Source organism: Nyctereutes procyonoides, unplaced genomic scaffold, assembly GCF_905146905.1.
Source record: "Nyctereutes procyonoides isolate TBG_1078 unplaced genomic scaffold, NYPRO_anot_genome, whole genome shotgun sequence".
In the NCBI taxonomy this organism is placed as follows: Eukaryota; Metazoa; Chordata; class Mammalia; order Carnivora; family Canidae; genus Nyctereutes; species Nyctereutes procyonoides.
Window position 1 is genome coordinate 23,409,080 of NW_026575030.1, and position 144,179 is coordinate 23,553,258.

General features: G+C 47.9%; 1 protein-coding gene across 1 annotated transcript; it reads right to left on the reverse strand.

The window, feature by feature from the left end:
* Positions 1 to 20,857: 20,857 nt before the first annotated feature.
* PDIA5 (protein disulfide isomerase family A member 5) lies at positions 20,858 to 114,491 on the reverse strand. Its single transcript, XM_055316339.1, has 17 exons — positions 114,364 to 114,491; positions 94,594 to 94,720; positions 91,577 to 91,664; positions 81,370 to 81,453; positions 81,061 to 81,106; positions 76,916 to 77,008; positions 72,397 to 72,457; positions 64,020 to 64,087; positions 56,078 to 56,169; positions 55,912 to 55,983; positions 49,305 to 49,441; positions 36,830 to 36,900; positions 36,134 to 36,294; positions 32,767 to 32,897; positions 28,225 to 28,295; positions 21,486 to 21,620; positions 20,858 to 21,087 (listed from the first exon to the last, which is right to left on the reverse strand). The coding sequence occupies exons 1-17, from the start codon at positions 114,403 to 114,405 to the stop codon at positions 21,007 to 21,009; spliced, it is 1,560 nt and encodes a 519-aa protein (XP_055172314.1). The 5' UTR covers positions 114,406 to 114,491; the 3' UTR covers positions 20,858 to 21,006.
* Between the last annotated feature and the right edge of the window lie 29,688 nt (positions 114,492 to 144,179).

Below are 144,179 nucleotides of genomic sequence, written 5' to 3' on the forward strand. Positions count from 1 at the left end.
AACATTGTCTGACAACTATACTTCAGTTTTTGAAAGTGTGTGGCTTAATGGAATTAAGTGATTTGGTGGTAGAGAGGTGCCCAATGGTGAAGGTGAACAAAAAGAAAGAGGGTGATTGAAGCTGGTGGCAAAAAGGGTCATGGTGACAGAGAGGAGGACATTGGTGGAGGTGGGTCTGGCAGGAGAGAGAATCCTGGTGGCAAAGATGAGAAAACTGGGGACAGGGGTGAAACAAGGATATGTGAAAAATAAATAAGCCTGGTGGCAGAGGAAATAGGACATGGGTAGGAGGGGAACAAAGGTTGGCAGGTAGGGGCCCATGGCAGTGAGGTGGCAAGGAGGACAGTGCCAGGTGAAGGGCGTGCATGGAGGGTGAAGTCGGATGCCTTGAGAGAAGCAGAGAGATGGGGGAGCGTGAAGAGGTCAGAGCTGAGATCAGTGCCATGCCCAAAGCTGATGACAGGCCAGTGTGCAGAGGGGCTCCCGTGGAGGGCTGCTGACTGCTCCCCCGGAGGCTGTGGGTGAGAGCCTGGGTGCTGGAATTAGAGGGTACAGTCACAGCAACTGTGGAGGGCGAGGAGGACCAGAGGGAGCATCGCCTCCCATGTGCTCAGCCACTGACATGGGGCTGCCCTCATCAGAGCATTTGTCCCAGTGGCTGCAAGACACAGAGGAGAGAGCTGTACCAGGAGTGGGCTGAGTGAGGAGGGCCAGGCAGGCCTGCAGGCAAGGAGCACCAGAAACCAGCATCTCACTCCCAACAGCCACTCTGAGAAATCCCCTCGCGTACAGAAGAGGACGTGCTCAAGAATGCGCAGGCCAGCATTGCTTGTCAGAGCAAAAATAAACTTCAGTCCTGCAATAAAACAGGTGGCAGTAGAATTTAAATGCATTAGAACCGCATATATTAACAACGAGGAAAAACCTCCAAAAAAGGTAAATAAAAAAGTTACAAAAGGCTACTAAGGGTATGATCTCATTGATACAAAATTTCAAATCTGCAAAATATTATTGCTGCTTTGGATGCATATGGGAGTAGTAAAGGCATAAAGGCTTCCATGAGAGTGACACATAAGATGCAAAATAATGGTGATTTTAGGGATGGAAGGATGGATGGGAATTGGAGCAGGAACTTGCTTTCAACTGTATTTGTAAGATCTAAAGCTGAGGAATGGACACAGTGGTGCTCTTTATATTCTTTTAGTCCCTTTTAATGTTCTGAAATACATTATCTTCTAAAGAAGAAGTTCTTTATGTGGTTTATTACTCTCTCTGCTTTTCTGGAATTTGAAGGCTTTTTTCAAATTAATAAAATCCTGTATTTTAATAATACTCTATGCACAACTCCCCCTCTTTTGTCACCTGTATTTTACCACTCAAATGAATTGAGGGGAAGATGGAATGAGGCAGTGACATTATTTTGAAAGTAGTGAGCCAAGGCCTCCTCTACTGAGACTCAGAACTTGAAATAAATTAGGTTTGAGTCAGTCTGGAGTATTAATAGGATTTAATTATTTATAAGCTAAGTATTGTAAGGGTCCATGATCCTTAAAAGACCTAATCACATTTCAAAGGGCATTGAAAACCCTATAAATATAATAAAGGTGCATAGTCTAATCATCAGCTTGTTACCTGAAAGTCTGTGGAGGAAGTGGTTTACTTACTTACATTCTAGAAGCCAGCCCAGAGTTTGCACCAGATTTTAATATCCATGGAAATGAAACAAAGATTTTACACACACACACACACACACACACACACACACCATATTTGAAAAGGATACATACATATTTAACAACATATATCAAATACATTGGTGGGTGACTATCAGGGTGAATGGGTAGAAATAAAATAAAATCATATAAAACTAGAAAGGGGCCTTATGTGGAATGATAATGATAATTTGCTATGAATCAGGAGTAAGATTAACCCAACTCTCAGGATTTAAGATTAAAAATAAAACAAAATGGAGATCCCTGGGTGGCTCAGTGGTTTAGCGCCTACCTTTGGTCCAGGGTGTGATCCTGGGGTCCCGGGATCAAGTCCCACGTCGGGCTCCCTGCATGGAGCCTGCTTCTCCCTCTGCCTATGTCTCTGCCTCTCTCTGTCTCTGTATCTTTCATGAATAAATAAATAAAATCCTTTAAAAAAATAAAAATAAAAACAAAAGAAAACATGCCCCAGCCTGGTTCCTTAACCGTAAGGTGCTTATGAATTAGTGGGGGAGATTTTTGCAATATAAACGTGATGGCTTATAAAATACGAAGAATTTCCAGATTCTTAGGAAGAGAGGTGGTATGTTAATCTCTGTAATTAGTAATTTGGTTACCAAACATTTTTTTTTTCCAAAAGGGGAAAAAGACTATCATCCTGTGTTCAGGGGAAGGTATTTCATAGAGTACACCCTTTTTCATGCACTCAACCCTTTTGAACTGTTGCACTTGGCTACAGTGAAGGACCAATGAGTGCCGGTTGCAGAGAGAAGCCCATAGAGAGAGAAAAGAGAGCTCCGGTGAAGGGTGTCGCATCCCTGGCATGGGCAAGCACAAGCCCTCTTTCATGTGGGAGGGAAAAGAACATAAAGGACATAAAGAACAAAAAGTACATAAATATCCAGATGCCATGTGTCACATGTAAGGACACGGGCCTCATGAACGTCTGATCCTACTTAGTATGTTACTAAACCCAAATTAATATCATGTGGCACCAACCCTGTCATGGCAGAATTTGAGGGGTTCTGTGTTAAAATGCAGTTTGTTTTAGATGAGACAGGATAGGCTTAAGATACTAAATAAAGGTCTTTATTTATCACTCATGTCACAATCTGGTGTCGGCGGGCTGCTCCCTTGGCAGCTCCTCTCCAAAGAGGGACTCAGGAATCTTGGCTCTTTCATCTCGAACACATGGCAAGTGGGGAAGAGAGAGCCAGAGGATCACACAGGTTTTAAGAGCCAGACTGAAGGGGGCTTACTTCGCTTCCCTACATTTCACGTGATAAAGGCCGCAGACATCCATACCTGGGAGAGAGGCTGGAAACGTCGGCTTCCTGAGGGCCCAAGAAGAGCAAACAGGATGAGGAATGCATTGTGCTGCCTCTACCAGACACCGGTATCAGGAAAATTCTTGACGAAGTAAAAAATTGCTAGTTTTTGATGCATGTGACCCTAGTATGTGGCCACTTATTTAGAGAAACAACTAATCCCGACTTTTCGCACTCATCTCAACAGCAAATCTAAGTATAAAAAGAGCAAAAATCCAGCCTAATTTCTCCCTCGTTGGGTAAAAGCTCAGTACAATTGTAGAATTTATGCTGTCAGAAGAGATCTGATAGTGTTAAATAAATCTTCCATCCCATTAAGGTCTATTACTTTATATCTCCCAAAGTATTGTTTTTTGAATCTGAGGAGGTAATTTCATTTCATTGAAGGAGAAATTCGAATTCAATCATTTGGATGTGAGTTTTGAAAAGAAGAAAGGGAACAATTAATTGTACAGAGCAGCAAAACTAGGGTGCTCAGAGGGCTCAGTGGTTGGGCATCCGCCTTCGGCTCGGGGCATGATCCTGGGGTCCTGGGATCGAGTTCTGCATCAGGTTCCCTGCAGGGAGCCTGCTTCTCCCTCTGCCCCTGTCTCTGCGCCTCTCTCTGTGTCTCTCATGAACAAATAAATAAAATCTTTAAAAATACAAAAACAAACAAAAAGCAGCAAAACTTAAAAAAAAAAAAAAGCACTCTGCCTCTGAGCTGGCTTCCCTCTGGGCTCCACAAGCTCAGAGAAAAAAAAACAAAAAAACACAAAAACACAAAAACCAGTATTAGTAATTCAAAATGCCCAAAAACCCAAAAGGAGGCTTCTCTCAACATTTTCTGCAAAAGCCCTGGGGGTTGGGGAGATGCCCTCCTTGCCCTCCTCACTTACAATAACTGGCCGACCTGCAGGGAGAGGGCCTTGCAACTGAGCGTGGACCTTCTTAATTTTCTCTTGGCAGTGTGGGCCTCTTATCAGTACTGCCACTAGCATTACAGCCACCAAGGTTCTCCTCCTATGACTCCTCTCACTAACCTGCAGTTACTGAGTTTGCCACAGGCCATGCACCGTGCTGTGCACTTACACAAACTTTCTACGTTGTTGCTTAAAAACAGCCCAGGACGGAGAAATAATCATCATGTCTTGCGCGCATAAGTGGTCGGGTGACTTGTCCAACATCGCACGACTAGGTAATAGCAGCCTTGAGCAAGGATTGTGGCCTGGTCCCTAAGGGAAGCGTTTAGCAGCTCTGCCTCACTGGCCCTCTGATAATACCCAGTTATTGATAGGAATACTGGTTAACACCAAAAATAGGAGACAAATGAAAATCACCTGTCATTCTAGAGGTTACACCAAGAGGTAACTGTTATTAATTTATTGCTGTATTTCCTTTCATCCTTTCTTTGCACACCCTTGGGTCAAAATAGAGGTGACATTATTTCTTTTTCAACTGCTTTGTTGAAATATACTTCACATACCACATAAGTGGCCCATTTAACGCGTGCGGATTCATGGTTCTTAGTAGCTGCAAGGAGGTGTGCCATCATCACCATCACCTAATTTTAGATTATTTTCATCACTCCAAAAAAGCAGCTCCATATCCACTCCCCCACCCTCTTACCTCCCAGCTCTGGGCAATCGCTAATGCACTTTCTATCCCTATGGATTTGCCTACTCTGGACGTTTCATATAAATAGAATCATACAATATGTGGTCTTTTATGATGACTGGCTTGTATCGCTTGGGATGGAACTTTTTGAGTTGATCCATGCTGCAGCACTTACCAGAACCTCATTCCATGGAATAATATTCCATGGTATGTATATAGCACCTTTTCTTTATTCAACTCTTGATGGACAATTGGGCTCTTTGCTCTTCTTGTCTATTAAATACGGCTGTTTTAAAGATTCACATATAAGGTTTTGTGTGGATATTCATTTTCATTTCTCCTAGGAGTGGAATTATTGGCTCACGTGACAACCCTGTTTAATGTTTTTGAGGAACTTCCAAATCGTTTTCCAAAGCAGGTGCACCATGTCACATTCCCACCACGATGAATGAGTTTCTCTTGCTCCACATCCTCGCCAAAACTAGTTGTCTGTCTTTTCAATTATAGCCAACCTAGTGGGTGTGAAGTTGTACCTCACTGTGCTTTCAATTTGCATTTCCCTAATGACTAGTAATATTGAGCATCTTCCATGTGTTTCTCGGCCATCTGTATATCTTTGGAGAATGTCTATGTAAATCTTTTGTCTATTTGAAAGATCGGATTACTTGTCTTTTTATTGTTGAGTTATAAATTCATTGCATATTTTTGATACAAATCCCTTATAAGATATCTGATTTACAAATATTTTCTTCCACTCTGCAGTTGTCTTTTCACTTAAAAAAATAAGATTTGATTGATTTATTTATGACAGAGTGAGCACGAGCGGGGTTAGCAGAGGGAGAAGGACAAGTGCACATGCAGCTCAAAGCGGGGCCTGACACAGGGCTCAATCCCACAACCCTGAGATCATGACCTGAACTGAAACCAAAAGTCAGTCACTCAACCAACTGAGCCACCCAGCCGCCCCATCTTTTCACTTTCTCAGTAGTGTCCTTTGAAGAACAAGTTTTTAAATTAGATGAAATCCAATTTATCTATTTTCCCTTTGTTGCTTGTGATTTTCATGTCATATATAAGGTCAAGGCTTTTTTTCTGAAAAAAGATTTATTTATTTATTCATGAGAGAGAGAAAGAGAGGGGAGGGGCTAAAGGAGAAGGAGAGAGAGAGTCTCAAGCAGAATCTGAGCCAAGCGTGGAGCCCCACTCAGGGCATCATCCTAGGACCCTGAGATCACGACCTGAGCCAAAACCCAGAATGTGGCACTTAACCAAATGAGCCAACCAGACACCTCAGCCAATGCTTATTTTTAATAAGAAAAATTTTTAAAAAATAGAAATCATACTAGATTAAACATTTGTCTCCATACATATTTTTCACATATTTAATTATGAGCATTTCATCTGTAATTTACCTAAGAATTTTCCCCAGAATTTTACTTTAAGGCTATACTATCTAGTTTTATTAAGCCTTCAGAGAAATAATGGAATTGGAGAATATGCTAGAAAAACATTGCAAAAAAAAAAAAAAAAAACCCCACACACCAGCAAATCCCCAGTCCAAAATTTTAATAACATGTTCATTTTTAAAATAATATAATCACATCACAAAAATGCAGAAAGTAGAGGAAAAGAATAAAAGTGCCCACACTCTAACCACCCTAGTAGCCCCATCATTATCATCTTCATGTACTTACTGCTGGTTCTTTTTTTTTTTTTTTTTTAGCATATCTTTGAAGAATTGCGGTCATACAGTATATATAACTTTGCATTCTGCTATTAAATTTAGCATACCATAAGATTCTTACCATGTTTCTCCCTAGTTTTCATAACTAGCATTTTATCAGCTGCAGAATATATCAAACGAATGTACCATAGTTCACATTAACTATTCTTTTATTAAATATTTGGCATTTTTCCAGAAAATTCTCTCTCCTTTTTTTTTTTTTTTTCTGTATCATGGGTAATGCATAGGTGAATATTTTCTTTGCTTATAGCTGTTTCCATGCTTGGGTTTATTTCCTTGGGATACATTCCTAGAACTAGAATGGCTAAATTGAAAGTTATAATTTTCTCAATACATATTGCCAGATTACTTTCCAAAAGGTTTGATTCACTTTAAAATGCCGTCGGTTATGATTGATGATGGTGTTTTGGGTACCATCATTTAAAAAAATACTTCGTTAATTTAAGTGAAATAAAAAAGCTCCTTGTTTTAATTTGCATTTCATTTTATTAGTGCTTAAATTCAACATCTTTTGTAGGTGCAACATCCTAGTTTTATTTCCTTTAATTATTATTGTGAGAAACATGGTCAGATCTGTCATATATTAAATATGTACCTATCTATAGCTATAGATATATGAATTTGAATATATAGCTCAGGGGATCTTTCAAATTTTATTTCGATAGTAAATTTATGTTTATAACTTTGTCATAGAGATACAACTCCAGTAAATTTCTTCTGTACCTGCTGAACCAGGGTCTGTATATAAGTGAGGTTTTGGGGTTTTTTCCCCTAGGCAGAAGGGCAAGTGAGGTGAACAGATAGACTAGTAAAAAAACATATTCATTTAGGTAAGGTATTATCATGCCTTGATATTGCTCATGTTAAAATTTTATAGCCAAGTTCCCATCATTTTATAGACCTCTTTTAGTATGTAATTATTTTAAATATAGCTGATTATTTTAATTATCTCTAATTAAAAGCACTTTCACATATCAATGTGTATTCTAATAAAAAGGAACTCTGAATTTCTTTCCATTTTATAATACAGTCCCCTATTTCTCTCTTTAAAGTAATTTTATATGTAGGCAGTAAGTCCCAGGGAGTTCCTTTAGAAAAGCTATGAATTTTAAAACTAACACATTTTTATTTTATTATGCTACAAAAATAATGTTAAAGGACTTTTCACTAAGTGTTTTTGTGCCTTCAGTAAGTACTTTTCTTTTATCTGATTATTCACATGCTGCTTTCATGAATACTAACTACTTATATTTGGGATTTTATTTCACAGTGAGAAGGTGGATTCACCATGTCCTAATTATCATTATTATTCTCTCACCCTGGTAGTCTTAGGAGACCACAAGAATGTGTCCTGTTATTTGCAGTTATGGTCAATCATCACCTTTGGAATTAATGCACAATTGGGTCGAGTCATGAATATCCTGACTCAGATGCCTCTTTTGAAAAACTGGAGTTAAGGCTTTGGGGCAATTTCAAAATGTATTTTTTTCTTCACTGCTCTTTTAAAAAGTCCATCAGAAGTTTACAAAATAATGTCCATTTACTTACCACTTAACTTTGGATTTTTCCAAAATTTAGGAAGCTCTGATGGCAGGCATATATTTGAATCAAATGAAGGAAAGCACAACTTACTTAATGTGAAGGCCTTTGTTCCATTTCTCCTTCTCCGTCATCATGTTCATCCCCCCCTCTAGTTCGTTTCTTCTTTCTTTTCTTATTACTATTTTACCTTAATCTCATCAAGCTCTAAATTCCCACATTATTCCCTCCTTTTGGGTGCCCTTCTTTTTGTCTTCCACTGCCCTTTCTTTGACCACCACCGAATATGTAGCTGCATCTCTAGTTAAGGGGACCTCATTTTTTTATAACCTCTGGGGTTTTTTCTTAATATTTCTTAAGACATTTTCTTACTATTTGTCTTAATTTTTGTAGGTTTTCAAAGTAATTAATGCTCATTATAAAAACTGCAAAAACACAAAAAAGTAAGGAGAAATTAAAACTTCCTGTTATTCCAACTTCCAAAGGTAACTACTATTAATTTATTGTTGTATTTACTTTGAGTCTTTTTTTTTTAACACAAAACAAACCCAAAACTTGAACAAATCAGGATCAAAGAGGGGCAGAGGGCACGGAAGAAGCAGGCTCCCCACTGAGCAGAAAACCCAAAGCGGCCTCGATCCCAGAACCCCAGGATCCGGATCTGAGCTGAAGGCAAATGCTTAATCAACTGAGCCACTGAGGTGCCCCTTTATTAGATACATCTTATATCTAGCTTTTCTCACTTAACATTTCATCATGAGTAACTTACATCTAATTTACCTAAAATTTGTAACACCTCATTGAAAAGAAATCGGAATATCTACGAAAGCAGGATAAAGGAAATGAAAATCACCCATAATTTTATCATCTAATATAATCACTTTTAATATTTTGACTTATTTATTTCTATTCTCCTTTCCTAGCATATTCTTATGCATATTATTACAAAAACTGGATCATACTCTACATATAGTTTGTAAAATATTGAATTCATGCAAAAATTTCCAAACTACTCAACGGATACCCATTGAGCACTGACCACATTCTGAGTGTCGGAGCAATATGGAAAAGTAGACATAAAATGTCTTTGCCCTCCCAGACCTTACATTCCAGTGAGGAAGAGAGACAACAAGCAAACAAATAATAATAGACATGACATCTCAAGAGACATGTGCTGTTGAAAGCAAGGTAAGTGATGGAGACTAATGGGAAAGGAGCTGGCGTCTTTGCATGAGGTGGTGAGAGAGGAGGGCTCCCTGAAGAGATGATAGTTGAGCAGATTCCATAATTAATTAATTAGTTAACTAATTAATGAAAATGCAGTATTTTTCCTGGATTTGATGCTATTTCTGGTATATTTCAGCTTTTTAGGTGTTTTACTTGTGATTTCTCCTTTTCATTCTCAATAAACATTCATCTTTGTCACTGGTTTTGTATTCTTTTCCTTAAAGCGGCCCCCTAAATTGTATAAACCCTAAGCCTAACCCTAACCTTAACCCTAACTCCTAACCCTAACCCTAACCTCTAACTGTTACCCCTAACACTAACCCTAACCCCTAACCCTAAACCTAACCCTTAACCCTAACCCTAACCCTAACCCTCACACATGGTGGATCCAGGGCCAGCAGCACCCTCTGTAAGGGAGTCTGGGAGATGTACCTCTTCACAATGGTTTTGGGCACTGACCCATCATCTCCGCCAGTGGTGGGTGGTCACTGGCTCGGCTGATCTGAAGCCCAGCCCCGCAGGGGAAAAGCCCAGAAGCAGATTCACAGTACAGAACTCTGGGTGGGTTTAGGATTTGGGGGCCCCAGGTACACCCAAAAGTGAGGCTGCAAACAAGAGGGTGGGTGTAATACACACAGGGCCAAAGGGACGCCCCCAGATTCTGCTGCCCCCTCATGCGGCTGCCCGGCCTTCCCTCCCACCCTGGCTGATGGAGCTTGGTTTACTCCAATTCGTTTGCAGAGTTACGGCTATCAGCAATTTACCTCCTTCAGACCCCTCTTATTTCCCAACGTGTCAAAGACTTCTGAACCCCAGTGTCTGCTTGCATTCAGATAAGCCCCTCTACGCTTTCACATGTTAGTTTATTTCTTGATAGAAGAATTTTGAAGCCCAGACCAATTTCTTTCCTCGGTGCAGAAAGTGGAAGGTTTGCAAGCAGTCGGATGATGACAGGAATTAAAGTCTTCGTCTGCGGAGACTTCAACATCCTGTTAGAGGAGACATTTGCTTGGCAGTCTCCCAGCCTACTTGCCAGGCTGTTCACCCAGTGATGTGGCAACGTTCGAAATGTCAGGTTCTGCATGTCCTGCTCACTCTACGGTCTGCGCAAATAGAGAGGTGGTGTTACCATCACTTACTTGGCTGCCCTGGAGTCCTAGAGCCAAGGTATTTTAGCTGCATGGATCTGCACTGCATTGATAATGGGGACAGATTTACATATACAGCTTCCTAGTGAATGTTGCTTTAGAATCAATTTTCAGGAGACTTAAAGGTAGCAATAGACCACAAGCAACTTAATTACTTAATCATAATGAAAAATCTCCATCTTTGCAGAATAATCTCAGAAAAAAAATGTCTTTCCCTTGATTTTCCCAAATTCCCTTAGCCTTGCTTCCCGTATGTGTAAGCTTGGTCATGCACATGAGTGAAGCCTGCAGGACTCAACACACCGGTTCTGAACTTCAACTGTACATTAGAACAACCTAGAGATCCATTAACACACACCAATGCCAGGGACCCATTCCCAGAGATTCTGATTCAGTGGTTTTGGGGTGGGACCCTGGCCCTGAGAGTGTTGCAAGGTCTCCACATGGTTAATCATGAGGCCAGGATTGAGAACCACTGTACCTGGGAAGAAATGGGCAAGAACGTCAATCTATCCTTTTCCCAAGGAGTGAAGTAGCAGAAAATTCTGGAGATCTCAGGGAATTCATCCCTTGGGTTTACTGATTTCCAAAGATGAAATGCTGGTGGGATCTCTTCCTTCCTTTTCCTCATTGTGAGGGACTGAGAGCTCCAGAGAGGAGGGGGCGTCTGAGGTCCAGGGGGCATAACCCTCAGCTCAGGTCGTGAGGTGCTGTCATTGAAATAATGCCTTTCTGCTAAGCTGATATACTTGGAGGAGGAGATGAGGCTGGAAGGATGAAAATGTTCCTGAAAATGCGTGTTGACTTTACAATTGGCAATGATCTCAGCGAAAAGAAAAGGAGGACACACGGGGAAGAACCCAGCAGGGGTTGTGCTAGGAGGCAGCTCAATCAGAAAGCAACAGGGAACAAAGAGGGCATATAAGGAGATCTGGAAGGGGTTCCTGGGAAGCCCAGCCAGCCGACGTTTGCAACAAAGAGCTATGGACAAGACAAGGGGTTGCTGTAATGAAGTCAAAGGTGAGAGGTTTGAGGAAGGAAACCTGGGCTCACTGCTTGGATCCAACTGCATCATGTCGATGGATGAGGAAGAAAAGTGAAATGCCACAACTGTTATGTCTGCTTACTCTGTCAAAAAGAACCATCACTGTTCTGAAAGGGATAGGATGATCTCTGATGATAAGGAACTGGGATCTAAGACAGAAAGTTTACCTGAAAAAAAACTTGCAAAACAGCCAGGGGAATTCTAAAACTAAAAAAAGTAATTAGAATGGGATTTTAAAAAATAAAATGAAATGAAAATGGATAAGGTAGTGGGACAGGGCACTCAAATAGATTTTGAAATTTACTATTGATAAAATGTTATTTCAGTGGGGAAAAGATTTGTTCAAAACGGCGTTGGGCCAAGTGGCTAGCCATTTTGGGAAAAAAAGGCTGGGTTCTGATTCTTTAAAATGAAATAAATTTGAGATGTCCTTTAAAATACCAGGAAAAATACAAATGAATGTATACAGCTGACCCCTGAGCAACATGGACTTGAACTGTGCAAATCCACTTAACCATGGACTTTGTTGATAAATATAGTACTGTGAAATGTTTTCTCTTCCTTATGATTTTTAAATATTTTTCTCTAGCTTTATTATTAGAGTACAGTATATAAGGTATATAACGTATCAAATATTTGTGAATTGACTTTATATGTCTTCAGTAAGGCTTCTGGTCAATAGTAGGCTATTGGCAACTAACTTTTTGGGGAGTTACAATTTACATGCAGAGTTTTGATTGCATGGGGGTTGGTGCCCCTAATCCTTACATTGTTCAAGGGCCAACTGTATGTGATCTTGGTGGAAATGAATTTTCTGAATCTGTGTTTCTACATACACGTACATATTCATGCATATAGGAATACATATATGTGTACACACACACACACACACACACAAAAAGCATACTATATGTTCATTTATGAGCCAAAAAAAGAAAACAAATTTTTGGCAGGATACACATCAAACTTGACAGCAATCATTTTTGGAGCATGAAACTGGAAGACAATAAAGACAGTTTCTCTCTCTCTCTCCCTCTTTCTCTCAGTCTCTCTCTTTCTCTCTCTCCCTATATATATTATGTATATATACATATATATATATACACAATTACACATATGTGTATATATAATTTGGTTATTTTTAAAAAATATTTTATTTATTTATTCATGAAAGACACACAGAGAGAGGCAGAGATACAGGCAGAGGGAGAAGCAGGTTCCATGCAGGGAGCCTGATGTTGGACTCGATCCCGTAACCCTGGGATCATGCCCTGAGTCGAAGGCAGACGCTCAACCACTGAGCCATATAATTTGGTTATTAACTTAGTGTGCATATATGAAAATATATACATTTCAAAATATATATTTCTCTATATAAACATACACATATACATATACACATACATATATAAAATATATAAATACATATACAAAAATAGGCACACTAAGTTAATAACTAAATAATAAATATATAATATACATTTAATGTATTTTTAAGTATTAGGTATTAGTTGATTTAGTTTTGCAGAGAAGATATAGAAAATAAAGACAAATTTGTAAAAGGTCAACGCTAGTTGAGAGTTTGAAGAAGAGCACTTGCTTGCTCTAAATAATTTCAAATATTTTGGCCCAGACAAATCTCCCCATCAGGTCCTGAAAATATGTGAGATGTGGCGATGTCATAGTCCAGGAAAGGGAAGTCGTACTAAGCAGCATTATGCTGGTAAGTTCAGTAAAGACTAGTGGCTGTTGGAAAGGAGGCAATAGCCACTATAAAGAAGCATCACCAACTGAAAGTCCTGTTGGTTATGGGGGAGAGAAAGGGCCCCTGCATTGCTTCTGAGCTCAGCTACTCACCACCGCTGTGAACTTGGACAAGTTGCCTCACCTCATCTGGCCTCCTGGAGCCTCGGCCTCTTCATCACAACACCATGGAAAGGTGTGAGCGCTGGATGAAATGGGGAAGCTAAAGATGTTTCCAAACTGTAAGGCGTTGTGCACAGATGAAGGCTTATTGTTCTTTCATAGGGTTATTAGATAGATTGAGCAGAGGAGTGTGGTAGACACAGTATTATCCAGACCTCAACAAAACATCTGATGACATTTTTCATTGTATTTATCAGGAAAAGCTGGAAAATTGGAGTTGGAGGCTGGGACAACTGGGTGGGTTAGGAACTTGTTAAATGGGGAGGATGCTGCCTATGGATGCTGAACTAACGGATTGACAGGAAATTTCTACTGGCCTGTTACAATATCCTAGGCTCTACTCTATCTTTCACATTTTAATTCTTATCAAATTTGCAAGTGACATGAAGTTAAGGATAGAAAGCTTGTCAGGGACAAAAACAGAATCTAAAACATCCTGGTAGGCTAAAACAAAGATGGATTTTCGAGATAAATGTAACCAGAATAATTTTGTCTTATAATTGTATCAAAAATATAATTTGCAAAGATCTTTAAAAATTGTAATTTCCAGCATTAGCCAGAATTTTGTGTTTTTTTTTTAAAGTTAATTTTATATACTCTTGGTAAGAGTACAAATAGGCACACCATGGAAGGAAAGTTGACAGTACCTATCACAGGTCTTAAAAATTTCATTTATGTGTGATTTAAAAAAAATTGGAAAATGGGGGTGCCTGAGTGGCTCAGTTGATTGAGCATCCTACTCTTGATTTTGGCTCAAGTTGTGATCTTGGGGTAGTAGGACTGAGCCCTGGGTAGGACTCTGTGCTCAGGGCAGTCTGCTTGTCCCGCTCCCTCTGCAAGCCCTATCTCATAGATAGATGATAGATAGATAGATAGATAGATAGATAGATAGATAGATAGATGATAGATAGATAGATAGATAGATAGATAGATAGATAGATAGATAGAACCTTTTAAAAAATTGGAAGACAGCATACCAACATATTGAATAACAGATGAGTAGCAAGTCTGAGTGATTTAAATTTTCTCCTGCATGCTTTTCTGCATTTTTCAAAGTTTCTTATAACACATGTACATGTATTACCTTGAAGATCAATGAAGGAAAAAATTCAGTGAAAATGAACTATCAGGGATTGGTCTTCTCTGTGAACAGTATGAAAAAGTTTTGATGGATTTGTTGACAGTGAGCCTGTAATCTTGTACTAGATTAGCCAAGATATATCTTACAAGATCTGGAATGTGGGATTCATGGTGCTTTCCCCTTTGCTGGCCATTTCTCACCTGGACTTTTTGTTCAGTACTGGACAATACAATTTATCAGAAATGGAGGTGTTGTGTGTTTGCAGAGTGCCTACTCATGCAGAGAAAAATGTATGTGGGTGTGTTTTCCTATTACTTGATCTAGTAGAAGTAGTGATCTTAATCTGATCCAATAAACTGAAAATTCTCTTTGGGTAACTGTAGGATGACTCCCTAGGCAAACTTCTAGAGTCTCCTTCCTCTACAAGGGAGCAGACAAACCTTCACTTTGCCCTCAAGACAGCTAAGGAGGGACCTAGATTCACAGCAGGTCCTGCAGATCCTTGCATCCCCTGCTGGTCAACACTTCTGAGGGGCAGCTGGGCCTGCTTTGGGGTATTCCATGGCTGTTTGCCTCTGAAACCTGGGCTGCATGCACTCTCCTTCCTTCTCCAGTCCTGGCTGGGTACCTCCTCCTTCCTGCTGGTGCTGTGACCTCTTGAGGCTGGCCTGTGATCTCACTGAGGTGACTCCCTCTAGCAAACTTAGCCAGATTCAGCCAAGTCCTGTAGTCTGTGGGAGCACAGGGGCAACTCTGGGTCCTGGCTACACAGAAAGTATGACTGCCTAGAGAGAGTTAAACTCAGGCCCTCCCTGCTAAACTGGGTCATTGAGTTTATATAATGAGGTCAGGCCTTTTTTTTCCATGTATAATCTTTTTTTTTTTTCTTTTTTTTCAGGGGCCGGGATGGGGAGCACTTTTTATTTTGATGAAATTTCAAACTTCTAAAAAGGTCACATATACCCTTTGCCTAAGATTCACCCAGTTACTTAAATTTTGGGTCTTTGGCTTTATCTTTCTTTCTCTGTGTGTATATATATGTACATATCAATAAATAGATCTATGTATTTTTTTCTCTGAATCATCTGAAAGGATACAATCCCAGAAAAAAATTTGATATAGGCAAGATATTCTTAAGTTTATATGGAAGGGGTGCTTGGGTATCTCAGTCAGTTAGGTGCTTGACTCTAGGTTTTGGGTCAGGTCATGAGGTTGTGCGATGGAGCCCCGCCTCGGGCTCTATGTTCAGTGGGGACTCTGCTTGAAGATTCTTTCCCTCTGCCCCTCTCCCCATGCACACTTGCTCTCTCTAAAAGTGATAAATAAATCTTAAAAAAATAAGTAAAATGTACATGGAAGAGGAACTGCAACAGCTAAAACAATTTTCGGGAAAAAAAAGGTAATGCGAGAAATCATTCTACTTGATTTCAAGACTTACTGTATAACAAGTACATTATGTAAGCATAATCTTATATAATCATATATATCATATATATTTTATATAATCAATAGGACAGAGAATCCAGAAATAGACCTCTGTAAATACAGCCAATTGGTTTTTGACAAAGGTGCAAAAGCAATGCAGTAGAGGAAAGATAGTCTATAGCAAATAGTGCTGAACAACTGGACATCCACAGACATAATCTAAGTTTCATCCCTTGTACAGAAATTAACTCAAAATAGATCATGTATTTAAATGTAAAACTTAAGAAAAAAACATAGAATTAAAACTGTAGGACCTGGGGCTTGGTGAAGAGTTCTTAAATATGACACCAAAAGCATGATCCAAGAAAAAAATTAATTCTGTCAAAATTAAAAACTTTTGTTCTCTGAAAGATCCTGTTAAGATTAAAAAACATGCTACAGATGAGAGAAAATATTTATAAGTCACATATCTGGCAAAGGATTAGTATCTAGAATATATAAAGAACTTTCAAAATTCAACAGTAAAAAAATAATCCAGTTAGAAAATGAACAAAAGACATGAACAGGCATCTCACAGAAGAGGCTATACAGATGGCATATAAACACATGAAAAAATATCCAACATTACTAATTATTGGGGAAATGTACAGTAAGACCATAATGATATATTACTATACACCTATTAGAACAGCTAAAATTTAAAAAATAATGATAATACCAAATATTGGGCAGGATATGGAGAAACTGGATCTCTCATACATTGTTGGTAAGAAAGCAAATGGTACAACCACTCTGGAAAAGTTTGGCAATTTCCTTAAAAGCTAAACACATTCTTTTTTTTTTTTTTTAAGATTTTTATTTATTTACTCCTGAGAGACAGAGAGAGAGAAAGGCAGAGACACAGGCAGAGGGAGAAGCAGGCTCCATTCAGGGAGCCCGACGTAGGACTTGAACCTGGGTCCCCAGGATCATGCCCTGGACTGAAGGCAGGTGCTAAATCACTGAGCCACCCGGGATGCCCACTAAACACATTCTTAAGATATGACCTAACAGTTATATTCCTGGGTGTTTACTCCAGAGAAATAAAAATTTACATCTAGACAGAAGGCAGCTTTATTTGTAATGGTCTCAAACTGGAAACAACCAAAATGTCCCCTAATTAGTTAAACTGTGGTACATCCGACCATACCATGGAATACTACTGCTCAGCAAGAAAAAGGGACAAAATATTGATACCTACAATATGGATGGATCTCAAGGACATTACACAGAATGGAAAAGTCCATCTTAAGAGATTACTTATTGTATGATTCCCTTTATCTAACATTCTCCAAATGAGCAAAGTATATAGAGATGGAAAACAAGTTGTTGGCCGCCAGTGTTGGTGAAGAGAAAGAAGAGAGAACAGGTTTAAAGATAAAGGAACACAGAAGAAATCTCTGTAGTGATGGAATAGTTCTGCATTTTGATTAGTGTTGGTTTTGAAAGTTATACACATGATTAATGGAGTCAACGTGTGGAATTTCAAGGCATCTTGAACAGCCAAAATAATCTTGAAAAAGAATGAGCACTGGGTGTTATTCTGTATGTTGGTAAATTGAACACCAATAAAAAATAAATTTATTATAAAAAATAAAAAAATAAAAATAAATTTAAAAAAAAGAAAAAGAATGAGTTGGAAGAATCTTCCTTACTAATTTCAAAACTTATTACAAATCTACAGTAATCTAAACTGTGGCTCTGGCATAAAGACAGACATAGAGACCAATGCAATAGACTAGAGAGCCCAGAAATAAACCCTCACATATATGGTGAAATGATTTTTGACTAGGGTACCAAGGTTATTCAATGAGGGAAGAATGGTGGTGGGGAAGCTGAATAGTCATATCTAGTTTCTAGCCAAACAATGAAGTTTCTAGCCAAACCCTTACTTTACACTGAACTCAAAATGGATCAAAGTTCTAAACATAAGACCTAAAACTATAAAACTCTTAGAGGGAAATATAGGAGAAAAACTTTGGACACTGGATTTGGTAATGACTTGTTGGATATCACACAAAAAGCACAGGCAACAAAAGAAAAAAAAGGAAGCTGGACTTTATCAAAATTAAAAACTTGTGTGCATCAAGGGACATTATTAAGAAAGTGGAAATATAACCCACAGAATGTCAGAAAACATTTGCATATCACAGATCAGATAAGGGATTCATATCTAGAAGATATTCATATCTATCATATCATATCATTCATATCTATCATACCTAGAAGATATACAGAACTCCTGTAGGACACCAAAGACAAAAAACAAACAACCCATTTGGCAAATGGGCAAAAGACATAAATGGCCAAAAAGTACTGAAAAGATGCTCAATAGCACTAATCATTAAGGAAATGCGAATCAAAATAACAATGAGATACCCCCCACACCCCCAACACACCACTTCTTAAACTCAGAGCATCACCTTCCTGTGCCCGGCATAGAAGTTTCTGGAAGCCAAACACCTCTTGAAAGGAAGGCAGTAGCATGGGAAGGATGAGAACGGTTGGGGGGCCAGCTCTGAAAGCTTCAGTTAGGCAGCGATGGGGAATCACTGGTGGGCGAGAGGTATGGGGGATGCAGAGTAAGGCGGGAAACTAAGGCAAACCAGTGGGGAGGGGAAACAGCAGCAGTAGCCCAAAGGACAGATAGTGAGGTGAAGCTCATGCCAAAGCCCAGAGAGAAGATTAGGAACCAACTCTCTCCTAACCCACATACTTCCTGCAGAGAAATCAGCCTGTGAATGCAGGATCCAGGGGAAGAGGGAGCATGAGTTGACAGGGGTAGAGAGAGGCCTTCCCTGAAGATCAATTAACTCCAAACGAAACAGTGTGGCCACAACAAATGGAACTCACTAGATGCCATGATACTGGCTTCGTCTACACGGAGCTCCAGAATTGGAGAATAGGGTGAAGGGTGGGAGAGAGAGTGTGCAGATGAGGGTAGGGGTATGGAGTGCAGCTCTGTCCATAGAGGCCACCGCCCAGAGCTGGGGTGAACTTGCTCAGCTCATGCCCAAAGTCATGGCAAACACTAGACATTTTTTTTTTAAGATTTTATTTATTTGAGAGAAAGAGAGAGTGCATGAGTGGGGTGAGGAGCAGAGGGAGAAGCAGACTCCTCATTGAGCAGGGAGCCCAATGTGGGCCTCGATCCTGGACTCGAGGATCATGACCTGAGCCGAAGGCAGACGCTTAACTGACTGAGCCACCCAGGTGCCCCAACACTAGACATTCGGCCAAAGCCTTATAATTATCAAATCCTGCAAACAGAGAAGTGAAGAGGTTACCATTTCCTGGTGCTTTTGAGCCCTTCCCAAGAAGCCAGGCCAGGCACATCTGACCTTGGAGCTACGGGATGGACAAAGACAAAGCCGCACACCTTGACCATGAGGACAGTGGTCCTCAGTCAGGAAGTGGGTTTTGTTAGGTAGTGTTCTAAAGATGCAGTTAAAAAATTTTTTTGAAGACACAAGAAAATACGTTCCTCCCACAAAACCTCCAGATCACCATTAAGGAAAAGCATGTCTGTGCACACTCATGCTCCCAGGAGCCCCTTGCTCAAATGGGTGCACTACACAGTGTCAGGATGACATGGCTTTTTGTGCAACAGCATGCAGTACCCAGCAGGAGCTCAGTACATGTGTTTAAATGCACGCTTGCTTTTTTCAGGTCCACTCACCTGGGGCAAGACCAGGGCTACTGCTGAGGAAATGCGTGCTTAGAAAGAAAAAAAAAAAAAAAGCAAGGCTGAAGTGGCAGGGGGTGGACTGGGGAGCTAGGACCCTCCGATGTGGCCTAATGGAGCAGTGGCACCTGTCAGCACAGCCACGAGGGGCTCTGCGGTTCCTGACTGTTGGTCCTTTCCTCAGTGGACCCAACAGCAGGAAGGACAGAGGCCACAGAGAGGGCCTGGTCTTGGAAACAAAACGGTTCCTGAAGGTCGAGTCACCAACAAAACCACCCAAGTGAGCAGCTAAGCACTGCAGCCAGCTAAGGCAACCCCCCTCTGGACCGCCCAAATCCAAGGCCAGGATTATAACTAACCCCTGCTTATAACTAAAGTTGAGGCAGAGGGAGCAGGGCTGTCCTCCTCCCTGGGGAGAAGTACCAGTGAGTGGAAGGACAAGACCCATCCCAGGGTTCTCCGGCTCCGCGGGCACTGCCGGGCACAGGGCTGGTGCTAAGTCACCCAGTGATGCAGAAAGCACGACAGGTGTGAAAGCCGGTCAGGAGGCAGAGCAGGAACCTGGATGGGACCCATCCGTGGAGGCACGGAGGTGACATTTGGAGGTTACTGTGGTGGTGGGGGGGGACGGGGGGCTGACCCAGCACCTGCATGCCTACGGACAATATGCCACCCATGTCTGTCCCTTCCAGACAGTGTGCAGAGCAAGCAGCAGCCCAAAGCTCCCTCCCCTACCCAGTTCTAGATGCCCCCTTGAGCCTGGGCTTGACCACGGGGCTCATCCCCAAATTGGAGACTCAGCTTTCCTGTGACAGGACAGCAGGCAGGGACTGGAGAGAGGAAAAGAGAAGACAGGGGCACCTGGGTGGCTCAGTGGTTGATCCCGGGGTCCTGGGATCGAGTCCCACGTCAGGCTCCCAGCAGGAAGCCTGCTTCTCCCTCTGCCTGTGTCTCTGCCTCTTTGCATCTCTTATGAATAAATAAATAAATAAATAAGATCTTAAAAAAAAAAAAAGGAAGAGAGAAGACAGAAATAGTTGAAGAAAGAGAAACATGTAAATGAGTTCCAGGAAAACACCCCAAACTGAACCAATCCAGAAAGAGCTAGTACTTGGTCGCCACCGTTAGCTTCAGCATCCCATTTTCCCTCATTATCAACACGTATTTCCTCCCCAAAGCGGTCACTGCCAACAGGATATCCTGTGGTCTGCTCTCCCCTGGCCAAGGGGGCAGCGGCCCTGCCACCCTCCTCACGCCGACTGCCGCCCTCACGAGTCTGTCTGCCTCCCAGAAGATGCGGGACCACACGAGTGTCCATCTCCGTCAGTGCAAGCTCTGCGGAAACAGCCCACAACACCAAACAATTGGTTTAGTTTTATTTCAAAATTGTACAAAATGGCCATAAGCGGCTATAAAAAATTTTGTTTTCGGAACACGTGGAAATTCAGAAAGAACAACAAAGCAGGTTATCATTTCACAGTGTAATGGAAAAGCTCTCTCTGAGGCAGGAATCACAACTCTTCCTTCTTCTTCCCCAGCCTCTCGTGGTCTCCTTCCCGGAGCGCTCGAATGAAACTGGTAAACCCCGATTCCTGTAGGGAAGGGGAAGAGGAGGAGAAAACAACTTCAGCCCTTAAGCGGATTTGCACCCTCCCCTGCCCCCCCCACCTCCTTCCCTACCCCTCCATGTGTTCACGCCTCCAGAAGGTCGCAGAGAAGTGGCCTGGGGGGCAGCTGGCCATGTGGGGAGAGTCGGCCTGGCCAGAGGAGCCGTGGCCAACACCCTGGAATCCACCCAGGCTCCAAGCTGGGCCCTGGGACCACCTCTGGGGTGGCACATACTTCCAGCCAGGCCTGTAGCCCCTGCCTTCCCCGGGGAGCGCCACGCGGACTCGTGCAGTGTCTGGGAAGCGTCCCTCGGCTGCCCTTCTCAGCGGCCGTCTCCTGGCCCCCACAGAAAGCTCAGGGCGGACGCCTCTCCCCAGCTTACCGTCCGATCGCTGTCATACTTCTCTGCAAACTTCCCATAATGGTAGTAGTGGAACGTGGGGTAGGCCTTGACAGCCTCCTGCTGACACAGGTCCTGGTTCTTCTCTTTGACGCAGTCAACAGCAGCACAGGCAATCTGTGGGCCCCAAGAAAGGGTGGGTCAGCACAGGGGGCCCTCCCATGGGGGGACTCAAGGCCCGGATCCTCTGCACTTCAGTGTCGTGGGATTTCTCTGATTTTTCTCAATACCAAGGGTGAGCTGAACCAGAGCCTCCCCAGTTCAGAGCTCCACTGAGACTGGTGGTGCTGGTTTCCAATTCTCAAGGCAGATGGCCAAGGCTAGGGGACTCAGATGCGGTGCCCTCAGACCACCCTTGAAAATCAAGAGTGTGGTGGCCACAAAGGGAATCATGGCTTGAAAGCATCTATAAACACCGCAGGTCTTGTGATGCTTTCCAGGAAGCATGGCCGGACTTGTTCGTTCATCGACTAACACTTCCTGAGCATCTGTCTGGGGGGACAGATGGGAATCAAGGTTAAGACAGGAGCTTTGTTTTTTTTTTTTTTTTTTAAAGGTTTTATTATTTATTCATGAGAGACGCAGAGAGGCAGAGAGAGACATAGGCAGAGGGAGAAGCAGGCCCCATGCAGGGAGCCCGATGTGGGACTCAATCCCCGGTCCCCAGGACCACGTCCTGGGCTGAAGGCAGACACTAAACCGCTGAGCCATCCAGGGATCCCCAAGAACAGGAGCTTTGAAGTCAAGTTTCCCCAAGTTGCAAATCTTGGCTTGGCAGCACATTAAGACTTACAGAAGATTACCTAGTTTCTTGGTGCCTCAATGTCCTCGTCTGTAAAATGGGGGTAATAACGATACCTAGGTGAGCAGGATATTACGGAGACTGAGCAAGAGAATCCAGGGGAGGTGACTGGGCATGGGACCTGGCACCTGGTTAGTAGTCGGGGAATGTTAGCTGTTCTCATAATCACTCCTATGGGCCCCAGACACGAGCTCTGTCCCTCGCAGTAGGAGCTCAGCATCTGGTCAGAGAGTCAGATAAAGAGACGATTCCCAGGCAGGATAGGAGGTGTGAGGCGCTGGAGTTGGTCCAGGGTGCCAAGGGGAGTGGCACAAAGGTGCTCTGCACGGTTTCCCACCGGAGCCGCGGCCTGAAGGGGAGTGCATCCCGGAAACTGGGCGAGTTTAGCATGATGAAAGCAAACAGAGTTTTCGAGCAGAAGGAGCTTCCCAAATTGGCCACTGGCCTCTTCCCGCCCATCTAACGAATTCCATATGCTGGCAGTTTCTCCTTATTATGTATTGTTCTTTCCAAGTAGGAGGGTAGAAAGCAGACATGGGGAACCTTCTTTCTGTTCAGGTCACAAAGCAGCAGGGAAGGAGGGGGTGGGTGGGTGGCTTAGTGGCAATACACCACACACAAGCATTACGGAGGGGAGGGCAGACTGGTGAGAGGCGGCATTTCCCCGAGTGCGGCTCTGTGCCAGGGGCACCGTGGTGACCTTGACAAAGTCCAGCCATTTAAGTGACTGCCATTCTTACTGTAGGAAGACAGTTAATAGACACGTAACAAGTGAGATCATTTTAGAGCCCAGTGAATGCTCTGAAGAAATTAAAAGAGGGTGATTCAGGAGGACGATACCCAGAGGGGCTGCTTTATGGCCAAGGAGGCCTTTCCGAAGAGACAGTATCTGATCTGCGGCCTGAGCCAGGAGGAGGCAGCAGGTGCACGAAGGCCCGCGCAGAGAGCACTCGCCTAGAGGGACCAGGGCCCACGGAGGCACCCCGACTGAATGACTGCCATGCTTGAAATGGAAAATTATGAAATAGCTACGATTCCCATGGTTCTATGGCTACGGGTTATTCACACGTGGACGGAGGCTCCCTTTCCAGTAGAAGAGCGCCGCAGGCCACCCACGTCACGTTTGCTGGTCACTGACCCCGTGCCCAGGTGAGCGGGGCCGCTGCTCTGCAGGCGGCAGGACAGAGTGAAGAGCGGGGGTGACCGCGCCTGCCCCCTCCCCGCCCTCACGCTTCCCTCCCACCGCCGCCACACAACGTCTGTACACGGGGAGACTTCTTAGAGCAGAGTTTGCAAACTCGCTGCGCACAATCCATATCTGGCTCTCAGTCCTGTTCTATTTGGCCCACACAGAGTTTCAAAAGAAAAAAAAATAAACCTGAATTAGCTGCCAACCTAGAAAAAGAGCCAGAAGATTTTATAGAAAAGTTTGGCTCTGCAGTTTCTCTTTAAAAGCCAGATTTGATGGCATTTGCCCTGCATCCCACAGGCGACGCGTGGCAGGAGCAGAAGGGCAGCTGTCTCCTTCGGGCGGGAGCCACCAGCCCTTCGCCGCGGCCACCCAGAGCCTGCTGTGCCGGACCCCGCGGCTGCCGAGAACCCCAGCTCATCCTCTAAAATGCTTCCTGAATTACTTAGAAACACGAGGCAGAGGCCTCCCTGGCTGTCCTCAGCGGCCTGTTTCCTGGGGCCCAGCCCAGGGGAGCCCTCACGCAGGCCGCTCTCTGCGTCTGGCCCTCAGCGAGGGGCCCGTGCGCCTCTGCCACGCTGAGCGAGCGCTCGATGTGGGTTGCCCAGGCTGCTCTCCCTGCATCTGCTTTAAATCATGAATTTAATTTGTATACACGCCCCGGAGCTGTGGGAAATATAGCGTATAGTTTTATAAATCGACTAAATTAAAAATGTGTCCTTATTTTGAGTCCCCTAAACTAGCTGCCAGCCATGCACACATCGAGCGCTACTTCTGGCTGCAAAGGCTCCTCCACACTCCCATTTCCACGGGCGGAGAGGAGTCAAGCACAGCTCTTTCTACAGGAAGCGGCTTAGATTCTGGAAAGGAGAGAGCAAATGAGCCTCTCCTCACCTATCCCAAAGTCTCCTGTCTAAATGCCTGCCCCCCCCTTACCCACTCCGGATTTACACCGACTGAACTACAGCACTGAGTGTACACCATCGCTTCTAGACTTGCTCCACGATAGCTGGTGTCCAGTCATGGCCCCTCAGCCACACGCTCGCCACTGGCACCCACAATTCTCATCTGCAGAGAGCCACAAGTAAGGCCAGTGACGGACACGGCTTGAGGACATGTCCTCTGGCCTCCTTGACTTCTGGGTGGGACAATTCTATCCCTGGTGAGGTCTCCATGGCCTGAACCTAATTACCCCTGCACTCATCTGCTCATTCGTACACCTGCTCTGGCTCTCTCCTCCACCCCCTGAGGCTCTAGCCTGAGACCATGTCCCAAATAAACCCCTTACACATGAGTCCCAGAACCTGAGTTCGCTTCTGGGAGACCCCTGACAATGCCTGTTTATCTGGTTCTGAGCTGCCCCTTCCCAGCTGGACGACTGTGCAAGCATCTTTTCATCTCTCCAAGATTCAGTCTCTTCTTCTGTAAGATGGGAGATTAATACCACCTAGTTGGTTGTGCTACTGTGAGGACAACATGACCTAATGTTCTCAAGCATCAGTGGAAGAGGAGTTTCCAGAAAATACCAAATGCTACTGTTTCTGCATTCGGTCAACATGCACAGAGGGTGCAGGTGTGCAGACTGGAGGGAATTCAAGGACAAATGAGGCCCCTACCCTCAGGGAGCTTTCCTTTCTGATGGACGGCCTTCCTTGTCCACACAAGGAAGTACATGCACCGTGGCCGAAGTCCCAGCAGCTCCCTCTGCCTCAGGGCACCTGTCCTGCGAGGACCTTCACACCTGGATGACCTTCACGCCTGGGGACACGTGGATGTGCAGTGAGAGAGGAGCCCCACCCTGCCGGTAGGTGCTGCCCTGATTCCTGCCTGCCCCCACCAGCCTTGCACCCAGGCCCTGTCCTCCATAGCCCCTTCCCTACTGTCATCTATTCCAACACTAGCAGCATGCAGCCCTCTCTCCACCCTGTGTGTCAACTGCTAAAGCTCCCCAGTAAGCCCCGGGGAGGGGGTGGAGGCTCCCCCAGCTAAAATATGAGCTGCCTCATGCGGCTTTATTGATTCAGTAAAATAAATCTCTGCAGGAGCTAATATTGACTTTGGCTATGAAAATGGAAGTGAACAACCAACTGCATATTGATTGGGGAAGGAGAAGAGACTGGCTTCTGGGTGGAAAAAAATATATAATTCTGGCTAAGAGGGGACAGCACAGGGTGTCCAGAGAAGTGGGAGTCAAGCCTCTGTTGTGGCTGTCAATGACCACTGCTGGGGGTCTCTGGGCAAGGGACACACAGCTCCTCTCCGGGCCTTGATCCCTCACGAGCAGGAGAGGGCTGGATGGGCCACCAGTCCCTGGACACCAGCCCATGGCCAGTACGAGAGGCAGCTCCTAAGAATTACAAATTCTTGGGGTGCCTGGGTGGCTCCATGGTTTTGATTTTGGCTCTGGTCATGAGTTCAGGGTCGTGAGATTGAGCACCGCCGTCAGGCTCTGCACTGAGCATGGAGTCGATTTAGGATTCTCATTCTCTCTCTCTCCCTCTCCCTCTGTCCCTACCCTGATCTCTCTAAAAAAAAAAAAAAAAAAGGGATCCCTGGGTGGCGCAGCGGTTTGGCGCCTGCCTTTGGCCCAGGGCGCGATCCTGGAGATCCGGGATCGAATCCCACGTCGGGCTCCCGGTGCATGGAGCCTGCTTCTCCCTCTGCCTATGTCTCTGTGCCTCTCTCTCTCTCTGTGACTATCATAAATAAATAAAAAAAAAAAGTTAAAAAAAAAAAAAAAAAAAAAGAAAGAAAGAAAGAAAAAAATTATAAATTCCTGGAACCATCCCTAGACCTCTGATGTGACAGTTCTAGGATGGCACCCAGCAACTGTGGCACCGGTCACTTTATTGCCCCAGGCCGAGAGCAGATGCTTCCCTGTTGATACTGAGAGCCACCTCCAGGAACCCCAGGCCTGCCAACTGCCTGGCAGAGAAGGACAGAGAATGCGTTCCTGGCAACAAGTGCGGGTGACCTCTGGCTTGGAATCAAGGGAGCTGGAAGGAGGGAAGAGGGAAAATAACAGACAGAGGAAATGACCGCAGGAAAAGGCCAGCAACAGGAGTGGCCCATGCTGGGACAATTAGGCAAAGGCATGTCAGTGTCTCAAAGAAGGAGGGGTCCCCTGTGGAAACGGAAGTCCCCGTGCATCAGCAGAGGGGAGAGAGGAGGAGGAGGACTGGCCCGTGGCTGCCCACCGGGGGCACAGCCAGCCTGGCCCCGCTTGGACTGAGGCGATCCCTTCACAGACCCTGGAGCCACAGAGACCTGAGAGGCCGAGGGACGGGGAAACCCCACTCGTCAGCCACTGTGCTGTCTGTCTAGAGTTTTCCAGGTGAGAGGTGGTGGGAGTCAGTGCGGAACGATGCCAGGCCTGTGCTGGCTGCAGGGACGAAAGACTTCCCCACACCAACCACCACTCGCACTGTGAGGGAGCCCTGCTGGGACTCGCCACAGGGGCCATGCTGAACCTCCCCAGACTGGCCCTGGTGGCAGAAGGGGGTGGGTGGGGAGAGAGATGGAAGACAGGAAGGCCCTTCTTGCCATGCCCCTCTCAATACAGGCCAAGTGGCAGACAGAGGAGAAGAGGTTTCTGGTGCTTATGCTTCTTCCTGGTGGGTGAGGGGAGCCTTGAGGGCACAGCCAGAGTTCGTGGGTGATGACAGGGCATCGCGACTCCAGGGAAGAGTCTTGGGGTCTCAGTCCTGATTTTTGTCCCGCTCCCTATGCCTGTGCCCAGCCTGGCGCCCTCTGACCCGCTATCCCTGTACAGTGCTCACCTGCCATCACTGCCACACCCACAGGGCCAATGCCAGGGTGTCATAGTGGGTGCGTCCAGCCTGCCCTGGCTGCTTCTAAGGATCTCACCCAGGAAAACAAGGCACCACAGCAGATATGTGTGCAACTTTGGGTCTGGGTGTGTGTGAGCACCCATCTGAGGCCTGTCAGGGGACAGATTCCTACAGCAGAGTCCCAGGCTGGGCAAGTCTTCATGATCATCTAGAGCAGCAGCCCGAACTAGAGAGAAGAGAGCTCAAGGCCTGGAGAGTCAAGATGACTTCTCCAAGCCACACAGTTCAGCAACAGTCAAGCTGCCCTGGGCCTGAGTCCAGCGTCCCCGCCACACAACCCTTCGGCCCTGGAGTCACACATTGCCCTCACCTAGTAGCAGCCCGTGCTGTCCTGGCTGCTGCAGCTGCCTGGGGGACGTGCCTGGGGTCCCCCTCCCCACCCTTTAATCCAATCTGCAGCTCTAGCTTGTTAATTTTATGCTTCATCAGTCGGCAGCTGCAGGAGCCTTTTAGGAGGGAAGAGGCTCTGCAGACAGAGCCTTGCTCTCCTCCACCTTGGCCGCCTCCTGTTGACTTCTGTTGGGTATTTTTTTATTTGTATTTTCAATTATATAAGTAATGCATGACCACAAACCCTACTGTAAAAAAGATTCAAGCTAAAAAAATAATAAAATAAATGAAAATAAATAGATGACCCCTTTTACCAATCCCCTCTCCCAAGGAAGGGCTGTGACAGTTCAGCGTACCCCTTTTAGATTCTACAGCCTAATTCCAGCCTGCTCTATCCTGCCTTATGAAAACAATGTCCTGGTTCCCAGGGATTCCTTGATCTCAGCAGAGTCCATTCAGGAAGGGACCTGCGTGGAAGGGAGGATGGTATAGGAGCTCGTGGCAGAGCAAGGTCAGAGGCAGGACAAGAGACGGACACGGGTACCTTACCTTTCGGTCGTCCTTGAAGACGTCGGCGGTGGCGGTAAAGTGCGGGATGACCTTCTTACAGTGCGGGCACCCTGCGGGAGAGGGGAAGGATTGGAGGCTGCACATCCAGGGGAGGCTGCAGAGCCAGGGGTCCTTCCTGGAGCTGACAGAGAAGCTTTTCCAGGAGCTTCCCTCCACCCAACAGACCACGGGGGTTCATCTGACCCCTACTGCTTGCACACCACACTGTCAGGGTCCACGCGTCAACCCTGCCACTCAAACACTGCCCTGTGTGTCTGCTGTCAGCACAAGGGCTTCCTGGGAGTTCCTGAGCAGACATCGGGCCTGCTCTTGCCCAGGACCTCCCACCCCGCATCCTCCCATCACACACCAGGCCGAGGGGCTGGGGATGGAGGAGACGTTCCTGTAGTCTTGCCCTCCCAGCTCCTTCCCCAGGCGGCTGCCCTGGGAGCTGGGGTAGAGGGGAGCTCTGGGCGTGGCAAAGGAGGCTGTGTGCTCAGGATTCTCGGAGCCTGTTAGAAAGTCCCCTTCTCGTCTCCTAGGGACAATGGTGAATCTGTCCATGTCATGACTGAGAAAACAGGACTGGGGCAAGCAGAAGCAGGGGCAACCAGCCCCCCTCCTCCATCCACCGCCGAACCTCCACTGCTCGCGTTCTCCCACTAGCTTCTCCATTCCCAGTAAATCTCCAGCCCAGACCAAGCAGCCAAACCAAGCCCCTGGTCCTCATGCTGCCCTTCTACCCTCTGCTCTACAATCAACCTGAACCTTGGATCCAGGGGCGGGAGGGCTGAGGTCAGGCTAAGAGGAGGACAAGCTACAGGGAGTCCCCGACGCTTCTCAGAGCCTGGGTTCCTGACCGAGGGAAGAGGCCCATCACGGTGGACGAGGACCTGCAACTCCAGAGTCCCTGGGAGTGACAGTGGTGCTGTTGTCACCTGGCATCACAGACCCCCTTTCAGCATTAGCTGATGCCAACCCGCCATTCCCCAGACACTGAGAGCAACTGCCAAAAGAACAGAACTGCTTTGAGGGAGGAGCTCCCTGACTGTGGTAATTAATTCTGATTAAAACACAGGTGGGTGAGGCCAAATGCCCCCATGGGAGAGCTGGCGAAGAGTCAGGCCAGCCAAGGAGTGGAACGGAAATGGTTTTCCTCATCTGCTTCCTCTCTCTTCAAAATAAGATAATAATGACTGGCGTTTCAAAGAGTTTTGTGAAGCCAAATCAAGGCGAAGCTACAACTTAAATATGAATTTAGCACTTGAGCCAGTTCCTGAGGTGGGCGCGACCACCCATCCGGCCTGCCTGGGAGCTGGACGGTGACGGGGAGGCGCAGTAAAGGGATTTTCCCAGCATCCACTGCAGGTGTAGAGAAGAGAGCCGGGCTGGTTATGGGCTCTATCACAGCCGAATGCAACAGAGCGCCTAGCATAGCCTCACTTGTGAGAGATGTTAATGGATGATTTAATTGCCTCAATGGTAATTATATGAACACTTTACTCATCTGACCCAGCAGAGAGAAAAATAGCTCAAATTCATGAAAATTTCACACTATGAAGGAATGATGGTTCATACATTCCCAAGCATTTAGAGGTCACAGAGTGCTGGTTGACAAGGCTTGTCAGAGCACCATCCCTGTTGCACCTACAAGTCCCTCGGAAGTGCGACATAGATGCTCCCTAAAGCATGAGGCTGGCTGGAAAATATGTTATCCCCTCCCCCCCAATCTGGTATCACTATTAATTTTTCCTTTTTAAGCTCTTTGCTTACTGAAAGTATAAAGGTAATTGTTAGCCTAGTGCAAATTTCCATTACCATCAATTTAAATTATCTAGGTCTCAGATTAATCACCTTCTGGTGCATCTAATTTTATCATTATCCAAAAGAAAGAGCAAGGGAGGTGAATAACTGGAGGGGAGGTTGTTTTAAGAAAGGGCATGGGGCAGCCCCGGGGGGCTCAGCGGTTTAGCGCAGCCTTGGGCCCGGGGCGTGATCCTGGAGACCCTGGATCGAGTCCCACATCGGGCTCCCTGCATGGAGCCTGCTTCTCCCTCTGCCTGTGTCTCTGCCTCTCTGTCTCTCATGAATAAATAAATAAAATCTTAAAAAAAAAAAAAGGGCATGAAGATATTTCCAAGAGGTGTCTGGTGGGCCTGAAGAGGCACGCTTTTTAAATTTGGGCTCTTTACAAAGGCACCACCTTTGTGTAGCAGGAAACCAGAGAAGCTTCCCAGAGTGGGGAGACCGAAACAAAGACCGAGGACAAGAGAGAAAATGCTAGAGACTCTGGCAAGCTGGCCTAAGAAGGGGTCACCAGGACTGGGCCACTGAAAGCAAGGCTGGGGGCGGCAGCAGGGAGGGCTTGGAACCGGAGAGAACAGTGAAACAGGCAGAGGAAGATTTGTGTAGAAACTGGGGAAGCAGGAGGTGGGAGGGGGCGGGGGAGAGGACATGTGGGGAGGTGGGAAGTGGGGCAGGGAGGCTGGAGGGGGTAGAGAAGAGAGACTAGGAAAGGATATGGGGGGTTGGCTTTTGCTTCTACTGTATACCTACCTTTATCAGGTGTGTGACCTTCCTTTAGTATTAGGTTCTTTATATGCAAATAAGCATGAAGATGTATTGTTTCCTGCCGGAGTAGACTGCTGCGAGGCCCTTGAGGCTAAGCAGGGACCAGGCCTCTTTCCCTTGTATCCTGGGCCCCAGAATACCACCCAGCACACAGTGGTTCTGTGAGGAGGAGGTCGTTACCCGGGGGTAGGAGTCCTGACCCCAGAGGCCTGGGGGAAAGAGCGGAGCATTTCTAGGGCAGAGTATGTTTGTATGTATGTATTTATTTTTAAAAGATTTTATTTATTTATTCATGAGAGAGAGAGAGAGGCAGAGAGAGGGAGAAGCAGGCTCCCTGCAGGGAGGCCAATGAGAGACTCGATCCAGGGTCTCCAGGATCACGGCCTGGGCGGAAGGCAGGTGCCAAGCTGCTGAGCCACCCAGACATCCCAGTCTGGATGTTCTAAAATCCACTCAGTAGCTGGTCAAGGACCTCAACTTCTGTGACCAGGCTTTCCCTGCTACTGAGAAAGCGCCTCTTCTCTAAATTACATCTGCAACAGAAACAGCACCAGCCCAGGCTGCAGGGAGGCCTCTGTCCGTACACTGCTCTAAGGCCTCGTGTAGGTCACGCATCCTCTGCTCTCGGTCCTACACACCCCACTCTGCCCAGATGGAAGACAGCTTCTTAGAACCCACTCAACCTTCTAGGCATGCTATGTTCTAAGGACAGATGAGACGGCGAGAAGCTCCACAAGAAAGAGCCCGAGTCCCACTCCCAGGTGGAGAAGAAAAGGCAAAAATCAGAGGGACACATTGGCTGCCAGGGGGGCGGAGGTCTGAGGCTGGGAATGGCCTGCAGGAGGCAGCCCCTCCCGGAAAGCAAGGGGGGAAAAATAAAAATAAAAAATAAAAAATAAAGGAAATCAAGGGGGAGGAGAGACATTATGGATTATTGACACTTGAAAAGTGGGGCAGGAGAGGAGCCAACGGGAGGCCTGGCTACAAGCAAGGGGTTTATGACTAGATGGAGTTGCCTGGCTTCTCCGCAGAGAGCTTTATTATCCCCACTCCATTAAGCTGAGCTATAACGTAGGGGAGGGAGACAAGGCCACCAGAAGAGTGGGGAATTCAGGAGCCTTCCCTTTTAAGTATCAATTAACTTCAAAACGGAGCACAAAAAACCCAAAGGTCACAAACATACATGTCACTTCCTCAACTTAAACTGATTAAAACGAGGATCGAGGAGGGGAAGCTAGCTCAGAAGAATGTGGTGTGCTTTTCCCACAGCTTCAAACCCCATGGCCTCAAAGCCACGTGGGGAGGTCAGGGACAGGGCTGGGCTGGGGACGCTCAGGAAGATGAGAACGGGGGCCAAAATGGGCTAGCTAAACTCCAAGGTGGTTTTTTTTTTTTTTTTTAAGATTTTATTTATTCATGAGAGATGCGGAGAGAGAGAGGGGCAGAGACACAGGCAGAGGGAGAAGCAGGCTCCATGCAGGGAGCCCGATGTGGGACTCAATCCCTGGTCTCCAGGATCACGCCCTGGGCCAAAGGCAGGTGCTCAACCGCTGAGCCACCCAGGCATCTCTAAACTCCAAGGTTTGAAGGCAAAGTCAGTGCCCAGTGGGATGGAGGGAGCCCCGGGGTGGAAGGAAGTGGCAAGTGGGAGGCAGGCAGCCTAGAAGATTCCAGGGACATGAGGAGACTGAATAATTTTATGGCAGGTTCTTGCCACAAATAGAAGCAGAGGGCTTTAGGACTGATGTGAGAACAGCTCCCCAGAAAGAGGGAGACACCTTGACAGACCTGATAGAAGGAGGCCCTGGATTTTCAAGGACCTTGGCCTTGAATGACACCAGGGGAGCCTTGTTCACAGCAGAGATGGGCCAGAGTCCATGGGGCTGCCCTGGTCCCCGGGGAGGATCTTCTTGGTTTGGGCTGGCCCACCCCTTCACCTCACACCATGGTGAGCACCCCCCAGCTACTTACAAGGGGCATAGAACATGACCAAGGTGTGCTTCTTCTTCTTCAGCGTCTCCCGGAAGCTGTCCCCTGCCAGGTGCAGCACGCTGGTCTGCTGCTCTTCCCAGGTGGGCTCTGGGGGTGGAGGGGCCTCAGGGCTGCAGGCGTGGGAGGGGGGAGAGGAGACAGTCATAAAGAGAGCCTTGCGTCTGGGCAAGCACTTCCACCCCCACCCAGAGGAGCACGAGAAGAAATCACTTTGCATCCTTTCTAAAATGTAATTTAAAAGCTGAGCGTAGGCATGAACAAATCTGTACCATCAGCAGAGACTCTGGGTCCCTATGAGGAGTCTATCAGGGGGCCACTGTGTTAAGGTACAGAAGGCCTGAGCCCCTTGTCAGGCGGGACAGCCTCTTCAGGCGTCAGTGGTCATCTTGCCACGCGTACAGAAGCTCCTGTGCCTGGGCTCCTGCCTCCCTAGGCTGACCTGCAGCTCCCCCCGCCCCCCCCGCACACCACTTGTCTATGAGGTTGGGAACACCACCGGCCTCGCCCAACACTGCTCACCCTGCTCCGGGGTGACCAGCCTCAGTCAGCGTGTAGCTATCTGCTGTTCGTGCTCTGCTTAAGGATTCTTTCCGAGCTCCTAAAAGAATGACTATTTGTCTCTAGGCAAGACCCATAACCTCTCTGAACTTAAGTTCCTTCATCAAGGAAACAGGAACGAAAACGCTGACCTCGGGGTGCCTGGGTGGCTCAGTAGGTTGAGATTCTGACTCTTGGTCTCGCTCAGATGATTTACTCACTGGTAGTGAGACTGAGCCCCACGTCGGGCTCTCTGCTCAGCAGGGAGTCTGCTTGAGGAGTCTCTCCCTCTGCCTCTCCCCCACCCATACACACACGTGCACTCTCTCTCACTCTCAACTAAATAAATCTTAACAAAACAAAACAAAAAAACCCTCTGACCTCAGAGGATCTGAGGATGAAATGGGCAACAGATAAAAAAAAATCAATTGGCAAAGCCTGGGAAGGTATTCCCACTTATGTGGCGACACTGTCTGCTAGAGCGTCACAGAACAGCTGGCATCGATAATAGAAACAGCTTCCTTTCTCTGAGTACTGCCACACTACAACCATGCCAAGCAGTAGTCTACTTTAATTCTTTAGACAAGTCTTTGGGAAAGTGTTGTCTCCATTTGCAGATGGGAAACTGGGGTGTAGTGGGGTCAAGTAAATGGCCCGAGGTCATGATCTAAGCTCAGGGCTCTCAGACTCCAAAGTCCATGCTTTTTACCCTAAGAGCTTTTCAGGCACTCAGCAGCAGGGATGGCGCACGGAAGGAACACAGGTCCTCTGTGCTCACTACCTGCATCCAGGCCACCCCTGATTCCCCCAGCTCTCTAACCACAAGTGCAAGCACCAGGGACTTGCCTGAACCCCCACCCTGCTAATCCCCACAGTGTACCAGCCCTGGCACCAGAAGCCTCCAGAAGGAGGCTAGAGAGGCAGGTGTGAATAGCAACCTGCTTCTCATGCCAAGAGGTCCAAAAGGGCGAGTGCCTTGGCTCTTCTGGGAGTGAACCACTGAAGCCGCCCCCAGGGATGAACAGGACCAAGTGGGAGGCGTGGAGACAGGACCCTGCCAGTGGCCAGTGCCCTCACCTCTGCCCAGGAGTCTCTCCTAAACCTAGTGGTAACTTTGCTCCCTTTCTTTTTTTTTTAATTTTTATTTATTTATGATAGTCACACAGAGAGAGAGAGAGAGAGAGAGAGAGAGGCAGAGACACAGGCAGAGGGAGAAGCAGGCTCCATGCACCGGGAGCCCGACGTGGGATTCGATCCCGGGTCTCCAGGATCGCGCCCTGGGCCAAAGGCAGGTGCTAAACCGCTGCACCACCCAGGGATCCCTTTGCTCCCTTTCTATAAGCGAGTTATTTCTCAAAACACCATGGCTGAGGGTTCCATTCCCACCTCCTGAATCAAAGCCTCAGGGACAGCAGCCCCCAGAATCTGCACTTTAAACAAGCACCTGCAGACAAGGTGACACATACGCCCACCCAAGTGTAAGCACAAATGTCCTATTAAATAACTCAATCTAGACGCTGCTATTTTGCATGACTCTCAGGTCACATTGTGACTCAAGCGCGGGTTCTCACATGGGCATCATTATGCCACGTAGCAGGGACCTCTGCAAAGGCTGGAATAGGTCTTCTTTTGCTTTATCTTCCCTGCCCCTGTGCTGAAATGAGGAAACATTCTCAAATATTCAAGCAATATGTGAGTGTGTGTGTGTGTGTGTGTGTGTGTGTGTGTGTGTGTGTCTCGGGGGAAGAGTGTGGACAGGACAACGTCTCCTTAACTACATCTTAACAATTTCTGCCTCTCAAGCAAGGCCTGGGGCTTCCTCCACTTCCCCGGGCACCTGTATGATGGTCCCCCTCTCTCATAGGACAGGGAGATGCTAAGAACTGCAGGTTCCAAAGACCCTGGGTGAGTAGGAAGTCCTTGGGCCAGTAATTAAGAGGCTACGCAGGTCCTCTGGACTTGTAGGCTGTTCCGGGCTGAGTTGCGGGGTGACCCTCTCCCCCGCCCCATTCACATGTTGAAGTCCCAGCCCCCACGTTCCTTGGAATGTGACTGTATTCGGAGATGGGGGTCTTTAGAAAGATAATTAAGTTAAAAAGAGGTCCCTGGGGTAGGCCCTACCCTAATCTTACTGGTGTCCTTCCAAGAAGAGGAGGTTAGGACACAGATGCAGAGGGAAGACCATGTGAAGACACTGAGAGGAAGAAGACAGCCAAGGAGAGAAACCCCCTCTGCTGACATCTCATCTTGGACTTCTGGTCTGTGCAACTGTGAGGAAATAAACTTCTGCTGTTAAGTCCCTAATTCTGCATCACCTGTTGTGGGAAGTCAGCAAACTACTATCCAGACTGAGGGAGCTCTCCGTGTTCGCAAGCCCGAACCACTGCAGGCTGCCTCACGGACACTACCGGTGGCCTAGTCAATCCCCAGCACGCCTGGGCCTGAAGGAGTCCAGCTCTGTGTGTCAAGAGCTGTGTGCGACCCTTGGCCATTCAAAGCAGAGGGAATAAAACACCACGATGAAGCCTGGGGCTGGGATGCAGGGAACAGGGGTCCTCCGAGAAGAGAGACACGCCACCCGCTGGCACAGGTACCAGTGAAACTGCACCTGGGAGGGCTACCAGTGACATGCTGGATGAGGACGTGTGGCCTGTACACCAGAGGTGGCCTTAGGACTGGGGAAGTCAAGTCTGCCTCGGCTCCCGTGGCCTGGAGCCAAGGCCAGCGGCCCCAAAGGGTTACTCTGTGTCCTCTAGGCCAGCTCCAGCAGCCACAAGTCTGGATGTGCTACTGAGACCACCAAACTTACTTTCGCATCCACTCAATAAAGTTCTTCTTTGTTCTGAGCGCAGGCACTGCGTATTTCTCTCCGTTCTTAAAATACTTCAGTGTAGGAAACTCGGAGATGTGGAATCTCTCTGCCAGGGCCTTGTTGACAGTGGCATCGACAGCTGCAAGGACACCAGAGCTCTGGGATGGGGGAGAGGCCAACCATGCATGACAGCCTCAGATGTGGTGTTGGCAGAAGAGGAGCCCAGATGCCAGCCCCCAACCCACCCAGGACCCGCCAGCACTTCACTGGGGTGGTGGTGGGGGCGGCTGGCCCCCTGGGCTCATATATCCCAGGATATGTCCACTGGAATGTCTATTATTTCTCATTTGTCGGCTGAAATGGGACTTTTAAATCTGCCCCAGCAATCAGGCTGTGCAAACTACGGCTGTTCCCCACAGTTACGGTCCCAGAGACAAGAGGGTGAACTTGGGGGCTTCACCCCAGAGCCATGGCTGGCAGTGGGAACACGACCCTATAGTCTCTCTGCACCCCTTCATCCCTGGTAGGGGCCCGACCTATCAAAGACGTGTACTTGGGGACAATTTAGTACTGCAGACCTCCAGGGACCAGGACAGTGGCTGTGGAGCTTGCAGGGCAAAGTCACCGGGATGGTCCCTGTCATTGATTCTTTAAAGGAAAATGGCAGGGGGAGGTCAAGGAAAGGAAGCTTACGTCTGCTTCTCCATGGAGGACTTCCGCTGCATTCTCAAACTCTGGCTTCATTTTCTTACAGTGTCCACACCCTGTGGGGGGAAAAAGAAAAAAATCAAGAGAAACCACCCCCATGGCACGGAGGCTCCAGTGAGGTCCCCCGCCTCTGGAAGACAGCTGGGCCCTGTTCCCAGACACCAGGGATACTTGAGAGAAAAGAAGCACCAGCTCAGGGGAAAGAAATCTTTTCCCTAATCCACTCGGTGGGGGAAGGGGAAAGAGCGCAAGAGGCAAAAATGAAGTAACCACATAAAAAAAATCCTGGGAACATATACAGATAGGTCCTGTGTGCCAGGCACTGCTCTAAGCCTCACGACAGCCCTACAAGGTGTAAACCACATGATCTCCATTTTACAGATGAGAAAACTAAGACACGAGATGGTGGGCGACTGGCTGAGGTTGCGTACACAGCCAGAAGTCGCAGAGCTAGGCGGAGAACCAGAGTCACGTGGCTGGAGGCCATAGCCACAGGCAGCGTGTGCTTCCTGCCACTATGGCTGTCATCACCCCACCCCAGGGCGGAAGGGGATCTGTGCCTTGACCTGGGAATAAGCCTTCACAGAAGCAAGAATACATTCCGGTTATCCCCACACGGGAGGGCGCATGATAGGGTAGGCACAGGGATGTGATCGGTCATTTCCAAATGCCCTTCTCTTGGTATAAAGGCCACTCTGTCCTCTCCTCACCACCACACAAATGCAGTAATGTCATGAATAATAAGACCTGATACATTGAAAAGCAAACAAGCACTTTGATAAGTGATGTCAGGACATTTGTACATGGCTTGCTTTCTTTGTTTGTTTAAAAGATTTTATTTATTCATGAGACACACACAGAGAGAGAGAGAGAGAGAGGCAGAGACACAGGGAGAGGGGAGCCCTCTCTCCTGCGGGGAGCCCGATGCAGGACTCGATCCCAGGACCCCAGGATCACAACCCGAGCCGAAGGCAGACGCTCAACCACTGAGCCCCCCCGGGTACCCCTGTACGTGGCTTTTGTTTTAGGTGGACAGTACTTTCTGGCTTCTAATGCTGCAGGGCCGTGAAGTGAGGAGGTCCAGACTGGGTGAGGCTCGAGATGGCTTGAAAGGGGACGTTGGCGGTGTGGAGGCCAGGCAGGAAGCAGGCCAAGCAGAAGGCAGGGGCCAAGCTCAGCCTTCTCACGGTGGGTGCTGCTGTGTGGAAGCCGACAGCACCGCAATGCTCACGACTGACTTGGGGCAAAGGGACGCAGACAGACTCTCCAGGATTAGCCGAGGGGACCTCCCACAGCCTCCAGAAGCCACTAGGAAGCCACGGAAATGGCTTTCTGGCTCCTCTGTGAGCACCTGGCCGAGGCAAGAGTTCCTATCTCCTCCAGGTCATTCACAGAGCTCAGTCCCGGTGCCACCAGGGACCATGTCCTTTCCACTCCTGCCCACTCCCAGCGTCCTCAGTCTGCTGACCCATCCCTTCTAGGGACAAGGGGTTGAACAGTGGCTATGCCGCACCCCGCACCCCACAGTGACAGCAGAAACTGTACGTCATCATCCAGCTCCCAGGCCGGAGAGCTGTCCGCCCTGCCTCTGGACAGAGCACTCGGGCGACACGAGATGATCATGGGTGGAACCGTCCCTGATGGAGGCCGGCCCAGGGAGCAGCTATGATTCTCGGCTGCACCAGCCTGACGGTCCTTCTCAAATGGGCCCAAGGATGAGGGACAGCTTTGAGCTCGTGGTCTGACTGGAGCCCACTGAGGACCCCGTGAACCGCAGGGGTATCAAGGTCATCATGACTTTGAAACGCAAGAATGTCGTTTTCCAGAAGTAAACATGTAGTGCTGTCACAAACCATTTGTTACTTTCTGAGCCATCGGGTTACAAAGGGTGTTTTGTTTCGTTGTGGTAGGTTGGTTGTTTGGAACTGAAAATGTGTTCTCCCCAGAGAAACAATTTCATCCACAGATTCTAGGCAGATTCTCAGGAACGACCACAGACGCCCATTTCACAGAATGGGCCTGAAGCAGAGGGAGCGTGCGGTGCCTCCCCCAGACGGAAAGCACGCGGCCTGCAGCCCGGCTCGGGACACCATGCAGGCCTGTCCCACACTCCCTGCAGGCGGCGGCGACTCGCCGCAGCACAAGGGAGAAATGTCTTCCTTGGCTCAGGCTGGGTCTCTGGGCCTTCTTGGATCACTGACACTCTGGAGAATTTAATAAAGCTGCTTCTCCCCTTCTCCCACACTGATGCATAAATAGTCCAAATTTATGTGTAACTTCATAGGGACCCAACCCCCTGACTGGCTCCCCGGTTGAAAGCCAAGGCAGATGAGGACCGACTCTGGGGCATTCACTTTCCCATGGGAGGTAGGACAGAGGCGCAGAGTTGTCCCCACGGGTGTCCCTTTCACGCTGACCCATGTGTCAGGAGTAATGAGATATTTTAGGGAAGATTCTACTGACATAACATAGAATATACTAAAATGAACTTTTTTTTTTTTGTTTGGTGGTTTTCACTAAAATCAAAGGAATAAGTCATTCTGTGGGAGCTTATGGTTGGGATGAAGGGGTTCTAGAACTCTAGGAGGGGACTCACCCTGGGTCTACATCCAGGCTGACAGCTCCCTGCAACCTGCCCCTGGAGACTTACCCCCATTCTCCTGCTGCTAGGCTGGCCTTCCCTGACTGACGGAGTAGAGGCTCACCTTACACGAAGGCAAGTCAAGAAAAGGAAGCTCAGAGACAGTCCTGAGGCTGATCTGTCACCCAAGATGCAGCGTGCCCTGGAGAGGAGCAAGTGAGTGGCCTGAGTCAGACCCACTCAGCCCAGGAGGCCGCAGGGCCCGCGGACAAGGTGGGCGGTGGGAAGGAGTGGGGATGGGGGAGGAAAGACAAAGAAAAGCCAGCCATTGCCTCTGACACAAAACCATGATTTCTTTCCAAAATATCCCAGTCAATATGGGATATTGACTGAAGATGAGAAAATTCATCTTCATACCTTTATCAGGTTTTGGCCCTTTGAGGCCCTGCCCTGCTGAGGTGGCAAATAGACTCCGTATCACAGGCCAGCTTCCGCCAGTGGTGGGCCAGAGATGGACTCTGAGCTTGAGAGCTCGTTCACTGGGAGGAAAGGTCTGTCATGGACAGAGGAGGGAGAGACAGAGGATATGCCACAGAAGTCCAGACTCTTTAGCTTGTGCTCATGCCTCTCTCCTGAACTTCCAGACCAGGCTCCTGGGTCTCTCCTTAAAATAATAAAAGTACGCGCTCTCTGTACTGCGGCTCCACACTTTTTATTAGCAGCCCAACGAGACCGGTAAGACAAAGCTCGTTAGAGCCAGAAATGGTAACTCTGAGAGATGAAGTGATAAACCTGGGGCCCCAATATGGGATTAAGGTGGACCTTCTGGGCTGGAGTTCCCATTGCTGTGTCCACACGAGCCCCCTCCCCCCACCCTTTCTCCAAAGTCCTTCTGTCCAGCAGCACCCGCTCCTCACCATCACCGCCGCTGCCCTGAAGGACCAGGCCTCTCCACAGAGTCCCTTTCAAGCTCCGGCCCCTGCTTTGAGTCTTCCGTTCACTCCACCCCACCAAAACACCCACTCCTCTTCTACTCACAAAGTACTTCTTATTCATGCATTTCTGAGGCATTTAATTTTGGACTGCCTTGTGACTGTTCTATTGCTGTCTTCTGATACTTAGGAGCACCCAGGACATCTTTTCAAGACATAAATCTGATCAAACTCCCTTGGCTAAAGCTTTGCAATGGCCTCCCGTCACAGGTAGATCTGAATCCCAACTCTCAGATGGCCACACCACCTGACTCTCCGACCGTCAACCTCAGCTCCGGTCACCTCCCTCCCGTCCTCCATGCTGCAGCCTGCGGCCTTCGCTCTCCTCTATCAGACCAAGCTCGCATCCACCTCAGGGCTCTTCACGTACGGCTACCTGGAACACGATCTTTCCCCCAGGACTGGGGACGGCTGACCACTTCACGTCAGCAGGCCTGAGCTCCAATTTCGCTTCCATGGAGAAATTCTCTAACCATCGAACCCACAGGAGCCTCACATGTCATGCTCTCTTCCGCTATCCTGTTTATTGTCTCAACTGTACTCAACACAGTTGGACGAATCTGCTGATTTGAACCTGTCCATCGCGTCTGGAATGTGACTTCCTCATAGGCTCGGCGGGCTGTTCAGCTCACCATCACATCCCTGGTACTGAGGATGATACTCCACACACTTTTTGGATCAATTAACCTCACAGCTACATTGTTCAGGTTTGCACCTGTGCACAACAGCTTTAACCGGACTAAATTCTTTTGGGGCAATGGTCATGCCTGTATCTGAATAGTTGCCAGTTTGACCAGATCATCCTATTCAGTATAACTGGCAGCCAAGCCAGTTACTGTGCACGTACCCTCCCCTCCCCACCACCACGTACACATTTCTGCTGCTCCTCACAAGGTCTGAAAAACATCTCTGGAAATCCCCAGCACCTGTGGATGTTGTTCTACAGCTTCTCATTCATACCCTAGAGCAGTCTTGGCTTTTGCTTATAGCATCAATTCCCTCTGCTCCCTGAACAAGATACGAAGGCTAAGCAACAAACTTCCATTAAGAGAGTTTATGACAAAGAGACTGGCCAGGGCCCCAAAGAGGAGAAAGGTCTGGCCAAGCAAACATCTCCTGCTGGCACCCACTTCCTCTAGAGACCGGGGTCATGGGTGGACTCCTGGGCCTGGCCTTCAGGATGTCCTGGCTGTGTGGGCTGCGGGACAGCCAGAGGAGTTATAAAGCAGGAGCAGGACTCCAGCCCACTGCGTTTTAGTGTCCTGATTGTGATTTGATAGGCCATTAAGTTTTACTGCCAAACTTCCTTGTTGGGTTTTTATCATCTGTGTAAGTGCGCTTACGCTGATTTTCATGACCTGGCACAGAGGCTGCATGTCAACTTCTCAAGCACTCTTTCCTGGCTATGGGAATGGGAGCCTCCCGTCAACCCCGAGCTTTCCAATGCCTTTGGATTACATTGATTACATGTATGGTTTTATTACAGACCAGCTAGAGAGCCTTCCTGGATCCTGGAACCAGAATTTTCCAGGGGGCCAGGTTAATCTCAGCTCCCTTGTAGCTGAGGCTCTATAGGAGCCTGGATTTTCCTATCCACATTTCTGCTGCCTTGCCTGGATCTTGGTTGAGGCTTTTCAGGGAAGTGGGGCTCCTACAGATGCTAGCAGAAACACTCAAGTTTTAACATTGTGATGAGCCCCCACCCCAACCTGCTGGAGACCTCAGGGCTCTTTCAAGGCTTCCAACTGTCTACACAACAAAGCTGATTTGTAGACACTCACAGATAGTCTGGGGCAGATTCATACACTGATGGATGCCTCCATCTACCACATAGCCTTCTTTTTGTGCAAAAAGAGGCTTGTTTTTTTTTAATTCCTTTATATTAGTGGAAAATGTAGATAACAAGCTTTTAAATTTTTTCTTCCAGGCTTCTATCCTAAAGAAATAATCTGACATGTGGACAAATATTTATGCATGAAACTGTTCTCTGTAGTGTGATTTATAATGCAGAAATACGGTAAACAACTCGAACCTTCAACATTATGGTGCCAGTTAAGTAATTTACGGTGCCATTATACAATGGAATATTATGTGACCACAAAAAGCATGCACAGAAAAGCATTTTTAGTAACATGAGAAAATACAAGATAATCTTTAAAAAAATGTAAAGGAAAAACATGCATGAAGAAAAGGATTTAAAGAAATAAAATTGGGATGCCTGGGTGGCTCAGCGGTTGAGTATCTGCCTTCAGCTCAGGTCGTGATCCCAGATCGTGGGATCGAGTCCCACATGGGGCTCCCTGCATGGAGCCTGCTTCTCCCTCTGCCTGTGTCTCTGCCTCTCTCTGTGTGTCTCTCATGAATAAATAAATAAAATCTTAAAAACATTAAAAAAATAAATAAATAAAATTAAATCCTTTCCTCCCATCTGGCACAATAGAATAAAGAATCCAGATAAATTAGAGAATGAGATGAAAAAACAAAAATATTAGAACAAAATGCAGGGCACTAGTGTTTTGGATTTCCCAAGCAAGCCATGAATCCCAGAGGTCAGGATGAAGAAAGGCAGGCCTCAGAGGTACAGGTTTTAATCTTGGCTCTACCCTTTTGGCAAAGTGACCTTTGGCCAGTTTCTCAACCTTTTAGTGCCTTTCTTTCCTAACCTGTAAACTGAGGATAAGCATGATCTCTACCTCATAGGATTTGTTGTGAATATTAAATTAGTACAGGGAGTGCTTAGAAGGAATGCCTGACCCATAGTAAGTGCTCCATAAATATTGTATTCACTATTTGACTACACAAAATGTAAAGCTTTTGTGCAATGAAAGGCACCATAAAGAAAGTTAACGTTGGCAAGAGACTACAAAGAGAGTATCTGGAACGCAGAAAACATAAAGATTACCGTTCGTAAGTAGAGAGTTCCAGCTCAAGAAGAAAAAGCCCCAGTGGAAAAATGGGCAAAGCATACAATAGGTGGTTTGCAGAAGAAATATAGAAGGCTGACTAGCACATGAAAGGATGCTCAATTTCTCTGGAGGCCATGGAGCTGTGGACAAGTTGCTCTTTTGCCCACCTTGGCAGACACATAAGAGGTTGACGGTGTCCGTGGCTGGCGAGGATGCAGGCTCTGACACACACGGCCAGGAGTGCTGAAACCCTTCTGGAGGGCAGTTGGCAGTTTCATGGAAGCGCAAGCATGCTTATCCTGTGGCCCAGAGCTTCGGTTTCAGAGGTAGTCGTAAATATTTAGATATGTTCCCAAATACATATGTTTACAAATGTTCGTTGCATTGTTTGAACAATCAAAGACTGGCAGCAAATGTCTATCAATGGGGAATGATTTGAAAATCTACATCTCAATTATTAAATACTATTTAACGGTTAAAAGATGGAGGTAGATTTACACACCAACATCTACATGTACATAAGAACATCTTCAAGACCCAATGGTAAGTGAAAGAAAGCAAGCCACGGAAAAAGAGACCAGAAATGATACTATTTACATAAAAAAAACCCAAACCAAAACACTATTGTTTATGTAGAAGTACAGAAGAAGAAGGGTGTGCCCACTGGTAGCAATGGGGTCAGTCGGGTCAGGAGACAGGGTGGGGAGCCGGGGTTTCACTGCTTGCACTACAGTCTTATGTATCCCTTGAACCTTGAACTGCCAAGAACAAAAATGTCATTAATATTATCCTCACAGGGGCACCTGGGTGGCTCAGGGCTTGAGCATCTGCCTTCGGCTCAGGTTGTGATCCCGGGGTCCTGGGATCGAGTCCCACATTGGGCTCACCATGAGGAGCCTGCTTCTCCCTCTGCCTGTGCCTCTGCCTTTCTCTGTGTCTCTCGTAGATAAATAAATAAAATATTTAAGGAAAAATATTATCCTCACATTATTTGTGCAATTAAAAAATACAAGTGATAGTACAAAGGAGTTTTATGGCATGATGGTTACACAAATGTACATATCAAATAAGTCAATTACCTATTTGTTAACTAAAAAAAAAAAAAAAAATTAGGGGCACCTGGGTAGCTCAGTGGCTTAAGTGGCTGCCTTCAGCTTGAGGCATGATCCCAGGATCCTGGGTTCCCCCTCTTAGGGCTCCCTGCTCAGCAGGGAGTCTGCTTCTCCCTCTCTTTTAGCCTCTCCCCCTGCTCATGCACATGCGCTCTCTTTCTCTCTCTGTCTCAAATAAAATAAAATAAAAAACAACAACAACAATTAAAAACAAGGGTGGAAAAAAGAAACTAGAAAGAATGACACCAAAAAAGTGAAAAGTAGTTGCTTTTGGATAATGAGATTATAGGTAGTTTTTTTCCCCATAGTCATTTATACTTCTCTGCACTTTCTAGATTTTCTACAAAGACCGTATTACTTGAGAATAAGACAGAAAGTAAGAAGCAACAAATCTGGAGTCTGACAGGGATCTGCCACGGAATCCAGACAGGCAGCCCAGCTCCTGGAAGGCAGGCCAGGCCCAGAAGCCTCCAGCACACGCTTCTTAGAACACATCTGGGCCTGCTGCCAAGGAAAGGGGGTGGATGGGGAAGGGGCACCCTCCCTGGAGCCCCTCTTTGTTCCTTCTACCATCCCCACTTGAGTGACGCTCACTGAGGCTGTGTTATTACAGCACCGTGTCCTCCCCTGGCCTACTGCAGGCCTGGAGGTACACGGAAAAGGAGGAGCAGTGGCTGTGACTGCAGCAAAACACGCAGTGACAAGAAGACGAGTGACAATGTATGGTCTGACTTTCCTCCTTCAGACGCTGCAGAACGAGACAAGAGGCTCCACGGAGCAGCAACAGTCAGCGTCCCGCTGCCACACCCCTTCTGGACACCGTTTTTGTCCACTGGGGGGCCGAGGACAGGGCCTGGGGCTGCAGCCTCCCCCATCCATACCAGGCCCCCCAATCAGGGCCAGATGGACGACAAACGGGGAGCGCTGAGTGGTGGAGGGCTGCCCCCAGGCTCTACCCTTGCACTGTGCCCTGCACACCCTCCTCTCCAAGCCCACTGCTCACACTGAGACCGTCCCCTCCTAATCCCTACCCCCCAGAAGGCTCAGCCTGTGATGGAAGGCAAAGTCCACGGGGCAAGACTGCCTGTAAACCTCAGCTGCCATCACTCCCTCGGTGTGACCGGGGCCACAACTGGAGCTCATGTGCGTGGAGGGGTCCCCGCCGTGCTGGGCCTGTGCTTGTTTGTTCAGTGATGACTCAGGCCTCGGAGGCAGAGGATGCAGAAGGGTCTGTGTGAGGTTTCTAGACCCATTCCAGCCAGAAGCGAAGGGGAAGGGAGGGAAGGTGAGGAGGCTGAGGGCGGACGTTAAGTGGCAGGAAAGCTGGAAAAGAGGGTAAAGAAGCAGACCGTTGGAGGTCTGATGACAGGCAACAACGAGGGGCCTGTGTGCCTTTCCTGCCGAGAACCCAGGAGCGTAGCACCCCATGCACCCCATCAAAGTTCTAGGCATGGAACCAAGTACTCTGCCTCTGGAACCTACAGGTGCCAGGGAACCCCACCCGGGGCAGGCACCAGTCCGGTGGAAAGCTGAAGACCCTTTTACTCCCTGGCCTTTCAGAGCAGAACCTTGAGCAACAGACATGGAGCATATACTCTGTGCACAGAAGGAACACTGTCAAGAGGGGCTGCGGCTCTTCCTGGGAGTATCAGGAATGTCAACTTTCTTCTATGTATTTTCCCATATTATCACTTTACAAAATGTACATGCATTCCTCTTTAATTGCCAGAAAGTCATAAAAATAAAGTCAGCTTTTCACTTTGGGCCCTATTTCAGTCTGTTGGCGTCTTTAAAAAATCTTAAATGCAATTGTTCGATATTTTAGCCAGCTATCCTTTTTCCAGCTCTAACCTTTGCAGATTTAGAAGTATGCCTTGTTTTTTTTTTTTTTTTTATAGTTTTAACAAAACTGCTGAATAAAAAACAAGTACCACCCTCTCGACAGAAGCAAGCTAGGCTCATAGTCATTCAGCACCAAGGAGGTGCTGCAGTCAGGGTGGCCCCATCCCGTCCCTTCTCCCCATCACAGTCAGGAAAACAGACACTCGCTTTTGATAAAAGAAAGACATGCTAATTCATCAGCCTAGTAATCTTGTCACAAGAGACAAACTGAGTATATGCAGCAATCCTTAGCAGAAACTATGGTCTTCTGTGTTGACAGATGCCGACTTGCTTTTCTAAGTCTCCAATATGGGCTGTTTCTAAACCACTCCCTGTTTGGTCTGGAATGGAAACCTTAATACTACTGTGATTTCCAGAATTCACCTTTTCTGCACTTTGAAAACCTGGGATAGCCTGGCCAGTCCCTGGCCTCCAGACGTTTGTCCTTTTTCCTGGTCATTCAAATGCCACCAAAGCGGTTTCACAAGCACCGTGGGTCCTCTGGAGCCCTCCAGCAAGCGGTGCACAGCTAGGCAGCCAGGAGCTCTCTACTCCCAGCCATCCCCTCCTCGGTTCTGAATTCTCTCAAAAATCACACACGTTCCATCCCCTTCCAGGTGACAGGCCATGCATGCTCCCAGATATGGAGGGCCTGCGTAGAGAGATTATTCGATGGGAGCCTAACAGGAAGCTCTACCTCATGCTTTTGCCCACCAACCTGGCAGAAAGAAAGCCACACATGCACACACATGCATAGCTGGGCGGGGGGGTGGCTGGTGGGCACCTCACCAGAGAATACAGACTCCCTCACAGGCAGACACCCTCAGAGGTCTCCGTTTGCTAAATCTGCAGCCAGAGCCCCTCCCCCACAGGGTTCTACATGAAGCAGGGTGGCTTTCAAAATATTTATTAATAATGACTAATGGGGGAAGACAAAAGCTGCCATCTGGTTTCCAGTTCTTTCTCTCACTTAGCTCTAAACACCTTCATCATTGGCTTGTTTTCTCATCCATTAAGCCCTACCATGCCACAGACGACCTTGGGTGGGGGAAGGGGGAAGTGATGAACAAGATCTTCTGGTCAGGGAGGGAAGAGCATGTGGTAGGGGTAGGAGGGGAAGAGAAAAGGAGGGACACTAGGCCCCCGGACCCTGCAAGCATCAGCTGCTACAGTGGATTGCCCACAACCTATGACGACAAGAAAGAACACAGTCAAAACATCCCCATCTGTCTGGTGCACACTGTCTCTGGATAACATACAGGATTCATCAAAGGGGACACACGCTCTTCACGCTGCAAGGCCCAAACCACAGACCACTGCTCAAACCGCTCTGTACTGTGTCGGGCTGCAAGGACAGAGAGACGGGGGGTGAAGCTCCCCAGGGAGACTGAAAACAGCCGCCACTCTCTGCCTGTACTCCTGCGACGGGGGTGTACACCTAGGATCTTCCCAGGGTGATCCCAACTCTACCTGCTGTGTAACTTCCTGCCACATTTGCTTCCATCAGCAGCTCCCGGATGGGCTGGGAGGACACATTTCAGCCAGGCAGACACTGCAGATTCTCAGGTCCCGCCAACTCTAGGGACATGAGGCCCTGGCAGGGCTGGGGGTGAAGTGCTCCTTGGGCCCCATCATGGCCCTTCATTGGGAGATTCTCTGAAACTTAGTTTTTTGCGTGTTATGTCAGTTTTCTGGAAATTCAGAAGAAAGGTTGTAGGAATACTTTTCCTTTGGATTCTCTTAAGAACCTGGCACTCATGAGAAAGGAGTTGCTGGGGAAATCTGTGGTAGTGATCGGCTTATGAGGAGCTCCTGACTAACCAAACCCATGGGATACTAAAAAGCAGGGGGTCGGGGGATGAGAGCAGACCAGGGGTGAGCAGTATAGCATTTAGGGAGCAGCGAACAATTTGTGCCATTTCTGTGTGACAGTCCCCTTATCTGTAAAATGGGGCTAATCATCCTTGCCTTTCAGCACTGTGGGTAAGATGAAAGGAGGTGACCCTGTGGGGAGCCACTTTCTCACCAGAGGGTGATACCCAACTGTTGGCATGAATTAATACTGTCTTGTCCTCACTGAATGTGCCTCCTTGGACTGGATGGTTATGGCGCTGATCCACCAAGTAGTTACTTCTTGTTTTTCTTTTTCACAATCTCTTCCCTGCCCTCACTAGGCCAGAGAGCTGGCATGAGGCTCTGAGAAGAGCACGCTCTCCCCAACACATGCACCTGCTCCAGGGTGCTGAGGACCCATCTTGTCCACCAATGGGGGTGGGCCCAATTTTCCTAGGACTTCTATGTCCTTGGGGCTGTCACCCCCTTGCTCACCTCCCTAGGAACAACCTTCTCTCTCTTGGAAACAAATTGTAATCAATTTCCCATTCTCCATGGGAATGGGGAGGATAGTGACCTAGAAAATTCTTGAGCTACAGGCCCTTCAGCCCTTATTGCAAACACCTTTTACAGCATTCACACATGTCCCTTCCTTGATCCACTGTGGCCGCTTCAGGCTATGAAACTTCCTGGTAAAGCAGAAGGAAAGCATTCTAGATGCTGGGAGATCTCTGGCCCTGGCCTTACAGTGCCCTCTCAGCTGCTGGACAAGATACAGGGCTCAATTTCCCCACCTAGATTAGGGGTGATTACTGTCCTACGTGGTTATCTAAGGGCCCTTCCAGTCCTAATTCCTCCAATTCTGGGAAATTCACTTGCATTTCCTGACTCGTGTGGACTTAGAGGAAGCCGCTCAGGCCCACCAGGTTGAGCTGAGGAACACTGCAACTTGATCAGGACTTTGGTGCTGCTCCGATGGTGACGCAGGGTGGGCTGGGTGTGCCGTGAGGGCCGCGACCTCGCCTGGCCCCAGGGCGTCCTGGCACAGAGGAGGCATCCACCAGGCAAGTGCTCCCTGGACTCGCGTCCCAGAGCAGGGCCCGTCCTACGCTCAGGGAGGAGAGGATGTGGCGGGAGGAGCAAGGTTCCACTCACATGGGGCGTGGAACATGACGAGAACAGAGGAGTGTTCCTTCACAAACTGGTCAAAGTCTTCGTCGGTCAGGTGATAAACGGAGCCGCCCTCATCTGCCCAGGGAGTCTCGGGGACCTGGGGCTGTGGCGGCTGCGGACTGGAAGACCAAAAACAGGCAGAGCTCAGAGCAAGCCCGGGGCCTGAGCAGCCCTATGACATCCAGCCCCCTGGCAGTAGCCCCCACTGGCTCGCGTGGCTGCTGCAGGGGCTCACCAGAAACCCCTCAGTGGAGGAGCAGAGGCTGGGTGATCTGGCCCTGCCTGCCTCTTCGTCCCCACAGAGCCCCAGAGGGGCTTAGTTGAGTGTCTTACAAATAGTGGCTCTTAGCTCGAGCTCCCTAAGCAACTCACGAAAACCCTCTTCCTCCCAGGAATCTGGGGGTTTGATAGCATCTCAAGCTCTTTCAAACTTTCAGCAACCTGGCAAGAATATATAGCAACAACAAAGAGCGACCTTTGGCAAAGCTGGCCGTTGTGTTTAGTAGCTCCCCACAGGCAAGGGCAGAGAGTCAGGAGAGGAAAGAACCGGGTGGGGGCGGCAGGGGTACGCACAGCGAGAGGGAAGGAGAAAGGAGAGGCCGAGGGTCTGAGAAAGAGCAAATCCGGGCGAGGGAAGGGGCCGGGGCTGGGAAGGGGAGGCTGTCACACAGGTGGTGCAAACGTGTTCACTGGCCAGCGTGGGAGGACAGTCACGATGAGGAAGACTGGGGCCAAGGGGTACAAGATCGGGGACGCCGTCACCTCAACAGCATCTACACTACGTCACTTATCCTTTCTAGAAACCAGGAACAAAGTTATCTGGCTCTCCCAGAGGCAGCATGCTGCAGGGTCGGGCTTGGAGGCAGTCCAAATGCCCCCTCCCCATCTGCGAGCTGAAAACCTCAGGAAGCTGTCTTAGCTCCTGGGAGTCTGCTTCCACCCAGGACGACCACATGCTGGTAAATGCGTCACCAGCTGTTCCAGGGAGAGGCGCGCAGGGGCCCTCTGTTGCTCCAGAGCGGAGGACAGGACTGCTGGTGACACAAGCTCCAGCTGCTTTGCTGCCACAAGCATCTTTGCCAGAGCACCTTAATTGCCACTTTGAAAAAACCCTTTAGGATGACAAATGGGAAAGACAACCATTGTTTCCTGCCTTGGAGAGCCTACAGTAGGAACAAAGTGTACAGTTCCAGCAGCCAGCGCTAGAAATCATGAGAGAGAGTATGGCCAACACATTGGGATCTGCTGTCCCCCTGCCGAGTGGCTAGCAGAGAGGGTAACCTGCCCCCACCCCACGGAGAGCCCAGGTTCAATGTCAGCCACCCTGGGCCCAAGCAGAGGGAAGCAGCAGGAAGAGGGCAAACCATTTCCAGCCAGTGTACATCCCACATCAGATGGGGCTGGTGGCAAAATGGTGCTTTGGAATGAGTCACGAGCCAGACGATAGTCCCAGACCAACACCAGGAGACCTAGGCTCCCATACTTGGCCTCCAAATACCACCAATTCCACTTCAGGGAATTTTCCTTTCCGATACAAATGCACACATGCAAAACTGTGTATGTTTGAAGTATTCGTTGCAGATTATCTGTCATGGCAAAGCCTAGAAGCAACCTAGTGCTCGTTGGTCGGAAATGGTTACATAAGCTGCAGGCCGTCCACGACGGAGGCCGGGCAAGGTAAGGAATAACAAGAGAGCGCTCCAGGTGCTGACGTGGACAGACCACTGGGACTTTCGGAACAGGCCACACTGTACTAATTTTTGCATAAAGTAGGGAGAGCTAAAAAATAGTCATCCCTATTTGCTTATATCTGCATATAGAAACCAATCAAAGTAGTTGCCTCTAGGGAATAGGAGGTAGAACAGGATGAAGGACACAGGTGGAAGCGAGACTTTCTAATGCATCATTTTTAAGTATCTTTTACAGAATTATTTAATTATGTGAATGGAATCTGTTCAAAAATTAAAATAACTAGGGGCGGCCCGGGTGGCTCAGCGGTTTAGCGCCACCTTCAGCCCAGGGCCTTATCCTGGGGTCCTGGGAATCGAGTCCTGCATCGGGCTCCCTGCATGGAGCCTGCTTCTCCCTCTGCCTGTGTCTCTGCCTCTCTCTCTCTCTCTGTGTCCCTCATGAATAAATAAATAATTGTTTTAAAAAATTAAAACAACTGTTAAACATCCTGTGAGAGCACAGAATGGGAGAGTGGTGACTTAGATGCAGTACAGGAATATGAAAGTGCCTGAGAAACTTCTAAAGACAGAGAACACAACTCTAAAACCACTAAAATAATAGGACAAGACTTAAAAAAAAAAAAAAAAGTAAGAACCCACAGGGGCAAAAAGAACAGGAAAGAAGATAACAGTGAAGAGAGAAAAAGAGGTCAGTGCAATCTGAGAAGCTAGGAAACTGATCTAACAAAACAGGGCAGAGACCTGAGGTGCAGGGACCCCACGAACACTCGTAGCAAAGGCGAAGGCTCGGAAGAACCCCAGGGTACCACTCCTCGGAGCAGGGCTGGAGACAGGGCATATACCGAAAGCCTGAGCAGCTAGGCCCTCAGATCCTGGCCCTCGTGCTATCAGCCCGGTGAACAGGCCTCTCCCACCCCATAGACATGGTTTATTTTCTGGAAGGGACTGCAAAGCTGGGCATAGTGGTAAGAGGGCCACTGCAAAGGGAAGGACGGAGTAGGAATCTGAAGCCAAACACTCTTGCTGACTTCTGCCTTTTACCATCTGTCTCCTTGAAGACAGGGCCCCCCCTGACCGCTGGACCTCCTGCATCTAATGGGCAGCACACACCCGGTAAGTGCTTTCTGAATAAATGATGGAATGAGAGGAGAATGCCTAAAGGAAGTAGAGGTGGAGAAGGGAAGACAGGGGAGACACAACAGCTATCTTCAAATATTTCAGACTGCACCAGGAAGAGAAATAAACATTTATTTTCTACGGCTCTGAGGAAGAAAAGCAATGCTGACCAGTGGAAGTTCCAGAGAAGCTTCAGTCACTGGAAGTTAAGAACCTTCTATCTACAACAGATAAGAGGGAGAGAGAGCCATGCTGGGACTCAGAAGAGCTGAATTTGAGCCCTATTTCCTCCACTTAACCAGCTCTAGTGCTAGACAACCAACTAGACTTCAAATATCTACAGGACTGTGTATTTGGAGGCCCTTCTTCACCTCTCAGGTACATCGAGACAGATGATGCTCTGGAGTAAGATATTTGATAAATTTCTAAAGTACTACCTGAATGTTCCTAGATATCATTTAAAACTGAAATCAGGGACACCTGGGTGGCTCAGTGGTTGAGCGTCTGCCTTTGGCTCAGGGTGTGATCCTGGAGTCCCAGGATTGAGTCCCGCATCAGGATCCCTGTGAGGAGCCTGCTTCTCCCTCTGTCTATGTCTCTGCCTCTCTTCCTGTGTCTCTCAGGAATAAATAACTAAAATCTTTAAAAAAATAAAAATAAAACTGAAGTCAAAGAATCGTTCAAGCAGGAGTAGGTGACCCCAACATGAGTCAAGGCCCTGCTCTCTGAGGTGTTTCAGCAGGACTGAGAGAATCACATCTGTCCTAGAGGTAATGCAAACGTGACAAGGCTCACGGCTAGGGACAGATTTAGTGATGTTTCTATTCCCTTCCAATCCTGTGACTCTGATTTCCTGGGAAGTTCCCACAAATCAGACCCTTATCTGACGTACGTGCCCGTGCCACAGAGAAGAAGATGCAATAAGCATTACAAGTCAAGAAAACTTTGTGATCGCTTTCAGTTCACTTCTGGTTGGAATAAAAATATGTAAGCAGAAAGGGGTGGCTAGGTCAAAATGGACTACCGTGTATATCCCCTCTAGGTGCCAAGCCCAACTCAGCAGCATGAAACAGCAGCATGGAGCCTGCACGCCTGCCATGATCAACGCACCCACCCCAGAGTCCTTGCAACTGGGACCCCAACGTCTCTACCTGGCCTCATTCAGTGCCCAGTGGCCAGCCACTCATGGCAGGGGGTGGAGGTGGGGTGAGATCTGGGTTCTTCTCTCCTGGGCTTCTGAAAGTCATCCAGAGAGCTTATAGCAAGGCTGGATCCACTCTCATTCTTCTACACTCGGCCATACCTAAGCCCTGAGCAGCCAATGGGAAGGCCTGGGGAAGAGGTGCCGGGAAGAAGGAAATATGGGTACACTGCTAACCACCAGGATGTGGGACAAAGTCAGTGAAGATTTAAAACACCTGACATAGGGGAAAGCCACACACAGAGCTGAGTACACGTGGGGCGGTGGGGGGGGGGGACTGGAAAGAAATTCACCAAAATATTACAACACATCATCTTTGGGTGGGGAGGGAGAAGAGCTTTTCCTTTTGTTTAAATATATTTTTAAGTTTTTGTATAATAGCATATCTCCCTTGAAGAGCCTTGGAATCAGAAAGTATATATATTTTTTAAATGAAGCCAGCTGGCAGCACAGTGACATTACTAGGTCTTGCTGGGGCGTGAGATGAGGGGGTTCACTGGGAGTCCTTCAAGGGGTGCTCACTACTCTTGCTGTGCTGGGGCGGGGGGTGGGGAGGCTACAGTTTTGCCCTCAGAGGAGCCAGTGATCACTGAGAGTCAGACAGCTGGGCAGGGCTGCCCAGGGAGACCCAGAGGCTGCGCCACACCCCCTTCCCTGGAGTCACCCCACCAACCTTCTCAGCCTGGAGACCAGGGATGAACCAGGAACTACCAACAAGGTTTCCTCCTCACGTGGGGTGAGGAGAGGGAGAAAAGAGAAAGTACAAGTGGGGAGGCACCAGACTGGGGCTGCCTCCAGCTCTCCGCCCAGAGCAGCCTGGTGGAGGAGCTGGGGTGGGGATGGGTGGGGGGAGGGGGCAGTGCCAGGCTCCAGTGGGGAGATAATCACCTGTCTCAGAGACTCCACTGATGTGCTCCCCTGTGTAGGGTTAGCAAGCAATTCTCAACACTTAAAACAAAAAACAAAAACAAAAAAACCCCTTAACCTTATGCTTCCAAAAAGATACGAGTGCATTTTGAAACCAGAAAAGGTTAGAGAAGGGGGAGAGAGGCAGACAGATTTTATGCTCTGGTGACAAATGAGATTGCTATTTGTTGAAACCTTCTCCCAAAGCAGAGTAAGAGGTGTCTGGCTGAAGGAGAGGACATGCTTATTATCAAATGTAAAAGGAAGACAGGGGAGTGAAGGCTCAGGTTAAAACAATGAACACAGGAGAATGGCACCCTCACCCCCCTTCCTGGGCAGGAGCTGGAAATGAGGGAATAGATGGGGACAGAGATAAGAAAATGCTTCCAAGAAACAAAAGGCGCTGTGCAAACGGGATGCTACTGCTGTATCTTATCTCCTGGGGACCCACGGAACAGAAGACTGAGAGCTTCAACCCTTAGAATCTGACAGTTTGTTCCTTTGTTCGTTTGTGTGGGGGAGGGGTACAAAAATTAATCCTCCTTCCCGTTCTGAAAACACACATTTTCATCCTCCTTATCTTCGGATGACTAATTCCTTAACCTTGTTCCCCTTGGGTAATGACGTCAATGAAGATCCACCATGCTGGCAACTGGGGAAGGGGAAGGGGGCTCCAACCAGAACTCAGGGGAGCTGCTGTCCAGGGCAGGAGCAAGCCTGGCCCTGCTACTTGTCTACTGCAGGAGCCTGGACAAGCCCCTTCTCCCTGTGCTCTGCTACCTTTTTCATTAAATAAGGCTAATAACGATGTCTTCCTTACAGGGCTGTGCTGAGGATTACGTGAGATCCACATAAAGGCTTTAGAACAGGGTCAGCCACGACGTGGAGCCCAAAAAATGCTAGCTGGTATTATTCCAAGAAATACACACACATAGCCACACACGGGCAGTGACTGGTAAGTGCCACACTGATGACACGCAGAACTCAAAGCAAGCAGGGTAAGTGCTCAGCTGGGATGGCCCCAGGAGGCTGCCAGGAGAGGTGGCCCCTCCCCAGCTCCCATGGTGGGAGACGAGGTGGGGAGCCAGACTCCCTATCCAACACACCAGTCAGGGTCATGCCAGAGTCCCATACCTAGCAGGGTAGGGGTTCAGGTAAGGGGTGCTCTGGATCACGAGGATCTAACCACATTAGAACCAAGCATCACGGGTTGCCATGAAGCAGCGTCTGTGGGGAGTGCACGTGAATGGCAAAGCACTCTGCAAATCTGAGGTATCAGAGTATTTCTTAGGAGCTTCATAGCACCTAATATAGTGTTGTGTTTGAAATAAGTGTTCAACTGAAAATCCGATTTTCAGAAACACCTGCCGTGAGCCTCTCTCCGAACTGACATCCCAGATGAGAAATGTCCCTATCCATCGGATAGTAAAGGGGATAAAATGATTTGAAATGCAGTCAACTATGGTCAGAGTCACACCAAATCCTCCCGATTCCTATATCCTAAACCCACGAAGACCCAACCTCACCTGGAAGCAACCCAGAAAGCACGATGAGATCTTTCCCTTCCCGGTTCTCTTCCCCAGCCTCAGCCCCAGGACCAGGAGCCGCCCTGGGGTCTAGCTGAGCACCCCCCTCCCCTCCAGGCACACAGCCCTGAGGCGACCGTCCCACTTACTTCTTCAGCCATTCCACAATGTCCTCGGCCGTGGATCCATAGTTGTCATACTGGAACAGAAACCGTCCTTTCCTGTGAAACGTGGACAGACAAACGTGGGCTCAGCCAGGCAAGCAAACGCCGTCACGGAGGGGAGTGAGCATCCGAAGGGAAGCAGGGGACTTACTCGAAATAGCAGATGGTGGGGTAGCCTCGCACATTATACTCCTCTTTGATGTTTTCAAATTCCGAGGGGTAGATGTTCATCCCAGCCAGCACCTGGGAGCAAAGGGAGAACTGGTCTATCCACGCCCCGCCCCGCAGACAACCCCACAGGTCCATGCACAGCCCATCCATCTGTCCCGCCAGAAACAGATGAAGGGGACAGAGCCTCACAGGGTGACAGGCAGCCTTGGGCAGCAAGGCAAGCTAACCCAGCTTGGGAATGACTGAGAGCTCTGGAAGATGCTGGGTCTGGGCCAGGGGTTGCCCTCTGTATCAGAAGTTCCTTTCACTTGCCCTGTAGGGGGAGTCATCCCAGAGGGAAACCAGAGTTCCGAGGGCTGAGCAAGACACCTGGCCTTGCTACCAAGTTCCAACAGGTCCCAGAGTGGGGCTACTGCCTCCCAAGTACACATGATGCCTTCTCCCTGCCCATATCAACGAGGGTTGTACTATTCCTCTCTTAAGTGACGGGATCACAACGTCCTCATGGCCTGTCTTCAATCTGTCCACCTCGGCTTTCTGTGCAACGTTCTCAGACCTCACAGCTCATATGTGGCCAAGTAGAGAGTGTGGCTCTCATGGCAATCCACCTGCCTGACTCTCTTCCTTCCAGATGGCTAGGTCCCCTACCTCTCCCCTCCTGTTTGTAACCATCACCTTCGGTCTGACTGGACCATCTCCAAAGTCTAAACTTGTTCTGGTTGCAGGGGTCCCTATACCTGACACCCCTAACTAGGAAAGGAGAATTTTAGTAGCTGTCTTACTAAATACTAAGAACAACCCAGAGTTACCTAAAACTCCTTCCCTGAAGCAGGAATCTTCTTTTCTAGCGCAGGATCAGGTGCTTGGAAAGAGGACCTTTTGAATCTCTTCTTACCAGAGAATGAAGACAGAGTGGCCAGATACAGAAAGAGTGCTCCACAAAGCAGGGCAGCATGGAGGAGAGGGGAAAGAGGTTCAAAGAGCCAAGAGCAGTTACAGAAGCAGAGAGAAGAAATCCGGGAAGCTATTTTGCTGAACAATATACAAGGAAACATAGGGAGAGGAAAAAGGAGAACCATCCTTTCAAGTGGACAACAGACTTGATTCAGGAGACCATGTCCACTCAGCAATCGTGTGACCTTGGGCGAGTCACTCACTCTACGGAGGCTCCTTGTGCGGGAGACGTGGGTGATGAAAATAATCATCGGCCTCTTAAAAGAACTGAATGAGGTGGACCCACGTCAGAGGATTCAGCACAAAACTGTGTTCAATAATCATTAAGTTCTTGATTTCCTACCAATTCTCCTGGTGATGGACACCACCTGTGCCTCTGGCAGCGCCTTCCCTAGAGGCACCTAAACCTGTCTTTCCAATTTTAGGTATCTAGCACAATGCCTGGCATACAGTAGGCACACAATAAATGCTTCCTAAATCACTGACTCCCTCCATCCCCCACATCTGTGGGATGCTGCAAAGAACACGGGGTGAATAAGCCTGAAATAGAACTTAACCAGAAGCCCTGGGATCCTCTAAAAACCATTCTGTTCATTTCCCCAGACTGATTCAGCAGCCTGTTCCAGTAATAACTGTCTACTTTAAAGTTCTTTTTTTATTCTAATTGATCTCCCTAGTGTCGGTGTACATCTACCATGAGATTAATCTTCCACGTCCTCCTCTATCCTTACATCACTTCCCTGCACAAAACCTTTCAATTCCACTGAATACCGGCTAGCATCTAATTCCACATTCAAAGACAATACGGTCCCTATCTTATTTTTGAATTCTTCTTTCTTACAGAATCCTTAATAGTGTACCTGCAAGGGTCTAGGCTTTTTATTCTCCTGGGAATGGGACAGTCTGAGACCCCTGCACAGGGTGGGAGTTGGACCGCTTGTGTCTAAGACCCCTTGCAGGCGGGCAATATACCACGGCAGTTAGGATCCCAGACCCGGGTGTCAGGATGCTGGGTTTGGGTCCTAACTTCCTACTCAGTCGATGGATTTCCTTCAACAAGTCAGTTGCCTGTGTGCCTCAGTTTCCTCATCGGGAGCCACTTCTTGTGATTGCCGTGAGGTAGTACAGGTAAAGTATCTACAGCACTCAAAATATGTTAGCTGTTAACGTGCACAATAGGCAAACTATGGAAAGAGCCCAGACGTCCATCAACAATGAAGGGATAAAGAAGAGTGGTATACATACACAATGGAATGTTACTCAGCCATCAAAATAAATGAAGTCTTGCCATCTGCAATGACATGGATGGAACTGGAGGGTATCATGCTAAGCAAAATAAGTCAATCAGAGAAAGACAGTTATCATATGGTCTCACTTATACTCATACATGGGATTTAAGGAACAAAACGGAGGAGCATAGGGGAAGGGAGGCAAAAATAAAACAAGACCACATCAGAGAGGGAGACAAACCATAAGAGACTCTTAATCATAGGAAACAAACTGAGGGTTCCTGGGGTGGGAATAGGGATAGGGTAACTGGGTGATGGACTTTAAGGAGGGCACATGATGTAATGAGCACTGGGTGTTCCACAAGACTGATGAGTCACTGACCTCTACCTCTAAAACCAATAATACATTATGTATTGAGTTTAAATTTAAAAACATATATTAATAAACAAAATATGTTACCTATTTTCATTAATACTACTATGAAGCTCTGCCCAAATTTCCAGAATATATGCTATGTTCCCCTGACCCTTACTTTGTATCTTCTAGTCCTTTTGCTTAGGATACCCACTCCCCATGTCTCAATTTCTACCAAAGGTTTATTCATCCTTTATGGCAAAATCAAATCCCACCTTCCTGCACAGCCCTTCCAAACCACCTTTGCGTATGAAGAACTTTTAATTCTCTGAGTTTCTGTAGTACTCTTGTGCCTCCTGGGTGCATTTGTTAATAAGATAAATATTTTTTTAACTCTTTTAAAAAATATTTTATTTATTAATTTGAGAGAGAGAGAGCATGAGCAGGGGGAGGGGCAAAGGGAGAGGGAGAAGCAGACTCTCTGCTGAGCAGAGAGCTGGATATGGGGGCTCAATCCCAGGACCGTGAAATCATGACCTGAGGTGAAGGCAGATGCTTAACTGACTGAACCACCCAGGTGCCTTGAGATAAATATTGTTTTGAACTATATACAAACACTTTTTGGTGTCTGTAAAGCCAAATGAGGCAAAACTGGTCTTACTGTAAAAGTTAAGGCCACAAGGCCTAACCTGGAGCCATATGTGCTGGTGCTGTTCAGTTGGCACGACATGCTCTGCCTCATGATCTAATAGGAATAAGTATGGAAGCTTCACAGAGCTAATGCTCAAGGGAGGGTAAGATTTCCACAGACATCGAAGTGAGACCAAACAAGACGCAGCCCAAGAAGCAGGGAATATGCTGGCTTACAGGACTGTCCGACACAGAATTGGGCAGGAAGAGAAGGCTGGACAGGTTCATGAAGATCACTCTGGAAAAGGATTTAATCCCTAAGAAACTAGGACTTTATTCAGGAGATGCTGGAGGGTTTTCCAGCTGCAGTAGTTTTAAAGATTTTATTTATTTTATTTGAGAGAGAGAGAGAGAGAGAGAGAGAGAGAGAGCGCATACATGAGGGGAGGGGCAGAGGGAGAAGCAGACATCCTGCTGAGCAGGGAGCCTGAAGCGGGTCTCAGTCCCAGGACCCTGGGATCATGACCTGAGTCAAAACCAAGAGTCAAAATCCAGACACTCAACCAACTAAGCCACCCAGGCGCCCCTTTTTTAAAAAAATATACACACGTCAGGCTATCAGGGGCAAGTCATGGGTCAGGGAGAGAAGTCAGCAGTCTCTAGCAATCTCCCCGTGGGCTAACCAGGGCCTGACCCAGAATGATGGGCAGAGAGGATGAAGGATATGAGGGAGAGAGATACATGATGAAGGCCCTGGCAAAACAGGCATGTAGGCAGAGGAGCCTGAGGTACTTGGGAAGAGTCATGAAAGTCAGCTGGCAGTCTCCTGGATGGAAAGACACTGAATTTTAGTTTAGACATCTTGCATTTGGGACGTGGGGAGAAAAACCCAGACCAAGATGTCAAGCAGGAAGTGTGATACATGGTATTGGAACTTAGGGACTCAGGCTCCATGGAACTACATTTTGTTGACACCGTGGAGGTAGATAAAGTCACAGACGGAGAGATCGCCACAAGGAAAGCACAGAGCCAAGCCCTTGCTCCACTCTGCTGATAAGAAAAGAGGCTGAAAAGAGGAGCCTCGGGAGCACCTTCATTTACTGAGTGGGAGGAACAGTGAGTACAGAGCAGTGGAGGGGGTCAATCACATGTGTCCGTAGGTTACAGCTGTTTCCACACACCAGCCGCTTGCTCTTCCCAACAACCCAGTGAGGTAGACAGGGTTTGTACCATCATCCCCATTTTAGAGCTAGGGAAATAGAGACTCCAAGGCTATTTGCCCAAGATCTCCCAGCTGGTTAGTAAGAGCCAGCGCCAGAGTCTGATCTTCCCAAGTCTGTGACCATGACTGCCTCATGTCATGGTGTTCACATCTAGATGGCCCATCATGGCCAAAGTTAACAAAAGACTCCGTGTGGACCTCAGCAGCTAGCAAAGCTGGGAAGAGAAGGCACTCTGACGGCAGCTCCGAGACAGGAAGCAGCAACGGCTGCTGACGAGGTTGCCAATTAGCAGCAGTGCATGGGACAGACACCGATGAGTCACCAGACATTAATGACAGCAAAAGAGAGGCAGATCTGAGCTTGGAAAATGGCAAAGGCTGAGCATCCTGACCTGGCCTGGCTTCCATCTTAAAGACATCATCAAGTTGGATACCTCCCAAGAAATCTATAGGGGAGGAAGGTTTCTGATCCTTGCCACAGACGTGGCTAGCCAAAAAGGGATGCCAGAGATGAAGAGGAGACAGGAGCGGCTAGTCCAGCTCGGTTTCAGCAGTGCTGAGGGGGCAAGCTTCTGACTTCAGGGGACTAGTGGCCCATCTCTGCCCTGTGTGTGAGGACAGAAAGGAATCATGTGGGGCAGCCCTGGTGGCGCAGCGGTTTAGCGCCTCCTGCAGCCCTGGGTGTGATCCTGGAGACCCAGGATCGAGTCCCACATCAGGCTCCTTGCATGGAGCCTGCTTCTCCCTCTGCCTGTGTCTCTGCCTCTCTCTCTCTCTGTGTTTCTCGTGAATGAATGAATGAATGAATGAATGAATAAATAAATAAATAAATCTTAAAAAAAAAAAAAGAAAGGAATCATGCTCCTGGCCACCCTCTTCCTGGGGAGCTGTGGCTGCAGGGGGGGCCCTGCAGCAGGTGGGCTGCGTGCAGCCAGACCTTTCCTCATTGATGGAGCTGGGAAAGGCTGAGAACTTTGAAAAGGTGCTTTCCTAGGAGACAGAACAAAATGTATCCCAAGCAAGAAAACACAGAGGCAAGGAAATGAATGAATTCCCACAACACAGATGCCTTAGGCCATGGAACTAACACCTGGCCAAAGCTGGGCTTGACCAGCCACGCTCTCCAGGCACCCAGACGATCCCACTGAGTTTTCTGTAATGTTGTCTAGGGAACTGGGAGGATCACTCTTTATGTCTCTGGACTTGTCTCTGTCCAAGCAGGAGAAGCAGGCGTGGGTTTTTTTTTGTTTGTTTTTTCCTTTTTTGGCAGCAGGTACCCTTAGAACAAGTAATCCTCAGGGCTAATCTTGAGAAAGAGCTTCATAGAGCTCTATGAGCCCAAGGTCAAAGGGAAAGCCCTCGTCCCACTAACAACCTTCCCATTTTATTTCTGTCCTTAATAACTGATACTCCAAATTCCTTTAAAAAGAGAAACATCAGGGGCGCCAGGGTGGCTCAGTTGGTTGAGAGTCTGACTCTTGGTTTCGGCTCGGGTCATGATTTCAGGGTGGTGGGATCCAGCCCTGTGTGTCAGGTTCGGCACTCAGAGAGGAATCTGCTTGAGATTCTCTCTCCCTCTGCCCCTCCCCCTGCTCGTGCATGCTCTTTCTCTCAAAAATAAGTAAATCTTAAAAAAGAGAGAGAGAGGAAGATCATTTTTTATGTAAATGCAGAGCTTAAAATAAAACGTGCCCAGGAGTGATAAGCCACATACTCATCCACCCATTTATCAGCACATATGTGGTACCACTATGAGTTTGGCCCTGTGCTTGTGTTAAAGAAACAGACAGGAACCAAACAGAGCCCCAGTGCTCAAGAAGCTCACACTACAGTGCGAAAATCATCTTACAATTAGTATCAACTGGTGAACAAAGTGATCTGGAATAAAAGCAAAGATGAGCATACCCGGCCATGCATGGCAGGGACAAGCTCTGTGGGAGCACAGGAGGGGCCGGGAGAAACACTGAGTTCGGCAGGTAGATGAAGCACTGGCTGAGAATCTTCCAGAAGTTGCACAAGACTGGCACCAAGACCTCAGCTGCTTCGACGGGGGTGGCCAGGTACTTGTGATCTGGGCCTGGAGCTGTTTAACTACTTACTAGCACACCACACAGGAGGTTGAGGGAGGAGTTTTCCAAGGGTATGCAAGTGTGGAGAGGGAGAACACTGGGTAATTAAGTCTTTTCTCCAGGCGAAATAATCATGAAATATGCTATCTGTTGAGGCCCAAAAATGCAAAGTGAAACTTCTTCCCCCAAATGATGTACGTGTGCCCCAAGGCCAAACATCTCTAGGCAAGTTGCTAAAAATTCATTAGTGAGAAACAAGCAGGACCTTGGTGTCACCTCAGAATGAGGTCAAAAGAGAAAGCACCGGTTCTCTGCAACCCGATGCTGCAGCCAGCGAGGCTAGTGGGGCTGTCACCATGCCCAGGTGCTGCCATGTAAACTTTTTAAATTGACTTTGAACTAATCACCAACTTAATTTGATCCGTAAATATCATGATTCAGTCTTAAGACCTCAGAACTCCCTTCGTGGGACTCTGGCCAGCCCCACCATGATGGCTCTCCTCCCCACAACCTTTCATAAAGGGTATGGATTTTCCCATGCTCCCTGGAGGAGCCAGCAATTCTTTTTGTGTTGCCGCCAACAAAAACAGCCTTCCCTCCCAAATCTCTGGGGCTCAGGGTTAAGTGCAAAGCTGGACAGACATATGACAGGGAAGAGACAAGGCTGGCAGGTGGGGGCCACACAGAGCCGACCAGAACCATCAGTCAGTGGTCCTCAGCTTGGTGAGGTTGTACTGCCCGGCTTCCCCTCCCCTTGCTGCACATCTTGGTTGCTCTTCCTTCCCCGAGCCCTGCTTTCTCAGTGGCTCCTCTCCCCACTCCTATCTCTGAAAGGTGGGCATCCCCGAGACAACCCTGCCTCCTGTCTGCTTCCCATCCCCACACACTCTGCACACCCTCCTTCAGAGAGCACCTGCAAGCTCAGGTCTCCAGCTCCCCACCTGGACGACCTCTTTTCTGCTGTTGTTTCCACTGTCTTCCCATCCCACAGGCACCAGCTCCCTGGCAAGCCTGGCAGGAAACTGCCCATGAAGCCACCTGCGCTTTGGGCCTACCATTGGTCACCATGCCCCTTTCTTTGCCACTGGGTTTCCCGGCACCAGCAGCCTTGGCCCACTTTGGAGTCCAGCCCCAATCATTTTGGAGCCCTGATGGTTTGCTGATGGCCCCTGGCCACCCAACACCACCACCAAGAAACCAGGTGCTTCTTGCTGGTTTCCTGGTGATTTCATCATTGGCCTTAGTTGGACAAGCTCCAAATTCTCCTGGTCCCAGCAACCCTGCAGAGTTCTCACCATCCACCAAGGACAAGGCTGGATCATGTGCCCAAGGAGCAGGAGTAGCAGCAGGAGAGTAAGTCCTCGAAATTCGCAAGCCTGCCCTCCTCCCACCACCGACTCTCCAGGTGAGGGGGAGCAGCCCAGGAGCTGGCCAGCTCTGCCAGGCCCATGGGCCTTACTTACGAAGTGGCCTCGCAGCTGGGTCGCGGCCTTCTGGAAATGTGGCATTATCCTCTTGCACATGCTGCACCCTAATCACAGGCAGGAGAGAAAGCAGACTCGGTTACACTGGGGGCCAGGCCCCTATGCCCAGCCTTCCCTCCCTTCAGGCTGGCCTCTGCCAGCAAACGATGATCCAGCCTGCAGGAGGGCAGGACTGCCCTAGGGCCTGGGAACACAGAAGCAAGAGGAGGCAGAGGCCCTGCCCTCCGAAGAGCTTACAATCTTGATAGTATAAAACAGGACACAGCCCAGCAGTCAGTCCCTCAATAAATGTGGGACTAAACAAACATGACCAGGCTGGAGAAGCACAAAGCACAGAGTAATTTAGGGCTGATAATGAGTTCAAGAGGAATTCAGGGAACCAGAATAGGTGACAGGAAAGCACGGCTAACAGCCTCTCCTCCTGCCCAGTCAGAGGCTACAAATGAAATAGAATCAGATGCCATTAAGAAGAAAACCGGACAACCACAGATACAATGAGCTTTGGGATTTCCATGCCCTGTTTCTTACACCAACAAGAATAATGAGGCAGTGAGTGGAGATGGGTTGGGTCTGAAAGCACTGGCCCTGGCCTTGAGGGCGGAGCGCCAGGCCAGGGTCAGCACACCTGAGTGCCTGTCTTCCCTTCATGCACTGCACAGCCCTGGACAGGTCACCACTGCTCTCTGGGCGATGGCTCCTCTGGCAAATGAGAAGGGTTGGAGCAGACAACCTCAGGCCCCCTCCAGCTCCGACACCAGAGGATCCTGTGATGTCTCTGGCTCCACCCAGTGTGGGGTTCTGTGGTCTCCCACGGTTGCACTCTTCTTCTGGGATGGTGAAGGCCCCCCCCCCAAGCCTTGGGGAACACAGGGCCAAGACAGCCAGGCAGGTCCCAAAGATCCACTACCACTTCAGAGTAACCCTGATCCAAAACCACCCCCGCCCCCGCATCAATCCGAGCAGGCCACACTTCGGCACTGATCCCACAGGGCACGTGCACCAGTTTCTTCAGACATAAGAAATTCTGACGTGACAGGCTGTTACTCTTTCTGACAGCTGCTCTGCTGCAAAAAGGCTTTGAGATGCACCTGAAGGCCGTGGACACCAAAGCTGCCTAGGAAGCCCATGTCAGACTGGATCTCATCTCAACGTGACACGGTGGGGAAAGGGCCACGCAGCGGTGGGCTGACAGGCTCTAATCCGCATTTAGCTAATGCCCTGACAGACTGTGGGCAGAGTAATAGAGATCAGAGAGGTGCTCTCACCCACCGGGTTGGATACAGATGCTGGAGAACCATGAGTGGGACCACTGGAACCTCCTCGGCACCAAGTCTACTGGACCAAATGTGACGCAGGCTACTCTGACATGGTCCCTCCCTGACATACCCCCTGGGCAGACAGGTGGACACATGCTGTACACACACCAGCACATTAAGCCTGGGCTCAGGGAGACTCAGGGGGCTGGGAGCTGTTGCAAGGTCAGCACGCGGCACAAGCCCACAGCATCTGGCCTCCGAAGACAAGATGTACTTCTCTCCAGCAGCCCACACGGCACCATCCCCACAAGTGTCATGAAGACAGGAGCATGATATCTGTCAGGGGACACTGTCCCCGCTGTGGGAATCCACAGAGGATGGAAACAGGGACAACAAGGCTGACACAGCCAGGTGCCCGTGTTCCGGACTGGATGTCACACAGCAGAGGAAGCAGCTCAACTGAGGAGTAGGAGACCTAGGTCTGCATCTCCCCCTGAGGGTCCGCTGCCTGTGCATGCCTGGCACTTGGTCTGAGCCCCAGCTCGCCCACCTGTGGAGTGGAATGGAGCGCCCTGCAGGTTCACACTAAGCAGGGGAGACCAGAGCGCTTGCCCCTGGTGGGTCTGCAGCGGTGAGGAAACCCCTCCACGGTGGGCAGGACAGTACTCGCAGGGGGAGATCACTGGGGCAGGACGGGGGCACTTGCATCCACCCACGCTTTACTTAGTGACTTGATGAGGTGGTGGGAGTCTGACTCTGATGCCCACTAGGCCATGTTCATCAGTCAAGGAACTGAATTTACAAACTGTCCCCACAGGGGCTTTGTCTCTCTTCAGTCTCTGCTGTCCCCAGCCAGCAGCAGCAAGATCCCCCACCCCCTCCAAACTCCCCGTGGGCAAAGCCCAGCAGTTCTGGGAGAAGTTAGTGAGGTGAAGAGGTGATGGAAGAGTAATAAGAAGCTCCCGGCTGAGCCAGTTTCCAATTTAACTTCACCAAAAACAGAGCTGGTACTGTGATCTCTATCTGCATTTATCTTTCAATGGATTCGATTGAGAGGCAGAGGAAGAAATAAGACTAATTGTCACTGTCCAACCCTCAGAGTTAGAGCAGTCACCCTTTTATTTTCTCACTAATTCAGTCAACAAACATTTATGGAATAAGCAGTAGGTCCTGGATTCCTTGTCACAAGTAAAGCATCCCACTGCCTGTGGGTTCACTCACCCCAAACATGATCAAAGGATCAGAGTCCTAAAAGACTTCCCTCTTAGGGAATTGGTGTGTTTCCAGGAATAAGCTGAATTATGAAGCCATGAAGCCTGAGTGGACTAATATAATAAAGGTACAAGTTTGTGTCAATAAAAACAACAATAAAAGAGTCCTGGGGTTACCTGGGAGCCAGCAGGCCATCCTGCTGACCCCTCCACAAATTTGAGCTTAACAGAGTTTTCTCCCTCCTTCCTCAACTACTAATTTCTCTGTAACAGTGACAAGGGATCTAACCTTTCCTACCCCAGCTTTCCATTATATAAAGACAGTAACTATACTCGCCTCTCTCCCTGCCTGCTGTGCTGAGGAGGGCACGCTGCCAGACAGCCTGGCGAGGGGCTGGGGAGAGATGGCACGCACATTCTAGTGCAAACTGCTGGGGAACCACTCTTTGCAAGTGATCAACCAGTGTCATATACTGAAAGCCACATGGCTATACCATGATCCTGCCTCGTGACACAAACTGTACACTGATACACACTCTTAGTCTCATTTAACCAATGCATTGAGTTCTGAAGGGTTCTAAGATAAACCACAGGAGGCCCTGTCCTCCAGGGGCTGGGTAGGCAGGGCAATTCCTGAAGCAACTCACAGATGGGTAGTTAAGATCCCTCCAAAGGGAAAAAAAGGGGTGAAGCCAACCAGTGAGCCGTAATGAAGAGAATGACCCAGGGTTAAAGTGCAAACCATCCTGAACAGAGCCAGATCTAACAAGAAGTGGGACACTAGGGACTCCTTTCTGTTGGCAAGCAAGGAGTCTAAGAAGAGGCTGGGTTAGGCGGACACCCAGCAGTCAACAGAGGCAGGGGAGAGGCTATTGTCATGGTGAATAAACCATAGGCCCAAGTCAGGCGGAACCACCAGAACAGAGAAGGGCAGCCACCCAAGGAGGCATGATCACTTGGGTGTAAATGGGAGGGGTCTTTGCTCAAAGAATTTCTCAAGAAGGGGAATACAAGGCAGGCTTTCAAGAGGAAACAGAACTGAAATGAGAAGTTACAACTCACATCACAGAAATGCAAAGGATCCTAAGAGACTAGAATGGACAATATGTCACCAATAAATTGGACAATTTAGAAGAAATATATAAATTCCTAGAAACATACAATCTTCTAAGACTAAATCAGTAAGAAATAGAAAACCTGAATAGACCAATTACTAGTAAGGAGATTGAATCAGTAATCAAAAATCTGCCAATAAACAAAAGTCCAGGACCAAATGGCTTCCCTGATGAATTCTTCTAAACATTCAAAGATTTGATACCTATCCTTCTCAAACTCTTCCAAAAAAATGAAGAGGAGGGGACTACTTCCAAACATATCTTATGAGGCCAAAATCACCCTGATACTACCAAAACCAGACAAAGACACTACAAAGATACAAAGAGAGAAAACTATAGGCCAATATCCTTGATGAACATATATGTAAAAATCCTCAGCAAAATATTAGCAAAACTAATTCAACAATACATTAAAAAGATCATACTGCACAAGTGAGATTTATTCTAGGGATGCAAGGATAGTTTAACATCTATAAATTAATCAACATGATACACCATGTAAACAAAGGATAAAAGTCATAAGATCATCAAAATAGATATAGAAAAAGCACTCAGTTAAACTCAACATATATTTATGATAAAAACCCTCAACAAAGTGGGTATTGAAAAAACATACCTTAACATAATAAAGGTCATATGTGACAAACCCACAGCTAACATCATACTCAATAGGAAAAAGCTAAAAGATTTTCCTCTACAATCAAGAACAAGACAAGTATGTCCACTCTTGCCGCTTTTATTTGACATATTATTGGAAATTCTAGTTTAATAATTAATCAAGAAAAAGAAATGAAAGGCATCCAAATCATAAAGGAAGAAGTAAAACTGTCACTACTTGCAGATAACGTGATACTATATATGGAAAACCCTAAAAACTCCACCCCAAAACTACTAGAACTAATAAGTAAATTTAGTAAAGTCACAGGATAAAAAATCAATATACAGAAACCTGTGGCATTTCTGTACACTAATTACAATCAGATGGAGAAATAAAGAAAACAATCCCATTTAAGATTGTATCAAAAAGAATAATCTAGGAGTATATTTAACCAAGGAGGTAAAAGGCCTGTATGTATACTGAAAACTGTAAGATGCTGATAAAATAGAGGATGACACAAATAAATGAAAAGATATTCCACACTCATGTATTGGAGGAATTAATGTTAAAATGTCCACACTACCCAAAGCAAACTACAGATTCAAGGTAATCCCTATCAGAATTCCAATGACATATTTCAAAGAACTAGAACAAATAATTCTCAAATTTTTATGAGCTGCAACAGATCCCAAATAGTCAAAGTAATTAGAAGAAAGAAGAACAAAGCTGGAAGTATCATGCTCCCTAATTTCAAACTATATTAAAAAGCTATAATAATCAAAACAGTACAGTACTGGCACGAAAACAGACACATAGATCAATGGAAAAGAATTGAGAGCTCAGAAATAAACCCACACGTACACGGATAATTAACTTATAAGAAAGGAGCCCAGAACATATAGCAAAGAAAGAACAGTCCCCTCAAAAATGGTGTTGAGAAAACTGGTCAGCCATATGCAAAAGAATGAAACTAGGGATCCCTGGGTGGCGCAGCGGTTTGGTGCCTGCCTTTGGCCCAGGGCGTGATCCTGGAGACCCGGGATCGAATCCCAGGTCGGGCTCCGGGTGCATGGAGCCTGCTTCTCCCTCTGCCTGTGTCTCTGCCTCTCTCTCTCTCTCTCTCTCTCTCTCTCTCTGTGACTATCATAAATAATAAATAAAAATAAAAAAAATGGATTAGAGATTTGAATATAAGACCAGAAACCATAAAATTCTTAGGAGAAAATGCAGGCAGTAAGCTCTGACTCATGAACATAGCTCCTTAGCTATGTTTTTGTGGCTCAGACTCCAAAGGCAAGGAAAACAAAAGCAAAAACAGACAAATGGGACTGCTTCGAACTAAATAGCTTCTGTACAGTGAAGGAAACCATCATCAAAATGAAAAGGCAACCAGCTGAATGGAGAATGTATCTGCAAATCATATATCTGACAAGGGGTTAATATCTAAAGTACATAAAGAATCCATACAACTGGGGATCCCTGGGTGGCGCAGCGGTTTGGCGCCTGCCTTTGGCCCAGGGCGCAATCCTGGAGACCTGGGATCGAATCCCACGTCGGGCTCCCAGTGCATGGAGCCTGCTTCTCCCTCTGCCTGTGTCTCTGCCTCTCTCTCTCTCTCTCTGTATGACTATCATAAATAAATAAAAATTTAAAAAAAATTAAAAAAAAAAGAATCCATACAACTCAGCAACAACAACAACAAAAAACCTAGTTAAAAAATGGGCAGAGGATCTGTACAGACATTTCTCAAAAAAAGACATACAAATGGCCAACAGACAAAAGATGTTCAACATCACCAATCACCTGGGAAACGGGGATCAAAACCACAATGATATGTCACCTCACACCTGTCAGAATGGCCTTTATCCAAAAGATAAGAAATAACAAATGTTGGCAAAGATGTGGAGAAATAGGAACCCAATAGTACACTGTTGGTAGGCATGTAAACTGGTATAGCCACTATGAAAACGGTATGGAGATTCCCAAAAAAATTAAAACCAGAACTATCATAGGATCCAGCTGTTCCACTACTGAGTATTTTTCCGAAGAATACAAAAACATTAATTTGAAAAGACACGTGTACCCCTATGCTTACTGCAGCATTATTTACAATAGCCAATATATGAAAACAATGTACATATCCAACAGTGGATGAGCGGATAAAGAAATGTGGGATATATATACAACAGTATACTACTCAGCAATAAAAAAAGAATGAACTCCTGCCACCTGCAACAACACGGATGGACCTTGAAGGCATTATGCTAAGTGAAATAAGTCAGAACGAAAAAGGAAAAAAAAAAAACCATAATTTTACTTCCATGTGGAATCTAAACAAAACAAAAACAAACTCACAGACACAGAGAACAGTTCAGTGGCTTACCAGAGGGGAAAGGGGCTTGGGGGTAAGTAAAAGGGGCCCATTGTGGGGTGATGGATGGTAAACAGCCTTTTGGGGGGTGATCACTTTGCTGTATACACAGATATCAAATTTTAATGTGATACACCTGAAACTTATATAACTAAAAAAAACAAAAAAGGAAAGAGAAAATATGGCATATGCTATATGCCTTATGTCTTCCGGGTAGTGTGATATATAATTGATTTGGATACCTATACTGTGCCTTGTGTTTGAGATTGCAATAAACATACCAATTCCAAAATGAAAAAAAAAAAGAAAAGAAAAAAACCCAAAAAACTAAGTAGAATCCTGATGCCATAGCCTCTGACACTCATCCAAGCCATGGGCAGGCCAGGGCTCCCATCATGCATGGCCCTCTCTCTCCAGCCTTTGGGTCTTCGGTCTCCTGAAGCACATACGCAGTACAGAGAGTCACAGCTCTAGGGGCTTTATAGAGGTAATAATCCAAGGTTTTTCAATCTGTGGGTTGGGACCCATTAGACTACAGGGGTGCTCCAGGCAGAGTAGAGGCTTTGTAGAACACACCGTCAACTCCTCAACTCTGCTTAGCTTGAAACCAGCCACACACAATGTGTAAGCAAATGAACATGTCTATGATGCAACAGAAATTAACTTAACAAAAAAGGTGGACAGTCCATGGGCCAGAGGTTGCGGACCCTTTATTAGAGGGTTATGAAATAGTAGGAAAAAACAGTATCTTCTAAATAAAACGAAAGAGAAAAAGAAAATAGTGTGTCCTGCATCTGGCAGAGTGGATGGCAAGTAGTAAGGGTAGGTATGATTTTGTAAAACTTGTTCAGTTTGACTTATTCAACTTATTTACTATAAGTATTTATAAGTCATACTTATAGTGCTAGGCTGCAAGGAAAAATATTGTTACATGAATACAATGAAATACAGGCAAAAATTCTGAAAGTCACTGCTCTGATCCAAGCCCTTCTCTTATAGAAATGGAACCTGAGGGGCGGAGAGGTGAAGGATCTGACCAAGGTCACCCAGCTGATGGGTGGCACAGCTAGAATTAGAACCTAAGGGTCTTCTGGTTGTCATCTCAATGATCTTTCTGCTCTTCCTATGCCCTCTTGCCTTATCTAGAGACTGAACCAAAACATGAGGCCTTTTTCTCCCTGGCCCTGATCCCCCGACACCACCCAGGTGGCACGAGCAGAGGTGTGCAGGAGCCAGAGCTGGGCAAAGAGCTTCCCCGGGAGGCCAGCCAGGCTCTGAATGGTGAGGAGCAGCAGGAGCACGTCTGAGAGTTCGCTGAGACAGAGGCATGGCTCCCCCAGGCACATGACTGCTCCAGGCACACGGCTCCACCAAGCACGTGGCTCCCCCAAGCACACGGCTGCCCCAGGCACACGGCTCCCCAGGCACAAGGCTGCTCCAGGCACACGGCTCCCCCAGGCACACAGCTCCCCCCAGCTCATGGCTCCACCAAGCACATGGCTCCCCCAGGCACACAGCTGGCAGGAAAGGGCTTCGGGCCCAGGAGGCAGAGGGGTGGAGGAACAGGAGACAGCGGGAGTACCTGGGAGGAGCTCAGGGTGAGGGCAGAAGGATGCTGATTCTAGTGAGAGAAAAACTGATGTGCGCAGCAGAAATGGAGGAGCAAGAAGAGGCAAAGAGGCACAGAGAGTGGGGTGAAGGACACAATTTGCATTTTAAGAGAGCTGGGGCTAGTTCCCAGTCCCCCTCCTCCCAACCCCCAGCTGCCCCTCCAAGAGTCTGAGCAGCTAACTCCGGTCACTCACAGGGGGCATAGAACATCATCAGGAGCGGCTTCTCTTCCTTTTTCAGGAGCCGTCTGAAGTCCTAAGGCACAAACAGAGAACACGGCAGGTCACATAACCAATAATAGGTCACAATAACCAATAATAGGGCAAGGAGGCAACATCCCCACAGGGGCCCTTGGCAAGAGAAATGCCTTGGTCTGACCTGAAATTTGGGGCTTGTGGTCAGAGTTACGGCTGGTCAGGTGCTGGACGATCCAGACAATCTATACCGTTGCCGCACATTACGGATGGGGAAACTGAGGCCCCAGCGGAGCACGTGGCTTTCCCAAGGTCACTTAGTGTGATGAAGTAGTCAGGACCAGGCTACCAGCTTTACTTTCAGCTCTGCCTGAATAATTCCAAGACTGTAAGGAGCTGCTTGTGCCCCATGCGGCTCCACCAGGCTGCCCCTCCATGTGATCTATGGAGCAGTTTGGTTGTGGGAGGCTGGTTCTTATCCTGTAGCCCAACTTGGCCAGATGGGGATCTGCTCCCTACGGTAACACAGGGTTCACCCACACCCACTAATCTCTCTCCCCAGCCCTGCCACCACGGTCCATGTTCCCAGGAGCATACAGATGAGGTGTGCCCCCGAGGCCCTGGGGATTATGAGCTAAATAGATCATTTGTATTTCTAAAACCTTAGAACAGTGCCTGGCGCGTTATTAGGCCATACACAATTATTTCTTAAATAAATACAATAAATGTAAACAGACAAGTGGTCACAACAGTGCTAATGGAGAGACTTCAGTGTAAAGCAAGGCTGGAGACCTTTCTTCCAACAAGAGTCAACGATGTTTGGGAAAAAGCAAATCTATCAAGGACTGCAGAGAAGCGCAATGACGGAGCATGTTTTGATTAAAATAATCTGCTTCTCTAACCAGTTTCCATAGAAGAAAATTAGAGGTTTTTCTCTTTTGAATAATAAGGAAAATAAAAGGAGATTACAAAAAGCAGTTTTCTGGCAGCAACAAGGCATTAGGTAAATAGATGAGGGTACATCCCGCACCCTGGAATACTAGTGCATCATTAAAAACAATGAAGAGGAATATTTAACGTCACAATAAGATATGCATGTTACATTAAGTGGGGGGGAAAAACAAGTTACAAAGCAGCATATAAAATGCAATGACACTTTTGTGAGTAAAAATATTTATGTATATGCACTATGTTGAAAGCCTGGAAGGCTAGAGAAAATACCAGCAGTGGTACCTCTCAATGGGAAGGGATAGTGTAACTTTTTTTTTTTCTTTTATGCTTAAGCCGTGTTTTCTAAATTTTCAACAATGCATATGTATTACTTATAATTTTTCAGTTAGATAAAGTATTACAAATATTTTGCAGGCATTCAAAACATTTCATAATAAATTCTGAAAAGGTTCACTCTTGTTTACATAACTAGAATTACATAATTCTACTCACTGTAAGACAGAATTACTGACTAATAGCTTTGACCCTGACTACGGGGAGAAAATGCAAATGCTTTGAAAATGATCTGCTGAAATCCCTGGAGATAAAAATCTGGTAAAGATCTGAAAAGAAAAGGTTTTTCTGAGCCTGTAGCAATTTGGTTTCATACCCCGGGTAGTAACAAATATTACATTACATTCAAAGATGCTTAATTGCCTTCAAACAGTGTGGAGTTCTAAGCTTACAAGTACGAATCGGCAATTCCAACTTGAATTTGGAGCTTTTAGGTATTTTATGTGGGGATTCTATCAGGAGAAAAGCAGGTATACCTTAGACTTCTACAGGAGAGAGAGCAGCACCACGTGTAACAAGAGTACTGTCTACAGATGCGAAAACAATTTTCCTTCTGTTTAATATTTCTAGTTATAGAAGAAGGATCTTTGGAGTTTAAGAAGTAAATCTTAGGGGAGGGAGGCGGCAGGCAATCACTTTCCCAAAAGTTCAGAAATGTGCATTATCACAGAATCTAGTGGGGAGCAAAAGTGAGTCTAGGCTGCTTGTTTATTCATAACTACAAGCACAGATACCACCACCTCCTGACATTTGCCCCTCTTCCTTTGTCCCCAACATCCTTTTTTTAAAAATTTTTTAAGTAGGCTCCAACTGGGCTTGAACTCAATGTGGGGCTTGAACTCACAGCCCTCGGATCAAGACTTGATCTCAAGACCTTCGAGATCAAGGGTCATATGTTTAATCAACTGAGCCACCTAGGCACCCCTGCTTTTCTTTTCTTTTCTTTTTTTTAAGATTTCATTTATTTATTCATGAGACACACACACACAGAGAGAGAGAGAGAGAGAGAGAGAGAGAGAGGCAGAGACACAGGCAGAGGGAGAAGCAGGCTCCATGCAGGGAGCCCGATGTGGGACTCGATCCCAGGTCTCCAGAATCACACCCTGGGTCGAAGGCAGCGCTAAACCACCGAGCCACCCGGGCTGCCCCCCTGCTTTTCACCTCCTGATGATACTGGCACTTTCTAGTCCAGAGAAATGTTGATGCCCAGCCCCTTAATTCAAATCGCCACAGACCTCCTGGTTTAGGCCACAATGATCACACATGATCCCTCCCCAGGAAGTATAAACGGCATCCTTTTCTTTGGGGCTAACAAGCATCAAGGGTCAATAATTTTAAGTGAAAAGGGAAGAAAGGTAGAGGAAGATAAAAAGTACATTTTATGTTATCAAGATAAGAACAAACGTTCTCCAGCTAGTATCACAAAAACAAATGACAAGCATTGGCGAGGATGTAGATAAAAAGGAACACTTGTGAACTGTTGGTGGGAATATAAATTGGTGCAGCCACTATGGAAACAGTACGGACATTCATCCAAAGATTAAAAATAGAAATTCCATATGATCCAGTAATTCCACTGCTGAGTATTTACCCAAAGAATATGAAAACACTAACTTGAAAAAATATATGGGATCCCTGAGTGGCTCAGCGGGTTTAGTGCCTGCCTTTGGCCTGGAGCATAATCCTGGAGTCCCAGGATTGAGTCCCATGTCAGGCTCCCTGCATGGAGCCTGCTTCTCCCTCTGCCTGTGTGTCTCTGCCTATCTCTCTCTCTCTCTCTTTCTCTCTGTGTCTCTCATGAATGAATAAAATCTTTAAAAAAATAATAAAATTCTTAAGAAAAGAAAAAATATATGCATCCCTACGTTTATTGCAGCGTTATTTACAATAGCCAAGATATGGAAGCAACTCAAGCATCTATCAATAGTTAAATGGATAAAAATGTGACATGTGTGTGCATATATATATACATATATATGTATATATATATATACATATATATGTATATAAATATAATGGAGTATTATTCAGCCATAAAAAAGATCTTATCACTTGCAGCAACGTGAACGGATCTAGAGGGTATAATGCTAAGTGAAATAAGTCAAGATAGAGAAAGACAAATATCATCTGATTCCACATATATGTCTAAAAAAAACCAAAACAAATGTACAAAACCAACCAACCAGAGACAGACTGATGAATTTAGAGAACTGGTGGTTGCCAGAGGGAAGGAGGGTGGGGAGATACATGTAATAGGTGAAGGGGATTAAGAGGTATAAACTTCCAGTTATAAAATAGGTAAGTCACAGGGATGAAAAGTACAGCATAGGCAATATAGTCAGTAATACTGCGACAACTTTGTATGGTGACAGAGAGTAACCACACTTACCATGGTGAGAACTGCATAATACATAGAATTGTGGAATCACAGTTATGTATCTGAAACTAATATACATGCTACTGTATGTCAACAGTATCTCACTCAGGAAAAAAAAAAGGACAGTCTTCTTTCTTTTACAAACAGCACTGCTCGCCTCACAGACCACTGGGTAAATAACAAAGAAGGTCTTGCCCATCCTATATGAAGGCACAGCCAGGCAAGGTACACATACATGAATAAAGATGCACACTGAGGTAGGGGGAGCAGGCTTAGAAAGAAGGTGGATCAGGGTTGTATGGAGACTATAAATCAGAACTACCATTCGACCCTGACCCCCCCACATCCTAGCTAAATCCAGAAATGAAAGCTTAAGAAATTAAATGACTTGTTCAAATTTACATTACTTAGAATTATAGAGACCTGACCCAAGTCTCCAGAAATCCCACCCAACCTCTGAGATTATTCTTAAAGAAAACAAAACAAAAAAAAACAAAACCCACTTTTAAAAACACAAACACACACGCAGCCAATCCCAGCAATGACTGGGTTACATAATAAGGAAAGGACATTTAAATGGCTATTCCTGTGAGGAAAATCTAAACACGTTAAAATACATTAAATAAGGCAGTGAAGAATGGAGGAAGCTCTCAGGCAGCCAGCCTGTGATCTCCTGTGGGTTCCTTCATGGAGCCGGGAAGAACAAATATGAGGGGCCTGGCAGCCCAGCTCCCTTGGAAGAAAGCACAACTCATCCCCAAAAACTCCCATTTCTCATTTCCTTGGGCATCTCTCCTAGGGAGAACCAGGTTGGGGGAGGCTTCCAGGGTCTACCAGAATTTATGGGGAACAAATTACCTTTTCACTGTCAATGTGGACAACATCTTTGGCTCCAGGATCTTCCTCCCACAGTGGGGGCCCTTTTGGATCCTTCAGAAAGGCCACTATGGACTGAGGAAAGAATCAGAAAGGAAAACTCGGTTTATATATATTCTTTAAAGATTTTATTTAGTTATTTGACAGAGCACAAGCAGGGTAGACCCCAGGATCCCAGGATCACGACCTGAGCCGAAGGCAGATGCTTAACCGACTGAGCCCCCCAGACACCCCAGGAAAACTCATTTTAGCCAGGCAAAGAGGAAAGTGGGGAAACCAGGAACCTAAATGGTAGGGGGGCGCTGCCATCACTGGCGAGGGCCCTAAAAATGCACTCCCACCACTGCCACCAAAATTTTCAGCTGCATGACACCTTACTCTGGTCAGCTGATCCACACCTCTGCTTCTTCATGGACAGAAAAGAGATTTGAGACAATTCACCGGCTTATTCAGTGAATTGCTTCGACTAGGTCTCATCTCCAGGAAACTCTCTGATCAATTTGAATAAAGGCCTCCAGTCCTGTCCAAGGGCTCCACCTTCATGCACCAAACCTGCCAATCGCACAAGCAGGTAAGCACACCTGCTTGTCACCTGCTCGGTATTTTGTGATGTAAACTGGTTTGGTAGCGTGTTAAATCCTGCATGTTCTGTGGGGCTCAGGCTGGAGAGCCCCCGGGCAGGGTGCTCAACTCTGGGGCTTACCAGTTGTACTTCTCTCCCTGAAGACCCTCCTTCTAGAGGCTCAGGATGAAGATCTGATAAAGACCTTCAGGTTAAAGGGCTTAACTAGCCTTTGTCATGTGGACAGCCGACACAAATCTCACTCCCTCTGGGGAAGATGCACGTGGGGCGGGAAACGGGGCCCATGTCCCTCCACTGCCCTCGGCCCCTGCCACACTTCACTGGTCTAGGACAGAAATGGCATTCCCTTCCCTCAGATAATCACTCTGGGAAATGGTGCTCCTAGTTTGTGAGGGCCAGGAAAGAGTACCAGAAACCAGTCAACCTCCATCCCTCCAACCTTAACCTACATGTCAACACACAGAGCCCCTCAGTGTCCAATTTGATACAAGATTCTGTGACTTCTTGTCCACTTAATCAAGCTCCAATGAGCAGATGACAAAGTGTGATGGGAGGAAGGTAGGCTGAGGTGAGACAAGGAAACACTTTCTCAGCGAGGCTGTCCACTCAGCCCATCCCCTGGTCATACACACACAGGACCTCAGTGAGGCCTATTAAGTTCTGGAAACTTCTGTTTGGAAAATGCTACCATGGAAGAATGGGAGACAGGTAAGATTTTGTAGAATTTCATTCAGGTAATGGTCCCTGTTTGTCCAAATGGAGCCAGGAAATGCCTCCTGGGAAGAGAAAAAGGGCCATTTCCACCATGGCAAAGGCAGATGTGCCTCTCCTCTGTCCCTGTCAAAGCTTCACTGCTACAATGACGCAGCCAAAACGGAGCTGTCAGGGCCTCCTGAAACCTATGCTCACCCACAGCTGCAGAGGCACCTGCCCGCCTAGGCCATGTGAAAAAGATGCTTCCAGGTGTCCACCTGTTTCAGAAACACCTGGTGCAGGGGTTCTCAATGCAGGGCCCATGGCAGCCTTCAGGAGTCTGTGAGACCCCAGACTCATACGAAAGCCGTACTTTATAGGTTACTTTACTTAGCATTTACATTTACCCACATGACAACATTTTACACTTACTTTATACAAACAGATTGTTTCTAGGGAGAAGATCCATGCCTTTCAGTAAATTCTCAGTGGGATTAGGAACCCGAAATAGGTTAGGAACTACTGTTCTCAGGGGGCTCCTGTCCACATACCAGTACGAGCTGAGTTAAAGGCTGAGCACCGTCTCCCATTCCCCCACCACCAGCCCCTCCTCAGCATCAGGGTAAAAAGACACCTCTTCTAATGTAATAACTGAAATAATCATACTTGCTTTTCAGGTGGAGATTATTCACGTTTAACTGAAGTTGAATAGTCCCATCCACAGGTTCTCTACAAATTAACCTGACCGGCAAGATCTTAAGTGGAAAAGTCTACAGGGAGCAGCATCTGGAATGCCTCACTCCCTCCCTCAGTCATCCTGTTCTGGGTGCTCGGAATCCCAGGGAAATGGCCCCACACTCACATCTTGGTTCTTGGGACATCTTGGTGGCTTAGGAAGCCACACTCATAGCTACACGGCCTTGGGAGACAGTCATCAGAGGGTCATCTGAATTTTGGTTTCCAGGCACCTCTGGTCCTCACCACTTACATGTAATAAGGATTTTGCTGCACCGACTGCTGACCAGCAAAAGGGCACTTACACAGGAAGTTCACCCTCTTTACTCTCATTTGTCTGGCCTCTGGTTTCTTTAGGGGCCACAGCACAGTGACTGTGACCGGGTCCCTGCCAAATCTTCCAGCATGACAGCAACAACAGCCAGAGCATGAGTCTGCGACCACGCGCCCAGTCCTACAAGGGACTCCTCTGTCTCTCTGGACATCAAGGCCCAGGAGGATCTCTGAGAAGAAAACCAACCTGTGACCAAAAATGGCTTTGTCTTGGCTGAATGAAGAGCAGAAGCCACCAGGCAGTCATGGGAAACACTATGCCACTTACTCTTGCCCTGGAGAACTCCAGGGACTCTACCCCAGTCCCTAATGGCCCTGTGGGCTCTGGGGACCCCGGGCCTAAGGATGTTCTCTTTCCACTAAAGACTGTGAGCCTGTCCAACCCTTACTCCTCCTCTCTAGCCTGTTGACGTGGAAACCACAGGAAGGATGCAGAGTGAGCAGATGCCACACACCTGGTCTTTGTAAGGGGGTAGATAGAGGCCAGGACCTGGCTTTCCCCACATAGGCAAGCTCAGCCTACCCGGGCTCCCTGCTCCTTCCCAGCTCCTACAGTTCTGAGCAACCGCTATTTCTTGCTCCACGATTCCAGGACAGACTATTCAGAGGGAGCCACTAAATGTACACTGAGCACAAGCTCCAAAACCAAGCAAAAAGGCCCCAATCCCACCTTCCATCACCACGCAGCACTTCCCCCACCCTGCCCAGCCACACCTTGTTCCTGGGGAGCACTCAGGCCCTCCCAGGAAGGACTTCAGCTGACGTCTTAACACAGAATAAGAGGCTTAAGCAGCTCTAGACGGCAGAATTTTCTCTAAGTGTCTAAGTGGGTGTTAGGATGAGTAATCAGGCTGAGTCTGTATAAGGTAAAAGCTGTAGCGACTTATAAAAAGAACGAGTGCTGGTGGATAAACAGGAAACGACCAGGGAGCTGAGGAAGAAGGGCAGAGGAGTGGGGCGCTGACGGCTGTGCAGACAGATGGACAGACATGCAAGAATGGAGCCGGGGAGACAGAGGAGCATGGGGTCCAACCCAGCCTGCGGCAGAGCAGGAGAGTCTGAAAAAGTAGGTTCCGCCTATGCTGGGAACAGAAGAAACACGCGGCCCCCAGCTGGGGCAGGGGAACGCTGCCTTGACCAGACACAGGAGAAGCCTGGTCTGACAGGCCGAATGGGTACGCCAAAGGGGGAGATTCCAAGGGCCAGAGAAGGATGTGGGGTGGGGCCGCTGCTTTGTGGTAACAGCACTTGCAGGTCACAGGTTCCCCACACCTTCTTCGTTGATGCTTTTCTCCATCTACTTCTAAATTGGATCTGTAGCTCAGTGACATCGGCGTGTCACCTGAAACAAGCTGCATCAGCTGACAGGTGCCAACCTGCCTGTGTCCCACTCTGGGCTAACCTGGGCACAGCAACCCCCACCCCCACCCCGCCACCTCGGACAGCCAGTATAGACGCTACCTCAGAGTTGAGGGGGGGCTTCAGGCCAGAACAGAGGGAGATCCAGGCCTCTGGAAGGGGAGAGACCCAACGTCAGGTGCCTCGCCGGATGACTGCTGATAGATTCACCCACTTATCTACAAGGCCGGTCATCCTCACTGTGTTAGCAGTTACAAACTTTTCCAGCTATTCTGCTGACACGTGCTCTGGAGATAAGAATCCCTCAGGTCATTTGGAAGAGCTATCTGCACAATCTGCCCTTCCTTCTCTCAGAGAGAACCTGCCAGGCTTTTGGCATCCGTTCAGACTCTACCTCTGCTGAGAATGAGGGAGGTAAATTTACCTTAAATGTCACAGCTCGGTTATATTCAGTATGAAATGCACCATCCCTGTCAAATGAGGAGAAAAAGGTGTTAACTTTAAGAATGGTTGTGAAGATACATACCTTTGGTTTCCTGCAGCATCTTAATAACATTCAGCTATTGAACACAGTTCAGGATTTAAAAGAAAAAAAAAAAAAGGAAACTGTAAACACAGGAAAAAAAAATCATTCCGAAATAAAATTAACCTAACTAAAAACCACCCTTCACAGGAATAGCAATGAAAGCTTTCAGCACTTACTTGAAAATTGGAAATGCCCACGTGTACTTACTGGTAATGGAATAATTCAACCTTTTTGTCCTTTGGGCTCAGGTCAACTTTCATCTTCTTGCACAATTTTCTACTCTCGGCATCACTGAAAGACACGAATGTCGGGAACTGTTTGTTACCTGAGGTCCTCAGGAAGGTGTTGACAGAGTAAAACCTGCTGGTGCCCAATGAAAGCCTGGTATCTTGGAATTCTCAATAGCGGTAAGGCCCTAACTATAGATGGGCATTCAGAGACCCGGAGGAAGGGGAGTAGCCAAAAGGACACGGGTCAAGAGACACGCAGACAAGGGTGTATCACTACACACGAGGGGCAACAGGGACAGCTCTGGACAAAGCAAGTCTCCAGAAGCCTAGTGGGTAGACAGCCCATTCTAAGAAGAAGAACAAACTACAGTACAGATCTGTGGCTCCCCATCCTCGCAGCTCATCAGAATCACCTGGGGGTGTTTAAAAAAAATACTGATTAACCTGGCCCTTCCCGGATCATTACTTCAGACTCTCTGCCTAAGGCCCAAGCAAGTTTGGGTTTTTTAAAGCTCAAATGTGTGCCATAGGCCACCGGCTATATGCCGTCTGACCAGGATAAGAGGAAAACATTCTACAATGCTGACGGGGATACGAAATCTGACCGGGTATTGACAAAAGCCAAAGGGAGAAAGGAGAAAGCTTCAGTGAAGTGCCGCGTCTGCAATATGTACACTCCTGCAACTCTCCTAATAAGAAATGTCTGTCTGGTGCCATTGACTGTTTACAGAGTGCTCTTGCCTAATCTCATCTAACTTGGTTTCCTTCCTGTTAGATCAATGGATCTCAAAACATGGTCCTCGGACCAGCAGCATCAGCACCACCCAAGTTAGAAATGCAAATTCTCAGCCCCATTCCCAAACCTACTGAATCAAGACTCTGCGGGTACCTGAGCAACCACGTTCCGGGAGCCCTCCCGGCGATCCTGCTGCTTGCCACTGTCCTGGCTCTGGCTCTTGCTCCTCACCTCAACCTCAACAAGGTTTGGCTTCCCCTGTGGCCTCCATCAGCCCCTCAGTGACCTCATCTGTCTCATGGCTTTCCTCATAACCTCACCATACTTGGCCAAGTCTGCCCAATGGCCAGCCAGGGGCAGCCAGCTACCCTTGCCCGTGCAAGGCCCTCTCTCCATATCACTGAGCATGGGCTCAGTGAGGGTATCTCAGCCACTGGTCTCCACTGGTCCCCTCTGACTAAACCACATGAGAAACTTTTCCTGCCAGGTATGACAGCCGCTTAAGGAAGTCCCTTCATCTCCCACCTGTTCACATATCTTGCCACCTTCTACAGCCATCGGCTTTACCACCTTCTATAGCCATCGGCTTCACCAGCCCCAGTACAGACAACTTAAACCATTCAGCTCAGTTCTAAAAGCAACACTCATCAATGGACCAGGAAAGTCATGGAACAGCATTTTAAGTGTAACAATGCACTTTGCAAATTCAAGAAGCCTGTCTTACTGGAGAGATATGTGTGGGTCAGAGAGGGGCCCACGCTCCTGCTCCCACCCCAACACAGGCCCAGGCTTTTCCCTCCCTATTTAGTCCTACCTGGAGTAGCCACCACTGCAGCCACTGCAGCTTCTGGCCCCAGAGCCTGGCAAACAGCAGGGACTCAAAAGAAATGCATGATGAATTCCAAAAGGACAGACTAATAACTAGGAAATGGTTGTTCCCTAAGATGGTGAGGGCACTTAGAGAAAGGGAATCGAGAGAGAAGGGATCAGCGGGGATGGGGAGGAGATCCAGATGGGCCAGGAGGACACATCAGAAAGCCCCGGGAAGGGCAGCCCACGGAATCCAATTGCTGGAAACTCGTACCCTAAAACCCAGCGGGGAAGCCATACCCGCCTCCACTGACAAGAGCTATTATTTGCCCTGCCCGCAGAGGCTCTGTGGTGAAGCCAGGCTGACAGGCAGTAGGTATGCTTGCAAATGACTGCATCTAAGGTGCCCTTTCCCTGCCTGAGCTAATTCCCCAGGAGAGAGGACTCCACTCGGGATGTTTACAACTGCTCACTTGGCGCTTGCCTTGTCCAGCTTTGTTCTGCTGTGCTCAACTGTTTCTAGGTGAGCACCTGCTGTTCATCCAGCTGCAACAAGAAATAGTGGCTGGGGCAGGAATCGATCTTGAGCATCCCAGGCCTCCTTCAGCCCCATCCTAGCACCCAGAAGGGGCACCCAACCAGCCTGCTCACACTGCCACACCCGAGCGGGCCGCTCAGACTTTGCAAGGCAGCCAACAGAGGGGAGAAGCGCCACCCCATGCTGGCTCTCTTCCATCCCACCTGGCTGCCAGCCTCTTCCTGTGACTTTTACGAAGCAGAGGGAGGAGGGACCGGGTTCAGAATCATTCCAACTCCAATCCCTGCCTTCATCTGCCAGAACCTGCTCCAAGGAAAAGTCTCGCTGCTACAGCTATAGGTCCCTGGTGAGCTCAGGACAGGCCTGGGGCTAAGACTCCAAAGCAAGCGCCTCATCTGAGTGGAGCTGGGAGGGCACAGAGGTTCTCCCGCCTGTTCCTCAGCATGGACCTCCAGCTGCAGGTCTGGCTCAGCCTGTAGCCCCCACTCCAGTTAAGTGAGTCACAGCTGTCTCTGCCACAGGATTCCTTGATGCAGACTCAGCACAACCCGCTTCCCTCTTGGGGTTAGGACATTTTCCAAGGATTCCCTCTTCTCTCCTGCTCCATACACACACACACATACACAGACGTCAATGCTTATAATCCTGGAGGGGTCTGTGAGGAGGTGGCTTTCTGGCCCATCTAAGCACCTCTGGCCCAGACCTGCCACAGGCCCGCACTCCCTTCTCCCACTGTCCGCAGCAGTGCGTCTCCACATCTGACCGTGTCCACTGTCACCCCCCATCAGAAATGTCTGCTCCGGGAAGGTGAGGGCTTTGTTTGGTTCAGAGCTGGTTCTGCAGGGTTAGAGGCAGCTGGCACATAGCAGGTGCTCTCCACGTAGCCTGAGCGAGTGAGTGAGTCAACGATGATGTCTTAAGGCTCTACACACCTCTGGCTTTCCGGGCTCTGTCTCCTGAACACCAGGAGTCCTGCCAGGTGACAATTCCCTTTTTTTTTTTTTAATTTTTATTTATTTATGATAGTCACACAGAGAGAGAGAGAGAGAGAGGCAGAGACACAGGCAGAGGGAGAAGCAGGCTCCCTGCACCGGGAGCCCGATGTGGGATTCGATCCCGGGTCTCCAGGATCGCACCCTGGGCCAAAGGCAGGCGCTAAACCGCTGCGCCACCCAGGGATCCCGACAATTCCTAATAGTACTTTCTCTGACTGGCTCCCCTTCCTCCTGTTTCTCTGAGTATGTGTGCATATGCCTGTGCATGTGCACACACGCAGGTGCTAATTGTTCGGTACAGACAATACAAGTTTTAGAGTTCAAGAAGGGAAGTGAAACTACCCAAGCTCAGGACCTTAAAAGGATCTGGGTTGGTAGATTAAGCACGACTAATTGATTTATTGGCTACCTCCCTCTCTACCTCCCTTCCACAGCTAGGAAGTGAGGCTCTGTGGGAAAAAGGCAGGGAGACAAAGCAGCAATCAGGGAAATGAGAGGCTTTGTTGGAAGGCAGAAGGAGGGAGGAAACCACCATGGATCCCAGAGAGTGGACTGCCATGCAAAGGCCCTTGCTGCCAGTCCCCTGACTGTCCGGCAAGAACCAGCCGGACTGTCTGCTAGGGAGGCTGGAACCCTGCCTCCATCGGCCTGTTTACTCACCCTGACCTGCTACATCCTATCCTGCCCCACCCACCTGGGCCCTTCTCTACACAGAATGTGGAGGGAAGATTCCAGAGGCCTATACACACTTCCCTCCCCACCCCCAGCCCAGGGAGACAAAGACTCACACTCATGTATTTGTATGAGCACGGCATGGCTGCTGCAGGTGCACGGGGCTGTGCTTTCGAGATCTTTGTGTACAGTCACGGTCATCCAAGAGGCTGGCCACTCCCACTCCAGGGAATTAGACCCACGGGTGAATGCAAGGTGCTAGAGGCTCAGGGAGGGGAACCCTGCCTTTCCCAAGTCACATCATATGGGACCAGACGCTCCCTAAAGGAAGGGCCAGCTGCCACCAGTCGGTGGCTTCTAGATCTGGCTCTGCCATCAGCCAGCCTGTGACCTCTGGTGAGGCCCTTGGTTTCCCGAGGTGCAAAATGCAGGAGCTGTCCACATGAGGTGAACGGCGCTTCCAATTCCCCTACAGCATTCAGTACTACGAAAACATAAAGCAGGCTGCCTATATCGTGTAACAGGCCAATCAGGAGCCAGACCACAGGACCAAGGATGGAGACTCAGAAAGAACTGAACCTCAGCCATCACCCTCCAGCCCCCAAACAGGGTCCTCGCTCAACTGGTGGGCAGTCACACACAGCAGGGCATGAGGCAGAGCAGACTTCTGGCCACGACATGCCTCTGGCTAACCTGGACTTTCTGGGTCCCGTTGCCCCATCAAAGCAATAGTAAAATCTCTTTTTCGGGCAGCCCAGGTGGCTCAGCGGTTTAGCGCAGCCTTCAGCCCAGGGCATGATCCTGGGGTCCCAGGATCGAGTCCCGCATCGGGCTCCCTAGATGGAGCCTGCTTCTCCCTCTGCCTGTGTCTCTGCCTCTCTCTCTGATGGACCCGTGGCCCCTGAGGGTGGACAGGTCAGGAAATGTAGGAAGGGCCTCACTCCTGAGATGTGAAGAAATGGGAGAGGACTAGGAGAGAGTGAGCAGGAAATGCTGTCAGAGTGACCGCTAGGTGCCACATCCCCAGGACAATCTGAAAGAACACAGCTGCAGGGCATGAGGCAAGAGACAGAGAACAGCCTGGAACAGCAGGGCCTTAAAGCTGGACCAGCTTTGGGGGTCACACAGCACCCTCGGATGAGAGACTTGGGACAACAGGGATCCTCCTGGGCTTGGCTGGTCTGTATGGAACCTACCTCCAGAAGACACAGAATGAAGGAACGCAACACAGTTAATAAAAGGGACGGGAATAAGAGAGTGGGGCATGTCCTCTCCTCGCCCTCATGCCCCCCACAGCCCAGTGGTTCTCAGGCTGGGCTCCTCAGCAGGGACATGGCCCCCCAACGAGCACAGGACAATGTGTCCGGGAGGCATGTGAAGCCACAGCGTAAATGTGGCATTTCTCCTGGAAATCTGCTTTGTCCCCTGGTAAGTAATGTTAAACATGCTACCTTCAAGAAGACGCAAATGCTACATTCAAATAATTTTTAGGAGAAAACAGAAGACTTCAAAATATGTTACGCCCGCCCAGGAAGGCCTCAAGTCTTAGATCTGGGAAGCCAGCACTGCTCCGGGGGTACTAAGCAGATGGGAAGAAGACAGCTGGGAAAAAGGAAAATGTGGCTCGGTGATGACCTTAAACCCTCAGGAAAAGCAAGCAGTCTTGGCCCAGTGAGAATCAGCCTCGGGAATTAGCATACCAGGCACAGCTCCTGCCTGCTGGCTCCAGCTCCGCTGCCCCGACAGCAGCGCTCCGCGCCAAGGCCGAGCCCGATGCCAGGCTGCAGGGCACGAGGGGAATACCAACTCCCTCGCACACAGTGCACTTCACAGCCGGACAACCACCACCAGCCAACTCGAGCGTGGCTGCTGAAGTCTGAGCCAGGAGGTGGAGTGAGGGGAAGGGAGAGCTGAAAAATCCGTGGACAGAAGCCAGACACCCTACAGACACCTCACAGCAATAAGCTACAGGGCCTGGGCCCTGGGAGAAAACCCACACAGGGGGGTGCGTGTGTCTGCAGTCACATGTGCATGGGGATGGAGGGAAGAGCCAGAAAATCAAGGAAAAGAGGAAAAGAAATACTCGGATACAGAAGAGAGGGGGAAGACCAAAAAACTGGGGGAGGCAGGGACCCAGAGATGGGAAAGAGGCAGCAGACACTCTTAGGGAAGAGGGGAGGGAACAAAGCAGGAGAGAGGACAGCAGCTCAGAGGAAGGACAGGAGAGACATAAGGAACAGACACTCAGAACGGGGAGGGGGGGGTGACACAGAGAAAGACCCCCCCGCCCCCAAAGACTGCCACATACTTACACGGATACACACTACACACCAAACCTGGCAGCTTCCAGGGTTTTCTGAACCAGCCTATTCAGAGATGGAGAGCAAACTGGAAGATTCAACTCCACGGTCCACGCAAGTTTAAACTGAGGCCCAGAGAGGGGCAGTGACTTTCCAAAGGTCCCACAGCTACCAGCCATCAGTCTAGCCTCAAAGCCAGGCCCCATGACTGACAGTTCTCCAGGTCCCACTGCATCTCAAACTCCTCAAGGGTCAGAGCAAAATACCCCGTGCACGGGGGCTGACTCTCTCATGCTCAGAACTTTCTTCAGGGGCATCCTCTCAACAACCAAGGGATCCTCATCCAAGAAAGAGCCACTGAAGAAGGCACGCACTATTTCTCCCCCTCGGCTGCTTCTGGGAATGCCCTGAACGATCCTGCCCAGATGAAAAGTAACAGTAAAAATGGGGTCTCACGTTTAAGCCATGTTCTAGAAAGAACTCCCACTTACTGGCTCCTCACCACAGACCTGGAAAGGCAGCAGAATGTGTACCATTGTCCCATCTACAGATGAGGGAACGTCCAAGGACACCGGGCTAGTAAGAAGCAGAGCTGACCCTTCAATCCAGGCCTCTGCCATTATTCTGCGTATCTTCAAAGACACTTTACACCAGAGCACTGTCTCCTTGCCCTGGAATGCCCCTGTTCCCTTCACCTGTCCTTTAGGGAGAAAAGCAGAGTGGGCTCTTCCCTCGAGACCTCCTGGTCACCCCCTCCCAAGCCCTGGCATCCTCATCCTAGCCTCCAACACTCTGCTGGCAAGGCAGGAGGCTCAGCTGGAAAGGCTGAGAGATGGGGAACCTCAGGAGGGCCCATGCGAGGGGCGGCTGAGCACCTGCTATTGCACAGCAGACGCTGGCTCCGTCCCACCTCCTCACTCCACTGCAGACGGCAAGAGAACGTGTTCCCAAGAGCACTTCTGCCCATCCCCAGGGCATCTCGTTCAGACGCATAAACACAGACTGAACACATTAAGGACGGAATGAGAGCTGTCACCGCCGGGCCTGGGGTAATGCGGTGGGTTCTCTAATGGTTCACAGGGCACGTTCAGAAGTCCAGGAGCAGGAGTGGCCAAGCAGGAGGGCAAAAGCAGCCCACACCCTGCGGGACAGGAGCCCTGAGTTCAGTCCCTTGGGCTGCTCTGGGAAGATCTCACTGCACCCTGCCTCTGACTTCAAACCTGGACACAGATACTCCTGCTCCCGACACAATCCATTAGCGCTCCATGATCCATCTACTTATCTAAACTATTCTTTTTTTTTTTTAAGATTCTATTTATTTATTAGAGACAGAGAGACAGACAGGCAGAGGGAGAAGCAGGCTCCATGCAGGGAGCCCAACACGGACTCGATCCGGGGACTCCAGGATTAGGCCCTGGGCTGAAGGCTGTGCTAAACCGCTGAGCCACCCTGGGCTGCCCTTATCTAAACTATTCTAGGGATCCCTGGGTGGCGCAGCGGTTTGGCGCCTGCCTTTGGCCCAGGGCGCGATCCTGGAGACCCGGGATCGAATCCCACGTCAGGCTCCCGGTGCATGGAGCCTGCTTCTCCCTCTGCCTCTCTCTCTCTGTGTGTGGCTATCATAAATTTAAAAAAAAAAAAAAATTTAAAAAAAAAACTATTCTAAAAGCCAGGTAACATTTCAGTTTACACTTCCTCTTAGAGGGATGAACTGAGGGGTGACTACATGGAACGGTCTATCCTTTTGTCTTCAGGTTAACTCTTTAAGCTCCACGGTGCCCCCCCTAGATTTTCAGGATTATTTCTCCCATTGGCACTTTTATGGACTCCAGACATCACGTCTCCAAGCAAGCCCTGAATTCTAATGTTCTAACCGCGGCCCATTCAGCCCTGCCCCTGCTGAGAGCAGAGCAGCACTGCTGCCTCCATCCATACCCATCAGGAGGGGACCCCGGGCTGTGCGGGCTGTGCGCAGGGCCCACACCACAGGGGGCTGCCTGCAGGGAAAGCGAGTACTTCAAAGACCAGGTACTCAAAGGTCTTTGCCCCAAATTATAACTCTACTTTCACTGTGATGCTTTTCTCAACCTTTCCAGGGAGAAAAAAGTTGACAGCCCTCACACCCGTAGCCTCCATTGACTGCACTTCTCACGTGGACTGTAATCACTGGGTTTGGAGTCGGCTTCCTCCTTGCACACGGAGCTCCTGAGGATACTAAGCACTCAGGAATGTTGCAGGTGAAGGCAGCAACCACACCGAAGCTCTTCTTCCCATTTCTGCCACCTGCACGCCTAAGAACTTCCTGTGATGAGGCTCTATCAGACAGGCAGAAGTAGTGGCATCTCCAGATATGGAGCTTCCGAAGTGCCCTGGCCCCTCTAGAAGGCTCTGTCACTTTGCCCATCACACAGTGCACTGCTGGTAAAATGTGGGAGACTGAAGACAAACCTAGGAGACGAGGACACTCTTAGACCAGCTGTGAACTAGAACTGACCACTGGCCAGGACCTCACCAAGGGTCTGGTGAGAAATCTCCTCCACTAAACTGGTGTTTGAATAAACTAGGAGGTGCGAGGCCAGAGAGAGGGGTGCGCACGAGCACACACACACACTCCTACAGCGAACACCACTCAGCTGAGACTTCTCCTGGTCTCATTCAGCGCTTTGTCAAAATATCACTCTCCCTTAGATTCTCTCCAATCATGGGCAGGACAACCTTGAGGGCATCAACTTCTAAATCCGTGCGTCCCAGAAGTTCACTCACAAAACAGCCATTTAGAATTCAGATTGAAGGGGAGGAAGGCGGCACTGGAGGGGGCCCCTAAAGTTCAGTTAACCCACAGGCTGGTGGCCGGGCTGTGGCTCAGGCAAGAACCGCTTCAGGAAAGGTTAAGAAGCCCTTTGTAGGCCATCCAGGAAAAGAACTTTTCCCCCGCAGAAACCACCTCTTCCCTGTACTAACAAGAATGCGGTATTTTCCTTCCCCCCTCCTTTTCCCAGGCCCATATCCCTTAGGGATAAACCCTAAGTCCAGGTGAGAAGTAGCTGGTCACAGTGACCCTGGAGACACTTCCAGGCCTCAGTCAGAGCGGATGTAAATGCTGATATCCACCAAGTCCACAGCACCTTGTATCCACTAGGTGCTCAAACATACAAGGGACAAACCTGCTCTCAGTTGCTACTTTTCCTACGCTCATTCACTATCTACGTGCCTTCTGTACTTGGGCCAACCGATACCAAACTGGGAGCTAATTATATAACAAGGCGGTGTGGGTATGTGCACGCGCACACACACAGTGCACTAATCACAGAGAGACGTGGAAATCATTCCTAATGACGGAACGGAAAGGGAAGCTGAGCACACCCTGGACTCCAACTCCCACACTCAGAAGAATCAGAGGAATTCCATCAAGAGCCCCCTTCCCCACACGGAGGAGCCCCCGCCCCTTCCTACGGACACCTTCCCGTGGGCTGCTGTTTGATCCTAACACCTTAACACTGACGAGAAAGTCTCCGGGAGGAGGGAGGAGAAAGAGGAGGAGAAGGAGCGGGCTATGCTGGCACCAGGATGGGACAGGCAGGGTGGGCAGGGGGACGCAGGTCAGAGGAGAGCGCTGGGAGGGCAAAGCCACCTGTCCAGCACTGATCCAGTGGAGCCACCTCAGCAGGCAAGCAGCAGCCCCTCTGACTAGCTGATTGCACCAGGTTTGTGCTGTGGGCACTGGTGACCTCTATTAATGACCCGGACTGGGTGTAAAGCCCATGGTTCTTGTGGCGGACCCCTCCCACGCAAGCCCACAGGGTGACCCTGAAAATAACCTTGCCTCTCTGGGCATCGAGGCCCCCTCTATAAAACAAGCCCCTCTGGGAAGAAAAAAAATCAAGTGACACAGGACAACAGAGTAACAAGTAAAAGCAATGTGAAAAAGGGAAGAGGGGTGGGGCTGGAAGGAACAGGTGGGAGAGCCAGCACCGCCCCCTCTCCAGTCCATGGGTGACCCGGCAGGCAGGAAGGTGAGAGAGGCTTTCCCACAGCAATCTCTGGGTCACACTCCGTTGTCCCTACCCCACCCTCCAAATCCCCCAAGGACGCCCTGCCCCCCAGCCACCACGCCCCATGGCCCCAGGACATACCCACAGTCTACCCAGCAGATGGTGCCTTGTCCTTTCACTGCCTGGGCCACAGTGGATAATAACCTGAGATGACTTTCAGCTGCAGCCTCTGTAAAAAAAATAAAAATAAAAAAATAAACATCTGTGCCCAAGCATACCAGGGCCACCCCTGCCATCCTCCCTTAGGGGCAAGGAAGGATGGAGACGCCGTCCCGGAAGGGAGGTCCCGAGCACCAGTTAAAATACCAACCCTGGGATCAACAGTCCGTGAGAACTCTTCTCAGAAACCCCCTGTTCCTGCCAGCCTCCGGACCCCTCCTCACAGACACGGAGCGCCTAACTCACCCCTCCTTTATGCCACACCTCACACCCTACTCTTCTGAGAATCTCTCAGCCAGATCCTCAACTCTCAGTAGAATCTCTGACTCATTACTTTACTCTGTCCCATTACTGGGACAAATTGGGAAAGTTCTATAACCAAACGATTATAATTCTATAATGTAGGGAACAGGTTTGCCAATTCCACACTCCTCTGTCCTGGAGCCCAACCTGGGAACAAGAGGAGGGACCAGATCCTTCCCTTTACCTGTGCATCACCTCCTCACCTCCACCGGGGCTCAGTACAACCTGGTGGTTAAATGAGGTTTACATGTGACACTAGTCTCAGGTGGACCAATGTCAAGCGTACCCAGTCACATTTCACAGCCCATTTCCCCAGAAGCGACAGAAGGGCCAGCCCAGTACCTGGAGGGTCAGGGGCAAAAACACGCACTATGCCTTGGGGCTGAGTGGAGTGAACACACAAAAAGGAAGTTTTTCATTGGTCCAGGCATTTGGGCAAAACCCTGGAAGCTACAGGAGGAGGACAGGTCCTTGGGGATGGAGCCTCGTGGCCAGGATCTCAACACTGCCAGCTTACGAGGGTGCTGCTGCAGAGCGGCTGTGGCCAGTGTGGTACCTTATCCCATCATACCTGTGCGCTCACCTGAAGGGCTGACCACGCAGACCCTGGTGGGCAGAGCAGGTCGGCTGCCTCCCCCATCAAAAAACATAAGGTACATTCCAAAGCCGAGCTGAAATGATGTCTGAATTATTTGCCTCCACAGATCTCCTTTTCTAGTGTGGATAATGGCAGCTGTTTGTGAATACACAGCATGCTGAGCCTTTCATGGAAGTGAACAAAAAGCATCTTTCTAGAGACCTGCACGGAGCCAGTCAAAGGGGGCGCTCCCAGGAACCCCCACCAGCACAGCTGGAGGAGGGAGCGCAGCAGAGGTGCAAGAAGCCATCGCTCCAGCGCTCATCTGGGCTCAGACCTGGCTTGGCGGGGCAGGGAGGGAGGCTGAAGTAGAGCTGCATGAAGTACCCCCTCCTAGGGGAAAGGGAGGCCCTGCTTGGGAGGATGGGAGTGGGAGAAAATCTAGTCACCACACTGCTCCAAAAGCCCACTGAGGGTCACGTGTCTGGCTGCAGGCCGGGGCAAGGAGGCGGGAAGGTCCAGCCACCCAGCAGTGCAAAGCAGAGAGGAGCCCAGGAAGCCCCAGAAGCCCCACTGCCAACGAACCAGCCAGTGGCTGTGTGAGGGGCAGAGGAGAAAGTATGAGTGATCCAGGCCCTGCGTCCTGCCCCACAACTACCATAATCATTTCCTGATCTGAGAGCCCTCCCGTCACTGCAGGATTAATACATTTCTTCCTACCCTCCAGCAGAGGAAACAAGGTAGGGCCAGCACAGAGGACCAGCTCTATCATCTACGGGCTGCTAGATCTCAGACGAGTCAGCTAGTCGCCCTCTGCCTCAGTTTCCCCACTGGTAAACTGGACGCTATCTGACAACTTGTGGTGCCTCCCACACCAAACACTCCAAACAGGAGCGTGTCCCAGAAATTCCCTGCAGAGTCTGTAAGATGATGAGCTTCTCGGACGGGACCTTCCCAGAGAAGGAACTGAGCGTGTTTCTGCACTGGCATCCACCCAGCTCCACGAGCAACCAAAGGGGGTAGCCATGCTTATTCAGGGCCCTGCACCCCAGGCCTCAGGAGCAACTCTGCTTCTCCCTTGCCTCAATTTCCCCCTATTCCTGACAGCAGAGAAATGCTAGAAACATGCTAGCCTCCCAACAACCACCTCAGGAAGTATGTGCCAAGCCCTCAAAAGGGCAAGAAATAGCAAGTGCCAGGGCACTCAGAGGATGCAGGCTTCAGGGAAGACACACGTCCAAAACATCCATCAGCCCCCAGTGCCAATGAGTGTCGAGGATGAGCTGCCAGGGAGAACTGTGCCCGGAACTAGCCCAGCCACTGGCTGTTGCTTCTCCAGGGCACAGAAAACTTGGCATCCTTAGGAGCAGTGAAAACACTTAGCTCTGCTGGAACAACATCAACAGTCAGATGTTCAAAGTTGCAGCCAAGAGCTGAGCAAACCACTCTCCATCCACTATGCCCCTGCCAGCCTCAAGGTCAGCAGAGGCCAGCACTGCTCCTACCCTCACTGAAACTGCTCTGTCTGTTCCTGGAGCCCACTGCAAACTCACTCCCACGTTCTGACCCCAAAGGGGTACAGACGGGGACCAGGCAGGGCCAGGGCTGCCAGCCTGGGTGCATACTCCCAAGCCTGGGACCAATTCAGCTGGCGACAGGCCAACCCAGTCAGTTCATCAACAACTCTGGCGATGTATGCCCCATGCTGGCCGGCCCATACCTGGCCAGGAAAACACAACATCCAACCCCAGTGACCACCATCCTCTATCCCCCTTCACACACACCCTCTCCCTCGTGAGGTAGTAAGGGCCCCAGAGGCTCATCCTAAGAGAGAATGATTATAGGGAACTGAAACAGCCTCTCAGGGATCCAAAACAGCAGAGCGAACACCCCCCTGGTGCCTCTGCCTCATCTTCTGGGGAAAGCTGACAAGCCTGATGATCTTCAGGCCCTCCCTGAGTGGTTTCTGGTCCTCAGGTCTCTGCCTCCCACCTGTGCCCCGAACCCAAGCCATCCCATCCCCGAAGGATGACCCCTCAAGGCCAGGATGGGGACTCACCAGATTTAGAGTAAAGCACCAGCACGTTATTCCGGGTCCTGAGAAGTTTTTTCAAGTCCTTGGGGTCGGAAATTCTCTCGATGAGTGAGGAGACCTTTGTGGAGGACAGCCACACTGGTAGGACCACCTGGGGATCAAGAAGCCAAAGACCGTGAGCCCCAGCTTCCTGCCAGGCCCCAGGAAGAATGGGTGCCAACAGACATACTGCCTAGAACACACTTTACTTCAGAGGTATGAGGGCACACCAACTCTTCTCAGGACACTGTATCAACCTTTCTACCTTATCCCCTCTCCAAATCACCAACAACTCTCCCCCAGTACACTGCCCAGCCCATTCCCAGTCTCCAACTCACCACTCCTCTTCAGGCACTTTTATAAAGCTGTATGGGCTGCATACTACACAAGGATGCTGCATGGATGTCCTGCCACCCACTCAGTCCAGAACACTCTGGGAAGTCAATGTCTGTACTCCACACTGACCCCAACACCATATACCAGAGCAATGTGAAACACTCCATCCCACCTAGACGCACTGAAGCACAAACCCACAGAGAAGTAAGATCACTTCTCATATTTAGGATGAAAAGGTTTTCAGCTTTTCCCACTCAACTGATGATCTCAGGAGGCCAGTCAACAAGAAGAATGACACAATAATTCTTCCCAGAGAATCTTGAGAACAACATCAGACACTGGAAGGCCCAAGCACCTCTGCAGTCACAAAGAGGGGTGGGCTGGAAGCAGTCTAGGGGAGATGTGTTAAAAGTCTGAATAAGAAACAGTCATACAGCCGATCGCCTTACCCAGCCCACAGAGCTGGCCAGCTTAGCTGGCAGTAAACACAGAACTACTGTATGGAGAGGGTGATTAAGAAAAGCTCTGCTGGGATACACCAGACAGGCAGTGGAAGTATGGCCCTGAGAAAAAAAAAAGGAGGGCGGGGATTAAGGGAAAGTCTACAAACTGAACCTTGAGATAACCCATCTCCATCAGCCCCCATCCCCCCGACATCTCCCTTCCCTTTTCCAGAATGCTGCCAGCCTTATCCCCCTAAGCAGGAGATTAGAGAGTTTTTCTCTGAGAAGCACAAGAAAAACAACCTAAGGATGGTGATTTTGAGATCTTCCAATGAAACAACTGAGTTCCCCCTGAAATGTCCACGGTGAAGCCCTCTCAGTAAACAAATGCCCTCTATCTCCTCCTCACACTCAGAGAGTCTCCAATGCATGTGCCAGTGTCTTGCTATTCAATACAGATAACCCAAGTTTACCAGATATTTAAGGAAAGCCCTCAACATAAAAGCAGTGATGAAAACAACCTAAAAGAAAGATGATACTTAGAAGAAAAAGAACAGAAAACAGCTAAACTATAATTATTATTCTCAGAGAAATGAAATGCTGCATCCATAAAACAAGAATACAATGCTACGAGAAAAGAATTGTCAAAGAGAATCAGGAAAAACTCTTGGGAAGTAAAACCGTCACAGAAATAAAAAATTTCAATAGGTTGAAAGCAGAATTTTTTAAAACTCCTAAAAAATAAAACATAAAAGCAAAAAATAAAAAATAGAAGAAAAATTAAAAAGATGGATCCATTAAGCGCAAGAACCAAATTAAAGTAACCAGAAAAAGAAGTAAACAGAGGAAAAGAGATAATCAAAAATATACTTCAAGAAAATACCCCAGAATTGAAGAATATAAATCTCCAGTTGAGAGGGTCCTGCATGATGACTAAAAAAAAGACTCTCACCAAAGTACACTGCTGACAAAGAGGAGATTCTGAAAATTTCAGAGAAAAAAAAACAAAAACCCACCACTTACAAAAAGACCAGGTGTCAAAACTGGCCTAAGATCAGCACAGCAGAGGACAATGAAGTGTTGCCCTCAGGACTCTCACGCAACATGATCCCCAACTGGAATTCTATATCCACCCAAACTATCTGTCCATTGTGAGTACAGATTTACTTAGGCTTAAGAGCTTACCACCAATAGACCCTTTCTCAGAAAAATACTGGAAGCTATGCTCTATCAAGACCAGTAAAAAATGAGAAAGTCAATGTGAACATAGGAAACAAAGGATCCCACAGAGAGAGGCAAGGAGAATTACCATATTAATGGTAAAGAGGAGTCCAGGACAAATATCCTGTAGTCTATAGAGCAACCAGCCCATAATGCAGCAAGGGTAGAGTTATGGATGAATGTGGTCAATAAAAGGAGGCAACTGTGGATTATCTGATATGCTTGACTGTAGTAATCAGTTAAATAATCTGACCAAAGCTACACAGCTAATTAAATAACAGGGCCAGAACCTGAATCCTAGTCTATTTGACCTGATGCCATCTCAGTCCATTGCCTCTTGGCAGCTAGAAGTCTGGAGCTGCATCTTAGTTCTACCGTTCAGATGCCCAGCCAACATCACTCAACCTTCCATGGCTTAGTACCTTGCATCTGACGTGGAAATAATGATACCTCCCTAGTGGTACTGCTGTGAGGATGAAATGGGGTGACTTATCGAACACGCTTTATAAATCATAAAGCACTCCAATAGATATCAGTTACCATAATATATAATGCAATTTTCCATCTCAGCAGAGTGGAAGACAGAAATGTGGCCCTCTTCTAGTGTTTCTAAATATAATCTGCCATTGGAATTCAGAGGTTCCTTCTCCCCAGGGTAAAACTATCCAGGAGGAGGAATTGAGGAATTACTTCTTCATTCTGCCCTGCCAGAGCTGGGTACAATCCCTGAGGATCCACTGCCCTTATGTAACCCACCTGGAGAGCTCACCAAAAAGTTCATTCCATTATATTAGTACATGTTATTCTACCGCTCCCCAGGAGCTAATGGACTTCAGACTAAAAAGTCCATAGCTCAATGCACATGATTAAAGGAAAAAAAAGAAAAGAACCCGTTGGAAAAACACACTCATGCCATTCTGTTTTTTTTTTAACTTTATTTAAATTCAATTAATTCACAGATAATGTATTATTGGTTTCAGCGGTAGAGGTCAGTGACTCATCAGTCTTATATAATAGCCAGTGCTCATTACATCACATGCCCTCCTTACTGTCCATCGCCCAGTTACCCCAACCCCCTACCCCCTCACCTCCAGTGACCCTCTGTTTGTTTCCTATGATTAAGAGTCTCTTATGGTTTGTCTCCCTCTCTGATTTGGTCGTTTTATTTTTTCCTCTCTGTTTTTAATCCTCAGATAAATATGGTCAGTCAGGAAAAACAACTGCCCTTGCCCAGTACCTTGGTACTTTGACCTGTAGACCAGCCATCCTGAGACTGGCAGGCATCCTACACTTCTGGAACTGGAGAGAAGGAAAGGAGATAGGATAGAGGACAGGCACAGTCCCTACCTGCCCAGGCAGGACAGTGGAATGCTGCTGGCCCACAGGGACGGCAAAGCATCTACTGTAGCAGAAACCTCAAGAGTCAAGTCTTATGACATACCCACAGCTTCCTTTCTGTAAAACCCAGTAAATCCCTCCAATCATCTAACCAACAGCCACCTTCACAGTAAACAAACCGCTTTCCAGCCAGCCACCAGAGCCTCTGACCCAACGTTTACCCTCACGTAGCAGAGAACTTAAGCTCACAGTGAGAAAGGCACTGAACTAACTGACTTTGCTTGAACACTATCACCCAATATGATCCTAGGGTTTAAACTGGGCACTGCCCAAGGCTAGCCTGGTTTAGAACCCCTTATGGAGGTGTCTCCTCCCCTTACCCCCTAATCCTTACCACTAGTCCCTGGCAGGGGGCCAGACCATCACCTTAGCTCACAACCACAGGGCAGCCCAGGAGGAGGGCCCTGTCCTCCCTCCCCCAAGCCTCTCCTCCAGCCACTTAACATTCCTCCTTCTCCTCCACTTGTATCTTAACCTTTGCAGTGTGCACGCTCCTTCCTTTCCTTAAGATGCAGCTCCAGGGAGCCTCGGATCACCTTGCCAAGCACCTTCCTGCAGACTTCATAAGTCACAACCCACAAACCCTGATAACAACAAAAATAACAATGTTAATGATGCACAAACTCTCTGCTTCGTCAAGCCCTCAGGGGGGAGAGGGCAGCATTGAGAAAGTGCTTCAGAAGCCAGTCACCTGCCCAGTCAGCCACGGAACTGTCCCTGGGTGTGGCAGCTCTTTACATTCTAAGTCACTAGCTTGGGTGGTAGAGGAGAGAGAAAAAAAATCCCCTTTGTCCACCACAACTCCTTCTGGCCTTTCCCAATGATTGATTTCTTTCTGTTCACCAACCCTCAGCTTTAACAGTGTTTACATCAGGGCTGAGCTGCCCCCAGGGGCTGGGCTGAGGTCCATAAAACTACCCCCCACCCACCCGGTGCAGAGCAAAACCCTGCTGGGAAGGTCAGCTGCCCCTGTTGCTGCTGCAGGGGAATCCAGGCCCCCAGTGCCACCCGCAACCCTGTCCCAGTGCGTACCCCATCAGACCACCAGGCCCCTCCAGCAGAGTAGCAGGTGCCTCCACCCTCCGCCCCATCCCCACTCAGAGCACACAGCCCCTCCCCAGAGCCCAGAAGCCCTCACCCTGCCTCCACCACGGCCTGCTGGAGGCAACAGGTCTTCTCATCTTCCAGATGCCCTGAGGGCTCTCCTGCCCCAAATCAGGCCCAGCCTAGAAGCCCACCCTCATCTTCCCCCTTTGAGGGATTCCCACCCCTCAGACACCACAGAAAGAGCATTGCTTCTGGAGCCAAGCAGAGCTGGGGTCAAACCCAGGTGCCACCACGTATAGCAACATGACCTGAGGTGCTAGCAGCCCCCTCGGGGTGCCATCTCCCCACTTACAAAGTTGGGAGGATAATACGGATACCTCCCTTGTGGGGCTGGCTGCAGATTAAACGAGGGGATAAAGTACACAGAGAACCTAACATAATGCTTGGCATACAGAAGTACATAATAATCATAATTATCTTTATTAGCACTATTAGTGAGACAAATCACAGATAGAGCAAGAACAACAGTGAAACAGGCACCACCTCTTCCTCTCCAGGGTCCTGGCTGCAATCAGGCAAAGCAGCACGTCCAGGCAGGAAGGAGTATGCACGTACACACATTCACCATAACAAACCCTGAAATAATCACCCATCTGCGTGGCCGCACAGACCAGGAGGCCACGCAGCACGTGCCGAACGCTCCTTACAGATTCCGCGCCCATCTGCCCTTCACAAAACCCAACACGTGGGTACCAGCCTCATCCCACAGATAAGGAAACTGAGGCTCAGAGAGGTTATATCACTTACCAGGGTCACACAGTAGGTAAGCGGCAGAGCTGGGACTAGACCTCGGGTCTCCCGGCTCCTGGCCAGAGGCGGTCTATTTCTCTCAACCCCACAAGCTCCCTGGACCCAAGCAGAAAAGGACCACCTCCTTCCTACACAGGGCTCTTCAGAGAGGCTGTAAAAGCCTCAAACTTCCAGAATCCCATGGTGAGAAGGGATTTATATCCCTCTGCTTCCTGCAAGCCCAGAGTGTCCCTTTGTATGCCCCAGTTCTCAGGATGCTGGGGCAACCAGCCCAGATGTGCTATTAATCAGAGGTCGTGTCCAGGAGCCTGTGCCCTTCCCGCCCTAACACACAGCACACATGAGCTCCTCTCTCTTCACTTACCCTCACCCACCACCCCCACCAGACTAACGAGATAAAGAGTGGTACAATTCTAGAAACTAATAGCGAGAACGCTCCTTGCCACATTATACCCTAGGCTTTAAAAAGCTCCAGATCTCTGGGGTGCGTGCCAGCACCCTCACGTTCTCTGTAGCAGGGGAGGCTGGCGTTACAGATTCACTACTCAATGCGGATCATGAAACCAGAGGTATTCAATTATGTAAAAGCAGCTTGCTAAAGGAGAAGGATTTGAAGACACAGAGTCTAGCATTTAGGGAAAAGGGTGGAGGTGGGACTTGACCCTTTCTTGCTCCGTCACCTGAAAAAAGATACCCTTCTTATGTTGGGAGCTGTGAAGAAACCGGTTTAATTTAGTGTAACCCACATTTTGCTCAAAATAGTTTTCAAATGTCAGAATCTAAAAGTCTAGACTCCCAAGAAGCTGGTGGTAAAGGGATACAGGAAAAATGTTAAAAACAGATGACCTGAACCCAAGGTCAGAGAACTCGAACTGGCTGAGAATGTCGAGCTGGAGGTTTGGTGGAAACAACTAGAAACCCAAGTTTTGCACTGGATTTACTGGTTGTGTGAGCTTGGACAAGTCCTCTCTCTTCTCTAAGTCTCTGTAAAATGAAGGGGCTGACAGTGATTTTTCCAAAGCCCTTTGCAATGGTGATATTTTGTTAACTCCATCCTCATGACCACAACCAGTGAAGTACCACAAGGTAATTATACCTTGCGAAAAAAAATTTTGAGTTTCTCTGGGTATGTGGCCACCCACATTAAAAGCCACTCCTCTCAGTCTCCCTTGCAGGAAGTGTGGCTACGTAACTAAATTCCACCCCCCTGAAATACAAGCAGAAATGTTATGTGCAATAGTTCCTAGTAGACATCTGGGTCTTCTTAGTCTCCTCCTCCCCATGCCAGATGGAATCTGGACAAGATGGCTGGAACTCAAGCTGCCATCTTGAGACAATGAGGAGAATGGACTTGTTAAAGATGTGTAGTAGTAAGATAGAAGGTACCTGGGCCCCTGACCCACAGGAGTATACACTGGCCCCAGAATACCCCTTTCTAGGCTTCAACATGAGTGAAATATATGATCTCTGTGAGGTACTATCATTTTGGTTGTCCTGGCACACATACAAATAGTTCTTGAGTACCTACTGGAACAAAAGCTTCGACTAGAAAGAAATATTAACACCTGCTCCAGTTGGGATAGTTCAAAGTGTCTAAGGCATTAAATCATGTATTATACTTCAGATAAATTTCTGTACGGAAAGAGACAAAGGACTATGAACAGCTTGATCTCCCATGTTCTTCCCAATTACCCAAGCTTCATTATGCCTGTTCTCATCAGGTGGTCACTTGGTGACAACTACCCACAAATGAAAGAAAAACTAGCGAGTAGCTCTCCCTGCAACCTCAGCCCTTTACTACTCAGGGGCTCATGGCAGGAGACCAAAGGCCTTGCAGTTGGGCTGGTTGGTTTCCCTGATTTGTGACCCCTTTCAACATTCCTCACGTGCCCTCTCCAGCCTCCAGGCAGCCCTCCAGAGCCAAGGACTCAAAACTCCAGAGGCTGTCCAACACAGTGGGCTCACAAGGCTGTGAGAACTAAATATTTCTAAGTCCATGTCCTCTAGGCTACCATTTCACCCTGGACAGCGTCAGCCCTCTCCCATACCACTCTATCACACTCTGAGGGTGGCAAATACATTCCTTAAGATTCCTTTTTTTTTTTTTAAGATTTCAGTTATTTATTCATGAGAGACTCAGACAGAGATAGAGCCAGAGACACAGGCGGAGGGAGAAGCAGGCTCCATGCAGGGAGCCCGATGCGGGACTTGATCCCAGGACCCCAGGCTCACACCCTGAGCCGAGGCAGATGCTCAACCTCTGAGCCACCCAGGCGTCCCCCTTCTTAGGATTCTGTAGGTGAAATTCCCCAGTTCCTCACATGTGCCCTCAAGTCCCTCACCATCCTGAATGCCCTACCTTAGACACAGCTACGCTCATGACTCTCAGAGCTATCCCATGCCGGCAGCGGAGTTTTAGAGCTTGGAATGAATAATGTGCTATTTTACTAGAATTTATTTTGGGAAATAAATACCTACGCTTTCATAATTCAAAATACAGGAAATTAATCTAAACACAAACCTTGACTGGTAGGGCACAGTTGAAAAAAAAAAAAGTTGAAAAACATCATTAACAAATCTCTTAAATTATGGCGCCCAGATGTCATACAGTTCTGGCCAAAGTACAATTCTTTTGGAAAGCTATTTGGCACAATTTATCAAGTATCTTAAAAGTATTTATGCTCCTTGACTTGGTAATACCACTTTTGGGAATCTGTCCTGAGGAAATTAGCAGAGGTTCTGACAGATGACTCACACGATCCTACTCATAAGAGTCAAAAACTGTAAACAACCTAAATACTCAAGAGCAGGGTAATGGTTATTTAGAGGAAACCACTCAACAGAATAACACAGCCATTTAGATGATGTTTTTGAAGACTGTACAAAGGAAAAGTATTTGTTTTAACATTAAGTTTTGAAAAATAGAATTCAGGGTGGACTTGGTGGCTCAGGCAGTTAAGCATCTGCCTTTGGCTCGGGTCATGATCTCGGGGTCCTGGGATCCAGCCCCGCATCGGGCTTCCTGTTCAGTGGAGAGTCTGCTTCTTCTTCTCCCTCTCCCCACCGCTCATGTGTACTTTCTCTCAGTACATAAAATCTTAAAAAATAAAATAAAAAATAGAATTCAAATGTACACGGTATGATTACAACTATATGCAGAATTATGCTCAGGAAAAGACTGGAAGAAAAAAATGCACCAAAGTGAAACTTTGTCCTTGGATAGATTTTATTCCTCTTCCTCTTTGTCTGTTTTTCTCATTCACCATAATAGGCATGTCCAATTTAAATCTTAAAAAAAAAAAAAAGAAATTATCTCTATTTGGCCACCATTATGGAAATAATTAACAATCTCAAAGTATCACCCCACAAGCAAACATAACTTCACAGCGGAGAAGCCTGATGGAAACCTCCTTAACTAAGGGAGCAGCGCTAGCGACACCGGTAATGGGTAAAATTGACACCATACGCCTCGGGATATGATGCACTGAATGGAAATATCATCAAAAACCCAGTTGAAGAACATTCTTCAAAATTATCAAGGTCATGAAAGACAAAGACTGAGAAACGGTCCAGATTAAAGGAGACTAAAGAGATACAACAACAATGAAATTCAATGTGTGATTCTGAACTGGGTTCTGGGCCAAATGCCACATTCCTAATTGTGATCATTGCACTGTAGTTATGTAAGAGAACATCCTTGCCTTTTAGGAGATACTGAAGATTTAGGGGGCAAAGGAGCATCATTACGTCTGTGAACTTTACAAATGTTATGGGAGAATGTGATAAAACAAATGTGATAAAATGTTAATATGTATGGAATCTGGATAAAGAGCAGATGGGAATCCTTTGTAATCTTCTTGCAACTCCTCTGTAAGTCTGAAATTAGAAGAAAAAAAAAAAAACCTTACCTAAAAAAAGAAAGAAAAAGAAAAAAGACCCAGAACACAACCAAATACTGTCCCCACCTCTTCCTGACACCCTTGGCTGGCCAGCCAGCGCGCTGGTGGTACTTTCCCATGTTAGAAGGGTGCTTCTCTGCCCTTCTTCCCTTCCAGCTGACTCTCTGCTCCTCTGTTCACCTGATGCTGTGGAATTTTTTTATAGGATCTATTATATGAAATCTGCAAAGCACTCTGCATGCAACACATACCTAGAATGGCTTTGATGAGAGAAAGAAAGAGAAATACAAAAGAACATTCATTTTTAAATATGGGTAATTTGTGCCCCTTAATAAGGCAAATTTTAAGCATCTGTCACCATCCACCAAGGCTAAATAACACTCTTCACCAGAATGAAGGCCTCACCACAAACCAAGTTTGGGAATTTCACCGCTGATACTTGCCAACGTGCAAATGTCTACTACCCAGCAGCCTTGGAAACAAACACAAGCACTGTGAGTCCCTGAATGGTGTTGTGTGCATCAGACAGACAGACAGACAGACAGAGAGGGCCTGGCCCTGAGTTGCACACCTCTGAGTAGCTGCAGCTAAGAAGTTAAAGGTGCTTATTAAGAAAGAGAGAGGGGAAAAACAAAAAAAAAAAAAAGAAGAAGAAGAAGAAGAAGAAGAGAGAGGAGGCGCCTGGGTGGCTCAGGTGGTCAAACGTCTGCCTTCAGCTCAGGAGCTGAGGTCATGATCTGAGATCCTGGGATCAAGACCGCATTGGGCTCCCTGCTGAGTGGGCAGTCAGCTTCTTCCTCTCCCCCTGCTTATGCTCTCTCAAATAAATAAAATCTTTTTTTAAGAAGGAGGAGGAGGAGAAGGAGGAAGAGGAGAAGGAGGAGGAGGAGGAGGAGAAAGGCAGGCAGGCAGGCAGGGCAGACAGACATGGGCAAGCACTTGGCAAGGAACAGAACCCAAGAGAGAATTCTTCAGTCTCCAAATCCAGGGCCTAGGGATGAGCCCATGGTAAGGACAACAGCTCCGAGTACAGGGAGCTTACCCTGTGACCAGGGGCAGCTAAGCAATCCGCGTGCCTGCCTAATTTAATCATCTTGGCAAGGGAAGTCAGTAGGTACTTTTAGTAGATCTATTTTATATGCAAGGAAACTGAGACGAAGAGGAGCTAAGAAACTTGCTCAGCGTCACACAGCAGGTAGGTGACAGTGCTGTGACTCAGAGCCCCGTCTCCCAGGCTCGGGTGCCCTGGCAGCAGGAAGAGACCACAGATTCCTGGAGCCACACACACCTTACTGCTTGCTCTTCTAAATACAAAGCCAGCCGCATTTCTTCTATTTTGCTTCCTTTAAAAGCCACACCTTACATGGGGGCGACACAGTACGCAGTACGGTTCTCCTCCCCTACATTCCCCACAGCGTGTGGCTGTCAACAAGGGACAATTCAGGGCCGGACAACTGATCCCAGAGCTTATAAAAACAGGTTTTCTTATCCTGAAATTGCAACTGCAGTGCATTTAACCAGGACTTAAGTCCCTCAAGCTTTTAATGTTTTTGAAAAACCTCTCCTAGCGCCAAGAGGGCTTTGGGCCGCTGCCAGCCTGGTGTGCCAGGCCTGCTAACAAGGAAGAGTGCGGTAGAGGGAACAGTGAATCAGGCAGCAGGGAGGGGGGAGGAGCAGGTAAAATCCCACTCCGGAAATCCGACTCTGCCTCAAAGCTCAGTTAATTGATAAGAAAATAACAATTCAAGTGCTCAAGATCCATGGTATACATCCAGGCTTTAATACACATTATTTCACTCAGTCCTCTGGAGTTGAGGGTTTAAACCAGTGTTTTCGACCCTTTGGGCTTCGGCCTGAGAGCCAAGTCACAAAATCAATTCAGTGGATTGCCACCAGCATTTTTTAAACGACATTAAATAGACAACATCAGTACGTACCGCAGATAGCAAGACATCCGGTAAAACATTCATACCTGTTGTATTCGTGCACATATACACCTGGCTATAATGTAAAATGCACAATCATGCTTGCAGGAGTCCCACGCAGGAAAAACACCTGAGAAGCTGTCATAAACAACCTGTGTGGGAGGTGGTGCTGTCCCCACTTTGGAGATGTGAAAACTGAGTCTCACAGAAGTGAAGGGACAGCCCTCAGGTGAAGCCCGAGACCTGCTAGACCTCTGAGCACAGTGAGTCAGCGTGCACACTCGGCGCCCGCTCCGTCAAGCCCTCTCCACTCACTACAGCTCCACCAAACGAGACTGGAGGGCCAGCAGGTCTGCCTTCCCTTCCCCGTGCAGCCACTAAGCACCCCCAAAGGGTCAGAGCCGCAGCAGCCTGATGCATCCTTACCTGCTGCCCGCTCGCTGCAGCTCCCCACCCACCCCCAGAGAAGAGCTCAGCAGGGCACCTGGAGCCAAGTGCAACTGCACCATGTGCCTCCCCAGCGTCCGTAGATCATGAATCATGACAGGGGCAAAACTGGGGTCCACACCACTCAGCCGGGAGCAACAGCCTTGGCTGGCCAGATACCATGCACCGGGCAACACTAATGTCGGTAACTTGTAAAACTGCCTGGTTTGTATGCACAACAGCTCTAAGTACAGGGAAATAGATTCCTGGGGATTTGTCCTTGAAGGACATTATCCCGCAGATCTGGGGAGGCCAGGAATCCCACTGTACACATATTCCCTTGGGGTGATGCAGATCCACAGCCAGGCTGGGAAACCTCCGCCACCCATCCATCTCTGGACTCCACCTCATTGCCCTCTCCTTCACAGCCAGAATTTTCCATCTCCATTTGCCCCCATCCATTCCTCAGCCCCCTCAGATCTTTGCCTACCACCACCACCGGGAAGGCTCTCAATGAGGATGAATCACAATGACTTCCACACAGACACCCTACACACACCTCCAGTTCTCCTCTGTCTCCAGCAGGACGCTCTTGGCCTCCCTTCCACCTCTTCAGCCATGCTTCCTAACCTCTTTGCAATCCCTGATCCCCCCAACCTTTAAATGCTGAAGTTCCCCGGGGCTCACTTGCTCCACCTCTCTTCCCTCTCTGTGAGGGTCTGACCCACCTCCTTCCGGAGCAGCACCCCTACATTAGCATATGCAGCCCAGACATCCTCACATCCTGCTCACTCAGTGGTTCTTAAACTGGGGTCACACACAATTCTCAAGTGTTAAAAACTGAAATCTCATACAAATAGATATTGAGCACCTTTCAAAGTATTACTGAACTCTTAGTAAGGGGCCCACTAAGATAGTTACATCAAAAAAAAAAAAAAGGATATAACAAAAAAAAAAGACTTAAAAAATCTTTCAAAAAAAGAAGTTATAAGGGGATCCCTGGGTGGCTCAAGGTTTAGCACCTGCCTTTGGCCCAGGGCGCGATCCTGGAGTCCCGGGATCGAGTCCCACGTCGCACTCCCGGCATGGAGCCTGCTTCTCCGTCCTCCTGTGTCTCTGCCTCTCTCTCTCTCTCTCTCTCTATGTCTATCATAAATAAATAAATAAATAAATAAATAAATAAATAAATAAATAAATAAATAATCTATCTTTAAAAAAAAAGTCATAAGAAATCAATATGCATATGGCTCATGGGGGGTGGGGGGGTAAAGAATCCTGTTATAAGACTGCTAAATGAGCTATCAAACTGGTTCATGTCTTACAGGGCAATCACCTCCCAGTCTCTCTTCTCTACCAAACAGAAATCATGTGCATCTTATCTACCAGCAGAGTACGGGTCCTAAAGAATAATAAGCAAAGTTATATTCCCTAGCACACCGGATGGCCCTCAGGTGGCCTTCTTAGACAACGCTCTAATATGACATTAAAAAGAGACTAAATCACCTTTTCTGTTCAAGTTTTCGAATAATTCTTTACACTGAGGTCTATGAACTTGGATGGGGAAAGAATTATATCTTTATTTTCACTAACCTCTAAATGAAATTAGAGCCTTACCTTTATTATTACAAATGTAGGTAACAAATTATAGTAGCACTAGCAGCGTCTCTGACTTTGCCACCAACAGAAATCATACGTATTTTTTTGCCCCCAGAAACCACATTTTTCTCATACAACAACAGGCAATAGGTGCAGATATCCTGAAACACTGTTTCTGCTCATCACTAAATTTTACAGAAAGCACCAAACCTGCCATGAGATCTACTCAAATGATGCATTTATGAATACAAATATTTTTGTCACATATTTGTTATATCTTGATAACTGTATTTTAATATCATTGATTTGCTTTGTCATCCTATGCATTGTTTTAAACATTTAGAAATATTATTCTAAGAAAGGGTCCATAAGCTCTCAGAGAAGCCTTTCCTGGCTCCCTGCATTAGGTTAGGGACCCGTATTGCACATTCTCTTATCACCTTATATTTCCTCTTTCTAGCACTTTACTACTTGGAGTAATAAATTAGTGGCTTTCCCACTGGGCTATGGGAGGAAGGGATGGTGTCCATCTTATTTATCATTATGTCCCTAATGCCTTAGCATGGTATATCTAACTCATAGAAGCCTGTTGAGAAATATCTGTTTTAAAAAAAAAAAGAAAAAGAAAGGCCTGTGGGATAAATGAACATCTATGACAAGCGTAGCATGCAGATGCTTGTCCACATTCCTCAGAGATACAGAGCACGTGCCATACTCTGCCCAGGACCTAGCAAAGTCAGACCCCTTGACAAAAGTAAACCCACTTGTCAATTGCAAGCCAGCCCTACTTGGCACAACAGAACTTTCCAGCCAACCCCACTTCTCAGCTGAGATGCAAGATCACCTCTATGTATCAGCCCCGGCATAGGGCCCTCAACCTAGATCTCCATTAATACCTTCCAAAGTAAGGATTAGAAGCATCCGCTTGTGAGTTAAAGACATATGCTCATGCTAAAGGGCAGGGGGAATGGTAGGCTTCTTGGGGTGAGGGGATGCTCTACCCCAACTCCAGATAGCTTCAATGAAGTCAGGCACAGACTTGCCGTCAGGCCATCTGGGAGCAGAGTACATCAAACTGGGGGATCAGGATGACCTTGGAGAATAAAATACCAATTCTGACCCCACAGTCCATCTAAGTGTGTTTAACCCTCCACCACATGATTGTAAAGCTAATTAGTGGTTTCATCAACATAAAATACATGGAAATGTTCTGCAAACTCCAAAGCCCTCTACAAGTGTGTCCAGGGCTTTATAATTCTCGTCAATAGGGTGGCCAGAGGCTCCAGTCAGTGCTGGAGGATGGGCCAGGCAGTCCAGCGTGGGGTGGGCATCACTGTTCCTCCCTTCTTCCACTGGGATCTAAGATGCTGGGTAAGAAAGAAGGGAAGGAAAAAGGGGAGGGTGGGAGGCAAAGAAACCATGGAAGTCCTAGTAACATAAGAGAACTTAGGCTCCTTATACCGCAGGCATCACTCTCTGACCCACTGTCACTTAGCCTCCAAAACCTGCTGTCATCACTGCCGAATGAGACACAAGAGCCCCACAAAACAAAATCGCAAAGCTGGGGCAAATCCTCCAGGGAGGCACTGTGGTTAGTATCATCACTCTCAAAAGAAGATCCCCTGTCAGAAGAAAGGGGAGAAAAACTGAGAGCACCTAAATCTTTCGCCCCTCTGTAGCCCCCTCCTCCTCATCCGTAGGCTCTACAGGGGCCCACTGGGAGAAGCAAGGAGAGTCGAGAACCCAGCTCAGAGGAACCAGGAGCCCCCAACTCCCAGCCTGAAGTCTCTGCTCACACCCGCTCTGGCCCTCCACTGCCACCTCCTCCTAACTGGCCTCCCTAGCACCTCTCCTTCCCAACTTGAGATAAATGCCATGGCTCCCATTTATGGGGCCCTCGTGGGTGCCGGCACCATGCTGGGTGCTTCCTGTGTTACTTCTGATGCTTTCAACTCTGCAAATGGTTATCATTGCGACCACTAACAAGCAAGAAAACTGAGGCAGGGCCCAAGGTCACACAGCTCCTGAACGTCAGGCTGGCTAAAAACCCATGTTCTATCCACTGCACCACACTTCATCTTGTAGACAACGGAGCAGAAAGTGAGAGGAAGAAAGTGTTGTTCTGAGAAAATTAATCCCAGTCTCTTCCATTCCAATCCAAGCCTACACTGTGGACTGACTGCTCTTGTTATTAAAAGGGCAGCTTTCATCAGGTCTCTCCATTACCTAGAGAATCAAGTCCCAAAAGCTCTGCCAGTCATTTAAGGTTCTTTACAATCCACTTTTCTGATCTTATTCCCCCTCCCCAGACTCAAATCTCTCCTTCCATCCAGCCTGGCCCATAACTCCTCATCACCTGTATTTTTGTCTCAACAGGTTCCTTTCTCTGCCTGCAACACTAGTTCCTTCAGCCAACTATGGACTGGGGATGACTATATGCCAGGTCCCGGGCTAGGTGCTGGGGACACAATGAGCAGAACAGAAAGGATGCCCACGGTCACAGAGCCCAGAGTCAGCTCTCGTTATGAGTGTGAGCTAGGACCCTTCTCTGGTGTCTAGGTGCCCCTCAGCCTGACCCCTGCCCAAATCCACAGCACTCCATGTCTGCCACCCATATGGCACTCAGCTATTCCTCCAACTTATGTGCCAGCTCTGTTTTAAAACTTCCTCTGTAACGTGTTTATTTCTGTGGGAGAAGTGCACTCCAGGTTCCAAGCAGCATTATGAATGGCAATTAGATCCCCAGGCCAACCCACAAAAGCCCATTAAATATATAATGGTGTAGAACCTAAAATACGTGTACATTAAAAACTCTGCAGGAGACACCAGGGACAAACATCTCTTGCTTCCTGCACCACCGCCCACTGTCCCACCAGGTGCTGAGTGTCAAGCCACCGTCAAGGGCAGAAGCCAGAGCAGGGACGTGGGAGGAGGGAAGCAGGTGGAAGACGTGAGTGGGGGGGCGGTGGGGAGGGGCTGGGATGGCAGAGATGAAGCAGGAAGAAACCTGATTTATAATTCAGGAGCCTGGCACCAATCCCAGCTCTGCCTTTACAAACACGGTGGCCTCGAGACCCTTCCCTCTCAAAGCCTCACTTTTCTAAAATGAAAGAGCTGAGTTACATCAGTAGTTCTCAGACTTCTGAATCTCAGACTAGCAGGGATATATTTTTCAAATATATTTCATATTTTTTAAAAAATATTTTAAAATAGGGACACCTAGGTGGCTCAGCGGTTGAGCATCTGCCTTTGGCCCAAGGCCTGATCTTGGAGACCCGGGATGGAGTCCCACATCAGGCTCCCTGCATGGAGCCTGCTTCTCCCTCAGCCTGTGTCTCTGCCCCTCTCTCTCTCTGGTTCTCTCATGAATAAATAAATAAAATCTTTAAAAAATAAATAAATAAAATAAAGTATTTTAAAATATATAACATACGTTTTAAATATATAATGCATACTTGAAAATCAATTTTGTCAATACCTTCTTAAAAAAATGATATACAATCATGACTTTAATTTTTCAAAAGGACACTGAACCCTGCCCTCCTCCAATACGACATCACATCCAAAAAATGGACAAGTCTTTAAATGGAAAATATCTGGATTCGTGGAAAAACCATTCACTGTTGGTACTTTTCCAATGTGTCTATGAACCTGTGAAAATTGTCACAGCCCAGCTTCGCTCCTCGGCCTGACGTTGGAACCACGTGAGCTGGGTGACTTTGCATCCTTGCCAGCTCCAACAGGTCTCTGTTCTGAGGGCTGGAGGTAGGCTACACCACAATCAGCGTGGATGGTTTGGGGAAGGGGCCACCGCAGAGAGGAGCTGGGCTGGGCAGCAGGAAGAGGCAGTCCGCGGCAGGGGTAGGGACAGGACTGCTCAGCCTCCCCGGGCAGAGGGCACAGACACCCAGCCAGGAGGGAGGTGCTGGAACTGACTCGTCCCAAGTGTTGACTGTGACTCTTTTCATCCCTGGATGCTTTATGGAAGGCTGAGAGGCCCCAAAGGAATCTTTTTTCCCTTATTAACTTTTTCTGATCAAAAAACTAATAATAGGGCAGCTCCAGTGGCTCAGCAGTTTAGCGCTGCCTTCAGCCTGGAGTCCTGGGATCGAGTCCCACGTCGGGCTCCCTGCATGGAGCCTGCTTCTCCCTCTGCCTGTGTCTCTGCCTCTCTCTCTCTCTCTCTCTCTCTCTCTCTCTCTCGTGTCTCTCTCATGAATAAATAAAATCTATAAAAAAAAAACAATAATATTCATACAGAAAACTTGGGGAAACAGAAAAAAAAGGATAAGCAAAGAAGTAAACAAAAGTCACCCACAGCAGTGCCTTCCTGAACAATCACCGTTGACATTCTGAGGCACCGCTAATTCCTCGACCGCTTATGTAGCTATCTTCAGTCACCCTGGGATTCATTTTATACCCTGCTTTTCCCCTAATTACCGCACGGAAGCACTTTGCCATGTCCCTAAATAGTCTTCACACGCATCATAAAATATTTTGATAATCACGGCATTCTAGTAAATATAAACATCACTTTCCACGGCATGGACAGGACCAAAAGTCATTTAAACCATGCCATTACTGTTGGGCATCTATGCCATTTCCAAATTGTTGCTATTGTAAAAAATGTGGTAGGTATTTGCCACTGTCCATGAATCTCTGTAGACCCCTTTATACTGCTTTATGTCCCCTGGGTCACAGCCTAGGGCTCCGCACATATCAGCTCTCAGTAAATATTGAGTGAACAAGGAAATCCAATACACTCCCAGGACCTGGGAGGCCCTTATCAGATGGACACGGAGTTTAACTTTACCGAGGCCCACCCTGGTGTCTACCAGCCACTCGGCAGTGACATGGCCTTGCTGACACTTGCTGAGCCAAGGTAGGGTGTGGGGAAAGGAGAACGTCAACTCCATGCTGCAGATTCCCAGTTCTAGCGCTCTCAGCAAACCTACCCCCGCCCCGTGCTTCCAGGGGGAGGGCCCAGCAGGCCTCAACAGCCTTACCACTCCCCCACACCCCTCCACACCGTACAACCCACTGCCTCAAGAAGGCCAGGGCTGGCCTGCCCACCAAATTAATGTATGGCTCCCCTCCAGTGGAGGCTCCCAGCACTTCGGGTATCAGGGCTCGCTGTCCTGTCTTTATTTGCTCATGGGACTGACTCCCCTGCGCAAAGCAGGGCAGCACCGGAGGGCAGGGACACTGTGCTTTGCTCTCCACCCCAAATCCAATCCAGTGCCAAACAATGTGGGTGATAAATAAATGTTTGCTGAATGAAACTTCTTTCCAGTCAGATTCCCAAGCCCTCTATTTTTACAGCAGGGAAGGTGGAAAAGAAGAAAAGAGAAGAGCAGGATATCCTAACACAGCCCAAGCGCAAAGACGTGATAGGGGCTCCTGCTAGAGCTGGCCCCCTCTGCCCCGCCCTGCAGGACCCCCCGGCCTAGAGACCAGCCCAGGCCAGCTGGCTCCAGAAAACAAAATGCAAACAGATCATCCACACATGGATGCAGGTGAAAGGGCGCTGTCCCACCTCAGACTGGTTCTCTTCCAGAGGGAGAAAGGTCAGCTCTAGAGGACAGGTGACTTGCTTTCCCACCCACTTCCAGACAACCAGAAAAATGCAGCGCCACTCCTCACTCCCAAAAGGCAGAGTACCCGGAAACAGAAATGTTTAAAAGTAACTAAATCCACACTCCAGTTTGTCTCCTCGTGTTGCCCAGCATCCTTGCCACACCCAAAAGAAAAAAAAAAAAAAACTGAAAAAGCTGGGTTGGAGAGGGTGCTGCTGCTAGCAGCAGAAAGTTTTTCCCTGGAACTTCAAGGAAAAAAAAAAGGAGCCAACTGTGCTAAAACAAGAGACCAGAAGTTATGGAGACACGTGGAAAGAAGCCACATTATCCCATTGCACGCCCACAGTAACACCTAGGCCAGGCCCGGGGAGCCCTGGGCACTGGGGACACACGCACTCTGGCCTCTTCTAGGGATGCCCCGGAGCCACCACCCTGCACCACCCCCCCAACCCCAAGTGTAGCAAACTCCTCTCAGAGAGTCCACCCCTCCCAGCACACTGGCCCACCCCTTGCACATCCCAGCTCGAGTTGCAGCTGCAATTCCCAGAACTTCCTCCATGGGACCCCCCTCATGTCCTTGGGGAGGGGGCGCCTTGACCGGCCCCATTTCATGGATGGGAAGACTAAGTCGGGTACGGTAAAGGATTCCCTTCGAACTTCAGCTAGAGTGGCCGAGGCTCAGGCTCGAGCCAGGGGCGGTCGGTGTAGCAGCAGGACCCCAGCCGGCGCGCCCAGCCTGGCCTGCACCCGGGGCGGGGGGACCCCAGGCGCTGACCCGCAGGTCCCCGGCTGCCCAGCGTGGGAGCCCGCGGCCGCTCCGAGCGCGTCCGGGGCGCCAGGTGGGTCCGAAGCTCGGTTTCCTCGGTTTCCGGCCGCGCAGGTATCACCCCCTTCCCACCCGCACTCACACAGGTGCCGCCGCCCCACCCCGCGCCCGCCCGCGCTTGCAAGCACCCGGCGCCCCGGGGCGCTCCGCCCGAGGGCACAGCGGAGGGCACGGGGGCCGCCCCCGCCCGGGACCCCGAGGCTCCCCCGCAGCGCGGACCCCCCCGCGGGCCGCCCCGGGCCGCAGCCTCACCCAGACGGCCAGCAGCAGCCCCGCCGGCCCGAGCCGCGCCATCCCCGCCGCCGCCCCCGGCTCCGCGCTGCGCCCGGGCTCCCGCGCCCGCGCCTCGGTCGGTGCCACCGCCGCTCCCCGCCTCCCGGTCCCGGTGCCACGTCTGCCAGGGCATGCGCACCGGGCTGCGGAGGCGGCCGGCTCGGGGCTGCTGGGAGTCGTAGTCCCGGAGAGCCGGGCTGGGGGGGGGGGGGGCGTGCCCGGGGCGCAGGGGCAAGGGCCACAGCGCGGGAGGGCGAGCGATCCGCAGAGCTCGGGGCCGCCCGGGGGGCTCGGCGGTCGGGGCAGCCTGCAGCCTGCAGACCGGGTGGCCCAGCGGTTAGCGCCGCCTGCAGCCTGCAGCCTGCAGCCTGCAGCCTGCAACCCGGGGGGCTCAGCGGTTAGCACCGCCTGCAGCCCGGGGGCCCAGCGGTTAGGCCGCCTGCAGACCGGTAGCCCAGCGGTTAGCGCCGCCTGCAGCCCGGGGGGCTCACCTGTTAGCGCCGCTTGCAGCCAGGGTGGCCCAGCAGTTAGGGCCGCCGGCAGCCCGGGGTGCCCAGCGGTTAGGGCAGCCCGGGAGGCTCAGCGGTTAGCGCCGCCTGCAGCCCCAGTGGCCCAGCGGTTAGCGCCACCTGCAGCCCGGGGGGCTCAGCGGTTAGGGCAGCCTGCAGACCGAGTTGCCCAACGGTTAGCGCCGCCTACAGCCCGGGTAGCCCAGTGGTTAGCGTCGCCTGTAGCCCGGGGGACTCGGCGGCCAGGGCAGCCTGGGGGCTCAGCGGTTAGCGCCACCTCCAGCCCCGGGGGGCTCAGCGGTTAGGGCAGCCTGCAGCCTGGGGACTCAGCGGTTAGCGCCGCCTGCAGCCCAGGACGTGATCCTGGGAATCCAGGGTTGAGTCCCAGGTCGGGCTCCCTGCGTGAGGCCTGCTTCTCCCTCTGCCTGTGTCTCTGCCTCTCTCTCTCTGTGTGTTTCTCACGAGTAAATAAATAAAATCTTTTAAAAAAAAATTTTTTTTTACAGAGCTTAGTCTGTGCCTGAAGTTTCAGAAACAAGACCTCATTCAACTCACAGAGGTTAAGTTTTATTTTCCCCCCTCATTGAGGATGAAGAGGCGGCCCAGAGAATTTAAGTAATTTGAACCAAATCACACAGCGTGCAAAAGGCAGAGTCCAGTGTTGCTCGTGGAGCGTAGGGAAACCTTGTCTTCAGTTCATTCAGAAAGACTTTACTGAGCTCTTTATAGGAAAACAGTTCTGCAGTTCCTCAAAAAGTTAAACACGGATTACCATATGACCTAGTGATTCTCATGATATAGCAATGCTTATAACTCCCAAGCATATACCTGAAAGAACTGGAGGTAGGTATTCAAGCAAATGTTTGTACACAAATGTTCCTAGCCCAGTTTTTCACAATAGCCAAGACTTGGAAAGAAGGCAAGTATCCATTGAGGGATTGATAGTTAACAAAATATGACACATCCATATAGTGGAATATTATTCAGGCATAAAAAGGAAGTACTGAAATGTGCTATAATATGGATAAACCTAGAAAATATTACCTATTGAAATATCATGCTAAGAAAGAAGCCAGACATCGGGGCATCCGGGTAGCTCAGCGGTTGAGCGTCTGCCTGTGGCTCAGGTTGTGATCCTGGGGTCCTGGGATTGAGTCCTGCATCTGCCTCCCTGCAGGAAGCCTGCTTCTCCCTCTGTCTCTGTCTTTGCCTCTTTCTCTGTGTTTCTCATGGATAAGTAAATAAAATCTTTAAAAAAAAAAATCCAGACACAAAAAATTGCATAATGTATGATTACATTTATACAAAATATCCAGAAATAGGTAAACCCATAGGAACAGCGAGCAGATTAGTGGTTGGCTGGGGCTGGTGGGGAGGAGGATTTGTGGGGTGAATGCTCAGTGGGTACAGGATCTCCTGTGGGGATGATAAAAATATCTTAGAAAGAGGTAATTGTTGGACAACATTGGGAATGTACTAAAATGCCATTGTCCATTCTAAAATGGTTACTTTTATGTTATGTGAATTTTATGCCAATAAAAACTTCAAATTGAACTCATTCCGTGTGCTAAAACATTCTTGCATGCAGTTACTCATTCAAAAATGTTTATTGAACACCTATTAGATCCTGAGGCTCAAGATATACAGTAGTGAGATGGACAAGGACGTGCACAGACGGGGCTTAGTAGGTTATAGGTGAAAGATGTTTGCTCACTGTCTGGAGGTTCAAAGCTCAAAACTTAGAAGTCATCCTTGACTCACCGTCGCTTCTGAACGGGCCTATCCAACCCATCACCACGTCCCATCGTCTCTACCGCCACAGTCTATCTCTTCTGCAATCTCCTGAGTCTGAGTCACCGACATGTCTCACCTAAACAAGCTTAGAAGCTTAGAAGCTCCTGATGCCTTTCCTGGTTCTTCCTCCTTGTTCCCCCTTTATAATGCACAGGTTAATGTCAGGTGGAGTTTGCCTGTCACTGGCCTGAAACCCTCCAGTGGCTTCCCAGTGCCCTGAGAATGAAATTCATGCTCCTCCTCAAGACCTGTCAGCCCTGCATGGTCTGGGCTCAGCCCTCTAGACCTCATCTCCTGCCTCTCCTCTGCCCTTTTGCACTGGACTCCAGTTACACAGACCACCATTTTCCTGCCCACCTCCCACCTCCAAGAGCTGTTCCCACTTCAGGGCTGATAATCTTCCTATTCACTTTGCTTCAACACTTTCCCTGATCTTCGGTCTAATTGGCTCCTTCAAATCCTTCATGGCTCTCCCTTCAGAGAGGCCCTTGGAATCATCCATCCAAAGGAGATTTTACCCTCCCCACTCCCAAGCCTCTACACTCTAGTTCAGGTTCTGGTCATCCCTTGCCCAGCACTCACCACAATCTGCAGGTACTTAGTCACATTGTCTATTGCTACAACTGAAATATAAGTTTCATATCTCTCTTGTTTTCCACTGAGGCTCAAGGCAGCCTTCAGAGCCTAGCACAGAACCTGAGCTTCTGGTGTTTCTCAGAGCTCTTGATGAGTGAATGATTAAATGAGGTGATATGTTGGGGAATTTCAAAAAATCCTGAAGGAGATTGGGGACTCTGTGTGCTCTGCTCTGCAACCTCAAACCCATGATCTGTATGTGAGGAAAGTGGGCCTTTCAACTCTATGGGTCTCTGTTTCTCATCTACACGATGAAGGGGCTGGTTAGGATGTTAGAACAACTGTACTCTCCTACGTTGCTAATAGGAGTGAAAAAAACTGGTTCAATCATTTTGGGCAACAGTACAAAATATGCACCAAAATGGTCGTAGCAGTTATAGCAGCTATTGTGGGCTAAATTGTGTCCCCCAAGGTTCATATATTGAATGTGACTATTTGGAGAGAAGGCCTTTAAAGAAGTAATTAAGGTTAAATGAGTTCGTTGGGTGGACCCTTACCCACTATGACTGATGTTCTTATAAAAAAGAGGGACAGGGGCACCTGGGTGGCTCAGTGGTTGAGCGTCTGCTTTCAGCTCAGGTCATGATCCTGGGGTCCTGGGATCGCTTCCCACATCGAGCTTCCTGTGGGGAGCCTGCTTCTCTCTCTGCCTGTGTCTCTACCTCTCTCTTTCTGTGTCTCTCGTGAATAAATAAATAAAATCTTTTTTAAAAAAAAGACAGTAGGACATACAGAAGGGAAGACTATGTGAAGACAGACAGCCATCTACAAGCCAATAAGAGAAGTCCTCAGGAGAAACCAACTCTGTGAAGAAAAGGAACCCTGAGAAAAAAAAGAAAGAGAGAAAGAAAGAAAGAAAGAAAGAAGAAAGAAAGAAAAAAAAGAAAAGAAAAGAAAAGAAGAGAAAAGAAAAGAAAAAAAAGAAAAGAAAAGGAACCCTTATGGAGCACCTGGGTTGCTCAGTGGTTAGTGTCTGCCTTTCCCTTGGGTCGTGATCCTGGGGTCCTAGGATCGAGTCCTGCATGGGGCTCCTTGCAGGGAGCCGACTTCTGCCTATATCTCCTTCTGCCTATGTCTCTGCCTCTCTCTCTCCGTGTCTCTCATGAATAAATAAACAAATTCTTTAAAAATAGGGCAGCCCCGGTGGCTCAGCGGTTTGGCACCGCCTACAGCCCAGGGCGTGATCCTGGAGACCCAGGATCCAGTCCCACCCACATCAGGCTCCCCGCATGGAGCCTGCTTCTCCCTCTGTCTTTGTCTCTGCCTCTCTCTCTCTCCTCTCTGTGTATTCTCATGAATAAATAAATAAAATCTTTTTAAAAATCTTTAAAAATAATTAAAAGAAAAGGGAACCCTCGTGCACTGTTGGTGAGAATGTAAATCGTGTACTATGGAAAACAGTTTGAAAGGTCTTCCAAAAATTAAAACGGAACTACCACACAATCCAGTAATTCTGTTGCTGGGTATTTACCCAAAGAAAATGAAAACACTAATTCGAGAAGATATATGTCCCCCTAAGTCTAGGGCAGCATTATTTATAATAGCCAAGATATAGAAGCAGTCTAAATGCCCACTGATAGATGAATGGATAAAGATGTGCTATATCTATACATATATACAAAATATACAATGGAATATTACTCAGCCATAAAAAAGGATGAGATCTTGCCATCTGTGACATGACTGGACCTTGAGAGTATTATGTTAAGTGAAATAAGCCAGACAAAAAGAGACAAATACCATATGATTTCACTTACATGTGGAACATAAAAAAACAAAACAATCAAACAAATGAATAAAATCATAAATACATAGAACATAAATACAGGAATAATCCAGTGGTTGCCAAAGCGGGGGAGTGATATAGGTGAAAGGGATTAAGAAGTACAAACTTCCAATTATAAAACAAGTAAGTAACAGGGATAAAAAGTATAGCATAGAGATATAGGAGAAACAGATGAAAGGGATTAAGAGGTCCAAACTTCCAACTATAAAATAAGTAAGGCATGAAAATGAACAGTACAGCATTGGAAATATAGTCAATAATATTGTGATAACTTTGTATGGTGACAGATGGTAACTACCCTTATCATGATGAGCATTATGTAATGGATGGAATTGTGGAATCACCTGAAATTAATATAGGCTTGTATGTCTATACGTCAATAAAAAAAAATTTTTAAGTTCTTTTCCGACTCAAAAAAAGAAGCCAGCCCGGCTGACACCTTAATCTTGGACTTCTAGCCTCCAGAATCTTGAGAAAGCAAATTTCTGTTGTTTAAGCACCTGGTCTGTGGTGCTCTGTTATGGCAACTCTGACAAACTAACATGTAGGTAAAACTGGAAATAGTCCAAATGTCCTTGAAATATAGATAAATAATAACATATTCCGCAATAAAAAAGAACAACCTACAGATATACAACATGACTGAATCTCAAAACCATAATCTTGAGTGAAAGTAGCCAGACAAAAAGCACATACTGTATGATTCCATTTATCAGAAGTTCAGGAGCGCCTGGGTGGCTCAGTTGGTTAAGCATCTGCCTTTGGCTCAGGTCATGATCCCAGGGTGCTGGGATTGAGCCCTGTGTTGGGCTCCCTGCTCAGTGGGGAGCCTGCTTCTGCCTCTCCCCCCTGCTTATGCTCACTTGCACCCTCTCTGTTAAGTAAATAAAGTCTTTTTTTAATTAAAAAAAAAAAAGAAGTTCAAGAACAGGCAACTGTGATCTATGGTGGTAGAAGGAAAACAGGAATCACCAATGTGGGGTAGGGTTGGAGAGGAAGGAGGAGAAGAAAACGATCAACTGGGGGGAAAAAATATGAGCAAACCTCTGCGTGCCAGAAATGTTCTGTATTTTGATTAAATGATAGTCATATAATAGCCTGCATATGTAAAAATTAATTTATTAATTGAGCTGAATTATTTGAGCTCTATGCTAAGATTTGTAGGCTTTGTGTAAATCATGCTCAATTTTTTAAAAGTTAAAAAAAAGGGGGGGGGTAGGGTGAATCTGCTAATCTTCATTATCCCCTGTAAGTCTTGTATCTCCAGAGGCCAGGGCTGTCTAGAAGCTCCTGGGTCAAGAGGAGGGCTGAACTCTATAGAAATGTAACTGCCAAAAGAGGAAAGCATCCAGGAGAGGAAGGAAGGAAGGAAGGAAGTCATGAGCCTGTGAGCCAGAGAACCAGAGGCCAAAGGACTGAGAGGGGAAAATAAAAATTGCCAAGAAAACAGGCCATTTCATTCTGCAATTGAAACTAACTAAAATGAGATTTATGGCCCTTCTGGGAATGTTTAACAATTCTAAGCTCTGCTCTCCTTGAAATATTAGGAGACTAGCACAGGGCAAGTGCTGTCCCTCCTCCATTACAGCCCTCAGTGGGCGTCATCCATTTCCCAGCAGCAGCCCCATGGGGCCAGGCCAGAGAAACGTCTTATTCTGCGGCTTATTGTGAATTGTGATGCCACCTTCTATGTGTGTAGCCAGTTCTTCTCCATCACCTCGGTTGGGATGAAGACTAGCACAGTGACCGTTCTCTGACATTTGAGAATGGATGAGAATTGGCCAGAACAAAATAGGAGGAATGTTGAGCCCAAAAAGCCAGACACAGAAGTATATTCTATCTAATGCCACTTATATAAGGTACAGAAAGGGCAAAAGTTATCCTATTTTGTGAGAAGTCAAGGCAGTGGTTACCATTGAGGGAAGGGTGTGGGGAATCCCTGGAAGGGGTCTCTTGGAGTGCTGGGTTCTGTGACTTTGTCTGAGTACGGGGTACCTGAGTATGCTAACTTGGTGAAAATTTAGCACGTGCATTCATGGATGATGCTATGCATATGTTATTATATTTCGTTATGTTTACAATTAAAAACAAAAAAAGAGGAGGAATGAGATGCACGGGGAAAAGTCAGCTCTGAAAAGGAAAGGTGAAAGGAAGGGGACTTCTAAAGAAGAGTTAGCTGGGAAATCATTCAGTAAATCCTCACATCTGGGTGAGCAGCTAGTCCCACCAAAGAGAGATTGAACATGACGTCTCCTAGTGCCCAGAGCATCTGGTGCTGTTTACCAGCCCTCACCTCTGCTCATCATATCTGCTGGTGTGCGGTTCCATCCACGCTCCCCTGCTCGGCTGGTACCCACATTGGGCACCCCCTCCTCCAAACACCTCTTGGGACACTACCCAGCCCCCCACCAATACCCCCACCAGTCTGGGCCTAAGTGTCCCTTCTCTGTTCTCCCACAATTTCCTGTTGGAATATGGTCCTTAAGAGCATGGACTATGACAAATTCATGGACAGAAAAAGTAGAACAGTAATTTCCAGGGGCTGAGGGGAGAGGGAAATGAGGAGTTTTGTGTAATGGGTATGGAATTTCAGTCAGACGATGAAAAAGTTCTGGAGATGGATAACAATGATGTTTATTTACCCTATGACGTGAATGTGCTTACTACAGCTGAACTGTATACTTAAAAATGGTTAAAAATGGAGGATAGTCACTTCAACAAATGGTGTTGGGAAAACCAGATATATGTACACAAAAGTATGAAGTTGGAGCCTTATACCATATACAAAGATTAACTCAAAACGGATCAGAGACCTACATGTAAGAACTAAAACCATAAAACTCTCAGGAGAAAATATATGGGGAAAGCTTCCTGACTTTGGATTTGGCAACTATTTCTTAAATGTGAAACCAAAAGCACAAGTAACAAAAGGAAAAATAAATAAATTGGACAACATTAAAATTTAAAGCTTTAATTTTGCATCAAAGGACGCAATTAACAGAGGGTAAAGGCAACCCGCAAAACGGGAGAAAATATTTGCAAATCATATATGCAAGAAGGCATTAATTAAAAACTAAAATAGAGGCCACGGCTTGAATGTACCCCTAGACCCATCACTCATAGTCACATAACCAAAACTTAAAACTGGCCTGATTTTCCCCAAATGCTGACTCTGACCTTAAAACTTAAGCTTTCTTCAGATCACCGTGATCTAGCTTCCTGGCCAACCAGCTACACAAATAAGCAAGCTGATGCCATGAGAAGGAATATAAGATTCTAGTAATCAATCACAATAGAAAAGAAAGTGCTCCCTCATTCAGGCTTTATAAATTGAACTGTAACTGCTAACAGCTAGCTCCTAAGCCCTTGTTTTTGAAGTTTGTTTCTTGCTTAATAAAATATACATACCAAATTTAGCTTTCTGAATATTTCTTTTGAGAGAAGTAAATATCCAGAATGTATAAAGAATCCCTACAACTTGATTGCAGCAAAACAAACAATTTAAAAAAATAGGCAAAGAACTTGAAGAGACATTTCTCCAAAGAAGGTATACAAATGGCCAACAAGCGCATGAAAATGTGCTCAACATCACTAATGTAAATCAAAACTACAGTGAGCTACTATACTATCTCACACCCATTTGGATGCTACTCTATTAAACACACACACACACACACACACACACACAACAAAAATAACAGGTGTTGGCAAGGATGTGGAAGTTTTGGAATCCTTGTACTCTGTTGGTAGGAATGTAAAATGTTGCAGCAGCTATATAAAATAGTATGGTGATTCCTCAAAAATTAAAAATAGAATTACCATATGATCTAGCAATTCTACTTCTGGGTATATACCCAAAAAAATTGAAAGTAGGGTCTCAGGGATATTTGTACATAGGTTCATAGCAGCACAAGAGCCAAAAGGTGGAGGCAACCCAAGTCTCCATCAACAGATGAACAGATAAATGAAATGTGGGATATAGAGTCGATCCTTGAACAACACAAGTTTGAACTGTGAGGGTCCATTCACATGCAGATTTTTTACAGGAATATACTATAAATGTGCTTTCTCATGATTTTCTTAATAACATTTTCTTTTCTCTAGCTTACTTTATTGTTCAGAATATGATACATATAACATACAAAGTAAAGTGTTCATTGACCATTTATGTATTGGTAAGGCTTCCAGGCAACAGTAGTCTGTTAATAATTATGCTTCTCTGGAGTTGAAAGTTATATGTGGATTTTCTTTTTTTTTCTTCTTAAAGATTCCATTTATTTATTTGAAGAGAGAGAGAGAGAGCACACAGGGAGTAACAGAGGGAGAAGGACAAGCAGACTCCATCCTGAGCACAGAGTTCGATGCAGGGCTCCATCCCAAGACACTGAGATCATGACCTGAGCCAAAATCAAGAGCCAGATGCTTAACTGACTGGGCCATCCAGGTGCCCCTATATGTGGATTTTTGACTGTGCAGAAGAGTAAGTGCCCTGAACCCCACTCAAGACCCAATGATATATACAATGGAGTCTGACCCACCTTAAAAAGGAAGGAATTCTGCCTCTCATGAATGAATAAATAAAATCTTAAAAAAAAAAAAAAAGAAAGAAAGAAAGAAAAAGTTGCCTAACAGCCAAAAGGTAGAGGCAGGGCCATATTGAGGATTGAGGATTGAGGATTACGTGAGATTATATATGCAAAATGTCTAGCTAGCATTTCTACTGTATGAATCTTTATCTCTTATTTGATAGGCCTTTTACAATGTATTATAGTTTCTTACAGTGTCCCGTTTCTCAACCACCCTAATGCCTAAACCTCAACACATCCATGCATATTAGATGCAAACTCTTAAGCACAAAGACTACATCTGGTTTACCTTGTTTACCTTTGTCCCCAGTGGTCAGGCCAGTCCCTGGCACTTAGCAGGAGCTCATTAAATGTTTGTAGTGTAGTTTAGCAAGAGGGCTTGACAACACAGAAAAGGAAACCTTCTCAACATTAATTTGGACAAACAGCAGAACAGGCCGATCAAGTAATTTCAAGACTGGAAAAGAATCCTCACAGGTCTGGGTTCGAGTATGTCCTTCCAAAAACAGGGGTGTACCAGGGACCGCTTCAGGGTATCGGTCAGCCCCTTGTTTCCATGGCAGGCCTGAAAAGAGTGTGGTTGTTCATTGAATAATAATTAGTAATTCATTATTGAACATTGATTGAACATTCATCGTAGACTCATTTGCAGGGTCTCCCTCTGACATTTCATTAAGAAAACATCACATTAAAAAGCCCAGTTCTCAAGTGAGTGAGAGCACACTTTCTGCTGCTTGCCCACTCGGGGATTGATCCCTCTCCTCTGCCTGCCTCACCCTCCTTTCCACCTGCCTCTCTTGGCTATGGGAGCAGGCTGCTGCCTCAATCTGCGGCCCCTCAAGCTGACCTCTTGGCCTTCGGTATGAACAGTCATTCTTCCCAAGTTATCCTCTGGCCTGTGCTTTTAGGCCTTTTTAGAAGCCTGGACCCTGGGTGAGATCATAGCACCTGAAATTGGGCACCCCAGCTCCTTTGTCCTTGTCAGAAGATGTCCTAGAGAGTGATGTCCCTGACCTCTTTGTTTTTTGCTTCTTCCTTAGAACTTAGCTCTCTAACTGACTTCACCTACAGGGCCTCAGGCTCTAGCCCATTTAAGAAAAAAATCTCTGGCTCACTAAAATGAAATCCAGAGTTGACCTTAGATGATATCATTTTCTTCCTTAACAACGGTATTCACATGACTGAAGACTTTAAGTTTACATTTAAAGCTCAGTGTCAAAAGCCAGGATGTCCTCATATCCTCTACCTTGTGGGGGTCCCCCTTCTGTTAATAGTTAGATGTGAATGATTCAAAACTTCATCCCGCATACAGTGGAAAACCCAAGTCCTTCCTCCACCAGGTACTTCTGGAGGTTTTGGGGACAATCAATGATGGGATTCTGAGAAGTCTCAGGGATGAGAACTCAAATCTGGTCTCCACTGAAGCATTTGGATCTCACTGACACTTTGGTTTCTCTCCTCCCTGTCTTGGCACAAACAGATGTAGCCCTTTTTCCTCCCATTCTCTGAGGCAAGCATAAACACAAGGATACAGCAGCGTTTTATTGGAGGCTTTACTGATTACGGAGGAGAGTTGCATTATGCAACTCACAGGCAATGTCGCAAATGGCAAACGACCTCTATGGAATAAATAATAAAAGCCTGTGGCATCTGTCCCAAGGAACTCCTCACTGGCTAGGGTTTCTCCTCAGGCCCCCTCCTTTCCCCCATCAACATGCTGCTGCATCCTCTCTCTCTGGAGCTATGGAATAATCAAAATATGTTTTGGGTCACCTGAGTGGCTCAGTCAGTTAAGCATCTGACTCTTGATCTCAGCCCAGGTCTTGATCTCAGGGTCTGGGTTCAAGCCAGAAAGAAGGAAGGAAGGAAGGAAGGAAGGAAGGAAGGAAGGAAGGAAGGAAGGAAGGAAAGAAAGAAAGAAAGAAAGAAAGAAAGAAAGAGAAAATCTCTGGGATCCCTGGGTGGCACAGCGGTTTGGCGCCTGCCTTTGGCCCAGGGCGCGATCCTGGAGACCCGGGATCGAATCCCACGTCGGGCTCCCGGTGCATGGAGCCTGCTTCTCCCTCTGCCTGTGTCTCTGCCTCTCTCTCTCTCTCTCTGTGTGTGTGACTATCATAAAAAAAACAAAACAAACAAAACAAACAAACAAAAACAACAACAACAACAAAAAAAGAAAATCTCTGTTCCTGGTTCCTGGAACAGAGCTTCTGAAACCCTTGAGATTTCTCAAGTGGTGACAGGAGTGTCTTTTGTTATTTATAAGAACCCCCTTTGACTATACCTGAGTTTATGCTTCGATGTGACTCAGGGTGGGTCCCCTAGATAGCTTCTGGATGGGACCTGTCACCAAAAAGACCCAACAGCTGACTAGAAGGTGGGAACTTACAGCTACCACCCTAACCTCCAGGGAGGTGTAGGGAGCTGGAGATTGAGGTATAATAAACACTCTCGAACAATGACATTTGGAAGGCCTTCTGGGTGGGTGAAACCATTGATGTTCTGGGAAGGTGGTGCACCTGGAGAAAACATGGAAGCTCTATGTGCCCTCCCCCCACATTCCTTGCTCACTTGGCTGTTTCTTTTCTTTTCTTTTTTTTAAGATTTTATTTATTTATTCATGAGAGACACAGAGAGAGAGGCAGAGACACAGGTAGAGGGAGAAGCAGGCTCCACGCAGGGAGCCCAACGTGGGACTCGATCCCGGGTCTCCAGGATCAGGCCCTAGCCTGACGGCGGCGCTAAACCACTGAGCCAACCAGGCTGCACTTGGCTGTTTCTGAGTGGTATCCTTTCTAATAAGTCAGTAAACATAAGTAAAGTGTTTTCCTATGTTCCGTGTGTCATTCTAGCAAGTTACGAAACCTGAGAGGAATTGTGGGAACCCCCAAATTTGTAGTAAGCCAGGCAGAAGTCTGGGTCATCTGAGGACTCCATTTGCGGCATCCCTTCCAGCCTGTTTTTCAAGTTTGGTTCTCCAGCTTTCCTGGAAAGGTTTCACTTAAAAATATGTCGACAGATTCCTTGATACTCCTCTCTTCAAGAGCTGGGGCTTAACTCCCCTCCTGTTGAGGATGGGCTAGATTTTCTGACTCGTTTCTCATGAATAGAATATGGTGGAAGTGACAATGTGCGACCTGCAAGAGTAGGTCATCAAAGGCATTGCAGCTCCGTCCTCACGCCCTCCCTTAGATCACTCACTCTGGAAGAGGCCAGCTGCCCTGTCATAGGGACATTCAGGCAGCCTTATGGAGAGACTCACATGCAAGGGAAAAGAGCCTCCTGCCAATAGCCAATGAAGTACTGGAGTTTCCTGCCAACATTCAAGTGAGTGAGCCAACTAGGAAGCAGCTTCTCCAGCTCCAGTCAAATTTCAGATGACAGATGACCCCAGCCCCCCAACATCTTGACTACGACCTACTGAAAGACCCCAAACCTGAACCACCCAACTAAGCTGCCCCTGAATCCCTGACTCTGGTAATTATGAGATAATAAACGTGCATCGGTTTTAGCCTCTGATTTTTTTGAGATCATTTTGTCATGTAGCATACCTAGCTAATGTGCTTCTGGATCCTGTAAGCCACCGAAAAACCTTCCCATAAATTATTTTCTCTGGGTTAAGTTATCTAGGGTCCATTTCGGTTGTTTGCAGGCAAGAGCACTGGCCGGTACCACTTCCTCACACCTTCTCCCTCTACCCCATCCCAGCCCTTGGCTCTCGCCTCCCCCTTTATCAGGCAGTATAGTCCAGGCTCAGGTTTCGCATGACCTCAAAGGCACGTCCAGGTTATAACCCGAAGGCTTCACCTTTCTCACTCAAGCGAACTGTCCAGATACTTTCCCAGTTGTAAAATCATCCCCAGCACTCCGGAGAGGGCAAAAGCCGTTGCAGGCTGCTGTGCCACTGCCTTACTCTCAGCTGGCCTCTCCCTGCCATCTGTCTTCAACCCTCATCATCGCCTCACTACTCCCTGGGGGTTCCCATGCCCTCTTTCCCAGTGAGTTAGGGCGCCTGGTTTCCCGCCCCTGAGAACTGCCCTTTTATGGCCTATCCACAGGTTTGCGTGCCACGCACCAGAGAGCCCTCTGCTGTGTGCCTGCCCTGCTCCTCATTCTCTGGCTTCCTGAGCCAGGTGCCATCTCTGTCCTTTCTTCAGGAGGCCCTCCTTAAGCTGCCTTGGCCCCTTTACCACCTTCAGTTCTCAGCTGAGGGTGACCCTGAGAATCTCTGCTTCTACCGCCCACCCCTCTCCCAAATGCCAGGACACACACCTCTTTCTGCTCAGTGGCTCAGTTAGCTCTGCCCCGGAAGCTTGGCTCATCAGGGTGCGAGAGCCTGCTGGTCTTCTGGCCTGGCCCCCTCTTCCTATCGATGGCACCATCCTTCCTCCTGGAAACCAGGCTCCAATTCCCTGTCCTCTTTGACATTCCTTCTCCTTTACCCTCACTCCTCCTCGGTTGCTGAGGGCCACCGTGTCCTTTCCCTTGGCATCCCCGCCACGTCTCTCCGGTCACCTGGGCCCAGCTCACCTCCCATGCCGGCCTCTGCAGACACCCCTCCACTGCTGCCCCTGCTTCTCCTTGCTCCCCCCAAATAATCGCTCCCACACACACGCTTCCGAGTGGGATTCCTTAGGAATAGGCCCCATCCTACTCACCCCTCACTTAAAGACCTTCTATTATAGTCCAAGTATTGAGTTCCTATGGCATGTGTATTATTTATGATTCTTTGCATGCAACCTCCTGAAACCACTGTGTGACAGCTTATCCCGAGAGCAGGAGCTGCTTCCTCGTTCCTCGGAGAAGGGGAGAACTCCTGGAACCCAAGGGCAGGAATGCAGCCAAACCTCACACCTGGAACACTCTCGGGACTCCACGGGGTTCTCTCCTCATCCCCTCTCTGCCTCTCTCTGCATCTGCTTCTCCGTCTCCCCTGCAGACCGAGCTCTCTCTGGTATACTCAGCCCCTTGCACAGGGTCCCTGCCTCACAGGAGCCACGGTTGACTTTTATCCCCTCACGAAATTGCTCCCCAGCGCGAGGGGAGTCTCTCAGTCCCGGGGTTCCAATCTGCAGGTGTGCTAGTCAGGAGTCTTCTGCTTGCAAAGCAGGGACACCCAACATACCTGGCTTGGACAAAAGCATAATGTGTGGCTCTGATAAACAAGCTTCGGGACGGCCAGGACTGAGGTTAGGCCTCCCGGACAGAGGGTAACGGGGGCTGGAAGTCATGCATCTCTCCACTTCTCATCTCTGCCAACACGGGTCCTTTCCTTAATGCGGGCCCCACTCCTTCCACATGCTAGAGGACACTAATGAATGGCACCTGATAAATCTTGGCTCCTGAGAAGGTTGGCTCTTCTCCACAAAATCCAATTTGAGAAAATCCTTAGAGCGTACTCGAATTGATCTAGGTTGGGGCATGTCTTGTCACTCCGGGGTCGGGTGGGAGGGGTGCCAGACAAGGGAAGAAGATAGAGCACAGCGGCAGGAGCCAGACTGCCTGCCTTCAGATCCTGCCTCTGCGGTTAAGGAGCAGCGTGACCCTTGGCACTTATGGTCTCCATGCCTCAGTTTCCTTGTCTGTAAAACAGGGATAACATAGGCCCACCTCACAGATTGTTATTAAGATTACGTTTAGGGTGTTTCCAACAGTGCCTGCCACAAAGTACTTAGGGCTTCCAGCCACAGCCTTGAGGAGGGAGCAGGAGCTGAAAGGAGGAGCGTAAACTTTCCTCTGAACCAGGCTTTGGAGGGGAGTTTTCTGTGACTGCTGTAACAGGGCTACCACCAACCCGGTGGCTTGAACAGGAATTTGTTGTCTCAGCTCCTGAGTGTGGAAACCTGAAGTGAAGGTGTCTGCAGGGTGGTTCATCTGAGGGCTGTGAAGGAGAATCTGTTTCAGGCTCCCTCAGAGTGTCGGGGGCCTCAGGCTGCGTCCCCCCCAGCACTCCAGGTGTAGTGGGGAGACGCGAGAGCCAGGCATGGAAGCCAGGTGCACAAACCACCCTTAAAAGATCCTGCGGGTGGGACGCCTGGGGGGCTCAGCGGTTGAGCGGCTGCCTTTGGCTCAGGGCGTGACCCCGAGGTCCTGGGATCGAGTCCTGCATCGGGCCCCCTGCGTGGAGCCTGCTTCTCCCTCTGCCTGTACCTCTGCCTCTCTCTCTGGGTCTCTCATGGACAAATAAATAAAAAATTTAAAAATAAAATAAAAATAAAAAGATTCTGCAGGCGTAGTGTTTTATGGAGCCCTGACAGAGCTTGAGCTATTTTCGTTTCTCTCTCTTTTCTCTCTGTCTCTCGCTGTCTCTCCCACTCTGGGCGGCTCTGCCCGGGGCCTGGGGGGATTGATGACTCAGTGGTGATTGATGGGTGACCGTTTCCGGCCAGGTTTGACAGGGTTGGGCTGGGAGCCAGGCCTTGGCTGCCTGAAGAGCTACTGGTGAGCTTCGGGCCCAGTATTGCATTTTCCCTTGTTGATGCTCGAGTTTCCTCCTCTCCCCCCAACACACCTCCCTCCAGCTGGGCCTCAGGCTGCCTCTCCCCTGGAGCAGCCCCGCGCCGGAGGCAGAGGAGCTACCAGAGGAGAGCCCCGGGTGGGCCCTGCTTGCCCTAGGTCTCCCCTCGACCTCCTGGTGGGAGGCTCTCCTTCATCCTCCGCCTCCTCTGGGGGCCCGGCCCTTGCCCCCCCCCCATGCTCCCTGGGGCTCCACCGTGTATGGGGCGGGGGCAGGAGAAGCTATGGCAATGCAGATTCATGTTTTCTGGGACCTCAGAATCCTGCTCCTCTGGAATTTATTTCTGAAGTATGGAACTGTAAAGAGGATGTTGGGGTCAGAAGCTGGAAGTCCGGAGCCTTGAACTCTACCTCTTAGTGGCCCCAATGCTCTCGCTCGTTCTTTACTTCTTTGAGCTTCAGTTTCGTTGACTTTAAAACAGGAAAAATACTGACCCAACTCATGCAAAAGAGATAGTAGTAGCGCTTCTAGAACTGAAATGTGCTGCTTTGAAGAACATACAAGATTATCATTACTATCAACTCTCTTTCCTGCCCCTCTGTTATCGGAAAACCTTATGATATTTTATTTTATTTTATTTTATTTTATTTTATTTTATTTTATTTTATTTTATTTTATTTTATTTTATTTTATTCATTCATGAAACACACAGACAGAGAGGCAGAGACACAGGCAGAGGGAGAAGCAGGCAGGGAGCCTGATGTGGGACTCCATCCAGGGGCTCCAGGATCACGCCCTGAGCCAAAGGCAGACGCTCAAACGCTGAGCCACCAGGCGTCCCTAATATTTTCTTAAAAACACAATTAAAAGTAAGACATGCTTAAAAGAAAAAAACTAAAATATGCTTGAGACACACAATGTAAGCAGGAGAGAAGGACCTAACATGAATAACTCAACTCCCCTTCATTCATCCTACGCCTCTGCTCCCCTCCAAGACCACCACTGCACTTCATTTCTTTTTTTAAAAATATTTTATTTTATTTATTTGAGAGAGAGAGAGAGAGAGAGAGAGAACAGGGGGAGGGTCAGAGAGAGGGAGAAAGAGAATTTCAAGCAAACTCTTAGCTCATCGCAGAGCCCGACACGGGCTTGATCTCACCATCCCAAGATCACAACCTGAGCTGAAATCAAGAGTCGATGGCCCAGACCACTGAGCCACCCAGGCACCCCTCCTATTCATTTCTTATGTAGCTCTTCAGACACCTTCTGTGCACATACAAGTGAGTTTGCATTCACTAGGTTCTTTTTAATCTCCAAATCAGAATGTTCCGTACATCCCTTCTAAACCTGGTTTTTTTCATTCAATATTTTTGGTGAGGGTTTTTTTGTTTTGTTTTTTTAAAGAATTTATGTATTTATTCCAGAGACACACAAAGAGAGAGAGAGAGACATAAGCAGAGTGATAGGCAGGCTCCATGCAGGAAGGCTGACATGGGACCCTATCCCGGGACCCCGGGATCACGCTCCGAGCCAAAGGCAGATGCTCAACTGCTGAGCCACCCAGGTGTCCCTTTCATTGAGTATTTTGAAGGACATTTTGTTTTAGCGCAAATAAAGGCTTTTCATTGTTAACTAACACTCCACGATGTGAATGTACTATGCTGTGTTCACCAGTTGCTCAAAGTTGGACATTCCCATCCAAGGCTGGCAGTTGGGAGACTCCCCAAACTGTCCCTGACATTGTGCTTTTCTGTATTTCTTAATCACTGGAATCTCTGGGCCTCTAAAGTCAGGGCGTGAGAGCTGGATGGGGCAGACACATCCGGCCTCAGGATGGGAGGAGCCGTGGGAGACTTTTTGGCACCCATGGTTGAGGCCTCCCCAGGGTACAGGAAGCAGAGAAGGAAGTGAGTCTGGGGACATCACTCAGGGTCTTTGCTTCTGTTGACCTCTTCTGCCTCCCTGCCTGCCTCTGAGTCCATGCAGGGGAGCCTGCTGGCCCGTTATAATCATCTAGGAAGCTTCCACAATCTCAGAGCTGGACCACACCCCAGGTCAGTTAAACCAGAATCTCTGGGGACCAGCCCAGGGCATTAGCAGTTTGGTAAGTATTTTACGTGATTCTATGGTACGGCCACAAGAACTACAGCCAGGAGCCTGGAGATAATAACAGCATGACAAGCCTCAGGGCCTTTGTTTTCTTCCTCTCCTTCAACCCCATGAAGGAGAGGATTGTCCCACAGCCTACAACTCAGAATGCACTTACCCAGCGTGCACACATGATGCATACATGAAGTGGTTCTCCTTTAATCCTTTGCTACGTTTTTATTTGGTCACTTTTTTGGGCTCCTCTTCATAATTGTTCATGTAAATTGGTAAGAAGATTTTAGGGGGCAATTTGGTAATATGTATCAAGAGCCCTAAAACTGTTTAGAATCATTGGCCTAGTTATTCCACTTTTGGAAACTATCCTACAGAAATAACATAAATATGGCACGGGGGGGGGGCGGTGGTGTGGTGGGGATGTGGAATGCTGTAAGATGCTCATTGCAGGATTATTTATATTAATGGAAAACTGGAGAAACCTAAATGTCCAATGGGTGAGTAAACAGTGGCACATCTATTTGGTAAAATATAAAGTAATCATTAAAATTACAGCTATGAAGACAAAGCAATAACATGAAAATGCTTGTGCCGTAAAGTTAAATGAAAATGCAGGACCAGGACCTTGGGGATACGTTATATTCACAAACGCATGCAGGGAAAACTAAATGTAAAGGAAACAAATTAGAAAGCAAAAGAACAAAATGCTAACATTGACTGTGTTAGCATGATGATGATGATGATGATGATGATAGGATAATTTTTTCTCTTCCCTACTCCCCAAGATTTTATAATGTGATTGCATTACTACTTCAATGAAGGCAAACAGTAGGAGAATTTTGCCTCACGTGTATTTTCACTTGTCTGTCTGGGACTGGGAACAGTCACTACACACCGTGCCGAGGCCACTGAACAACACCCAGAGCTTCACGCAGCACAAGAGTCTTGACAATAATGGGTCAGAAGTCAAAGGATCTGGTTTTCAGCCCCTGCCCGCATTTTACAGTATGACCTTGAGCGAATCATTCCTCCATTCTGAACCTCAGTTTTCTCATCTGTGAAGCAATGAGTGTAACTAGGAGGGTGCACAAAAACCTGGTCTGGTGCTGAATTGTGACAATGCTGATGATGCTGAGCCTCAGGTGCATTCAGAACTGGAGACTAAGGGACAGGAAAGTCCCTCCCCTAAAATGTCTGCAGACCAGATGCCGTCGCTCCGTATTGCTACATTCAGAACCGTCCGTCCCCCTCCCCCCCCGTTGAAATCCTTAAAAGCATAACTGAATAAATGTAAGGCAAATCCCACACCTCTCTTCCATATTTGGTGATTTCCCTCCACATCACTCACACACAGTCCTGACGACTTGTAAATATAAGTACTTCTGGAATATGCAGGAGTGCGTGGAGCCAAAAAGGAAATCGTGCTCCACCCCCACCCCTGACTTTTCATCTTGATAAAGTGATTTCCCTCAACAGGCAGAGGACTGGGAGTCATAAATCAGTGACAACACAGCTCCTTGGGTCTGCGCAGCCCTCTGCTCAGAGAGATGGCTCTCTTATAGGATGTGGATGCACCAGCCCGGGGCTACAGAATAACAGGGAGAGAGGTCTGGGGTTGTTAAAAGCAGAATCATTCTGATGGGAAGGGAAATTGAAACCCCAGGATTTAAAGAGAGCAATAAAGGTGATGATGGGAAACGGGAGGCCTCACTCATCCGGCAGGAGGGGATAAGCTGTTAGGATTAGTACATTTTCCACATGACTGATGTTTAACTGTTGACGTGCCAGGACTTGACCCATAACCCCATTATGATGTTTCTCCATCTTACGAGTGTCCCATATGGGGCATAATTTAGCCTTTTTCTCCCAACACAAGGGAAAAACACCAAGAGTGTATCATATATCTGTTGGGGTGATTATCTGTGAATGGCCATATTCCCCACTGCACCGTGAGTTCTGTGAAGTTTGGGACTGTATATCCCATCCTTAAAGACGTGCCCAGCATGGAGTGGGCACAGAGACGTATCTGTTGAGTGAGGGAGAACCCATTGTTGTATAACACGCTCCATTGCTACTAGCAGAAAATGACTGTTGCTAAACTAGGCAAAAATAAAGATGATCAGAAGCATTTATGGGGTCTCTGATTGCAATCTGAGCACCAGGAGTTGACGGGGACCAGGCTGGAGTCCGGCTCTGGGGGGTGGCGGGGTGGAGGGAGGTTGGAGGGAGCATGGGAAATTCATCCTTCTCATGTCTGCTTATCTTTATGCTTCTCCTTCCTTCTTCTCTCATTGCTGACCATGTTTTTTCTGCTCTGCAGAGTAGGGCCACCTCCTTTTCAGTTTATTGGTTCTCGGTTTCAGAAGCAGATTAGTCTTTCTGCATTGTTTCAGTTCCTCAACTTCAGTTGGGTTCCTGTGTGTCTCGGGCCAGTCAGTTGTGGCCATGACACAGGAGTCCTGGTACCAATAGGACAAACGCTCTGAAAACCTGGTAGGTGGAGGGGAGTTGGGAAACTTGGGAAAGCCAGAGGATTATGGATTTACAAAACAATGGGCATCCACTACATTCATATTATCTCCTTTAATCTTTATAGTAAACTTTTGGGGCAGGGGAGGCTGTGATGGGTACTTTACAAGAGGAAAAAAATCAGGTTAAAAAAAGATCAAGAGTTTGCCAGAGGTCACACAGCTGGAGATGGGTGGGGGCTGGAGCAGGGAGTGGTAGGAGGTAGGTGGCATCAAAGCCTGGGGTGTCCCCCTCACGCCATGCAGTCTCCCTTCAGCCTCTCAAACGCTGGCCATCACTTTGCACTGCGGTAATCGTGGCAGACAGGATGGCCATGGGGCTAAATGATCACTGACCCCGGGGAAACCCTGCAAATTGCTCTCCTGGAAAATCCCAAAGTCAGGTTGCTTCTTGGCTATTTGCTTCTCTCTCATAAAGCTAGGTGAAGGTTGCATCCTGCCTATTCTTGGGGGCAATGTATTGCAAGTTGCCTTTCTGCAAAATTAATTAGCGAATCAAAGGCCAGAGCTGCCTTCTCCCCAGTGATTGCTTGGTCCTCCAGAATAGCTTTCCCCTCTTCCCGTGGCCAACGTGTCTTTGAACCTCCTGGCAGCCATGGAAACCATATCAGTCATCCCGTATCTCTACCTTCTGAACTGCACTGGGACCCAGGACGCCTTCATGTGTGGGAGGTTTGTGTTTGGATGTGAAGCAAGATTATATTTTGCCATTGCCGAGAAGTTGTGCAAGAGTGCTTTGACACCAATTTATTCAAAATATCATTGATATTATCATCCTCTTTCTCGTCAGGTGACACTTTTCTCCAAATATGCCACTGATCATGATTTCCTCAAGTTCTTTTTAATGTTTGAGTTCTGACAGACTCTCAGGCACAAGCAATATGAAAGCCGTAGCTTTAATATTGTCACAAGGCAGAAGAAATCCTCTATAGTGTCTACATGATAAAGCAGCTTGCTCATGACATTTGTTTTGTAATAATATTTCATATTCAGCATATCCCCTGGTCCATGGGCCAGATCAGGGAAGTTGCATGGAGCGGGAAGGGTGACAGGGGAGGGCAAGAAGCTGGTAAAAATGTTATCAGACCATAACCTCAGGGAGCATTTTATAATTATCTAGTAATAGGATAGCTTTGCTTACCTAGGGAATTCTGTGGTTCTCAAGTAATCTTTCATATAAAGTTCAAAGACTGTTAGTACCAGTAAGGAAAAATATCTTTGACAGAAATTGCAAAAATTTTAAAAGATATTATAAAGGAGACATTATAAAGGAGATAACGCTCCTTGAGGAGCAAGACTTCCAAATACAGAAAACAACTCCAAATGACTGGGGGGGGGGGAGATTTACCATTAATTCTCAGAAGTCTAAAGGTAAGACCATTTTAGAGTCGGTCAATTAATTGATTTAACATTATTGGTAATCCACATCCTGTCTACCTTTCCTGTTATCCAAGCATATCAGCTAGCTTTCCTCATGGGCACAGGGTAGCTGCACGATCTCTGGGCGTCACGTCCTCACACACCACCCTCCAGAGGCCGAAGAGCAGCTGTCCCTTTTTGGTGTCTTTGTTTAAGACTAAGCAGTTTTCTTGAAATGTGCTATCCAGCAAATGGATGCTAATATCCCACTGGACACAATTCAGTCTCATGTCCTTTTCAAAGCCCATCGCTATCAAAATAAAGAGAATTATTTTGAAGGACTAAGATGACCTGTTGGATTGGGACTGGGGTGGCATATCCCTGAAATACATGACTCCCTGACATCTGAACAGTACACATATTCTGTTAGGGGAGAGGTGACGGTAGAAGGATGACATGCACCAGCAATGTCTGCTACAGGCCTCGATACACATTTCTTAATTTTAATCTATTTCATCTGCTTAAACCTCAGGACATTTGATTCACTGACACCTACTAGGATAGAAATCATTAAGCCTCGCGTAATAACAAACCAGTTTCAGAAACACTATAAAACTGCTCAAGAGAGACAGTATTCAGAAAACAGTTTCTTGAAAAAAGCCACAAAATTGGTCTATAGCTTCATGACGAAGAGATTGCTTTTCACTAACTTGGTGTAACCTTCTAATTATGTGCCTCATTTTGAAATGCCAAAGCAGCTCTTCAGAAAATACATGACTCCGTCAACCACACTTGCTCGTTCAAATCCATATGTCACTTCCATTAGCATGGCCTAGAGAGATGGTTCTATGATATATGAAATACAAATTTTATCCATATCTACGTACATGTCTGGCTACCTACCTACCTACCTACCTGCCTCGTTCCACAAAAGCAGAGATGTGCTCTGTAACATTTTCATTGGAAGAACCTGGGAATCCTCCTCAAAGGAGGACGCTCATCACGTCACCATCTCTGTTCTGGCGCACATGGTTTCTCTCCGGTTTGACACTTACGATCTTTCCATTGCAAGCAGTACAAATTAGCAATGAGTAATTTATGTGGAAAAGAAATTTCTTTGAAAGACATTTTAAAAAATTACATTAAATTTTAAAAGATGAAAGACATGGGGTGGCCCATGTCAGAGTGAGGGAAATTTCCAGAGATCTGGGTAGAGGCAATAGTCAGAATGGCAGGGAGGAAGTAACTCTAACATGCCAGTCCTGCCTTAGAAGGTCCAAGAGTCTGGAGAGAAGGTCCAATGGACTTAGTTTGGGTCCATGCCCTTCTCTGAGCCAGAGCAAGGGGGCGCCTGGATTATTAACAGGTCTACCCAAACTACCACCTGGAGGAAGTCATCCCCCCCCGCCAGGGAAATCAGGCAGGATAGTCCAGGCTATATAGCTGTCCACTTGGACGGGGCATCCCCGCCTGAAAACAATACACAATCAGTAAAAAGGATTCATAGGTTGTAATAACAAAGCGACTCTTCTTCTTGCTTCCCATGTCTCTTTAATCCTGCTTTGCGGAGGAAATCGACTTTCTGTCCCTGAATGGACAAACTTTACTCATTTTTAAATAGCCAAGCAGCCTGTGATCACTGGAAGGTGCAAACACAGTCTTAAATTCAGTAACAGAATGTTAATGCTATTAGCACTTTAATCTGCATTCAGAGAGAAGACTTCTCCCCCATTGCCCAACTGGGACCAGTGGTAGGCAGGCTGTCTGCCTGTGGCGATGACAGTGGTCAGCCTGTGTTCTCGCCTTCTCACTACCTGCTGCTTCTCATCCCTCCATGGGCACAGCAGAAGAGGGAGTGGGGAGGAGGAAAGTCTCTCTTTAACTGGTACTGTCATGAAATGGCCTGCTGCGCCTCACAGCACGGGGAGTGGCGAAAGTTGACTCTCCTATGGGCACTTTCATGTGTCTTTTTGAGGCTTCCCTGCTGTGTCTCTGACTGTGACTCTCCTGCTCTCAGCCTCCCAAACGGTCCATCCACCTGGCTTGCCCTCTAGGCTCATAGGAACAGATACCAGCCTCCTGTACTCCCATCCTCCAACCGTAGGAGCCACATGTCTAGTTTTCAGAGCTGCCCTGTTGAAATCCCCTTCACCAGGCTTGAGTTGATGGCTAGGCACTGGCTTCCTACCCCTGACGGGGTGTGTGTGTGTGTGTGTGTGTGTGTGTGTGTGTGTGTGTGAGATTCTCTGCACAACACTCTATAGGAAATTCTCTTAAAATAATTCTTTCTTCCCCTATCACCATCCCCCAGACTTCATTTATATCTTCATAGAATGTGAAGGGTTCAAGAATTAGGCTTTTTTAAAATAAGCTTTGCCAACAGGTGACAACGGTATTTTGTTTTCATTTGCATTTCTTTAATTATTAACAAGTACCCATTTTTCATATGCCCCATGGGTGTGTCTAATAATCAAAATAATTAACAGAGCTCTTATTATGCACTAGTTACTTTGCTTATGCTAACTCGTGCAATCCTCACATGGACCCTATGCAATAGGTACTATTATTGCTTTAAAGGCTTTATTTATTTATTTATTTATTTATTTATTTATTTATTTATTATCTGTTTATTTATTTATTTTTAAAGATTTTATTTATTTATTCATGAGACACACACACACACACACACACACACAGAGGCAGAGACACAGGCAGAGGGAGAGGCAGGCTCCATGCAGGGAGCCTGATGTGGAACTCGATCCCGGGACTCCAGGATCACCCCCCCACCGCCCCGAGCCAAAGGCTGACGCCCAACCACTGAGCCACCCAGGCATCCCAAGATTTTATTTATTTTCATGAGAGACACAGAGAGAGAGGCAGAGACACAGGCAGAGGGAGAAGCAGGCTCCACGCAGGGAGCCGGGTGCAGGACTCAATCCAGGGACACCAGGATCAAACCCTGAGCCAAAGGCAGATGCTCAACCACTGAGCCATCCAGGCATCCCAGTACTATTATTTAAAGATTCTTTTTTTTTTTTTTTTGAGAGAGAGAGAGAGAGAGAGAGAGAGTTTGTATGTGTGTGTGTATGTGCAGGGGGAAGGGTCAGAAGGAGAGAAAATGGGGAGCAAGGAGAGAGCAAGGAGACTGACCTGGGGCTCAATCTCATGACCTTGAGATCATGACCTGAGCCAAAACTAAGAGTCAGATGCTTGACCAACTGAGCCACCCAGGTGCCAACCCCCCCTTTAAAAAAGATTTTATTTTATTTATTTATTTTTTAATTTTAGTAGATAATATTATCATTCCCATTTGGCAGATGAGGTCCAGCATGATGAATGACCTCGGCCAAGGTCACACAGCTAGTGGGTCTGGCTCTGGAGTGCTCCTGCCTGACTCTTCCACTGTTTCTTGCTCTGTTCATTCTGCTCTGCTTCTGGCCCTTTTTCTTCTCCTTCCTCTCCTTATTCCTCTCCTTGTTTTCTTCATTTTCCCAAGGAGCATGCCGACCTTACTAGCTGTGATCAACCTGTTTAGTTCAGTTCAACCCACATACAGCGAGCATTTAGCTGTGCTGAGCACTGGATCAGGGGCCGAGAGGCAAATGCAACCCAGTGGGACCTGCAGTCATGATCTGGCAGGGAAAGCACACATTGCACGTGTATAGCTCGACAGTTTCTTCCCGAGTGCATTCACACTTTTCCCACTGCAGTTCTTGGTCTTAGAGAGGTTAGATGACTTGTCCAAGGTCATACAACTAAGAAGTGATAGAAAAGAGAAGAGACAGTGAAGGCTTCTGGCATACAGATCAACCATCTCTTAGTGAGCTCTTTAGCCCTTTCCTACTTTTACCATTTAGTTGTCACTCCACATCCAGGGACATTTGTCATTAGAAAGATCTTTAATTGGGATGCCTGGGTGGCTCAGCAGTTGAGCATCTGCCTTCAGCTCAGGGCATGATCCCAGGATCCGGGATCAAGTCCCACGTCGGGCTCCCTGCATGGAGCCTGCTTCTCCCTCTGCCTGTGTCTCTGCCTCTCTCTCTGTGTCTCTCATGAATAAATAAATTAAAAATCTTTAAAAATAAAAGAAATAGCTTTAATCTCCATTTTGGGGCTCTGCCTGAAGTTTAAAGCCTAGAAGGCTGCTCTCTGGTTAACTGAAGTATTACTGTAGCAACAGTAACAATAAAAAACAAAATAGTGGGTACAAATTTCACACCCGCAGATTAGGGTGTGCAAACAGGCAACTTCATTTGCTTAGAACTCAGGTTAACTTCTGCTCTCATTCTGCTTGAGGCAAGAAATGTATTCTAGTCACTTTCAAGTAAACTCAATAAAATTCAGTATTTCCAGGCCATTTTTTATTTGACATTTTGTCAATTTAAGATGATTTCCCCTTTCTCCTTGGGGTTGGTATTGGGTTCCTGTAAGAAGATGGGGTTCTGCAAAAGCTCCTCCTTTGGTGGGGTTGTGAGGTGGATGGTGGCTTCTGTCTGCAGCTTCCAAGGCCCTTATGGTTGGGCTTTCCTCGGGTAAAATTTGATCCTCTTTTGGATGGAGACTGCTCTGTCCTGGGGCTGAGGCTCCCTGACTTGTGGTCACATCCTCAGCAGCTTCGCTGTGGGGACTGTCCAAGATATCAGCCCTCTGGTGCCTGTCTCTTCATCCGGAGACATCCCTCTCAGGGTTCCAGCTTTCTCTCTGGTGCTCTCTCAATTAACTCACTGCCCCCCCCGCCCCCCAGGAACTAGACGTGCCCTCTCACATCATTCCCAAGGTCCAGAAAATTCAGGGGGCTTTCTCTTCTCTTGCCTTGAGGCCAGAATGAGATGGAGAAGAGGAAAAAGAGGAGAAAAGAACACAGTGGTTAACCTCTCAAATATCGCTCTCTTGCATCCACACATACTATCTTCTTCCAAGCAGTCCTATTTTTTTATTTCCAGGTTCAAATAGATCAACATCCTTTTTCTGGTCACATTTTAGCCAGATTTCTACTTCATTCTTAGGTAGACCAAAGAAACACTGAGCACTTCCCCTCACCCAGGAGCTCCCACAGATGTATCTCTATAGTGTCACCCCCTAAAACACACTCTCCTATGACAGGTTCATCCACCAACAACCATCTCGGCCCAGCCATCGGGCCCTGCCCAGGGGATGTGTCACTCTGTCTCCAGCGTCACTATCTCCATCCTTTCATTACATAATCCCACCCAACCAATCCACATATTCATTCTTCTTTTCCTCCTTAGATACGTGTTTGTTTTCCAACTTTTTTTTTGCTTGCCTTCAATCCTCTTTGGAACTAGAGAAGCATCTAAAGTAAAATTGTAATAAATAAAATCCATGTAGCCCTTTTAAGGTTCAGTGAGTAGAACTACCCACATTATGTCACATATGGATGCACCCTAATTTTCCTGATTCCAAATTGCTTTCATTTTGAATCAATTTCTTTGTGTGAAGCCTTTGATGTTTTTTCCCCCTTCTGAGTCAGTGATCCTAGTTAGGCAAAAGAAAGAAAAGGAATAACAATGTTGAATTATCTACAATATCCCAGGCTCTATGCTGAACACGTTTATCTACATTATCTCATTGCATGCATCTTGGATTCATAGGGTCCTAGCAGAAGCCTAAGCCACGTTTACCCTAAGGTTCAGACAGGCCCATCTGGAGTCTGAAAAGAGAATGAGGTGAACAAGTATGCATGGGCTGGTTTGAACCTCCTGGGAAAAAAATTAATTTTCTAAGTTTAAAGAGAGAATCCACTGGAAGAGAAATTTGCACACTAATTCATTTGACAAATATTTGTTGAGCCCCTACAATGTGCTGGGCACCGGGAATACGATTGTGAGAAATTGAAGGGCAATGAGCCAGTTTTGGAGGAGAGGGTGGATTCCGAGAGCAAGCAGGGACTGAACCATTCAGATTGTCCTGTTGCCCAGACCCCAATCTCAAGATATGACAGCTGCAAACGAAGTAAATAAACACCAAAAATTATTTTGTTTCTATTTTTGAAAAACAATGAAGGAGGGGCACAGCGAGAGGACACCCAGTGCTTTCTGCACCCTGTGTGACAATGTTCTCTACACAAACACCAGGATTGGACTTGTAGATGCTATCGGATACCAAGAGGGCACTCAGATGGGACACCAGTAGAAGGTGGGGACATTAACCCAAACAACCAAAGCAAGGAGGAGGGACATAGCAAGAGCCGCCAAGCCACCCTGGGCCCAGAACTTGGCTGAGATCTAGGCTGGAGGGTGCGAGGACCACGTGGGAGGCATTTGGGGAAAGCTATCGTTCCAGCAGGAGGATGGGCGAGGAGTCCGAGAAATACAGCTTTGTGACTTGTGCCAAGTTTCTGCTGTCACCCCAGGCCTGGCGAGGGTTATGTTATTTCACAGAGGCCCAGGGGAGACAAGACACCTGCTAAAGGTCATTGATTTCGTGATGATCTTTCTCCAAAGTTTTTCCCAGATCCAGTGCACCACGCGGTGAGGTAGAAAGGCCTCAGGATTCTCCTCTCTGCTCTGCTGTCAACACATTGTGGGACCTCGGGCGAGCGACTTCCTCGCTTTGAGCTCAGGCTTTTCATCCTATAAAGGAAAAGGATGGATTAGAAGAGCTACCACATTCTGTGGCTCTTGGACTAATTTTAACCCCTCAGCTCCATCTGGGTGCTCTTGATAACCTCACCCAGTCTTGCGTGTCCAGATAAACCCCCCTCACTTCCTACCACGGCCCCTTCACTCAAGCCAAACCCGGTCTCTCACTGTCCCTGAACAGAGCACATTCATATTCATTCCTGACCCTTTGCCAAATCCCTCCATAGGGACACTAAGAAGATTGGAATACACATCTTGGTCACACCACGGTCTCTGCAGGCTTTGTTGGAAAGGACAAGCTCATTGCCTTCCCCAACGCCGACCTCAAGGTGGCCATACATCAGCTCCCCTGGGCATCCCTTTTACATCTCTGACATTAATTTGTCCAGATCTTTTGTGAATTCATTTATATTTCCCTCATGTGCTACATCTCAGAGTAATGTGTTTCACGAATTTATTACCCATTTCCTTTACTTGTTCTAACTGTTCCTCACTCATCTTCCCCTCCAGCGAGTGTTTGGCTTGAATGAGTCCTTGTTCCCCTTCTCCTGGTTATTGATGAGTTTACTGATTTCCATCATGTCCTTTTCCAGGCTGGAGCATTCTAACCTTTATGGCCTGTCTTCCCTCCGCAGACCTCAATTGTTCTATCTCCTTTCCTTCTCCAGGGTGGGAACATCCCTTTGGAAGTTCGAGGACCAGAACTCACCACAAATCAATTAGGGGAGGATGTATGGTATTTGGAGAAATGCAAAGGTGTGAAGTCAATTATTCTCAGTCTCTTCCCCCACCCCCCACCCCCCCACCACTCCCCATCCCCCCCACCAGAGCCCTTGCTGATGCCTGATGTGTGTTTTCTTGGCCTTTGGAACAAAGCAGCTCTTCAAACTCATGCATTCCAAAGACATGGGTTCTTTCCCAGCTTTTCACAAGTTTGGATTTGTTTATTTTTAAACATATTTGCACAGGCCATGTTAAATTCATCCTCCCCTTTTCTGCCAATTTGTACAAAATTGGTCGATAACAATGATAATTAACATTTAGTAAGCTCCGAAAATGCCCCAGGCACCATCCTAAAATGTGCAGTATCTTTCTTAATCCTCTCTGCAACCCTCTGAGGCAGGGATTATTATCACCCAATTTTGAAGACGAGGATGTTGAGAAGCAAAATATTGAGAATGCTGAGAAATGAGAGTATTAAGAAATATTGAGAAAAAGTCACTGGATCATTGCATAGCTGGCAAATGGCAGACTTTAGACTCCAACACAGAGAGGCTGAGATTTTTCAGCCCGAATACTCTATGCAGTTAACCCTGGCTGTAGATTAGAATCGCCTGGGAGCTGAAAAAACACCAGTTCCCCAGCCCCACCCCAGGACAACAAAGCTGGACTCTGGGGGGGGGGGGGGCTGGGGTCCAGGAGTTAGGCATCTTTTTTT

Bases quoted from the DNA above. Each gene is read 5' to 3' on its own strand.
- PDIA5 (XM_055316339.1), bottom strand. From the start codon at position 114,405: ATGGCGCGGCTCGGGCCGGCGGGGCTGCTGCTGGCCGTCTGG. The intron at 81,454-91,576 runs GTATGTCCTGGG...CGTGTCTTTCAG, and splicing joins ATCTGCTGGGTAGACTGTGG to TGATGCCGAGAGTAGAAAAT. The intron at 28,296-32,766 runs GTAAGTAGCTGG...CCTCTCCCGCAG, and splicing joins GGTCATGTTCTATGCCCCTT to GGTGCCCGCACTGTAAGAAG.